Source organism: Coregonus lavaretus, assembly GCF_964263955.1.
Source record: "Coregonus lavaretus genome assembly, chromosome: 3".
Lineage (NCBI taxonomy): Eukaryota > Metazoa > Chordata > Actinopteri > Salmoniformes > Salmonidae > Coregonus > Coregonus lavaretus.
The window spans coordinates 66,477,143-66,596,143 of record NC_139990.1 but is presented as its reverse complement, the minus strand read 5'-3'; the positions used below and the strand labels follow the sequence as shown (position 1 = coordinate 66,596,143).

At 44.6% G+C, this 119,001-nt stretch overlaps 4 protein-coding genes and 1 pseudogene across 5 annotated transcripts; 1 reads left to right on the top strand and 4 right to left on the bottom strand.

Moving 5' to 3' along the window:
- The first annotated feature begins 4,629 nt into the window (after positions 1 to 4,629).
- Positions 4,630 to 9,034, top strand: LOC311108527 (cell adhesion molecule 4-like). The gene is made up of 9 exons (XM_084151174.1): positions 4,630 to 4,698; positions 4,830 to 5,135; positions 5,228 to 5,364; positions 5,778 to 5,865; positions 6,001 to 6,285; positions 6,516 to 6,597; positions 8,047 to 8,065; positions 8,304 to 8,369; positions 8,481 to 9,034. Exons 2-9 carry the CDS (start codon positions 4,874 to 4,876, stop codon positions 8,535 to 8,537), a joined length of 996 nt encoding a protein of 331 aa, XP_084007300.1. The 5' UTR covers positions 4,630 to 4,698; positions 4,830 to 4,873; the 3' UTR covers positions 8,538 to 9,034.
- Positions 9,035 to 31,268: 22,234 nt separating this feature from the next.
- Positions 31,269 to 35,681, bottom strand: LOC311120302 (uncharacterized protein). Its single transcript, XM_084157834.1, has 5 exons — positions 35,581 to 35,681; positions 35,235 to 35,292; positions 34,905 to 35,008; positions 32,803 to 32,881; positions 31,269 to 31,789 (listed from the first exon to the last, which is right to left on the bottom strand). Coding segments are annotated over exons 3-5 (333 nt in total). The 5' UTR covers positions 34,907 to 35,008; positions 35,235 to 35,292; positions 35,581 to 35,681; the 3' UTR covers positions 31,269 to 31,537.
- A 1,190-nt stretch (positions 35,682 to 36,871) lies between these two features.
- On the bottom strand, positions 36,872 to 71,125 carry LOC311116865 (B-cell receptor CD22-like). Its single transcript, XM_084157460.1, has 17 exons — positions 71,096 to 71,125; positions 61,699 to 61,778; positions 55,270 to 55,665; positions 54,683 to 54,961; positions 54,068 to 54,322; positions 53,593 to 53,862; positions 47,684 to 47,971; positions 47,038 to 47,349; positions 46,614 to 46,883; positions 43,441 to 43,707; positions 42,715 to 42,796; positions 41,678 to 41,750; positions 41,375 to 41,544; positions 41,029 to 41,086; positions 40,699 to 40,802; positions 38,606 to 38,684; positions 36,872 to 37,592 (listed from the first exon to the last, which is right to left on the bottom strand). Exons 2-17 carry the CDS (start codon positions 61,736 to 61,738, stop codon positions 37,341 to 37,343), a joined length of 3,195 nt encoding a protein of 1,064 aa, XP_084013586.1. The 5' UTR covers positions 61,739 to 61,778; positions 71,096 to 71,125; the 3' UTR covers positions 36,872 to 37,340.
- A 1,032-nt stretch (positions 71,126 to 72,157) lies between these two features.
- Positions 72,158 to 73,306, bottom strand: LOC311108519 (interferon-inducible GTPase 5-like; the record flags this gene model as incomplete). The annotated part of the gene is made up of 1 exon (XM_084151166.1): positions 72,158 to 73,306. The coding sequence occupies one exon, from the start codon at positions 73,304 to 73,306 to the stop codon at positions 72,158 to 72,160; it is 1,149 nt and encodes a 382-aa protein (XP_084007292.1).
- Positions 73,307 to 82,433: 9,127 nt separating this feature from the next.
- LOC311108514 (sialic acid-binding Ig-like lectin 5) lies at positions 82,434 to 100,861 on the bottom strand (annotated as a pseudogene). Its single transcript has 7 exons — positions 100,459 to 100,861; positions 84,324 to 84,644; positions 83,969 to 84,232; positions 83,593 to 83,865; positions 83,289 to 83,415; positions 82,988 to 83,069; positions 82,434 to 82,862 (listed from the first exon to the last, which is right to left on the bottom strand). The product of its transcript is annotated as a sialic acid-binding Ig-like lectin 5 (transcript).
- Between the last annotated feature and the right edge of the window lie 18,140 nt (positions 100,862 to 119,001).

Genomic DNA, 119,001 nt, shown 5'->3' with positions numbered 1-119,001 from the left:
CTTACCGTTTATTCTTATGGCATGTAGGTCGGCTGTTCAAGAATCGACTGCGTGCTCCCCAGCGCTACTAATGTTAGGTCGTGAGTTGCGCACCCCAGCCGAACTGACGTTTGGCCACCCTCCTGATAACGACGACGGGGTTTTGACTGGCCCGAACTATGTTCGTCGTCTGCAGAACCGGTTAGAAGCGTCTCACACCTTCGCAAGAGAGCAACTCGAGAACGCAGGGATGCGCCAAAAGCGCCACTATGACTCACGCGCTAGGGGGAGGCACTTTGGAGCGGGAGAACGCGTGTGGCTTCACAACCCCACGCGCAAGAAGGGGCGGTGCCCAAAGCTGGACAGTGCCTGGGTGGGGCCGTGCCTGGTGATAGAGAGAGTGGGGGAGGTGACGTACCGGGTGGAGGTTCCCCCACGGAGCAGGAAGGTGGTGGTCCACCGGGACCGATTGGCGCCCTACAGAGGGAGGAAAACGGTAGGGAATGGAAGTGAGGACTCTGATGTGAGCACACGGGGACAGTCTAGCGAGGAGACTCTAGTGCAAGCTGAGCCTGGGACGGGGGCTGCCTCTTCGGAGGGCGCTGGAAATGACATTGGGGCAGATGAGTGTTCTGGGGGTCCACCAGTGAGAGTCAAGGGGAGGCACAAGAGACTGATGCGACCTCCGGGTCGTTTTAAGGATTTTGTTTTGTAACCCTAGGGGCTAGGGTTTAGAAAGGGGGGGGCTATGTAACGACCCTGTATTGTGTTCTGTGTTCATGGGTGTGTTATCGTTCTCATGGGTGCTAGCAGGGGTTAAATATGTCAGGACAGATGGAAAGGTTGGGGGGGTATGATGGGTAATCCCGCGGGCTTTTGGAATGCTTAAATAGGGGTTACGGTCTCATCTCTCTTCTTCTGTTCGGGACCCTTGATTTTGACATGTTATATTTGTGTATGTTCGAGGTTTAGCGGCGTGGGTTGTGGCCTGAACAATAGCCCATTCAGGAATAAACCTGTGTTCTGCCTGTACACCTGGTGCCCGTCTCTCTTTTACTTTATGACCCAGCTGGGTCATAACAATATCATGTCCATGTAGGCTAGCATGACAATGTAACTACAACGCTCTGGCACTCGCACTGAAGAGTTTAGGAGGCTTCTGTCAGAAATGTCGAGTCCAGTCCATTCAATCAGCGTTGTGGGTGTGATTTTCTTTTTCAGGGAGTCAGAAATGCGCAGACTGGCGTGTGCTGAGTTTATTGATTACCCATCCCGTGTGTTAAGGGGGGAAATATTCAAATTTAAATGCTACGGCCAGGCAGCAAGCCTGGAAAAAACGCACTACCCTCCCTGTGCCCAATAAAAAACCACACAACCCTCCCCAAAGCAAATATTGGACCTCCCCTTCCCCCCAGAATTTTTCGAACGGTCCTTAAGTCGCTTTGGAAAAAAGTGATTGCTAAATGGCATTTCTATTATATATATATATATATATATACTCAACACTGAAGAGTTTATATATTGTGTAGAGTAAAATTAATATCAATTCGTAATCGAAGAGCCTTTTATTAATTTCTTCATGTAATTTCTCTGTTTCTAAGACTGTTGAATTGTACATTTATGATATCCACATCAAAGTATGTATTTTACACCTTCTTTGAATGGTAGCCCATTGAGTAGTAACTATGGAAAGCAACAAGTTATGCAACATGTCAAATGTGTAATTTCCATCAGCCACAGATTTCTTGCACAGTTATTGCCCCATTAACCAGGAACTCGAAACTTGAAACTTGAAACTTGACTATTTCATCACATTTGTGGATTTAAATCTCTGGTCGAATTACTGTTAGCTTGTAAAGATTACTCTTTTATATTCCTTTTAAATAAAAAATAAATAAAAAAGAGAAATAAAGACAAATATTGCAAGGGGCTATAGCTTTCTGTATAATTTACTAGTCAGTGGATTATGTATCTTCATGCATTTAAAGGAATCAGAGGATGTTGCCCTCCTTGTGAAGCTTGATACATCTCACCGGTAAATGTGAGTTTAAAAAAAATCTGATGATCATTTGATAATACAGAGGAAGGCAAGCGCTTGGGAGTTGTCGCTTATTCAGTGAAGGATAATTCCGTGTCTTGCAAACAGCAGCGCCACTTCTGACTGTCTACAGTAACAGGCAGCTAGACAACAGAATACCACTTCAAGTGTCATTTATAAAGTCTGAAGTGTGCATTGGATTTCAACAGATGACCAACGCGTGAATACTGGTAAGAGGTCGCTGGCACTATTTCTGTTTGTACTATTTATGTTATGTTAATTAATGCGACTGTCACGGTTTTGCAATGTGGAGTGCAACATTTTAAAGTTTATGTTCATGTGTCCCCACGTGTTGATATTTTCGGATTGTGTTGGATTTGGGAACACATTTCTGATATTGATTGCATCTAATTAAAATCAAATTCTAGATATTGTCAAGTTCAACTTGGCTACATTTTCTTTAGTGTGTCAGGTGTAGGCTACATCTACATTTGCACAAATATCAACCTAATCAGCTCATAGCTCTTTACACTTAATTAAGTTCTATTGGTCTGTATTTTCAATGGAAATGAATCTACACCTGTTTGACTTTATTAAGCTTAATTTAGGTATTTAGACCTACTCAGAATCAACACAGCTTCATTGGCTTTAGGGTATAATTGAATAATTTGGTATTCTATATTTATTATGTGAGAAATATGTTCATATTACTATGATTTAAATCTAATTCTGATACAAATTATTGTAGTGTAGCCAACAGGTCAAAGAAAAAAGCAAGAAAACCCAGTCTTGTGGCGAATAGGGTCAATGTGGTTTCAGTTCCCTACAATCAAATATGTGTAGAATCATTCTATTAATGACATATCAAAACTAACATTTCAACATTTTATTTCAGTTTTTATTTCAACTTTAATTAAAAGGTATTTTCACTGTTAGTTTTATCAACAACAAAAAATTAAGACAAAGTAATGAAGTGTGTGTGCTGCATCTGTATTGAATGTGTATGTCTGTCTGTCTGTCCAGACAGTGTTTCATATCAGGTGAGCTCATCTGGCCCTTTCTGATACAGAGAATCATGTATATGACAGGAGCTGAAAGACTCATCATCATTGGTTGTCTGCTACAAGGTGGGTTGCTGTGGGAAAGGCTGGGTCTGATGCACTGTTTTCTTGCATCTCCCATTGCACTTTACCATTTACATTTTATTTAGCTGTAGCTAGGTTTCCATCCAATTGGCAACAGATTTTCATATGAATTTTCTAAAATCTGCATAAAGAACATATCTATTGAAAATGTGATGGAAACACTATGAACTATTGATTTTTATTTGGTACATAATACTTAAGCGAAAAAGTACATTTTGTGTGCACTATGTCATCATGCACAGATTTTTACCCGTTTGGTGGAAAACACCACTGGTGGGAAAATGCGCATATTTTCTTTATCGGATTTTTGAATATTCCCATGAAAAGCTGTCGCCAATTGGATGGAAACCTAGCTACTGCTTTCATTTTTCTTTATACGGTATGACTTTACTAGCATAAAAACTGTGGATGGAAACGTGGTTAGTGTTCTGATCCTTCTTAAAAGGCCAGTGCAGTCAAAATTCAGTTTTTCCTGTGTTTTGTATCGTATTTATAACTAACTGTAAAAATGTGATCAGTGTTATTTCCCGATAGTTGCTGGTTGAATTGCTGGATCTTCTACTCAGCAGGTTTTGCTTGGGTGGAGTTTTGGCTTGCCTGGTGACATCACCAGGGGATAAAATTAATAGACCAATAACAAAGACCATTCCAAACCTCTCTGCCAATAACGGCTAGTTTTAAGGTGACATATCCCTCCTCTGCTCAGGTGGATTGATCCACACTGTTAATGCACCGTTTTTGTGCCCTTCCCTATCTAAATTCTTGCCTGATATTTTTTCTTTTGCAAAACAAAACCCAATTTGTTTATTTAGTACAATTTTAATGGAAACCTATTACAGTAAGTTACTTTATAGTTACCCAGAAATAATTTGATATTGAGATAAAACGGCTGCACTGGTCCTTTTAAAGGGATAGTTCAAACAATCAATTTCTACTAGCATTGCTACATCCCCCCAAAATTCTAGCCAGATTATTCTGCACATCTCTAAATAACTACCCAACAAATGTTTTAATGGTTTGGAGGAAACAACAACACCCTAGTGAAGTTGAAAATAACCTACATTTCAAAAAGTAAACCATCCTTTAAAGTTAGTAATTGATTTAAAGATGTATGTGATTCCTGCATTCCTTCATTACCAGCCAACAACCCAGTCTAATATTTTGTTGTATGTGTTTCAGGTGTTCTGTGCCTAGACTTTGCAGCTCTGATGCCTCCGTATATAAATTCTCTGAGTGGATCTTGTGTGGCCATTCCCTGCTCCTTTACACTGGAATCTCGATATGAGTCGTCCCTCACAGCTTCATGTAAAGGAATATGGAAGAAAGGATGGAGAGGAGGACACGTGTTTGATTCTAGTCTCACAGGGACAGGCTTAAATATCATTCAAGGGAATCTAACTGGGAACTTGCAGCAGAAGGAATGCACCACAATCCTGAATGACTTCACATCTTATTCCAATGACTACTTTTACTTCAGACTTGAATGTGACGCTCTGAAATTTAATTTTCCAGAACGAGTCACGATTGATGTAAAAGGTAGAGTATCATTAGAATATGCTACTTCTGTGTTGTGTGTGCTGTGTTGTATTCATTTACGTTGCAGGTTTGAACTGGCTGTATTTAATGCACTTATCAAGTAATAAACGTTGTTTTTTTTACTCCCTCAGAATATCCATCCACACCCACTCTAAGTCCAGCAACAGTGGATGTGATGGAGGGGACCTCAGTGAGTTTGATCTGCTCTGCTGCAGCCCCCTGTCCCTCACTCCCCCCAACTCTGACCTGGACCCCCACACTGAGTGACAGTGTGGAGGATTCTCAGGAGACTCTGAATCAAGTCATAACTTCTATCCTGAACTTCACCGCTTCACATGTCCACCATGGAGAGAAGATCTCCTGCACTGCGTCGTACAAACGACAAGCTGGCAAGAGTGATAAATCATCCAAAACGTATCTGACAGTCACTGTTCTTTGTAAGTTGATTCATGCATGGTCCGTTTGATTCATGTATTGTAAGTTAATTATTTCTATAGAATTTGTCAACTTTGTGTGCACTCTCCCCCAGACTCTCCCAAGAACACCTCAGTGTCAGTCAGTCCCTCTAGTTCAGTGGTAGAGGGCAGCTCTGTGAGTCTGACCTGCAGCAGCAATGCCAACCCAGCAGTGGGGCGCTACACCTGGTACAGAGTCAATGGAGAACAGGTTACAACAGTGGGGGCTAGAAGAATGCTATCTGTCCAGGTACCAGCAGATGACAGTTATTTCTACTGTGAAGCCACCAATGATCATGGAACAGAGAACTCATATGTCATTCAACTAGATGGGATGTGTATGTACAAAATGAAACCAAATATGATACATATTTTAAACTAAAGCCAGCATCATAACACACACTAAATTGATTCTTGACATACAATATCGGTTGTTTCTTTCCCCCAGACCCTCCCAAGAAGACATTCGCATCAGTCAGTCCCTCTGGTTCAATGGTAGAGGGCAGCTCTGTGACTCTGACCTGCAGAAGCAATGGCAATCCAGCAGTGAAGAACTATACCTGGTACAGAGTTAATGAAGATCAGGTGGCACCAGTGAAGTCTACAAGAGTGCTAACTGTCCAGGTGTCGCCAGACAACACCCAGTTCTACTGTGAGGCCAGAAATGACCTTGGATTGCAGAAGTCTGCTGTCTTTCATTTAGATGTGGCATGTAAGTATAAAATAAAAACAACTACATGTATTCTAGCATGAACCAGATGCATCCACTGCTAGCAATGGGTCAGGGTGAAATGGTGGCACCCAATAAGTTCACTCTTTTTTAAACATTGTCTTTTACTTTTTATAGATAAACCCAGGGACACCTCAGTATCAGTCAGTCCCTCTGGTCTAGTCGTAGAGGGAAGCTCATTGACTCTGACCTGCAGCAGCAATGCCAACCCAGCAGTGAAGACCTACAACTGGTACAGAGTCAATGAGAGCAAGATGGTCCCGATGGAGTCTAGATCTCAGTCTCTGGTTCTGCAGGATATCAGTGAGAGTGGACTGTTCTGTTGTGAAGCACAGAATAGCTATGGCAAAGAAATGGCCAACATCTTTGTGTATCTGCACCACTTCCCCTCCACACCTACAGGTAGGCCTAGTGCTGTAACAATTAGTATATACTAGATTAAACAGATTGTTGTGTATAATTAAATTATTTAATTAATTAAAATGAAATCAATTACATTTTAAGCAATTTTACAATTTAATGATTATTCTATTACCTGTATAAATCCGTTATAAAGACATTTGGTAAACATACAGAAAGTATAGAGACTGTGGATTTGGAAACTAACAAAGTAACTTGTCTTGTAACTCAAGTATCAGTTCCATCCATAATCTGTGGAGTGGTCATTGTCCTGTGGATTCTAACAGTCATCTTCGGAGTCTACAGATATATCAGGTAAAATGGACTTACTGTAATTGCTAAGCAAGTAAAATCTTGTATTTCATTATTTCATGGACATTTTTCAGAAATAGTAATATATATAATCTTGGTTAACCCAGAACTAAAATCTAGCGTAATTTGGTCATTGGTAGTCTGTCATCGAGAGATTAATATATCCATATGGTAATATACAGTGCATTCGGAAAGTGTTCAGACCCCTTGACTTTTTCCACATTTTGTTACATTACAGCCTTATTCTAAAATTGATTAAATGGTTTTTCCCCCTCATCAATCTACACACAATACCCCATAATGACAAAGCAAAAACTGTTTTTTTATAAACTTTAGGAAATGTATAAAAATATAAAATCTGAAATATCACATTTACATAAGTATTCAGACCCTTTACTCAGTGCTTTGTTGAAGCACCTTTGGCAGCGATTACAGCCTTGAGTCTTCTTGGGTATGACGTCTTGGCTGTGTGCTTAGGGTCGTTGTCCTGTTGGAAGGTGAACCTTCACCCCAGTCTGAGGTCCTGAGCGCTCTGGAGCAGGTTTTCATCAAGAATCTCTCTGTACTTTGCTCCGTTCATCTTTGCCTTGATCCTGACTAGTCTCCCAGTCCCTGCCACTGAAAAACATCCCCACAGCATGATGCTGCCACCACCATGCTTCACCGTAGGGATGGTGCCAGGTTTTCTCCAGACGTGACGCTTGGCATTCAGGCAAAAGAGTTCAATCTTGGTTTCATCAGACCAGAGAATCTTGTTTCTCATGGTCTGAGAGTCTTTAGGTGACTTTTGGCAAACTCCTAGCGGGCTGTCAAGTGCCATTTACTGAGTAGTGGCTTCTGTCTGGCCACTCTACCATAAAGGCCTGATTGGTGGAGTGCTGCAGAGATGGTTGTCCTTCTGGAAGGTTCTACCATCTCCACAGAGGAACTCTGTAGCTCTGTCAGAGTGACCATCAGGTTCTTGGTCACCTCCCTGACCAAGGCCCTTCTCTCCCGATTGCTCAGTTTGGCCAGCGGCCAGCTCTAGGAAGAGTCTTAGTGGTTCCAAACTTCTTCCATTTAAGAATGATGGAGGCCACCGTGTTCTTGGGGACCTTCATTGCAGAAACATCTCAAGGATGATCAGTGGAAACAGGATATGGACCTGAGCTCAATTTCGAGTCATATAGCAAAGGGTCTGAATACTTATGTAAATAAGGTATTTATGTTTTTTGTTTTTAATAAATGTGCAAACATTTCCACAAACCTCTTTTCGCTTTGTCATTATGGGGTATTGTGTGTAGATAGCTGTGGAAATGGTTTTACTTAATCAATTTTAGAATAAGGCTGTAACGTAACAAACTGTGGAAAAAGTCAAGGGGTCTGAATACTTTCTGAAGGCACTGTATATGGTAATATATCAATTTCAATATTTCCATTCTAATCTTTGTCGTCATCTCTATTCACTATCAGATTATCCAGAGGACTGAAGGTATGTCGGTAGCACTTTATCTTACAGTACAGAAATTTCTTTGGAATTACCTAGACAATACATAGTAATACTTGGTCATTTCTTTTGTTTTGAAGATAGTAACAGGTAACTTATTGTAATTACCTAGAAATAACATGTTAATAGTGTTTATGTTTTCTATGTATTGTGCTTTTGCTATTAAATACTGTATTATGTATGAGGCACTTATTATGTGACATGTCCCCGTGTCTGCCAACAGTCAGTAGATGACACATACGCCACACTAGAGATCTCCAACGTGACCTCTACTTATGAAGTCATACAGGTGAGAGCACTCTTTAGGATAGTATTAGTCATTTGCACACTAAAAAAATCACTGTAGTTCTAACCCTTTTGGAAATGTGTATATAAGTTTGTGTGTTTGTGTGTGTGTCAGAGGAAAGAGCATGGTAGCAGAGGAGCACAGAGGGAGACCAGTGGCAGTGATATGTGAACGCTGCAGAGGGGAGAGAGACAGTAACACCATGACTGTAGATCTGGATTCATGGTTTCAGCTCTACCTGAGGGAAGTGAATATAGGGACTGTGGTAATATACCTCATCAGAACCTTTTTCATCTATCAGACAAATGTAAATAACAAACATAAATCAAGCTTTTCACTTTGTCATCTCCAAATATTTTAGTTTAACCATCCATTTCCACCCTTTATGTTTATTTCAGTTCATCTGTATTTCAGGTTTTATTGCACATTTTTATATTCATTCTATAATTATATCATATGTATTAATTTCTTGATGATGATGAATTGGTTAATTGTACTAGATGGTTCTTCACTTGTGGTCCTCTGTAGCTCAGTTGGTAGAGCATGGCACCAGGATAGTGGATTCGGTTCCCGGGTCCAACCATATGTAAAATGTATGCACACATGACTGTAACGAACCGTTCAGAAATTGCTGGGGGAGAGGGGGTGTCAATAAAAAAGTTTAACATATTTTCACGTGATCCTTCCCTTTGCTTTACCCTCCCCGTCATTGAATTAACTCAGAATAATGATTACGACCACAGTAACAGTTTCAAAGTATGTCGACCTCATAACTATGATCAGGGGGCAAAACACATGGATACTGTCTGATGATGTGAATGGTTTGGTGGGGAGGGGAATTGAGCTTGTTGCGTGTTTGAGCCCGGAGCGACACCCAAGTGGCAGGTGCGTGACTTCTGTTCTAACTCGCCTCACTTCTGTTCAAATTTATAATGTAAATCGTGTTTGGTTATGTGCTAAAATCTAATCAAATCGAATTAATTTGTCACAACAGGTCTAGACTAATAGTGAAATGCTTACTTACTGGCTCTTCCGAACAATATAGAAAAATACACAATGTGTATTAATCACACGGGGTACCAGTACCGAGTCGATGTGCAGGGGAACCAATTAATTGATGTAGTATGTGGACACCCCTTCAAATTAGTGCATTCGGCTATTTCAGCCTCACCCGTTGTTGACAGGTGTATAAAATCGAGCACACAGCCATGCAATCTCCATAGGAAAACTTTGGCAGTAGAATGGCCTGTAATGAAGAGCTCAGTGACTTTCAACGTGGCACCATCAAAGGATGCCACCTTTCCAACAAGTCAGTTCATCAAATGTCTGCCCTGCTAGAGCTGCCCCGGTCAACTGTAAGTGCTGTTATTGTGAAGTGGATAAGTCTAGGAGCAACAACGGCTCAGCCGCGGTACCACACAAGCTCACAGAACGGGACCCCAGAGTGCTGAAGCGCGTAACGCATTAAAATAATCTGTCTTTGGTTGCAACACTCACTACTGAGCTCCAAACTGCCTCGGGAAGCAATGTCAGCACAATAACTGTTCGTCGGGAGCTTCATGAAATGGGTTTCCATGGCCGAGCAGCCGCACACAAGCCTAAGATCACCATGCACAATGCCAAGCATCGGCTGGAGTGGTGTAAAGCTCACCTCTATTGGACTCTGGAGCAGTAGAAACGCGTTGTCTGGAGTGATGAATCACGCTTCACCATCTGGCAGTCCGATGGACGAATCTGGGTTTGGCAGATGCCAGGAGAATGCTACCTGCTCCAATGCATAGTGCCAACTGTAAGGTTTGGTGGAGGAGGAATAATGGTCTGGGGCTGTTTTTCAAGGTTTGGGCTAGGCCCATAAATTCCAGTGAAGGAAAATCTTAATGCTACAGCATACAATGACATTCTAGACGATTCTGTGCTTCCAAATTTGTGGCAACAGTTTGGGGAAGGCCCTTTCCTGTTTCAGCATGACAATGCCCCCGTGCACAAAGCGAGGTCCATACAGAAATGGTTTGTAGAGATCGGTGTGGAAGAACTTGACTGGCCTGCACAGAGCCCTGACCTCAACACCTTTGGGATAAATTGGAACACCGACTGCGAGCCAGGTCTAATCGCCCAACATCAGTGCCCGACCTCACTAATGCTCTTGTGGCTGAATGGAAGCAAGTCCCAGAAGAGTGGAGTCTGTTATAGCAGCAAAGGGAGGACCAACTCCATATTAATGTCCATGATTTTGGAATGAGATGTTCGACGACAGGTGTCCACATACCTATACTGTATGTACATACTGTATGTACATACAATATTGGTAGGGGTAAAGTGACAAGGCAACAGGATAGATAATAAACAGTAGCAGCAGTGTATGTGATGATTCAGAGGAGTTAGTGCAATAAGGGTCAATGCAGATAGTCCGGGTAGCTACTTGGTTAACTATTTAGCAGTCATATGGCTTGGGGATAGAAGCTGTTGAGGGTCCTGTTGGTTCCAGACTTGGTGTATTGGTACCGCTTGCCGTGTGGTAGCAAAGAGAATAGTCTATGACTTGGGTGGCTGGAGTCTTTGACAATTTTTATTGAATTCCTCTGACATCGCCTGGTATAAAGGTCTTGGAAGGGAGCTCCGCCCCAGTGATGTACTGGGCCGTATGCACTACCCTCTGTAGTGCCTTACGGTCGGATGCCAAGCAGTTGCCATACCAAGTGGTGATACAGTCAGATAAGATGCTCTCAATGGTGTGGCTGTATAACTTTTTGAGGATCTGAGGTTCCATGCCAAATCTTTTCAGCCTCCTGAGTGGGATAAGGCATTGTCGTGCCTTCTTCACGACTGTGTTGGTGTGTGTGGACCATGTTAATTCCTTAGTGATGTGGACACCGAGGAACTTGAAGCGCTCTACCCGCTCCACTACAGCCCTGTAGATGTGGATTGGGGCATGCTCAGCCCTCCGTTTTCTGTAGTCCAAGATCAAGTCCTTTGTCTTGAGGGAGAGGTTGTTGTCCTGGCATCACACTGCCTCCTCCCTATAGGCTGTCTCATCGTCGTCGGTAATCAGGCCTACAACCATCGCGTCGTTAGCAAACTTAATGATGGTGTTGGAGTCGTGGGTGAACAGGGAGTACAGGAGGGCATAGCCGCGGTAAGTATGGGTACTGAGGGTGCTGCAGCACCCCCAGAAAAATCAGAATAAAAAATTATATTAATTTAAAAAGTATATTTGTTTTGGAAAAAATAAAAGTTTTCACAAAAGTGGTGGACTGGGCTATTAATAGTCCTGTATTAGCTGACCTATATAGCCTTCTGCAAAACACCCCCGTTGACAAAAAAAATCGCAGCACCCCCACCCCCAAACTTCTTCCACCTGCTATGCAGGAGGGGACTGCACACAAACCCTTGAGGGGCCCTCTTGTTGAGGGTCAGCATGGCGGATGTGTTATTGCCTACCCTCACCACCTGGGGGCGGCCTGTCAGAAAGTCCAGGATCCAGTTGCAGAGGGAGGTGTTCAATTCCAGGGTCCTGAGCTTAGTGATGAGCTTGGAGGGCACTATAGTGTTGAACGCTGAGCTGTAGTCAATTAACAGCATTCTCACCTACTGTAGGTGTTCCTCTTATCCTGGTGGGAGAGGTTAGCGTGGAGTGCAATAGAGATTGCATCATCTGTGGATCTGTTGATGCTATATGCGAATTGGAGTGGGTCCATGGTGTCTGGGGTGATGGTGTTGATGTGAGCTATACCCAGCCATTCAAAGCATTTCATGGCTACAGATGTGAGTGCGTCAGGGCGATAGTCATTTAGACAGGTTACCTTGGCGTTCTTGTAGGGATTACAGACAGGGAGTGTTTGAAAATGTCAGTGAAGACACTTGCCAGCCAAATGGTTATTATTCAATACATATTGTAACGACCCTGTATTGTGTTCTGTGTTCATGGGTGTGTTATCGTTCTCATGGGTGCTAGCAGGGGTTAAATATGCCAGGACAGATGGAAAGGTTGGGGGGGTATGATGGGTAATCCCGCGGGGTTTTGGAATGCTTAAATAGGGGTTACGGTCTCATCTCTCTTCTTCTGTTCGGGACCCTTGATTTTGACATGTTATATTTGTGTATGTTCGAGGTTTAGCGGCGTGGGTTGTGGCCTGAACAATAGCCCATTCAGGAATAAACCTGTGTTCTGCCTGTACACCTGGTGCCCGTCTCTCTTTTACTTTATGACCCAGCTGGGTCATTACATTGGTGTCAGAAGTGCTTTCGAACGACGGGATAGATCGAGATTAGGCGAGTTAGCTGTTTCAGTATAGGCCGTGGTTAGCTTTAGCGTGACTCGCATCTACGGTCATGATGATCAGGGCGAGGCGGAAAGTTAAGGAAGAGTCGGACAAAGTGTCCGTTGTGGGCTCGGGTGTACCCGGTCGGGAGGGTCAGGCGATGACGGCTGTAGAAGAGCTGGAGAGCCACATGGCGGAAGTTAAATTGTCAGTCAGCAAGATGGCAGAACGGGCGGGTTTTCCTTCAAACCGCTCGACCAGAACAGACGTCACGGCGACGGAGATATCGACGTCACCGCGTGCGGAAATGGCTGGGCCTCCTTATGTAAACAGAGATGGCAGCGCCCTATTGCCATTAGCCACGGTAGCGGCTAAACTTCCAAAGTTCAATGGACAAGGTAAATGGGAAGTTTTTTTCACTCAATTCGAGTTGTTGGCTAGAGCCGGGAGGTGGTCTGACGAGACGAAAGGGTTACAGCTTGCCCTGAGCCTGGCAGAGGAGGCGTCGGAATGCCTGCTAACGCTAGCCCCGGACGAGAGGGGCGACTACGGTGCGCTAGTGGAGGCATTGGGGGGCCGTTTCGGCAGTGATGCACAGCCCAACATGCTGCGGATTGAACTGAATAACAAAAAGAGACTTCAGGGGGAATCATTAAAGGCGTTGGCAAGTGATATTCTGAGCCTGACCAGGCGGGCTTATGCAACTATGCCGATTGGGGTGCAAGACGAGCTGGCACGGGACAGTTTTATTAGAGCGCTCTCCCCCACCGAACTGGGTAAGCATGTTCAGATGTCGGACCCAGCATCTCTGCGGGCTGCAGTGGAGATAGCCAGGAAGAGGGAGCTGATCTGGGGTGAGGGAGTGAGAGTGGAGGTTGCCAGTCAACCAGAGGTGAGAGCAGCGGCGGCCGGGGTGCCGGGGGTCACCAAACCAGAGTGGGTCGACGAGTTGGGCGGGTTAGTCAAGACCGCTTCGCTTGTCATTGAGAGGGGCTCCAGACAACATCGCAGTGTCAGCTCAACTTCCATTGTCTGCTGGGGTTGTGGCCAGCCTGGCCACATTCAGCGGGAGTGTGGCAGATTCTCCAGTCAACAGGGAAACGACAGCGGGTTCTCGCGCAGGGGGCAGCGCGGGCCCACCCCTCCGCCCCCGAACCCACAGTAAGCAGAAGAGGTACCCAGCAGCGCAGGCAAGAGGGTGGGGACCTGCTTCCCCAGGGTGTAGCTGCCACCGTGTTTCCTAGTCCGGTAGTTGTGGTGGGACGTACCACCATTGGGGACTTCTGCAATGTCATCGTCAAGGTAGAGGGGGTGGAATGTTTGGCCCTGGTCGACACGGGCTCTACAGTAACCCTGGTGAGACCAGACATACTACCTGTTGGGGTGCGGGTGGAGCCGACCCTTGTCCAGCTACGGACTGTCACGGGGGAGCTAGCCCCCATGTTAGGGAAGTGTCGGTTGTCTGTGACTGTGGGGGGGAGAACTGTGGGGTGTCCGGTGTGGGTAGCAGCGGTACAGGACCCCTGTATACTGGGAATGGACTTTTTGAAAAACTGTGGGGCTCAGTTGGACTTAGCTTCGGGCACTTTGAGGCTGTCGGGGGGGCCCACAGTGGGAATGTCGCCTTCGGGAGGGCCAGCAGGGGGCAGGGCTGTCCCTCCGTCTTCCTCCAAGCTTGCCGAAACTCCACTGGTCGTCCCGGCTGCTCCCTTGGTCGTTGTGCCATCCCAGCAGCTGTCTCCGGCGGCAACGACCTTCACTCCCCATAATGGTGCAAGCACAGGCATCCCAGTAGCCCAAAACACACTGGCTCCTTCACCCCATCAGCCCGACGGGGGGAAGGAGGAAGTTATCGACGCCGTTGAGGCTGTGTGGCTGAAAAACTGTCAAGGTCTGGACGAGAGACAACAGAGACAGTTAAAGCAGCTGCTGTTTGACTTTAAAGATAGCTTCGCTTGGGGGGAAGATGAGGTAAGGCAAACGCACCTGGTTCAGCACGACATCGACACTGGGGACAACCAACCCATTAAAATTCGGCCCCGTCGCATTCCCCTTGCCAAGAGGGAAGCAGCAGCCACAGCTATTGCTGACATGTTGCGGGCTGATTTCATTGAGCCATCAGATAGCCCATGGTCCGCGCCGGTCGTCATGGTGCCTAAGAAAGGGGGTAAACTTAGGTTTTGTGCGGACTACAGGGGCCTAAATTCTGTCACCACTAAAGACTCTTACCCCATACCGAGGATCGATGAGTCGCTAGACCACGTCAGAGGGTCCTCGTGGTTCTCTTCCCTTGATCTGCGCAGTGGCTACTGGCAGGTGCCCCTCTCGCCTGGGGCACGTGAAAAAACTGCCTTCTCCACGGATAGGGGCCATTGGCAGTTCAAGGTGCTGTGTTTCGGGCTTTGTAATGCTCCTGCCACCTTTGAGAGGCTCATGGACAGAGTGCTGGCGGGGGTACCGAGAGACGAGTGTGTCGTGTACCTAGACGACATATTGGTACACGGCACGTCGTTTGAGGGGGCACTGGGGGCACTTAGGCGAGTGCTGGAGAGGATCTCGGGGGCGGGGCTAAAATTACACCCGGAAAAGTGCCATTTCATGCAAAGGGAGTTGGCGTTCCTGGGTCATCAGCTGGGTGGTGAGGGTATCAGCACGATGCCAGACAAAGTGGAGGCTGTGAGGGGGTGGCCAATTCCAAGGGGAAAAAAAGAGGTTAAGAGCTTCCTGGGTCTGGCATCCTACTATCGTAGGTTTGTGAAAGGGTTTGCGGGGATAGCAGCTCCTTTGAACCACCTTCTCAAGAAGGACACTGTTTTTCAGTGGACCGAAGAGCACCAGCGGGCGTTTGAGGCCCTCAAACGTGCCCTGGTGGAGGCCCCTGTCCTGTCCTCACCAGACCCGAACCGTCCGTTTATCCTGGACACCGACGCAAGCAATGAGGGCTTGGGGGCCGTGCTGGCTCAGCGTGGTTCTGACGGGGAGCACGTAGTAGCTTATTACAGCAGAACTTTTGATAAGGCTGAAAAACGCTACTGCGTGACAAGGAGGGAGCTTTTGGCTGTCGTGGCAGCAGTACGCCATTTCAAGTACTACCTGGGGGGCCTGCCGTTTGTGGTGCGGATGGATCACTCCGCCCTGCAGTGGCTTCTCTCCTTCAAGGAGCCAGAGGGTCAGATCGCCCGCTGGTTGGAGGAGCTGCAACCCTACGACTTCCAGGTGGAGCACAGGGCCGGCCTTCGCCACAGCAATGCAGACGCCTTGTCCCGCCGCCCGTGTGCTGAGGACGGCTGTGGGTACTGCGCCAAACGGGTGGAGCGAGAGAGGGAACTGTGCATGGAGGAGGGAGTCACCGCCACGGTGAGTCAGCTGAGGGTGACAGAGTGCCGGGAGCTTGAGGCTGTGGACATCGGGGAGTGGAGGCGTCGCCAGGAGGAGGACGCAGAGCTGCGTCCTGTGCTGGGGTGGGTGGAAGAGAGAAGACGACCGCCATGGGGGGAAGTAGCCCCTCTATCACCAGTCACCAAAGGACTCTGGGCTAAATTCTCAGTCCTTAGAGTGGCTGAGGGAGTGCTCCAGAGGGGGTGGAAAAAGCCAGCTACTGGAGAAATGACGTGGCAGGTAGTGGTTCCCAAAAGGCTGCAAGGGAGCGTGTTACAGCAGCTTCACGGGGGAGTAGGCGCAGGGCATTTTGGGGTCTCCAAAACGTTAAAGCGCGTACGTAAAGGCTTCTATTGGGCCAGGCACAGGAGGGATGTGGAGGACTTTTGCAGGCAGTGCGATGAGTGTGCTGCTAAGAAAGGACCTCCAGGTCAGTCACACGCCCTCCTACAACAATTCCCAGTAGGGGAGCCCATGGAGAGACTGGGGGTAGACATAGTTGGACCGTTTCCAACCACAGACAGCGGTAACAGGTGGATTCTAACTGCTATGGACTACTTCACCAAGTGGCCAGAGGCTTACGCTCTCCCAGACCAGGAGGCAGAAACAGTAGCTGATGCATTGGTAGGGGGAATAATCAGTCGGTTTGGGGTGCCACAGTCTATACACAGCGACCAGGGGAGAAACTTTGAGTCACGGGTGTTCTCAGAGTTGTGTAGACGGTTAGGCGCGGAGAAGACGCGCACTACTCCGCTTCACCCCCAGAGTGATGGGCTGGTGGAAAGATTTAACAGAACATTAGCACAACAGCTGGCTATCGTTACCTCAAAACACCAGAGAGATTGGGACACCCACTTACCGTTTATTCTTATGGCATGTAGGTCGGCTGTTCAAGAATCGACTGCGTGCTCCCCAGCGCTACTAATGTTAGGTCGTGAGTTGCGCACCCCAGCCGAACTGACGTTTGGCCACCCTCCTGATAACGACGACGGGGTTTTGCCTGGCCCGAACTATGTTCGTCGTCTGCAGAACCGGTTAGAAGCGTCTCACACCTTCGCAAGAGAGCAACTCGAGAACGCAGGGATGCGCCAAAAGCGCCACTATGACTCACGCGCTAGGGGGAGGCACTTTGGAGCGGGAGAACGCGTGTGGCTTCACAACCCCACGCGCAAGAAGGGGTGCCCAAAGCTGGACAGTGCCTGGGTGGGGCCGTGCCTGGTGATAGAGAGAGTGGGGGAGGTGACGTACCGGGTGGAGGTTCCCCCACGGAGCAGGAAGGTGGTGGTCCACCGGGACCGATTGGCGCCCTACAGAGGGAGGAAAACGGTAGGGAATGGAAGTGAGGACTCTGATGTGAGCACACGGGGACAGTCTAGCGAGGAGACTCTAGTGCAAGCTGAGCCTGGGACGGGGGCTGCCTCTTCGGAGGGCGCTGGAAATGACATTGGGGCAGATGAGTGTTCTGGGGGTCCACCAGTGAGAGTCAAGGGGAGGCACAAGAGACTGATGCGACCTCCGGGTCGTTTTAAGGATTTTGTTTTGTAACCCTAGGGGCTAGGGTTTAGAAAGGGGGGGGCTATGTAACGACCCTGTATTGTGTTCTGTGTTCATGGGTGTGTTATCGTTCTCATGGGTGCTAGCAGGGGTTAAATATGTCAGGACAGATGGAAAGGTTGGGGGGGTATGATGGGTAATCCCGCGGGGTTTTGGAATGCTTAAATAGGGGTTACGGTCTCATCTCTCTTCTTCTGTTCGGGACCCTTGATTTTGACATGTTATATTTGTGTATGTTCGAGGTTTAGCGGCGTGGGTTGTGGCCTGAACAATAGCCCATTCAGGAATAAACCTGTGTTCTGCCTGTACACCTGGTGCCCGTCTCTCTTTTACTTTATGACCCAGCTGGGTCATTACAATATCATGTCCATGTAGGCTAGCATGACAATGTAACTACAACGCTCTGGCACTCGCACTGAAGAGTTTAGGAGGCTTCTGTCAGAAATGTCGAGTCCAGTCCATTCAATCAGCGTTGTGGGTGTGATTTTCTTTTTCAGGGAGTCAGAAATGCGCAGACTGGCGTGTGCTGAGTTTATTGATTACCCATCCCGTGTGTTAAGGGGGGAAATATTCAAATTTAAATGCTACGGCCAGGCAGCAAGCCTGGAAAAAACGCACTACCCTCCCTGTGCCCAATAAAAAACTACACAACCCTCCCCAAAGCAAATATTGGACCTCCCCTTCCCCCCAGAATTTTTCGAACGGTCCTTAAGTCGCTTTGGATAAAAGTGTTTGCTAAATGGCATTTCTATTATATGTATATATATATATATATATATATATATATATATATATATATATATATATACTCAACACTGAAGAGTTTATATATTGTGTAGAGTAAAATTAATATCAATTCGTAATCGAAGAGCCTTTTATTAATTTCTTCATGTAATTTCTCTGTTTCTAAGACTGTTGAATTGTACATTTATGATATCCACATCAAAGTATGTATTTTACACCTTCTTTGAATGGTAGCCCATTGAGTAGTAACTATGGAAAGCAACAAGTTTTGCAAAATGCAAATGTGTAATTTCCATCAGCCACAGATTTCTTGCAGTTATTGCCCCATTAACCAGGAACTCGAAACTTGAAACTTGAAACTTGACTATTTCATCACATTTGTGGATTTAAATCTCTGGTCGAATTACTGTTAGCTTGTAAAGATTACTCTTTTATATTCCTTTTAAATAAAAAATAAATAAAAAAGAGAAATAAAGACAAATATTGCAAGGGGCTATAGCTTTCTGTATAATTTACTAGTCAGTGGATTATGTATCTTCATGCATTTAAAGGAATCAGAGGATGTTGCCCTCCTTGTGAAGCTTGATACATCTCACCGGTAAATGTGAGTTTAAAAAAAATCTGATGATCATTTGATAATGCAGAGGAAGGCAAGCGCTTGGGAGTTGTCACTTATTCAGTGAAGGATAATTCCGTGTCTTGCAAACAGCAGCGCCACTTCTGACTGTCTACAGTAACAGGCAGCTAGACAACAGAATACCACTTCAAGTGTCATTTATAAAGTCTGAAGTGTGCATTGGATTTGAACAGATGACCAACGCGTGAATACTGGTAAGAGGTCGCTGGCACTATTTCTGTTTGTACTATTTATGTTATGTTAATTAATGCGACTGTCACGGTTTTGCAATGTGGAGTGCAACATTTTAAAGTTTATGTTCATGTGTCCCCACGTGTTGATATTTTCGGATTGTGTTGGATTTGGGAACACATTTCTGATATTGATTGCATCTCCCCCCCCCCCCCCCCAAATTGTAAAGTGGTTATCCCACTGGCTATAGGGTGAACGCACCAATTTGTGAGTCGCTCTGGCTAAGAGCGTCTGCTAAATGACGTTAATGTGCCCTTGAGCAAGGCACTTAACCCTAATTGCTCCTGTAAGTCGCTCTGGTTAAGAGCGTCTGCTAAATGACTAAAATGTAAAATGTAAATGTAATCTAATTAAAATCAAATTCTAGATATTGTCAAGTTCAACTTGGCTACATTTTCTTTAGTGTGTCAGGTGTAGGCTACATCTACATTTGCACAAATATCAACCTAATCAGCTCATAGCTCTTTACACTTAATTAAGTTCTATTGGTCTGTATTTTCAATGGAAATGAATCTACACCTGTTTGACTTTATTAAGCTTAATTTAGGTATTTAGACCTACTCAGAATCAACACAGCTTCATTGGCTTTAGGGTATAATTGAATAATTTTGTATTCTATATTTATTATGTGAGAAATATGTTCATATTACTATGATTAAAATCTAATTCTGATACAAATTATTGTAGTGTAGCCAACAGGTCAAAGAAAAAAGCAAGAAAACCCAGTCTTGTGGCGAATAGGGTCAATGTGGTTTCAGTTCCCTACAATCAAAATATGTGTAGAATCATTCTATTAATGACATATCAAAACTAACATTTCAACATTTTATTTCAGTTTTTATTTCAACTTTAATTAAAAGGTATTTTCACTGTTAGTTTTATCAACAACAAAAAATTAAGACAAAGTAATGAAGTGTGTGTGCTGCATCTGTATTGAATGTGTATGTCTGTCTGTCTGTCCAGACAGTGTTTCATATCAGGTGAGCTCATCTGGCCCTTTCTGATACAGAGAATCATGTATATGACAGGAGCTGAAAGACTCATCATCATTGGTTGTCTGCTACAAGGTGGGTTGCTGTGGGAAAGGCTGGGTCTGATGCACTGTTTTCTTGCATCTCCCATTGCACTTTACCATTTACATTTTATTTAGCTGTAGCTAGGTTTCCATCCAATTGGCAACAGATTTTCATGTGAATTTTCTAAAATCTGCATAAAGAAAATATCTATTGAAAATGTGATGGAAACACTATGAACTATTGATTTTTATTTGGTACATAATACTTAAGCGAAAAAGTACATTTTGTGTGCACTATGTCATCATGCACAGATTTTTACCCGTTTGGTGGAAACACACCACTGGTGGGAAAATGCTTATATTTTCTTTATCGGATTTTTGAATATTCCCATGAAAAGCTGTCGCCAATTGGATGGAAACCTAGCTACTGCTTTCATTTTTCTTTATACGGTATGACTTTACTAGCATAAAAACTGTGGATGGAAACGTGGTTAGTGTTCTGATCCTTCTTAAAAGCCCAGTGCAGTCAAAATTCAGTTTTTCCTGTGTTTTGTATCGTATTTATAACTAACTGTAAAAATGTGATCAGTGTTATTTCCCGATAGTTGCTGGTTGAATTGCTGGATCTTCTACTCAGCAGGTTTTGCTTGGGTGGAGTTTTGGCTTGACTGGTGACATCACCAGGGGATAAAATTAATAGACCAATAACAAAGACCATTCCAAACCTCTCTGCCAATAACAGCTAGTTTTAAGGTGACATATCCCTCCTCTGCTCAGGTGGATTGATCCACACTGTTAATGCACCGTTTTTGTGCCCTTCCCTATCTAAATTCTTGCCTGATATTTTTTCTTTTGCAAAACAAAACCCAATTTGTTTATTTAGTACAATTTTAATGGAAACCTATTACAGTAAGTTACTTTATAGTTACCCAGAAATAATTTGATATTGAGATAAAACGGCTGCACTGGTCCTTTTAAAGGGATAGTTCAAACAATCAATTTCTACTAGCATTGCTACATCCCCCCAAAATTCTAGCCAGATTATTCTGCACATCTCTAAATAACTACCCAACAAATGTTTTAATGGTTTGGAGGAAACAACAACACCCTAGTGAAGTTGAAAATAACCTACATTTCAAAAAGTAAACCATCCTTTAAAGTTAGTAATTTATTTAAAGATGTATGTGATTCCTGCATTCCTTCATTACCAGCTAACAACCCAGTCTAATATTTTGTTGTATGTGTTTCAGGTGTTCTGTGCCTAGACTTTGCAGCTCTGATGCCTCCGTATATAGATTCTCTGAGTGGATCTTGTGTGGCCATTCCCTGCTCCTTTACACTGGAATCTCGATATGAGTCGTCCCTCACAGCTTCATGTAAAGGAATATGGAAGAAAGGATGGAGAGGAAGACACGTGTTTGATTCTAGTCTCACAGGGTCAGGCTTAAATATCATTCAAGGGAATCTAACTGGGAACTTGCAGCAGAAGGAATGCACCACAATCCTGAATGACTTCACATCTGATTCCAATGACTACTTTTACTTCAGACTTGAATGTGACGCTCTGAAATTTAATTTTCCAGAACGAGTCACGATTGATGTAAAAGGTAGAGTATCATTAGAATATGCTACTTCTGTGTTGTGTGTGCTGTGTTGTATTCATTTACGTTGCAGGTTTGAACTGGCTGTATTTAATGCACTGATCAAGTAATAAACGTTGTTTTTTTTACTCCCTCAGAATATCCATCCACACCCACTCTAAGTCCAGCAACAGTGGATGTGATGGAGGGGACCTCAGTGAGTTTGATCTGCTCTGCTGCAGCCCCCTGTCCCTCACTCCCCCCAACTCTGACCTGGACCCCCACACTGAGTGACAGTGTGGAGGATTCTCAGGAGACTCCGAATCAAGTCATAACTTCTATCCTGAACTTCACAGCTTCACATGTCCACCATGGAGAGAAGATCTCCTGCACTGCGTTGTACAAACTACAAGCTGGAAAGAGTGATAAATCATCCAAAACGTATCTGACAGTCACTGTTCTTTGTAAGTTGATTCATGCATGGTACGTTTGATTCATGTATATTAAGTTAATTATTTCTATAGAATTTGTCAACTTTGTGTGCACTCTCCCCCAGACCCTCCCAAGAACACCTCAGTGTCAGTCAGTCCCTCTGGTTCAATGGTAGAGGGCAGCTCTGTGAGTCTGACCTGCAGCAGCAATGCCAACCCAGCAGTGAGGCGCTACAACTGGTACAGAGTCAATGGAGAACAGGTCACAACAGTGGGGGCTAGAAGAATGCTATCTGTCCAGGTACCAGCAGATGACAGTTATTTCTACTGTGAAGCCAGCAATGATCATGGAACAGAGAACTCATCTGTCATTCAACTAGATGGGATGTGTATGTACAAAATGAAACCAAATATGAACAATATTTTCAACTATAGCTAGCATCATAACACACACTAAATTGACTCTTGACATACAATATCGGTTGTTTCTTTCCCCCAGACCCTCCCAAGAACACCTCAGTGTCAGTCAGTCCCTCTGGTTCAGTGGTAGAGGGCAGCTCTGTGACTCTGACCTGCAACAGCAATGCCAATCCAGCAGTGAAGAACTATACCTGGTACAAAATCAATGGGACTGAGGCTGTCATTTTAGGATCTGGAGAGAGCTTTACCTTAGACAGTAAAGCAAGTGATAGTGGGGAGTACTGCTGTGAAGCACTGCATGCACTTGGTACGGAAAAAGCCACAGTTGTTCAGCTGGATATTCAATGTAAGTTATATACATGATACTTTTGCAATGGTATGATCAGGGATGGAATTTAAGGATTTTGGGCACTGGCCAGCCAAGAGAGTAGACTGCAATTTTTACTAGTCTGGGTCCAAAATATGTGCCATGCAATATTTGAAAAGTCAAAATGTCACTAGCTGGCAGGCTAGTCGGGCACATTTTCTACTAGCCCGGTCTGAAAAGTACTAGCGACGGGTTAGCGGGCTAGTTTAATTTCCATCCCTGGGTATAATACAGTATAGCTTCTACTGTAGGAACAGAAACAGAAACATCAAGATGCTGCCAACACTTTACCATAAGGCTACATTAATTGGCATCAAATAATGTATTGTTAAATTGTGTCAATGCATTTGTTAAACGTTTACTAATGGTAAAGGAACATGTCATATCTTAGCCATCATTTTGAAATGGTACATGTAGAACCTTTCACTAATATAGTTGATGCTAATCCATAACCTTATTGTAAAGTGTTACCAAGATGCTGTGTTATCAAGATGCCATAAACAGTCTATTTATGACTGGTTGAATGACTCTGTGTTGAGGCACACACATCCAGCTGCTGTGACCAGCCACACCTGGTGTGTGGCCAACGTCTGGGTCATGGGTTCACGCCAGTGCCCAGACTGTCTGGTCCAATGACAGCGAGCCATTGTCCTGTTGTGTGACAACCATGAAACTTTACTGTGTGTGTGTGTGTGTGTGTGTGTGTGTGTGTGTGTGTGTGTGTGTGTGTGTGTGTGTGTGTGTGTGTCAATGGCCCTCCATCACTGAAGCCTGTTGTGCAGTTTGTATGGCAGTGTGAATATGTTTATGCATGGCTGTTTGTTCTGTATTGCCATTGGCATTTCCTAGTCAAGATTTCTACAGATCAACCCCCCACCCCCCCCAGGTACATATTATGTTTTATCTCAACTGAAGGGTTACCAAAGACAAACCCAGAAAGCGAAATTATTATGGCCCAAATCAGGCCCACATTTACAATCCGCCAGCGTGTTTATGTGGCCTAGTTAACACTTGGAATTATGCTCCAAAAGTGGGCCAGGTTTGATTGCCATAACTAAGCCAGATCATTGCCATGAAAAAGCCAGACCTAGTCTATCAAGGTAGATGCGGCCCACTTCTGGTGTAATTCAAAGTGGTAACTGGGCCACATCCACATGCCGACCCAGGTCTGGCCCTTATTGTGGAGAGGAGCTGGCTTATGTATGGCAAATGAATCTGGCCAACAGCTGGCTTAATTGTATATAATTACAGATATGTAGTATGGGAAGTATGGACAGACTAACACCACTGTTGAGAAGTGCATAATGCTCAATAATGTTTTATGATAACACAGCACTGTTTTCTTCCAGATCCCCCCAAGAACACCTCAGTGTCAGTCAGTCCCTCTAGCTCAGTAGCAGAGGGCAGCTCTGTGACTCTGACTTGCAGCAGCAATGCCAACCCAGCAGTGAAGAACTACACCTGGTACAGAGTTGAGGGATGGGAGAAGGACATTGTAGGGTCTGAAGAGGACCTCAACATCTTCAATGTGACCAGGCTTTCAAATGAACAGTACTTCTGTGAGGCTCAGAATGTCCATGGACTGCAGAACTCTGAAGCCATCAGAATCGATGTAACATGTATGTACTGTATAGTGTTTATTCTACTGATTATGAATAGCAATTACTCATTAATGTGAATGAACTATTAAGAACAATCGTGTCCTCCCTGTCTGTTCAATTTAGTTGCTTCAGAGATCCTGAACACCTCTCGCTGCATCAGGATTTCAGCTACATCTCAGATCAGATGTTCCTGTGATAGCCATGGAAACCCTGCTCCCACACTGGTGTGGCAGTTGGCTGGAGAATCTGTCAATCACTCCACTAACACCATCATCAGGGAGGAGCCAATGGGCAGAGCAGGCCTGAGGACCTCCCTCACCATCCGCCAATCACAGGAGGAGGAAATACCGAGTCTGGTCTGCCTCAGCACCAACTCTGATGGTTTTGACAGCTTCTCATTTAACTTAACATCAATGAAAACATATGAAGGTACACTTAGGAGACATTTGTCCTGCTCTACACCAGAATTAGTTCTTAACAGTTCCCCGGTCCCACTAACCATTCAGGAGCTTGGGACTATAAGGTTCTATCTGTATTTTTGTCAAAATTGAGTTATTGACATAGCCTTGTTCTGTTCAATGTTCTCTATGTATATAGTAAAAATACCTGTATTCATGTTGTTAAGTTCAAAATAATACAAGATAGAAATTGCTGACACCATTCAAACCAATGAGGGTTCGGAACATTAAAGCCAATTATCTCAGAATCATATTTTTGCAGATATAACCTTATAGTCCTAAGCTCTCACATTGCCAAATAAGAATACTTTTTAAGACAAAGAATGAATGGTTGTTTTGCACCTCACCTGTTTGCTCTATGTTGTGATTGTGCAGGTTTCCACCCTCTCTCTCTGTTGATCGGGGCTGCTGTGGGGGCAGGAGTGATGATGCTCCTATGTATCCCACTGCTTCTCATCTGCAAGTAAGTGACTGACACAGGGGCCAGGGCAGGCATGATAATGTAAAAGACCTTTGGATAGATTTTTGTCTGGATTGGTCCGACTTTTGTCTGGACTGGTATTTGACGCCATTATCTTATCTCTGTTGTTTTGCTCTCAGGCATAGGAGAGCCAGACAGTCACCAAACAAAACACAGAAGGACACAGCAGAATTCATAGTGACTGATGAGGTAAGGAACTACACTAACATTTCGACTTTGCCCATGTGTATGTGCTTACAGTCTAACAATGTGGAAAGGCGTTGATATTCATATTTCACAGAAGTGTGTGCATGAACACCCTATTACATACAGTGCCTTCTGAAAGTATTCAGACCCCTTGACTTTTTCCACATGTTGTTACGTTACAGCCTTATTCTAAAATTGATTAAAAAATTAGATTAATCTGCAATCTACACACAATACCCCATAATGACAAAGCAGAAACAGATATACCTTATTTCCATAAGTATTCAGACCCTTTGCTATGAGACTCGAAATTGAGCTCAGGTGCATCCTGTTTCCATTGAACATCCTTGAGATGTTTCTACAATTTCATTGGAGTCCACCTGTGGTAAATTCTATTGATTGGACATGATTTGGAAAGGCACACACCTGTCTATATAAGGTCCCACAGTTGATAGTGCATGTCAGAGCAAAAACCAAGCCATGAGGTCGAAGCAATTGTCTGTAGAGCTCCGAGACAGGATTGTGTCGAGGCACAGATCTGGGGAAGGGTACCAAAACATTTCTGCAGCATTTGAAGGTCCCCAAGAACACAATGGCTTCCATCATTCTTAAATGGAAGAAGTTTGGAACCACCAAGACTCTTCCTAGAGCTGGCTGCCCGGCCAAACTGAGCAATCGGGCGAGAAGGGCCTTGGTCAGGGAGGTGACCAAGAACCTGATGGTCACTCTGACAGAGCTATAGAGTTCCTCTGTGGAAATGGGAGAACCTTCCAGAAGGACAACCATCTCTGCAGCACTCCGCCAATCAGGCCTTTATGGTAGAGTGGCCAGACGGAAGCCACTCCTCAGTAAAAGGTTTGGAGTTTGCCAAAAGGCTGAGTAAAGTACTGAGTAAAGGGTCTGAATGCCTATATAAATGTGATATTTCTGTTTTCTTTTTTTCATAAATTTGCACAAATGTGTCAGAAACCTGTTTTTGCTTTGTCATTATGGGGTATTGTGTGTAGATTGATGAGGATTATAAATAAAAAAAATCAATTTTAGAATAAGGCTGTAAAGTAACAACATTTGGAAAAAGTGAAGGGATCTGAATACTTTCCGAATGCACAGTATCCTAGATGCCGCACACATTTCAGCACTGGTATTTTTGTTGCAGTGAAAGATTGGAGGTAGCTTGGCTGGTTGAATTTTTTTTTGACTATGCAAACATCAACAGTGTGCATGAAGAGGAACTCAAGTCAGTTTAGGCTAGAGTGGTACATTACTGTAATCGAGTCTTTTGCAACCATATTGTCTGGATCTCATGGTAAACAACCAACTAACAACTAGCCCTTTCCTATCCAGTGGTTGATTTGCTCATATTATTATTTTGCATTGTATTTTGTGTGGATACCAGGAATTTACAGCTAATAGGAGTCCACATAAAAACAACTCTGCCAGTAAACATATAAACCCCTTTAACGTGATGCTTACCCCTCAGACCCTCTCTCAGGAGGAGGACGATGTATATGCCAATAAAGCCATGCTGGAGGAGGCCCTGGGGCCCAACAAGACAGTGGACAGGGAAATTGACGACACAGACCTCCTCCACTACGCCAACTTGAACTTGTCCAAACTCCAGGCCAAGGTGGCCGAGCAGGGGGAGGGGGAGGGAGAGATCAGGGGAGTCGCCTCCAAGACGGCAGAGTATGCCGTGATCCGCCTGCACTCCACAGGTAGTATCGAGGGAGGGGCTGGGAAGAAGGAGGCCAATCCTGCTCTGGAGCAGGGGGATCACGCTGAAGAGCATGGAGCTAAAGTCTTAGAAGAAACCCAGGCAGGGCACAAGAGTGATGGGGAAGAAGAAGTTGCAAAGTATTCTGGGCAGCCAGAGCTACAGGGCGTGACTAGTTCTGCCTTCAGTGTCCAGGAGTCCCAACTGGGACAATCTGAGCAGCACAACACAGCAGAAACTGCAGCGGATGAGGTGACACTGCTTTCTGAGCAGAAAGATTCCTCTAATGGTGAAGAGGAGGTAACGTATGGGAACATATGTCGTGGTCAGGTCATATCTGAGGCAAATTAGGGACAACCTGAGTCAGATAAGAAGGACAAGGAAGAGGAGGAGGAGGAGAGTGTGAAGGCATAGTAAGCTGCTGTATAGAGGGAGTAAAGCTTATATGCAGATAAGCTAGTACAAGGTTGTGAAAAATCCCCCATAATGCACTGCAGAGACATCATCGTCATCTTCCATACTGAAGAGCCACTATGTCCACCTTTTTTTAAACACCAGTTATTCTACAGTGTCTGTTCATCAGTTGGATTTTCATTTCTATATACACAATATATACAAAGGTATGTGGACACCCCTTCAAATTAGTGGATTTGGCTATTTCAGCTACACCCATTGCTGACAGGTGTATACAATCATTGGCAGTAGAATGGCCTGCTAGAGCTGCCCCAGTCAACTGTAAGTGCTGTTATTGTGAAGTGGAAAAGTCTAGGAGCAACAACGGCTCAGCCGCAAAGTGGTAGGCCTCAGAAGAGCGTAGCGTGTAAAAATTGTCTGTCCTCGGTTGCAACACTCACTACTGAGTTCCAAACTGCCTCTGGAAGCAATGTCAGCACAAGAACTGTTCGTCGGGAGCTTCATGAAATGGGTTTCCATAGCTGAGCAGCAGCACACAAGCCTAAGATCACCATGCGCAATGCCAAGCGTCGCCTGGAGTGGTGTAAAGCTCGCCGCCATTGGACTCTGGAGCAGTGGAAACGCGTTCTCTGGAGTGATGAATCACGCTTCACCATCTGGCAGTCTGACGGACAAATCTGGTTTTGGCGGATGCCAGGAGAACGCTACCTGCCTGAATGCATAGTGCCAACTGTAAAGTTTGGTGGAGGAGAAATAATGGTCAGGGGCTGTTTTTAATGGTTTGGGCTAGGCCCGTTAGTTCCAGTGATGGGAAATCTTAACGCTACAGCATACAATGACATTCTAGATGATTCTGTGCTTCCATCTTGGTGGCAACAGTTTGGGGAAGGCCCTTTCCTGTTTCAGCATGATAATGCCCCCTTGCACAAAGCGAGGTCCATACAGAAATGGTTTGTCGAGATCAGTGTGGAATAACTTGACTGGCCTGTACAGAGCCATGACCTCAACCCCATCTAACACCTTTGGGATGAATTGGAACGCTGACTGTGAGCCAGGCCTAATCGCCCAACATCAGTGCCCGACCTCACTAATGCTCTTGTGGCTGAATGGAAACAAGTCTCCGCAGCAATGTTCCAACATCTAGTGGAAAGTCTGTTATAGAGTGGAGTCTGTTATAGCAGCAAAGGGGTTGACCAACTCCATATTAATGCCCATGATTTTGGAATGAGATGTTCAATGAGCAGGTGTCCACATACTTTTGGTAATGTAGTGTATTTTCCAGAGACTGAGTTTTAGTATCTGCATACTTGTATAATTGAAACAAGTTTTTAACTTCACTAAATGTTTTAGTAGAACTTGTGTTATTTACAGTTGCTAGTGAAAGTCTGCACATCCCTTGCATAGTCTCCCATTTTGCTGGCTTAAAATTAAATCCAATAACGGAATACATTAGATTTTGTCCTGCTGAGCTACACAACCAACTGCACATTTTCAAAGTGAAAGAGCAATTATACATATTTTTTCCAAATTAATAAAACAAAAAATCAAAGATGTCTTGATTGCTTATGTCTTCATACCTCAGAGGTAATACTTGGTGGAAGGACCTTTGGCCGCCATTACAGCTATGAATCATTTTGAATAAGATTCTACTAACTTTGCACATCTCTTAGATTAACACATACCCATTTTTGTCAAAATAGCTCAAGCTCAGGAAATTTGGTTGGGGAGTCATTGATGAACAGCAAAATTCAAACCTTGTCTCTGATTTTCAAGCAGATTTAAGTCAGTACAAGCCACAATACTTGAAAATACATAGGGTTTCACTGTGTTTTGTTTAGTACTGGATTTGGCCTGTGGTTTTTAATTTAGGTCAAAACATTTATTTATTTGCTGTGTTGTCTTGCAGTATTACTTTACAGCCTTGTTGCAAACAGAATGGATGATTTGGAGTGGATTTTTTAACACAGGCTTTCTTCTTTTCACTTTGTCATACAGGCCAGAAATGTGGAGTGAATGGAATGTTGTTGATCCTCCTGTTTGTGATGGCAACATCGTATTATTGGTATGCCTGTCCCCGGCAGGGTTTGGGGAGTTTGTCAGGATCAAAATAAATATGAAAGGAGCAAAGCCCAGATAAAAAGTTAGAGGAAACCCTGCCTCACTCTTCTGAATACCAAACACTGGGATAGAGTTTTCTTTTTCAGCGTTTTAATGCCAAAGACACACAAGAATGGCTTTCCAATAGCTGTTGAGTGTTTCTGAATGGTCCAGTCTCAGTCCTAACTTAAATCTGCTTGAAAATCTGAGACAAGGGGCTGGATTTAATCCGTATCGCCGAAGTCATATCAAATTAAAATCAAATCAAGAAGCTGATTTTCAGTCTCTCGGTCCCAGCTTTGATGCACCTGTACTGTCTCCAGAAGATCCGTGTTATAGCTCGATTGAAATGTAAAGGCTATGTTCCCGCGTTCGCGGAGACTGCATTCATGTTAAATGCTGCAAATGTCGTCTCAATCAGAAATTAACATTTTAAACGGATCTTTCGTGGTACTTCAGCGATATGCATTGAATCCAGCCCATGGTTTGAATATTGCTGTCCATCAATGACTCCCAACCAAATTTACTGGGCTTGGGCAATTTTGACAAAAACAATGTGTGTATGTTGCCCTATGAGGTGTGCAAAGTTGGTAGAATCTAATTCAAAATGATTCACAGCTCTAATGACTGCCAAAGGTGCTTCCACCAAGTATTTTCTCTGAGGTTTCTCTGGGGTGTGAAGACATCAGTAATTAAGACAGCTCTGTTTTATTTTTTTTATTCATTAATTTGGAAAATGTTATATAATTCTTCTTTCACTTTTAAAATGTGGAGTAAGTCGTGTACATTGGTAGGAAAGCAATCAAATGTAATACATTTTAAAATAAAATTTTAAGGCAGCAAAATTTGAAGACTGTGCAGGGGGTGCGTAGACTTTCACTAGGCAGTGTATATGTTCTTTTATTCTGACTTTTTCACTGTGTTATTATAGATTAGTGTCATTCCTTACATACATTTTAAATTAATTCAATTTCACCTCTCAACAGTTTAAGAGTGTAATATTTGTTGTTGTTTTTCGCTGAGTTGTTCCTCTTCTATGAATTTGTAACTTGTTACAGAAAATGTGTATTTATGAACTCACAAAATGTGTGTGATGATTATGAATCACTTCAACATGTTGTTTTATTGTTTTTATTTTATTTGTAATTGAAAATGTATTTACAATGTTTAAAGCTGAATACAGGTTAAAAGCAGTCAGTAATTTCAGCATTATTCAGTAATTATGTAAAGTCAGAAGTCAGTAATGATGCACATTGCAATGATGAACAAATATTAAGACATGGTGTCAGTTGCATAGCATCTACACAATAGCACATCCTGTAATATAGGCAATTACTTAACAGTGAAGCGTTTCTGTTTTGACAGCCAAATAAGCACACATTACATTGATGTACCACACGATGTTCAAACCCACTTTGCCGTCAATAAATACTGTTTTCTGCCATTGTGGTCTTGTCTGACTTGTAATTTCAATACAGTTAAGGCAACTACCGGTACTTGAATGTGTTTTTATTGCTAACAATCCAGATATAGGTGTGATACAAATATTTACAGATATTTAAAAATAAACCATAATAATTTTTGACTGTGAATTAAACTTCCTCTTATATTTTAACGTCAGAGTACTGGGTTGTGTAGTCTTCTTCATCTGAGCTGCTGCTGTGGCCTGCCCTGCGGTGATGAGGGTGAGAACTACAGACTCTCTGGTGTCCTGGCTTTGCTCGGAACGTGACGTCAGAGTAGCTGATCTCCACATCATCCTCACTGCTCTCTGTCTCCATGTCCATGTTTGGCTCGATGGTGGGCTTCGGAGCACACACTTCCTTAATGTTCTCGTAGTCATCCCACTTATCAGTCTGAATATAGAAAGAGATTTATACAAAAAGGTTCCAAATGAAGCAGCTCGAATGTTGCTATTTTGTAAATCCGGAGAATATTAATTGTCTTGGGCAGTCAGATTTGTTTCTAAATTATTCTTATCAAATATCTTAAGGCTGTGCGAGTTCATTTGCCTTTTCCAAACTATCAAGTGATAACATCAAGGTCGAGTAAAACACATGAAGTCATTTTCACATTTCCTTTGATGTTGTGAGATCCCTTCTGCTGCTGCTGGACTGAGTGTACAACACAGGCGGCTGGTGCCACCACAATTGGTGAGGATGGGCTCATAGTAACGGCTGGAAAGGATGAAATGGAGTGGTATCGAACACATCAAACACATTGTTTCCATTTGATTGATACCATTCCATTCACTCCATTCCAGCCATTATTATGAGCCGTTCTCCCCTCAGCAGCCTCCTGTGGTGTACAAACATCCTTCTACACATTTAGCCATCTATGAGTGGTAATGAATAAGGAAATGCCTCCTAAACACAGGCTTGATGGCCTCAGGATCATCATGATACAGTTAATTGAAGGTTAAGGTTTGTGTGTTACACAAAACGATTATGTAAGATGTACCACAAATAGAATTACATAATTTACAGGATCTCTGTGTACTCTTACCTCAATATCCTGTTTAAGTAACAGTGGAGTTTTGGTTTGTTTGTAGATTTGCAACAAAGTGATTATGACCCTTCACTTCAAAGTTTCCATTCACAATGTTCGGTTTAACTTTATATTAAGTTGAACTGATATCATGTGGTTACAGAGTAACTATACAAATAATTCAAATTGAAGCAGAATTTGACTAGCTTCCTTAAAATTCCCTCATTATATGTAGGCCTATCTTAGCTGCAGTTACAGTGTAAAGCTGAATAATAACATTCTTGTGATCAAAGAAGTTACAGTGTAACTTCATGGCATAAGGGCTAATGTGTGATGTTGTCCAATGTTTTGGTTTACACATTTGTTATTACGGTTGACTGACCTTTTCCTTCAGTTTTGGCTTGGCAACCTTAGCATAGACGTCATCCTCTCTCGCTTGGTCTCTAGGACCCAAGCTACCCCTGGAAGACAAGTTGTGTCATTGTTTGCGTTTGACTCATATTTGTTGTCTCATCAGGTTATTTCCCTATGTACATTTTGGTCGACTACTACAGTCATTTTCACAGTTGTGGTTTCAATACATTACTACATTATGGTAGGATAATATCAATTTATGATGTACAGTGGGGAAAAAAAGTATTTAGTCAGCCACCAATTGTGCAAGTTCTCCCACTTAAAAAGATGAGAGAGGCCTGTAATTTTCATCATAGGTACACGTCAACTATGACAGACAAAATGAGAAAAATAATTCCAGAAAATCACATTGTAGGATATTTTATGAATTTATTTGCAAATTATGGTGGAAAATAAGTATTTGGTCAATAACAAAAGTTTCTCAATACTTTGTTATATACCCTTTGTTGGCAATGACACAGGTCAAACGTTTTCTGTAAGTCTTCACAAGGTTTTCACACACTGTTGCTGGTATTTTGGCCCATTCCTCCCATTCCTATTTTGGACACTCCTCTAGAGCAGTGATGTTTTGGGGCTGTCGCTGGGCAACACAGACTTTCAACTCCCTCCAAAGATTTTCTATGGGGTTGAGATCTGGAGACTGGCTAGGCCACTCCAGGACCTTGAAATGCTTCTTACGAAGCCACTCCTTCGTTGCCCGGGCGGTGTGTTTGGGATCATTGTCATGCTGGAAGACCCAGCCATGTTTCATCTTCAATACCCTTGCTGATGGAAGGAGGTTTTCACTCAAAATCTCACGATACATGGCCCCATTCATTCTTTCCTTTACACGGATCAGTCGTCCTGGTCCCTTTGTAGAAAAACAGCCCCAAAGCATGATGTTTCCACCCCCATGCTTCACAGTAGGTATGGTGTTCTTTGGATGCAACTCAGCATTCTTTGTCCTCCAAACACGACGAGTTGAGTTTTTACCAAAAAGTTATATTTTGGTTTCATCTGACCATATGACATTCTCCCAATCCTCTTCTGGATCATCCAAATGCACTCTAGCATACTTCAGATGGGCCTGGACATGTACTGGCTTAAGCAGGGGGACACGTCTGGCACTGCAGGATTTGAGTCCCTGGCGGCGTAGTGTGTTACTGATGGTAGGCTTTGTTACTTTGGTCCCAGCTCTCTGCAGGTCATTCACTAGGTTCCCCCGTGTGGTTCTGGGATTTTTGCTCACCGTTCTTGTGATCATTTTGACCCCACGGGGTGAGATCTTGCGTGGAGCCCCAGATCGAGGGAGATTATCAGTGGTCTTGTATGTCTTCCATTTCCTAATAAGTGCTCCCACAGTTGATTTTTTCAAACCAAGCTGCTTACCTATTGCAGATTCAGTCTTCCCAGCCTGGTGCAGGTCTACAATTTTGTTTCTGGTGTCCTTTGACAGCTCTTTGGTCTTGGCCATAGTGGAGTTTGGAGTGTGACTGTTTGAGGTTGTGGACAGGTGTCTTTTATACTGATAACAAGTTCAAACAGGTGCCATTCATACAGGTAACGAGTGGAGGACAGAGGAGCCTCTTAAAGAAGAAGTTACAGGTCTGTGAGAGCCAGACATCTTGCTTGTTTGTAGGTGACCAAATACTTATTTTCCACCATAATTTGCAAATTAATTAATTAAAAATCCTACAATGTGATTATCTGGAATTTCTTTTCTCAATTTGTCTGTCATAGTTGACGTGTACCTATGATGAAAATTACAGGCCTCTCTCATCTTTTTAAGTGGGAGAACTTGCACAATTGGTGGCTGACTAAATACTTTTTTTCCCCACTGTATTTGAGGTAATTTGTATGTAATCCCACATCATATGCATTCACTGTTTGGAATGACTGAAGAATGCTCTCTATGGTATTGTAGTACGGTGTCCATTTTAGGACACCCTCAGCCTCAAAGGGTTAGGTTTGAGCCTGGGGGTGCCCTAAAATGGATACAGTACTGTAGCTGTCAATGTGATGTGTTTTAATTTGAACCTATCCTGGTTTCATCTGCCTTCCCCACATTCTCAGAAAAAATATCAATCTTACATCTCCTGGCCCCTGAATTGCAACGAGGCATAGTTGACTTCATGTTCCTGTGTGTGTCCAGTGTGTCCATCTTTGTTTCTGATTGGATGGCTTGGTGAAAGACCCTGAATAGATGAGATGGAATGCATTAAAAAGAATGTCAAGAATTGAAATAGTTAATTCATCCCTTCATTCATAACTGTACAATGTATATGCTATGCTCAGTCATTCATGACGTACTGAATACTGAACACTGAATGATTGTAAATAGTCAACTGTGGAGCTATAGTATATAAAGGCCTCTTTCTTCCAAATTTAACCCCTTCAACAACATTGTTCGATTTCTCTCACCTGCTTTCCACCTGATACCTTCAGAACACTGTACACAGTGTGTATGTCAGAGGTCGACCTTTAAAGAAATAACAAACAAATTGAATCACTCTTCCAAGACTGACAAGTAGACTATATCTTCCTTTAGATGTTCAAACTGAGACAGCAAGTAGTGGTGATCCACAGTAACTAGTATAATGGAATCCCATTGTGAGTGAGGGAGGCCTGCTAAAATGGATTCATTGAGACTTGCGTATGTCTGCCCATCCAGACGTGTGTGTGTGTGCGTGCAAATGTGGGTGCTTATGTGTGTGTTTGTCTACAGTGTGTGCTCTTGTCCGTGTGACACCATGCTCGATGCTATTACGTGCTGTCTGGATACGACGTCCTGCTGGGATGGGGATGCTGCGGTTGGGGTAAGGGCTCTGGGCAGTAGGGGCCGTCTGGGCACAGCTGATCTCTGCTGCTCCCCGGGGGGTCTGCTACTGCTGCACCCCCTTCAGTCACCAGGTTATCATTTGTGCCATTACGCCAGCCCTGATGATGACACACACAGGCATAGGGGTACACACACACCCACAAACATGTTCAATTAACTAGGGATTTTCACACAATGAACTACAGAATAAATGGAAGAGTATAATGCAGTATTTGTGAAATGCAACAGTACCAGAAAACCAAAGTGAACACAACATGTGTGTTATAGCTCGATTGAAATGTAAAGGCTATGTTCCCGCGTTCGCGGAGACTGCATTCATGTTAAATGCTGCAAATGTCGTCTAAATCAGAAATGAACATTTTAAACGGATCTTTCGTGGTACTTCAGCGATATGCATTGAATCCAGCCCATGGTTTGAATATTGCTGTCCATCAATGACCTCTGTGGTCCTCTGTAGCTCAGCTGGTAGAGCACGGCGCTTGCAACGCCAAGGTAGTGGGTTCGATCCCCGGGACCACCCATACACAAAAATGTATGCACGCATGACTGTAAGTCGCTTTGGATAAAAGCGTCTGCTAAATGGCATATTATTATTTATTATTATAATGACTCCCAACCAAATTTACTGGGCTTGGGCAATTTTGACAATGTGTGTATGTTGCCCTATGAGGTGTGCAAAGTTGGTAGAATATAATTCAAAATGATTCACAGCTCTAATGACTGCCAAAGGTGCTTCCACCAAGTATTTTCTCTGAGGTTTCTCTGGGGTGTGAAGACATAAGTAATTAAGACAGCTCTGTTTTATTTTTTTTATTCATTAATTTGGAAAATGTTATATAATTCTTCTTTCACTTTTAAAATGTGGAGTAAGTCGTGTACATTGGTAGGAAAGCAATCAAATGTAATACACTTTAGAATAAAATTTTAAGGCAGCAAAGTTTGAAGACTGTGCAGGGGGTGCGTAGACTTTCACTAGGCAGTGTGTTTTATTCTGACTTTTTAACTGTGTTATTATAGATTAGTGTCATTCCTTACATACATTTTAAATTAATTCGATTTCACCTCTCAACAGTTTAAGAGTAATATTTGTTGTTGTTTTTCGCTGAGTTGTTCCTCTTCTATGAATTTGTAACTTGTTACAGAAAATGTGTATTTATTAACTTACAAAATGTGTGTGATGATTATGAATCACTTCAACATGTTGTATTATTGTTTTTATTTTATTTGTAATTGAAAATGTATTTACAATGTTTAAAGCTGAATACAGGTTAAAAGCAGTCAGTAATTTCAGCATTATTCAGTAATTATGTAAAGTCAGAAGTCAGTAATGATGCACATTGCAATGTTGAACAAATATTAAGACATGGTGTCAGTTGCATAGCATCTACACAATAGCACATCCTGTAATATGGGCAATTACTTAACAGTGAAGCGTTTCTGTTTTGACAGCCAAATAAGCACACATTACATTGATGTACCACACGATGTTCAAACCCACTTTGCCGTCAATAAATACTGTTTTCTGCCATTGTGGTCTTGTCTGACTTGTAATTTCAATACAGTTAAGGCAACTACCGGTACTTGAATGTGTTTTTATTGCTAACAATCCAGATATAGGTGTGATACAAATATTTACAGATATTTAAAAATAAACCATAATAATTTTTGACTGTGAATTAAACTTCCTCTTATATTTTAACGTCAGAGTACTGGGTTGTGTAGACTTCTTCATCTGAGCTGCTGCTGTGGCCTGCCCTGCGGTGATGAGGGTGAGAACTACAGACTCTCTGGTGTCCTGGCTTTGCTCGGAACGTGACGTCAGAGTAGCTGATCTCCACATCATCCTCACTGCTCTCTGTCTCCATGTCCATGTTTGGCTCGATGGTGGGCTTCGGAGCACACACTTCCTTAATGTTCTCGTAGTCATCCCACTTATCAGTCTGAATATAGAAAGAGATTTATACAAAAAGGTTCCAAATGAAGCAGCTCGAATGTTGCTATTTTGTAAATCCGGAGAATATTAATTGTCTTGGGCAGTCAGATTTGTTTCTAAATTATTCTTATCAAATATCTTAAGGCTGTGCAAGTTCATTTGCCTTTTCCAAACTATCAAGTGATAACATCAAGGTCGAGTAAAACACATGAAATCATTTTCACATTTCCTTTGATGTTGTGAGATCCCTTCTGCTGCTGCTGGACTGAGTGTACAACACAGGCGGCTGGTGCCACCACAATTGGTGAGGATGGGCTCATAGTAACGGCTGGAAAGGATGAAATGGAGTGGTATCGAACACATCAAACACATTGTTTCCATTTGATTGATACCATTCCATTCACTCCATTCCAGCCATTATTATGAGCCGTTCTCCCCTCAGCAGCCTCCTGTGGTGTACAAACATCCTTCTACACATTTAGCCATCTATGAGTGGTAATGAATAAGGAAATGCCTCCTAAACACAGGCTTGATGGCCTCAGGATCATCATGATACAGTTAATTGAAGGTTAAGGTTTGTGTGTTACACAAAACGATTATGTAAGATGTACCACAAATAGAATTACATAATTTACAGGATCTCTGTGTACTCTTACCTCAATATCCTGTTTAAGTAACAGTGGAGTTTTGGTTTGTTTGTAGATTTGCAACAAAGTGATTATGACCCTTCACTTCAAAGTTTCCATTCACAATGTTCGGTTTAACTTTATATTAAGTTGAACTGATATCATGTGGTTACAGAGTAACTATACAAATAATTCAAATTGAAGCAGAATTTGACTAGCTTCCTTAAAATTCCCTCATTATATGTAGGCCTATCTTAGCTGCAGTTACAGTGTAAAGCTGAATAATAACATTCTTGTGATCAAAGAAGTTACAGTGTAACTTCATGGCATAAGGGCTAATGTGTGATGTTGCCCAATGTTTTGGTTTACACATTTGTTATTACGGTTGACTGACCTTTTCCTTCAGTTTTGGCTTGGCAACCTTAGCATAGACGTCATCCTCTCTCGCTTGGTCTCTAGGACCCAAGCTACCCCTGGAAGACAAGTTGTGTCATTGTTTGCGTTTGACTCATATTTGTTGTCTCATCAGGTTATTTCCCTATGTACATTTTGGTCGACTACTACAGTCATTTTCACAGTTGTGGTTTCAATACATTACTACATTATGGTAGGATAATATCAATTTATGATGTACAGTGGGGAAAAAAAGTATATAGTCAGCCACCAATTGTGCAAGTTCTCCCACTTAAAAAGATGAGAGAGGCCTGTAATTTTCATCATAGGTACACGTCAACTATGACAGACAAAATGAGAAAAAGAATTCCAGAAAATCACATTGTAGGATATTTTATGAATTTATTTGCAAATTATGGTGGAAAATAAGTATTTGGTCAATAACAAAAGTTTCTCAATACTTTGTTATATACCCTTTGTTGGCAATGACACAGGTCAAACGTTTTCTGTAAGTCTTCACAAGGTTTTCACACACTGTTGCTGTTATTTTGGCCCATTCCTCCATGCAGATCTCCTCTAGAGCAGTGATGTTTTGGGGCTGTCGCTGGGCAACACGGACTTTCAACTCCCTCCAAAGATTTTCTATGGGGTTGAGATCTGGAGACTGGCTAGGCCACTCCAGGACCTTGAAATGCTTCTTACGAAGCCACTCCTTCGTTGCCCGGGCGGTGTGTTTGGGATCATTGTCATGCTGGAAGACCCAGCCACGTTTCATCTTCAATACCCTTGCTGATGGAAGGAGGTTTTCACTCAAAATCTCACGATACATGGCCCCATTCATTCTTTCCTTTACACGGATCAGTCGTCCTGGTCCCTTTGTAGAAAAACAGCCCCAAAGCATGATGTTTCCACCCCCATGCTTCACAGTAGGTATGGTGTTCTTTGGATGCAACTCAGCATTCTTTGTCCTCCAAACACGACGAGTTGAGTTTTTACCAAAAAGTTCTATTTTGGTTTCATCTGACCATATGACATTCTCCCAATCCTCTCCTGGATCATCCAAATGCACTCTAGCATACTTTAGACGGGCCTGGACATGTACTGGCTTAAGCAGGGGGACACGTCTGGCACTGCAGGATTTGAGTCCCTGGCGGCGTAGTGTGTTACTGATGGTAGGCTTTGTTACTTTGGTCCCAGCTCTCTGCAGGTCATTCACTAGGTTCCCCCGTGTGGTTCTGGGATTTTTGCTCACCGTTCTTGTGATCATTTTGAACCCACGGGGTGAGATCTTGCGTGGAGCCCCAGATCGAGGGAGATTATCAGTGGTCTTGTATGTCTTCCATTTCCTAATAAGTGCTCCCACAGTTGATTTCTTCAAACCAAGCTGCTTACCTATTGCAGATTCAGTCTTCCCAGCCTGGTGCAGGTCTACAATTTTGTTTCTGGTGTCCTTTGACAGCTCTTTGGTCTTGGCCATAGTGGAGTTTGGAGTGTGACTGTTTGAGGTTGTGGACAGGTGTCTTTTATACTGATAACAAGTTCAAACAGGTGCCATTCATACAGGTAACGAGTGGAGGACAGAGGAGCCTCTTAAAGAAGAAGTTACAGGTCTGTGAGAGCCAGACATCTTGCTTGTTTGTAGGTGACCAAATACTTATTTTCCACCATAATTTGCAAATTAATTAATTAAAAATCATACAATGTGATTATCTGGAATTTCTTTTCTCAATTTGTCTGTCATAGTTGACGTGTACCTATGATGAAAATTACAGGCCTCTCTCATCTTTTTAAGTGGGAGAACTTGCACAATTGGTGGCTGACTAAATACTTTTTTTCCCCACTGTATTTGAGGTAATTTGTATGTAATCCCACATCATATGCATTCACTGTTTGGAATGACTGAAGAATGCTCTCTATGGTACTGTAGTACGGTGTCCATTTTAGGACACCCTCAGCCTCAAAGGGTTAGGTTTGAGCCTGGGGGTGCCCTAAAATGGATACAGTACTGTAGCTGTCAATGTGATGTGTTTTAATTTGAACCTATCCTGGTTTCATCTGCCTTCCCCACATTCTCAGAAAAATTATCAATCTTACATCTCCTGGCCCCTGAATTGCAACGAGGCATAGTTGACTTCATGTTCCTGTGTGTGTCCAGTGTGTCCATCTTTGTTTCTGATTGGATGGCTTGGTGAAAGACCCTGAATAGATGAGATGGAATGCATTAAAAAGAATGTCAAGAATTGAAATAGTTAATTCATCCCTTCATTCATAACTGTACAATGTATATGCTATGCTCAGTCATTCATGACGTACTGAATACTGAACACTGAATGATTGTAAATAGTCAACTGTGGAGCTATAGTATATAAAGGCCTCTTTCTTCCAAATTTAACCCCTTCAACAACATTGTTCGATTTCTCTCACCTGCTTTCCACCTGATACCTTCAGAACACTGTACACAGTGTGTATGTCAGAGGTCAACCTTTAAAGAAATAACAAACAAATTGAATCACTCTTCCAAGACTGACAAGTAGACTATATCTTCCTTTAGATGTTCAAACTGAGACAGCAAGTAGTGGTGATCCACAGTAACTAGTATAATGGAATCCCATTGTGAGTGAGGGAGGCCTGCTAAAATGGACTCATTGAGACTTGCGTATGTCTGCCCATCCAGACGTGTGTGTGTGTGCGTGCAAATGTGGGTGCTTATGTGTGTGTTTGTCTACAGTGTGTGCTCTTGTCCGTGTGACACCATGCTCGATGCTATTACGTGCTGTCTGGATACGACGTCCTGCTGGGATGGGGATGCTGCGGTTGGGGTAAGGGCTCTGGGCGGTAGGGGCCGTCTGGGCACAGCTGATCTCTGCTGCTCCCCGGGGGGTCTGCTACTGCTGCACCCCCTTCAGTCACCAGGTTCTCATTTGTGCCATTACGCCAGCCCTGATGATGACACACACAGGCATAGGGGTACACACACACCCACAAACATGTTCAATTAACTAGGGATTTTCACACAATGAACTACAGAATAAATGGAAGAGTATAATGCAGTATTTGTGAAATGCAACAGTACCAGAAAACCAAAGTGAACACAACATGGTAGTTTATTTGATGTCCCCTGCTGGATCAATTTGTTTCTCTTGTGTCTGAAAAACGCAAAACAAAAAGTGGATATTTTCATACAAACAGTGGTGTTGTGGTGAGCTTCTAGTCATTGCTAACTGTAGTCAATATGTATGGTTAAGAAATATATACACTACCGTTCAAAAGTTTGGGGTCACTTAGAAATGTCCTTGTTTTCGAGAGAAAATCAATTTTTTTGTCCATTAAAATAACATCAAAATTGATCAGAAATACAGTGTAGACATTGTTAATGTTGTAAATGGCTATTGTAGCTGGAAATGGCTGATTTGTAATGGAATATCTACATAGGCGTACAGAGGCCCAGTCTCTCAGCATTATCAGCAACCATCAGTCTTGTGTTCCAATGGCACGTTGTGTTTGCTAATTCAAGTTTATCATTTAAAAAGGCTATTTGATCATTAGAAAACCCTTTTGCAATTATGTTAGCACAGCTGAAAACTGTTGTGGTGATTAAAGAAGCAATAAAACTGGCCTTCTTGAGACTAGTTGAGTATCTGGAGCATCAGCAATTGTGGGTTCGATTACAGGCACAAAATGGCCAGAAACAAATAACTTTCTTCTGAAACTCGTCAGTCTATTCTTGTTCTGAGAAATGAAGGCTATTCCATGCGAGAAACTGCCAAGAAACTGAAGATGTCGTACAACGCTGTGTCCTACTCCTTTCATAGAACAGCGCAAACTGGCTCTAACCAGAATAGAAAGAGGAGTGGGAGGTCCCTTTGCACAACTGAGCAAGAGGACAAATACATTAGAGTGTCTAGCGTTGTACGAGATCTTCAGTTTATTGGCAATTTCCCGCATGGAATAGCCTTCATTTCTCAGAACAAGAATAGACTTGTTTCTGGCCATTTTGAGCCTGTAATCGAACCCACAATTGCTGATGCTCCAGATACTCAACTTTTGAACAGTAGTGTATATTTTATAAACAAGAGGAGTGAAGTGAGTGAGTGTTGACAGAGGACTCACCTGTAGACCAGAAAGATGAGTAAAAGAACAAGCGGAACACAGCAGAAAGAAAGGATGAGAGCGAGGACATGGAAGGCACTTCCTGTGGGGAGAGAAGAGAGGGAGGAGAAACGAGACAGAGAAGTGTGTCAATATTAGACCATTGAGACATTCTTGCTACAGTCTTTGGCATGTTGTGTGGAACTGTGACTTTAAATACCAATACCACCTATGTGTTGTTACATACTATACTGTCTTACTGTATGCAAACAATCAATTTCACATCTTGAAGGATGTTTGGTTAAGGCCTGTATCATCATTGATTCATAAATTTAGGTAGCATATCAGGGGGAGAATGAAATATGCTACACTAGAAAAAAAAGGTGCTATCTAGAACCTTAAAGGGTTCTTCGGCTGTCCCTATAGGAGAACACTTTGAATAACCTGTTTTGATTGCAAGTAGAACCCTTTTGGGTTCCATGTAGAACCTCCTCTGCAGAGGGTTCTACATGTAACCCAAAAGGGTTCTACCTGGAACCAAAAAGGGTTCTACCTGGAACCAAAAAGGGTTATTCTATGGGGAGCCCAAAAACCTTTTGTAACCCTTTTTTCTAAGAGTGTAGGCATCATATGAATCTCACAAGTGAGATAGAAATACTGAGGGAAAAATGTTAATCAGTTGTGAATAAGTCACACTTCTGTACTCTATTGACTTTCCAAAGTGACTGTCAGTCACTATGCACTCACGGTTGAGAAACAGCTGGATTCTTTCTGATTCTTTCCCCCCCATCTTATTGGTGGCGACACAGTAGTACGTCCCAGGCTTGTCCGGGTGGACAGTGATGTTCTGGTGATTGATGATGAAATGCTCCCTTTCCTCGACCAGCCTGTACCACCTGTAGCTGATGACAGGGGGGTAACAGTGACTGTGGCAGGTCAGTGCCACAGGGCTCCCCCCATCACTCTGCCACCTATTGGTCATGTTGTGAATGACCTCGGTGAGCTTTGGAGCATCTGTGATGGAAAATAATGGAAGAAAATGATTATTGTACATTTGAATACAGAGACGCATTTGCGTTTTCCTTGTGTTGAATTGTCTTTAGTTATAGTATTAGAAGGAGATAAGTTCAGGCTCCACACAAATAACCACTTAAGTCTTTATTCCAGAAAGTCGTAGAGAACCTGACCCATTTGAAATGATCACTCTGATCCCAAATGTAGATCTGAGAGGATTGCAGTAAACAGTATGGTTAATCTCAAATCAAATCAAATCAAATTTTATTGGTCACATGCGCCGAATACAACAGGTGCAGACATTACAGTGAAATGCTTACTTACAGCCCTTAACCAACAGTGCATTTATTTTTTACAAAAAAAGTAAAAATAAAACAACAACAAAAAAAGTGTTGAGAGAAAAAAGAGCAGAAGTAAAATAAAGTGACAGTAGGGAGGCTATATATACAGGGGGGTACCGTTGCAGAGTCAATGTGCGGGGGCACCGGCTAGTTGAGGTAGTTGAGGTAATATGTACATGTGGGTAGAGTTAAAGTGACTATGCATAAATAATTAACAGAGTAGCAGCAGCGTAAAAAGGATGGGGTGGGGGGGCAGTGCAAATAGTCCGGGTAGCCATGATTAGCTGTTCAGGAGTTTTATGGCTTGGGGGTAGAAGCTGTTGAGAAGTCTTTTGGACCTAGACTTGGCACTCCGGTACCGCTTGCCGTGCGGTAGCAGAGAGAACAGTCTATGACTAGGGTGGCTGGAGTCTTTGACAATTTTGAGGGCCTTCCTCTGACACCGCCTGGTATAGAGGTCCTGGATGGCAGGAAGCTTGGCCCCAGTGATGTACTGGGCCATACGCACTACCCTCTGTAGTGCCTTGCGGTCGGAGGCCAAGTAGTTGCCATACCAGGCGGTGATGCAACCAGTCAGGATGCTCTCGATGGTGCAGCTGTAGAATTTTTTGAGGATCTGAGGACCCATGCCAAATCTTTTCAGTCTCCTGAGGGGGAATAGGCTTTGTTGTGCCCTCTTCACGACTGTCTTGGTGTGTTTGGACCATGATAGTTCGTTGGTGATGTGGACACCAAGGAACTTGAAGCTCTCAACCTGTTCCACTACAGCCCCGTTGATGAGAATGGGGGCGTGCTCAGTCCTCTTTTTTTTCCTGTAGTCCACAATCATCTCCTTTGTCTTGGTCACGTTGAGGGAGAGGTTGTTGTCCTGGCACCACACGGCCAGGTCTCTGACCTCCTCCCTATAGGCTGTCTCATCGTTGTCGGTGATCAGGCCTACCACTGTTGTGTCGTCGGCAAACTTAATGATGGTGTTGGAGTCGTGCCTGGCCATGCAGTCATGGGTGAACAGAGAGTACAGGAGGGGACTGAGCACGCACTCCTGAGGGGCCCCCGTGTTGAGGATCAGTGTGGCAGATGTGTTGTTACCTACCCTTACCACCTGGGGGCAGCCCGTCAGGAAGTCCAGGATCCAGTTGCAGAGGGAGGTGTTTAGTCCCAGGATCCTTAGCTTAGTGATGAGCTTAGAGGGCACTATGGTGTTGAATGCTGAGCTGTAGTCAATGAATAGCATTCTCACGTAGGTGTTCCTCTTGTCCAGGTGGGAAAGGGCAGTGTGGAGTGCAATAGAGATTGCATCATCTGTGGATCTGTTGGGGCGGTATGCAAATTGGAGTGGGTCTAGGGTTTCTGGGATAATGCTGTTGATGTGAGCCATGACCAGCCTTTCAAAGCACTTCATGGCTACAGACGTCAGTGCTACGGGTCGGTAGTCATTTAGGCAGGTTATCTTAGAGTCCTTGGGCACGGGGACTATGGTGGTCTGCTTGAAACATTTGGTATTACAGACTCAGTCAGGGACATGTTGAAAATGTCAGTGAAGACACTTGCCAGTTGGTCAGCACATGCTCGGAGTACACGTCCTGGTAATCCGTCTGGCCCTGCGGCCTTGTGAATGTTGACCTGCTTAAAAGTCTTACTCACATCGGCTACGGAGAGCGTGATCACATAGTCATCCGGAACAGCTGGTGCTCTCATGCATGCTTCAGTGTTGCTTGCCTCGAAGCGAGCATAGAAGTGGTTTAGCTCGTCTGGTAGGCTTGTGTCACTGGGCAGCTCGCGGCTGTGCTTCCCTTTGTAGTCTGTAATAGTTTTCAAGCCCTGCCACATCCGACGAGCGTCAGAGCCAGTGTAGTACGATTCAATCTTAGTCCTGTATTGACTCTTTGCCTGTTTGATGGTTCGTCTGAGGTCATAGCGGGATTTCTTATAAGCGTCCGGGTTAGAGTCCCGTTCCTTGAAAGCGGCAGCTCTACCCTTTAGCTCAGTGTGGATGTTTCCTGTAATCCATGGCTTCTGGTTGGGGTATGTACGTACGGTCACTGTGGGGACGACATCATCGATGCACTTATTGATGAAGCCAGTGACTGATGTGGTGTACTCCTCAATGCTGTCTGAAGAATCCCGGAACATGTTCCAGTCTGTGCTAGCAAAACAGTCCTGTAGCTTAGCATCTGCGTCATCTGACCACTTTTTTATTAACCGAGTCACTGGTGCTTCCTGCTTTAGTTTTTGCTTATAAGCAGGAATCAGGAGGATAGAGTTATGGTCAGATTTGACAAATGGAGGGCGAGGGAGAGCTTTGTATGCGTCTCTGTGTGTGGAGTAAAGGTGGTCTAGAGTTTTTTTTCCTCTGGTTGCACATTTAACATGCTGGTAGAACGGATTTAAGTTTCCCTGCATTAAAGTCCCCGGCCACTAGGAGCGCTGCATCTCCCTCCAGGTGGAGGCCAGGTGGAATTATCACCTTATTGATAACGCCTATTCATTCCTCTCAGATCTACATAGGGCATACAGTTTGTCTTTGGGGTAGTTGTCATAAAGCAGCAACAGAGATGTACTCACACTTGACTTTAACTTCAACCTGTTGGGATTTCCCAGTTCCTAAGGTGTTCTGGGCAGTGCACCTGTACAGTCCACTATGGGACGGGGTTATGGACGTCACCGTCAACTTCTGGACCAGCCCCACTATCCTGGTCTCTCCTGTGCTGATCTGAACCCAGGTGTAGGTGGTGGTATTGGGGTTGGAACGAGCAGTGCAGGTAAGAACCAGCTGGCTGTTTTCAGTCAGGACCGTGTCAGGGTGAGCAGAGGCCGTCACATTTTTGGGGCTGTCTGTAGGAATCATAGCAGAGAGAAAGCATCATGGAAAAACATGATTATAAGCAGAATTGTTATGTTGGAAATTGAATATGTTTGACTATTTAATCATAATGATAGTAGAATGATGATGATGGTGGTGATGATGGTGATGATGCATTGTACTCACATGTGACCTCCAGCTCCTGCTCTGTGCTGCTAACCCCCTCAGAGTTCTGGGCTCTACAGGTGTAAACCCCTCCTTGCAGGAATGTGACATTAAAAGAACCCCAGACAACATTGGTAGAACGTTGGAGGAACCCAAGAACTGGTTGAGGCTGCATGTGAAGAGGGGAGCTAGACATAGGTGAGCCAGATGGACGGGAGGTCCATGTCAGAGTGAGCTGAGAGACTGGGAAACTCTGCACGGTGCAGTTGATACTAACCAGTCGGCCCTCCTGGGTTGTACGCATCATAGAAAGCACTGGTTTGGTTGGGCCGTCTGTGGAGAGGAAATAATACTCACATTGAAATAACCACCTATTCAAATTTAAATTGTACCTATTCAAATGTTTGTCAGAGGACTGTAGATACAATATGCATATTTCAAATATGAACACAAACTTAAGAGAATATACAGGCTGCAATTTAAGTAATCATGAATAAGCTAGCCAAAATATTGTATATATTATCTATTAATCTATTACCTATTATTTTTGAGAGGGGAAACGGGGTCAGCAGTGCTCAGATACTGAGTAAGAGGAGGCTATGATATGAGATCTGGATGCATTTATACAATAAGAACAGCCTTTACAGCTGTGATGAATAATACTCACATAGAACATTGAAGCATGATTTGCTGCTGTTCTGTCCCGTGCCGATGTCATTAGTGGCACTACAAATGTAACACCCCTCGTCTGTTACGCCCACCCTATCCCAGAGTAGTGTGTGGCCTGTGGGTGAAACTAGTCTCCATTGTGGTACTCCACTACTGTGGTACCAGGTGTAGCTACTGGGGGCAGGATGGGCATCAGCCATACAGGTGAGATTTAGCCGAGAGCCCGCCTTCACCTGGTTGTCATGGGAACCTCCACTTTGGGTGATCTGAGTGTTTCTTGGAACATCTGCAAAAGATAACGGATAATATATATATATATATATATATATATATATATATATATATATATATACTGTATATATATATATATATATATATATGTTCTGGGTTAACCAACATTATGTGAAGGGGAAAATAGATTGGTGCTAGTTCGGTAGGCGAGGTGAGTAGTCATGCTGTACTTCGCTCCACAGGTAATATGACACATTACATTACAATGGAACGATTTGATTAGTGTAATGTTGGCTAGCTACATAGTTGTATTTGTATCAAAGATAAAGGTGTAGTATAGAGTAACTATCGAGGTTAGCTAGCCAGCTACACTCGCTCGCAGCGACGCCGTTTTTCAAACAAAGTCATCACCGCAGCCATTGCTAGCTAGCCAACGCTACCAGCTAGCAGTACTATAGCAACTAAATACAATATAATTTTAGCCACCTACATTCGTTCGCAGCGACGCCGTTTTTTTTTTTCCCAAACAAAGTCAACACAGCAGCCATTGCTAGCTAGCCAACATTACTAGCTAGCAGTACTGTAGCAGCTAAATACAATATCTTTGTGCTAGCTAGCCAACGCTTAATTATTGCTGCGTTATGAAAGGAACTAGACACGGACACGAATTATCTGTTTAGTGCGTTAACACACTATTGGTAGTTTGTTGTAACCAAGTATTGGTGCTAAACGTTGTGTTATTGGATGCTAGCATGCTAGTTAGCTATGGCGTCATAGTTAGCTAGCTGAATAAAGTAAGTTGAGTCTATTCCTTGAAACATTGAACCGCTGTAGTTTACAACAATTCTAATTTCTAAAGTGGAAGTTGGGAGAGTTTTATTCGGGTGTTTCAGTGAAACAATTATAGTTTCTGAGGTGGAAGTTGGGAGAGTTATATTTGGGAGTTGTGGTGAGGGAGGCCCGCTCTCTCCTTTCCCAGATGTTTAGTTCATTTCATTCCGATCTCCTCTGCATTATTGTAGCCATTTGCTACAGCCTGTCAACTATGCCTCTGCCTATCCCTGTTCTCTCCTCTCCGCACAGGCTACACAAACGCCTCACACCGCGTGGCTGCTGCCTCTCTAACCTGGTGGTCCCTGCACGCACCACACACCTGGAGTTCCAGGTCTCAGGCAGCCTCTGGAACTGCCGTTCTGCTGCCAACAAGGCTGACTTCATCCCAGCCTATGCTACCCTCCAGTCCCTCGACTTCCTGGCGCTGACGGAAACATGGATTACCACTGAAAACACTGCTACTCCTACTGCTCTCTCCTCGTCTGACCATGTGTTCTCGCATACCCCGAGAGCATCTGGTCAGAGGGGTGGTGGCACAGGAATCCTCATCTCTCCCAAGTGGACATTCTCAATTTTTCCCCTAAACCATCTGTCTATCTCCTCATTTGAATTCCATGCTGTCACAGTCACTAGCCCATTTAAGCTTAATATCCTTGTCATCTATCGCCCTCCAGGTTCCCTTGGAGAGTTCATCAATGAGCTTGACGCCTTGATAAGTTCCTTTCCTGAGGATGGCTCACCCCTCACAGTTTTGGGGGATTTCAACCTCCCTACGTCTACATTTGACTCATTTCTCTCTGCCTCCTTCTTTCCACTCCTCTCCTCTTTTGACCTCACCCTCTCACCGTCCCCCCCTACTCACAAGGCAGGCAATACGCTTGACCTCATCTTTACTAGATGCTGCTCTTCTACTAATCTCACTGCAACTCCCCTCCATGTCTCCGACCACTACTTTGTATCCTTTTCTCTCTCGCTCTCCTCCAACACTACTCACTCTGCCCCTACACAGATGGTAATGCGCCGCCGCAACCTTCGCTCTCTCTCTCCCACTACTCTCTCCTCTTCCATCCTATCATCTCTTCCCTCTGCTCAATCCTTCTCCCTCCAATCTCCTGATTCTGCCTCCTCAACCCTCCTCTCCTCCCTTTCTGCATCCTTTGACTCTCTGTGTCCCCTATCCTCCCGGCCAGCTCGGTCCTCCCCTCCAGCTCCGTGGCTTGATGACTCATTGCGAGCTCACAGAACAGAGCTCCGGGCAGCGGAGCGGAAATGGAAGAAAACTAAACTCCCTGCCGACCTGGCATCTTTTCACTCCCTGCTCTCTACATTTTCTTCATCTGTTTCTGCTGCTAAGGCCACTTTCTACCACTCTAAATTCCAAGCATCTGCCTCTAACCCTAGGAAGCTCTTTGCCACATTCTCCTCCCTGCTGAATCCTCCCCCCCCCCCCCCCCCCCTCCTCTCTCTCTGTGGATGACTTCGTCAACCACTTTGAAAAGAAGGTTGACGACATCCGATCCTCGTTTGTTAAGTCTAATGACACTGCTGGTCCTGCTCACACTGCCCTACCCTATGCTTTGACTTCTTTCTCCCCTCTCTCTCCAGATAAAATCTTGCGACTTGTGACTGCAGGCCGCCCAACAACCTGCTCGCTTGACCCCATCCCCTCCTCTCTTCTCCAGACCATCTCCGGTGACCTTCTCCCCTACCTCACCTCGCTGATCAACTCATCCTTGACCGCTGGCTATGTCCCTTCCGTCTTCAAGAGAGCGAGAGTTGCACCCCTTCTCAAGAAACCAACACTCGATCACACTGATGTCAACAACTACAGACCAGTATCCCTTCTTTCTTTTCTTTCCAAAACTATTGAGCGTGCCGTCTTTAGCCAACTCTCTTGCTATCTCTCTCAGAATGACCTTCTTGATCCAAACCAGTCAGGTTTCAGGACTGGTCATTCAACTGAGACTGCTCTTCTCTGTGTCACGGAGGCTCTCCGCACTGCTAAAGCTAACTCTCTCTCCTCTGCTCTTGTCCTTCTAGACCTGTCTGCTGCCTTTGATACTGTGAACCATCAGATCCTCCTCTCCACCCTCTCCGAGCTGGGCATCTCCGGCGCGGCTCACTCCTGGATTGCGTCCTACCTGACCGGTCGCTCCTACCAAGTGGCGTGGCGAGAAGCTGTCTCCGCACCACGTGCTCTCACCACTGGTGTCCCCCAGGGCTCAGTTCTAGGCCCTCTCCTATTCTCCCTATACACTAAGTCACTTGGCTCTGTCATATCCTCACATGGCCTCTCCTATCATTGCTACGCTGACGACACACAACTAATCTTCTCCTTTCCCCCTTCTGATAACCAGGTGGCGAATCGCATCTCTGCATGTCTGGCAGACATATCAGTATGGATGACGGATCACCACCTCAAGCTGAACCTTGGCAAGACGGAGCTGCTCTTCCTCCCGGGGAAGGACTGCCCGTTCCATGATCTCGCCATCACGGTTGACAACTCTGTTGTGTCCTCCTCCCAGAGTGCGAAGAGCCTTGGCATGACCCTGGACAACACCCTGTCGTTCTCCGCTAACATCAAGGCGGTGACCCGATCCTGCAGGTTCATGCTCTACAACATTCGGAGAGTACGACCCTGCCTTACACAGGAAGCGGCACAGGTCCTAATCCAGGCACTTGTCATCTCCCGTCTGGATTACTGCAACTCGCTGTTGGCTGGGCTCCCTGCCTGTGCCATTAAACCCCTACAACTCATCCAGAATGCCGCAGCCCGTCTGGTGTTCAACCTTCCCAAGTTCTCTCATGTCACCCCGCTCCTCCGCACACTCCACTGGCTTCCAGTTGAAGCTCGCATCTGTTACAAGACCATGGTGCTTGCCTATGGAGCTGTGAGGGGAACGGCACCTCTGTACCTTCAGGCTCTGATCAGTCCCTACACCCAAACGAGGGCATTGCGTTCATCCACCTCTGGCCTGCTGGCTCCCCTTCCTCTGCGGAAGCATAGTTCCCGCTCAGCCCAGTCAAAACTGTTCGCTGCTCTGGCACCCCAATGGTGGAACAAGCTCCCTCACGACGCCAGGACAGCAGAGTCACTCACCACCTTCCGGAGACATTTGAAACCCCACCTTTTTAAGGAATACCTGGGATAGGATAAAGTAATCCTTCTACCCCCCCCCCCCCTAAAATAAAATTAAATAAATAAATAAAATAATTGATAAGTGATTATCCCACTGGCTATAGGGTGAATGCACCAATTTGTAAGTCGCTCTGGATAAGAGCGTCTGCTAAATGACGTAAATGTAAATGTAAATATATATATATATATAAATATATATATACAGTGGGGGAAAAAAGTATTTAGTCAGCCACCAATTGTGCAAGTTCTCCCACTTAAAAAGATGAGAGAGGCCTGTAATTTTCATCATAGGTACACGTCAACTATGACAGACAAATTGAGATTTTTTTTCTCCAGAAAATCACATTGTAGGATTTTTTATGAATTTATTTGCAAATTATGGTGGAAAATAAGTATTTGGTCACCTACAAACAAGCAAGATGTCTGGCTCTCACAGACCTGTAACTTCTTCTTTAAGAGGCTCCTCTGTCCTCCACTCGTTACCTGTATTAATGGCACCTGTTTGAACTTGTTATCTGTATAAAAGACACCTGTCCACAACCTCAAACAGTCACACTCCAAACTCCACTATGGCCAAGACCAAAGAGCTGTCAAAGGACACCAGAAACAAAATTGTAGACCTGCACCAGGCTGATCTCACCCCGTGGGGTCAAAATGATCACAAGAACGGTGAGCAAAAATCCCAGAACCACACGGGGGGACCTAGTGAATGACCTGCAGAGAGCTGGGACCAAAGTAACAAAGCCTACCATCAGTAACTCACTACACCGCCAGGGACTCAGATCCTGCAGTGCCAGACGTGTCCCCCTGCTTAAGCCAGTACATGTCCAGGCCCGTCTGAAGTTTGCTAGAGTGCATTTGGATGATCCAGAAGAGGATTGGGAGAATGTCATATGGTCAGATGAAACCAAAATATAACTTTTTGGTAAAAACTCAACTCGTCGTGTTTGGAGGACAAAGAATGCTGAGTTGCATCCAAAGAACACCATACCTACTGTGAAGCATGGGGGTGGAAACATCATGCTTTGGGGCTGTTTTTCTGCAAAGGGACCAGGATGACTGATCCGTGTAAAGGAAAGAATGAATGGGGCCATGTATCGTGAGATTTTGAGTGAAAACCTCCTTCCATCAGCAAGGGCATTGAAGATGAAACGTGGCTGGGTCTTTCAGCATGACAATGATCCCAAACACACCGCCCGGGCATGAAGGAGTGGCTTCGTAAGAAGCATTTCAAGGTCCTGGAGTGGCCTAGCCAGTCTCCAGATCTCAACCCCATAGAAAATCTATGGAGGGAGTTGAAAGTCTGTGTTGCCCAACGACAGCCCCAAAACATCACTGCTCTAGAGGAGATCTGCATAATTTGCAAATAAATTCATTAAAAATCCTACAATGTGATTTTCTGGATTTTTTTCTCTCATTTTGTCTGTCATAGTTGACGTGTACCTATGATAAAAATTACAGGCCTCTCTCATCTTTTTAAGTGGGAGAACTTGCACAATTGGTGGCTGACTAAATACTTTTTTCCCCCACTGTATATATATATATTAATTTCGACAGCACAGTGTATATTAATGATTAGTTCCTGATATTGATATTGGATGGATGGATATAAGAATTTGACATTCAGCATACATTTTAATTGATAATTGTTGTTCCTCTGGCCTGTACAGTGTTTGAACATGCTCAAATGGGAAAATACTTACAGGAAACCGTTATCTGATATCCTGATGATGACCTAGTACTGCCCACATCATTGCTCGCCTCACAATGGTAAAGACCTCTGTCCTCTTGCCGTACACTTTTGATGGTATACTCCTTTAAACTATTGGCCATTTTATCCTTGTCTTTGAACCAAGACCATGAATGCACTTCAGAATTGCTTTTCTGCACTATGCAAGTTAATTTGATATGATCTCCTTCTTTGATTGTAGACAGAGCCTTATTTGTTTCAATGTGCACTCCTACAGGAGCATCTGAAAGAGAGAGTATTCCAATTGAATAAAAACTATATAGGCTGCCTTAATTGTCTATGTATTAAAAAGTAAATTCCACAATTTATATAAGCATGGATGTGAGCCAGAGACTGCCTAAAACATTATTTAAATGAATTATTCCTTGATTGCATTTCCCTATGATACAAAACGTATGTCTGGACTACACAAAAAGGGAATATCTCACATTTAACATTGATTGTAACAACGTTTGAGTCGTGGGTCCCATGTTGGTTTACAGCTTTGCAGTGGTAATTCCCGCTTTGTGTAGGTGTGATAGATTGGATCACGAATTCTGTTCCATTGAATTTGGTATTTCCACTGTCTTTAAACCAGGAGTATGTAGCATTGGGGTGCCCTCTGCTGGAACAAGTGAGGGTGACAGACTCTCCTTCCTTTACGTATGACAAACTTATAACAGCATTCGTCTCCTTAGGGGCATCTTTTAAAGAGAAGACAAAAAAGTCAAGTGATCATAGAAATAGCTAAATTCTGAAAACAAGAAGCACAAAAGTCAAATCAAAATAGTAGGGTAATTTCTTTGTAATAAAAATGGTTGAAACAAAAAGAATGCAATGCTCATGATAAGGCCAACCAAGGGCTTTATTCTATCTGGATCGCTGAAGCATTACAGATTGTGCAATATAAATGAAAAAAAAGGTCATTCCTGATTTAGCCGACATATGCAGCATTTACCGTGAATGCACGGTAACATTGCCTTTAAATTTCAAACATGCTGTAACGCTGAACTTCCATGATACGATAAACACAGTTTGAACTAGAAAGTCAGTAATGAACTCACATTCAACCATCAGCTTGATGCTCTTGCTCACACACTGGTCGTTGGTCCCTTGTGGTTGACAGGACAGCACCCTCCCATCATCCTGCCAGCGAGCATTAAAGTTGACCACAGTGTTTTTACGGTTATCCTTGGAGTTCTGATCACGCATTACGGTCTGACCAAGCCCTGTGAACTCTGGGTATGATCCACATTGCAGTGACGTGGAGCATCGAATGGTCACAGGCTCAGACTCTTTGACTATTGATTGGTTCATCTTAACACTAACCTGGCATGGATCATCTGCAGTGACAAGATATCAGACAGAGACTCTGGATTAACATTTGAACACTATAATGTACATTACAAAATGTAACAGGGTTGAGATCTTGAACACACCCTTGCGCCTCTGTCAATCTAAGGTACTGTATATTTGGCAGTAAGACCTAGGTGTGTTCAAGATCTCTACCTACTACAAAAAATATAATATACACTAATATATATTGTAACAGGTGCATACATGTACAGACAACACTGTCAATCAAATAGCTGTGATTATTTGTATTATTATTGGAAATTGATATCCAGATGTGTCTGTAAGGTGAACTTGCCTTCAACTATAAGATTCAGACCTGGTTCAGTTATCCATTTTCCATCCTTTCCCTTATATCTGAATTTGTAGATCCCACTGTCGGTCTTTTGCAGGTTGTTGATGAGTAGGCTGCAGTCGCTTTGTGTGGTCCGTCCAAAATTCACAGAACCAATGTATTTTACTCTGTCTGCAAACTCAGAGGCAGGGGTTTGGTCCTTTGTGTTACTGTTTACAATTGTACCGGTGAAATCAATCATGGTGTCACTCCACTTTGCATTTTTCATCCAAAACCATTGCTCTTGTTCATTATTAATACGCCTAGTGACAGTGCATTTGATTGTAATGCAGGAACCTTCCTTTGCGGTCAAGTGCTCTCTGGTTATTTTGAAGGGTATTTCAAGTTTGCAAAAGGAAACTATGATGGACACAGATGAAAGCAAGATTAGAATTGTACCGTTTTTTTGTATGCAATTTTCATAAGTATTTGGTAAATTTTAACAATGCTTAGTACAAAACTCAAAACAGATTATCAAAAAGGTAGTTTCAAAACTCCAAACACATTTTCAATTGACTCACTACAACACACAAAATCATACAGTCACTTTTTCACCAAACTTAATCAGTGTTTCATCTAGAAAAACATGTTTCACAATGCAATACATGTTCATAGAAAGTAATTGCTTTTCACAATGCAATGCTCACATTACTTTTGATATGATTGTCTTCTCATTTGTTAAAATACATTTCACGATTACTTAATCCGACTGCTCTTAATTTATAATCACTTAACCATTTGGTAAACCTGTAGATTTCAAATTGGTTTGTCTACTACAGATTTCGAGAACTACACAATGGAAATGTATGTTTGTTAAGTATAAACAATTAAAGTATGATACTGTAATGTACTATTATGATGATGACTGTTCACAGTAAGTAAAAAAATATCTGATATTGACAAGATCAGAGATGTACTGTATGTACAAAATGCATCCCCTAAACAGTAAACATGTATCCAAAATGAAGTTGCTGGGGTCTTTTTGATGGGGGAGGGTCACATTGCATTGGCCAATACAGTACTGTAATATATGCCATTCAAGTAGCAGGCTTTTATCCAAAGTGACAACAGTGAGTCCACAAATATTCTTATGTGACCCCAGTGGGAATCGAACCCACAACTCAGATGTTGCTAGTGCCATGCTCTTACTAACTGAGCCACAAAGGACCACCTCAATACATGTACAAGTACACTACAATACTGTAAAATACATGATTACAATACAGGTGGAAGGTGTATGATGGCCATCCCTATGAGCGTGTCACCCTCCTTCAGGCCATGGATGAGGCATGCAATGACATCAATCCAGATCTACAGTATGTAGGGCTTAGATTAGTCATGCCTGAAGGTTTTTCCCCAGGTGCTTGAACAATGAGGACATCTACTGTGATGTTGATGAGAGCCTATGGCCAAATGCTCAAGACAGACTTGATGGAAACTAGCTCCTGTTCTGTTTTAAATTTTTAAATAGTGTAATTATATATTAACAATGCATACTTTTCTTTGTATCAATGATTGTGAAAGATGTCATCAATGATCACAACTTTGATCACACATGAGATATAAATTATGGAAATTAGATTTTCAGTCCATTTTGATGGATGTGAAAACGTACTGTAATTTACAGTACTGTAGCATATTACATTCAAAAGGCAATTTTGAAATACAATACATGACCAAAAGTATGTGGACACCTGCTCGTCGAACATCTCATTCCAAAATTATGGGCATTAATATGGAGTTCGTCCCTCGATTGCTGCTAAAACAGCCTCCACTCTTCTGGGAAGACTTTCCACTAGATGTTGGAACATTGCTGCGGTGACTTTCTTCCATTCAGCCACAAGAGCATTAGTGAGGTCGAGCACTGATGTTGGGCGATTAGGCATGGCTCGCAGTCATCGTTCCAATTCATCCCAAAGGTGTTAGATGGGGTTGAGGTCAGGGCTCTGTGCAGGCCAGTCAAGTTCTTCCACACCGATCTCAACAAACCATTTCTGTATGGACCTCGCTTTGTGCACGGGGGCATTGCCATGCTGAAACAGGAAAGGGCCTTCCCCAAACTGTTGCCACAAAGTTGGAAGCACAGAATCGTCTGGAATGTCATTGTATGCTGTAGCGTTAAGATTTCCCTTCACTGGAACTAACGGGCCTAGCCTGAACCATGAAAAACAGCCCCAGACCATTATTCCTCCTCCACCAAACTTTACAGTGGGCACAATGCATTCCGGCAGGTAGAATTCTCCTGGCATCCACCAAACCCAGATTCGTCTGTCGGACTGCCAGATGGTGAAGCGTGATTCATCACTCCAGAGAACGCGTTTCCACTGCTCCAGAGTCCAATGGCGGCGAGCTTTACACCACTCTAGCCGACGCTTGATATTGTGCCTGGTGATCTTAGGCTTAGGCATTTCATGAACCTCCCGATGAACAGTTATTGTGCTGACTTTGCTTCCAGAGGCAGATTGGAATTCGGTAGTGAGCGTTGCAACCGAGGACAGACAATTTTTACGCGCTACGTGCTTCAGCACTCAGCGGTCCCGTTCTGTGAGCTTGTGTGGCCTACCACTTCGCCGCTGAGCCGTTGTTGCTCCTAGACATTTCCACTTCACAATAACATCACTTACAGTTGACCGGGGCAGCTCTAGCAGAGCAGAAATTTGATGAACTGATTTGTTCGAAAGGTGGCATCCTATGACAGTGCCACATTGAAAGTCTACTGCCAATGTTTGTCTATCGAGATTGCATGGCTGTGTGCTCGATTTTATACACCTGTCAGCAACGGGTGTGGCTGAAATAGTCGAATCCACTACTTTGAGGGGGTGTCCACATACTTTGGTATATATAGTGTATGTATCTTGCATCTTTTGCTATTGGATTAACTGGTTGTTAAAATAACTAAATTGAGAAGATATCATTATGTTATGTTTGAGTGATTAAATCAATGTTCCCATGGTATTTCACAGTGAAATAATATTTGGACCAAATGTTGTATGGTGAAAGATGTGTCCAAACAAAATGAATGCAAAATAAAAGGTTTTGAATACACGACTTGGTGCGTTACACAAGCGTTACCAGTTTGGAGTTTTGTACTAAGAGTTTTGAAAATTCACCTCATACTTAAAACATAGCACCAAAGCAATTGAAACATTTAGAAAATGATATGGAATGTACAGTCGTGGTCAAAAGTTTTGAGAATGACACAAGTATTGGTCTTCACAAAGTTCGCTACTTCAGTGTTATGAGATATTTTTGTCAGATGTTACTATGGTATACTGAAGTATAATTACAAGCATTCCATGAGTGTCAAAGGCTTTTATTGATAATTACATTAAGTTTATGCAAAGAGTCAATATTTGCAGTTTTGACCCTTCTTTTTCAAGACCTCTGCAATCCGCCTTGGCATGCTGTCAATTAACTTCTGGGCCACATCCTTACTGATGGCAGCCCATTCTTGCATAATCAAAGCTTGGAGTTTGTCTGAATTTGTGGGTTTCTGTTTGTCCACCCGCCTCTTGAGGATCGACCACAAGTTCTCAATGGGATTAAGGTCTGGTGAGTTTCCTGGCCATTGACCCAAAATGTTGATGTTTTGTTCCCAGAGCCACTTAGTTATCACTTTTGCCTTATGGCAAGGTGCTCCATCATGCTGGAAAAGGCATTTGTCGTCACTAAACTGTTCTTGGATGGTTGGGAGAAGTTGCTCTCTGAGGATGTGTTGGTACCATTCTTTATTCATGGCTGTGTTCTTAGGCAAAACTGTGAGTGAGCCCACTTCCTTGGCTGAGGAGCAACCCCACTCATGAATGGTCTCAGGATGCTTTACTGTTGGCATGACACAGGACTGATGGTAGCGCTCACCTTGTCTTCTCCGGACAAGGTGTTTTCCGGATGCCCCAAACAATCGGAAAGGGGATTCATCAGAGAAAATGACTTTACCCCAGTCCTCAGCAGACCTATCCCTGTACCTTTTGCAGAATATCAGTCTGTCCCTGATGTTTTTCCTGGAGAGAAGAGGCTTCTTTGCTGCCCTTCTTGACACCAGGCCATCCTCCAAAAGTCTTTGCCTCACTGTGCGTGCAGATGCACTCACAGCTGCCTGCTGCCATTCCTGAGCAAGCTCTGCACTGGTGGTGCCCCGATCCCGCAGCCGAATCAACTTTAGGAGAAGGTCCTGGCGCTTGCTGGACTTTCTTGGGCGCCCTGACGCCTTCTTCACAACAAATGAACCTCTCTCCTTGAAGTTCTTGATGATCCAATAAATGGTTGATTTAGGTGCAGTCTTACTAGCAGCAATATCCTTGCCTGTGAAGCCCTTTTTGTGCAAAGCAATGATGACGGCACGTGTTTCCTTGCAGGTAACCATGGTTAACAGAGGAAGAACAATGATTTCAAGCACCACCCTCCTTTTAAAGCTTCCAGTCTGTTATTCTAACTCAATCAGCATAACAGAGTGATCTCCAGCCTTGTCCTCGTCAACACTCTCACCTGTGTTAACGAGAGAATCTCGGACATGATGGCAGCTTGTCCTTTTGTGGCAGGGCTGAAATGCAGTGGAAATGGTTTTGGGGGATTAAGTTCATTTTCATGGCAAAGAGGGACTTTGCAATTAATTGCAATTCATCTGATCACTATTCATGACATTCTGGAGTATATGCAAATTGCCATCATCAAAACTGAGGCAGCAGACTTTGTGAAAATTAGTATTTGTGTCATTCTCAAAACATTTGACCACGACTGTATTGTTTTCAGTGCACCTGAAAGCAACAGTTACAGTGCATTCGGAAAGTATTCAGACCCCTTGACTTTTTCCACATTGTGTTATGTTACAGCCTTATTCTAAAATGGATTAAATGAATAGTTTCCCTAAATCTACACACAATTCCCCATAATGACTAAGTGAAAACAGGTTTTTGAGCTCAGGTGCATCCTGTTTCCATTGATCATCCTTGAGATGTTTCTACAACTTGATTGGAGTCCACCTGTGGTAAATTATATTGATTGGACATGATTTGGAAAGGCACACACCTGTCTATATAAGGTCCCACAGTTGACAGTGCATGTCAGAACAAAAAACAAGCCATGAGGTTAAAGAAATTGCCCGTAGAGCTCTGAGACAGAATTGTGTCGAGGCACAGATCTGGGAAAGGGTAGCAAAACATTTCTGCAGCATTGAAGGTCCCCAAGAACATAGTGGCGTCCATCATTCTTAAATGGAAGTAGTTTGGAGCCACTAAGACTCATCCTAGAGCTGGCCACCCGTCCAAACTGAGCAATCGGGGGAGAAGGGCCTTGGTCAGGAAGGTGACCAAGAACCCGATGGTCACTCTGACAGAGCTCCAGAGTTCCTCTGTGTATATGGGAGAACCTTCTCTGCAGCACTCCACCAATCAGGCCTTTATGGTAGTGGCCAGCCTGCTTGGAGGTTGCCAAAAGGCACCTAAAGAATTCAGACAATGAGAAACAAGATTCTCTGGTCTGATGAACCCAAGATTGAACTCTTTGGTCTGAATACCAAGCGTCACATCTGGAGGAAACCTGGCACCATCCCTACGGTGAAGCATGGTGGTGGCAGCGTTATGCTATGGGGATTGGTAGAGCATGGCGCTTGTAACGCCAGGGTAGTGGGTTCAATCCCCGGGACCACCCATACGTAAAAATGTATACACACATGACTGTAAGTCGCTTTGGATAAAAGCGTCTGCTAAATGGCATATTATTATTATTTATTTTCAGCGGCAGGGACTGGGACACTAGTCAGGATTGAGGCAAAGATGAACAGAGCAAAGTACAGAGAGAACCTTGATGATATTCCTGCTCCAGAGCTCTCAGGACCTCAGACTGGGGCGAAGGTTCACCTTCCAACAGGACAACGACCCTATGCACACAGCCAAGACAATGCAGGAGTAACTTCTGGACAAGTCTCTGAATGTACTTGAGTGGTCCAGCCAGAGCCCGGACTTGAACCCGATCAAAGATCTCTGGAGAGACCTGAAAATAGCTGCGCAGTGACGCTCCCCATCCAACCTCACAGAGCTTGAGAGGATCTGCAGAGAAAAATTGGAAAAACTTCCCCAAATACAGGTGTGCCAAGCTTGTAGCATCATACCCAAGAAGACTTGAGGCTGTAATCGCTGCCAAAGGTGCTTAACAAAGGTACTGAGTAAAGGGTCTGAATACTTACGTAAATGTGATATTTCAGTTTTTTATTCTTAATAAATTTGCAAAGATTTCTAAAAACCTGTTTTGCTTTGTCATTATGGGGTACTGTGTGTACATTGAGGAAATAAAACAATTTAATACATTTTAGAATAAGGCTGTAAAGTAACAAAATGTCTGAATACCTTCGGAATGCACATTTCATATGTAACTAAATGAGATAAAATGTTTACCTACCACATAACAGCACCAGAAGAACTGTCAAGAAATGGACCATTGCAACTGTTCTCTTGAGTATCACAATTATAACTGGATATCTGAATTAGAAACATACTATTAGTGTGTGTGTGTGTCTGCATACATACGTGGGAGTGTGTGTGTGTGAGTGTCTGTGTACGTACGTGTGTGTGTGTGTGTGTGTGTGTGTGTGTGTGTGTGTGTGTGTGTGTGTGTGCAAAGCATATCACAGCTGCTATGACTCTCTGGTTCACTGGTTAAGAAGACACTCTGAAATACACTCTGTGCCACTCCCAAAACACTGTCCTTGATGCTCAAGACATGAGGTGATATTCATTCAGCTGTTCTTTTGGTTATTCAATTATTTACCTTTTTCTTTACACCAACAACAGAGACATACAGTGGGGAGAACAAGTATTTGATACACTGCCGATTTTGCAGGTTTTCCTACTTACAAAGCATGTAGAGGTCTGTAATTTTTATCATAGGTACACTTCAACCGTGAGAGACGGAATCTTAAACAAAAATCCAGAAAATCACATTGTATGATTTTTAAGTAATTAATTTGCATTATATTGCATGACGTAAGTATTTGATACATCAGAAAAGCAGAACTTAATATTTGGTACAGAAGCCTTTGTTTGCAATTACAGAGATCATACATTTCCTGTAGGTCTTGACCAGGTTTGCACACACTGCAGCAGGGATTTTGGCCCACTCCTCCATACAGACCTTCTCCAGATCCTTCAGGTTTCGGGGGTGTCGCTGGGCAATACGGACTTTCAGCTCCCTCCAAAGATTTTCTATTGGGTTCAGGTCTGGAGACTGGCTAGGCCACTCCAGGACCTTGAGATGTTTCTTACGGAGCCACTCCTTAGTTGCCCTGGCTGTGTGTTTCGGGTCGTTGTCATGCTGGAAGACCCAGCCACGACCCATCTTCAATGCTCTTACTGAGGGAAGGAGGTTGTTGGCCAAGATCTTGCGATACATGGCCCCATCCATCCTCCCCTCAATACGGTGCAGTCGTCCTGTCCCCTTTGCAGAAAAGCATCCCCAAAGAATGATGTTTCCACCTCCATGCTTCACGGTTGGGATGGTGTTATTGGGGTTGTACCCATCCTTCTTCTTCCTCCAAACACGGCGAGTGGAGTTTAGACCAAAAAGCTATATTTTTGTCTCATCAGACCACATGACCTTCTCCCATTCCTCCTCTCGATCATCCAGATGGTCATTGGCAAACTTCAGACGGGCCTGGACATGCGCTGGCTTGAGCAGGGGGACCTTGCGTGCGCTGCAGGATTTTAATCCATGACGGCGTAGTGTGTTACTAATGGTTTTCTTTGAGACTGTGGTCCCAGCTCTCTTCAGGTCATTGACCAGGTCCTGCCATGTAGTTCTGGGCTGATCCCTCACCTTCCTCATGATCATTGATGCCCCACGAGGTGAGATCTTGCATGGCGCCCCAGACCGAGGGTGATTGACCGTCATCTTGAACTTCTTCCATTTTCTAATAATTGCGCCAACAGTTGTTGCCTTCTCACCAAGCTGCTTGCCTATTGTCCTGTAGCTCATCCCAGCCTTGTGCTGGTCTACAATTTTATCCCTGATGTCCTTACACAGCTCTCTGATCTTGGCCATTGTGGAGAGGTTGGAGTCTGTTTGATTGAGTGTGTGGACATGTGTCTTTTATACAGGTAACTAGTTCAAACAGGTGCAGTTAATACAGGTAATGAGTGGAGAACAGGAGGGCTTCTTAAAGAAAAACTAACAGGTCCGTGAGAGCCGGAATTCTTACTGGTTGGTAGGTGATCAAATACGTATGTCATGCAATAAAATGTAAATTAAGTACTTAAAATTCATACAATGTGATTTTCTGGATTTTTGTTTTACATTCCGTCTCTCACAGTTGAAGTGTACCTATGATAAAAATTACAGACCTCTACATGCTTTGTAAGTAGGAAAACCTGCAAAATCGGCAGTGTATCAAATACTTGTTCTCCCCACTGTATATTGGTAAAAATGTATAATAACTGTATTAAAACACATACCTTATACATTATATATTAATGACTTAAAGTGGAACTGACAGCGTTTTAACTACTTTGGAGATATGAAACAAAAAGACAAACATAATTTCAGTCAAAAATATCAAATTTCCAGTTTATGCTACAAAACCAACTTCATAAGAGGTTTTAACAATAGGTTATATTTGACTGAACATTCCATTACCTACACTAAGGCATTGTTGGCAGAATAGATGGATGCAGTTCAATGCATGATTAATATAATTCACCAATACATTTCTTGTTAGTCCCAAAAATATTGCTATCAGGTTGTAAATCACAGCTGGCCTGGTACATTGTTTGCTGCCTCCATTCAGGATGCACTGTTTCAGTTTCAGTTACGGACTAATGTAACTAAGGCTGGGAATGTCAATACAATCCAACTAGCAAGGGCAGTGATCACAAGTCAGTCATAACGTGGCTACTAGGCTAGCATATCTATTTATGTAGCACGCTAAAAACATGGAGCCTAACGTTAGCTAGATGGCTAGCTAGCTGCTAGGAGGATGTCATGTCATGCCAATGGAGGAATGGGTGTGTGACTGACTTTTTTATGGAGCGAGATAGCCGCCAAAAGGTTAAACGTATGTATCGTTAGGATCGTAAGAAAATCCATACGTAAATTGTTAGGATTGTGAGAAAAGCCATGCGTGAAACGTGAAACGTAAATGTGAAATTTCATCTGTGAACATACAAACACCATGTTACGATTACGGACTAACAGTTCAGCCTCAAATAAATCTTATGTTGCAATTCTGATGTACAATAATACCTTTCAGAGTTTTGGCAGTTTCATCTCACTAACAAACAAAAAAACGTACACCTAACGGCCTGTGAGGAGTTCTACGCGAACAAGCATAACACAGTATTTTAAAAAACGGAAGTCAGGGAAACCGTAAAGAGGTATCCTGCACATTTTCAAGTTAAAATTCTCAATTCTCTATTACTCAGTTGAGTTAACTTCACATTAGGTAGCTAAAGTAATGGATTTGTTTGCCAGCACAAGTCTAGATAGCTGTATTATGACTACAACAGTGAAGTTTCAGTCCGCTAGGTGTATCTCTACAGCATGGCCATTTCTCTGGGTAATGTGGACATCCCCATGCATGCACCTTATCAAAATATCACTAAATCAATATTGCACCATCCCGTTCTCTGCGCTCTGTCTGCAATCATAACCAGTATTATCTACCAGGAATCATTAAACGTAGAATAATAATAGATGTTTGGTGAATCTGTGAATTATGTATCAGCACTGGAGTCTTTACCACTCAAAATATTATTTTATAGAATATGTTTGATATTTATTTCATCACTCAAAATCTTTCCAAAGCATATTCTGTAGGAGGGGTTAATATGAATTTTAAATAATTTTAAATGATTAATATTAATCAGGTCATGAACATATGCTTTGAGCACGTGCTGCTCTGTCTCCGTGACTCAACCATTGCTCTCAAATGTACACACCCCCCTCCGGCCCTCCCCCTCTCCACCATTCACTCACTCACTCAGTCACTCACTCACTCAGTAACAGTCTCCTTACTGCGTGATAGTCAGCAGCACCTCACAGCAAAATATGCCAAGAGTGTGCAAGAGTGTGCAAAGCTATGCTACAAGGCAAAGGGTGGCTATTTGAAGAATCTCAAATATAAAATATATTTTCATTTGTTTAACACTGTTTTTGGTTACTACATAATTCCATATGTGTTATTTCATAGTTTTAATGTCTTCATTATTATTCTACAAAGTAGAAAATAGTAAAAATAAAGAAAAACCCTTGAATGAGTAGGTGTGTCCAAACTTTTGACTGGTATTGTTTATATATTTTTTTAAGAGAAATTGCTGTGCAATTTTGAAGTAGCCCAAAAAAACTCCACCCACGACCGATACATTTTCACCCGCGACATAGTTTTGAAAGTAGCCCCCAATTTGTAGGAAAACCACAACCTTGGCAACACTTGGCCTGTGTGACAAAAGGCTTGTTTGTGTTAAGGCCTACTGTAGCTCTGATTGCCTATAGCGCACCGGTCAGTGTAGACTCCTGTCTTGGACAAGACAGATGTTTTTATTAGATTTATTTACTGCAGTGTCTATTAATTTTCCAAATGCTCAGCAGCTTTCCCGCTCTATATTGCTATAGAATCTTCACAAATGCTTAGTATATGTAATTCCCAAACATTCTAAAGCCCTATTTGCATGGGACTAGTATTACTAGAGAGTGTTGGTTGTGTATTTATTACCATTTCAGACAGAATTAGTTTTTTCCAAACTGCCCCCTGTAATTCTCATATACAGTGGGGAGAACAAGTATTTGATACACTGCCGATTTTGCAGGTTTTCCTACTTACAAAGCATGTAGAGGTCTGTAATGTTTATCATAGGTATAAAAAATAAAATAAAATAAATCATAGGTACACTTCAACTGTGAGAGACGGAATCTAAAACAAAAATCCAGAAAATCACATTGTATGATTTTTAAGTAATAATTTGCATTTTATTGCATGACATAAGTATTTGATCACATACCAACCAGTAAGAATTCCGGCTCTCACAGACCTGTTAGTTTTTCTTTATGAAGCCCTCCTGTTCTCCACTCATTACCTGTATTAACTGCACCTGTTTGAACTCGTTACCTGTATAAAAGACACCTGTCCACACACTCAATCAAACAGACTCCAACCTCTCCACAATGGCCAAGACCAGAGAGCTGTGTAAGGACATCAGGGATAAAATTGTAGACCTGCACAAGGCTGGGATGGGCTACAGGACAATAGGCAAGCAGCTTGGTGAGAAGGCAACAACTGTTGGCGCAATTATTAGAAAATGGAAGAAGTTCAAGATGACGGTCAATCACCCTCGGTCTGGGGCTCCATGCAAGATCTCACCTCGTGGGGTATCAATGATCATGAGGAAGGTGAGGGATCAGCCCAGAACTACACGGCAGGACCTGATCAATGACCTGAAGAGAGCTGGGACCACAGTCTCAAAGAAAACCATTAGTAACACACTACGCAGTCATGGATTAAAATCCTGCAGCGCACGCAAGGTCCCCCTGCTCAAGCCAGCGCATGTCCAGGCCCGTCTGAAGTTTGCCAATGACCATCTGGATGATCCAGAGGAGGAATGGGAGAAGGTCATGTGGTCTGATGAGACAAAAATAGAGCTTTTTGGTCTAAACTCCTCTCGCCGTGTTTGGAGGAAGAAGAAGGATGAGTACAACCCCAAGAACACAATCCCAACCGTGAAGCACGGAGGTGGAAACATCATTCTTTGGGGATGCTTTTCTGCAAAGGGGATGGATGGGGCCATGTATCGCGAGATCTTGGCCAACAACCTCCTTCCCTCAGTAAGAGCATTGAAGATGGGTCGTGGCTGGGTCTTCCAGCATGACAATGACCCGAAACACACAGCCAGGGCAACTAAGGAGTGGCTCCGTAAGAAGCATCTGAAGGTCCTGGAGTGGCCTAGCCAGTCTCCGGACCTGAACCCAATAGAACATCTTTGGAGGGAGCTGAAAGTCCATATTGCCCAGCGACAGCCCCTAAACCTGAAGGATATGGAGAAGGTCTGTATGGAGGAGTGGGCCAAAATCCCTGCTGCAGTGTGTGCAAACCTGGTTAAGACCTACAGGAAATGTATGATCTCTGTAATTGCAAACAAAGGTTTCTGTACCAAATATTAAGTTCTGCTTTTCTGATGTATCAAATACTTATGTCATGCAATAAAATGTAAATGAATTACTTAAAAATCATACAATGTGATTTTTTTGATTTTTGTTTTAGATGTCGTCTCTCACAGTTGAAGTGTACCTATGATAAAAATTACAGACCTCTACATGCTTTGTAAGTAGGAAAATCGGCAGTGTATCAAATACTTGTTCTCCCCACTGTATGTCTCTGTTGTTGGTGTAAAGAAAAAGGGGGGAGAGATGCATAAAGTGCTTCATTTCTAAACGGTAAAACAGATACAGTAATATATATACCGGTATATATATATATATATATACAGTGAGGGGAAAAAGTATTTGATCCCCTGCTGATTTTGTACGTTTGCCCACCGACAAAGAAATGATCAGTGTATAATTTTAATGGTAGGTTTATTTGAACAGTGAGAGACAGAATAACAACAAAAAAGTCCAGAAAAACGCATGTCAAAAATGTTATAAATTGATTTGCATTTTAATGAGGGAAATAAGTATTTGACCCCCTCTCAATCAGAAAGATTTCTGGCTCCCAGGTGTCTTTTATACAGGTAACGAGCTGAGATTAGGAGCACACTCTTAAAGGGAGTGCTCCTAATCTCAGTTTGTTACCTGTATAAAAGACACCTGTCCACAGAAGCAATCAATCAATCAGATTCCAAACTCTCTACCATGGCCAAGACCAAAGAGCTCTCAGAGGATGTCAGGGACAAGATTGTAGACCTACACAAGGCTGGAATGGGCTACAAGACCATCGCCAAGCAGCTTGGTGAGAAGGTGACAACAGTTGGTGCGATTATTCGCAAATGGAAGAAACACAAAATAACTGTCAATCTCCCTCAGGCTGGGGCTGCATGCAAGATCTCACCTCGTGGAGTTGCAATGATCATGAGAACGATGAGGAATCAGCCCAGAACTACACGGGAGGATCTTGTCAATGATCTCAAGGCAGCTGGGACCATAGTCACCAAGATAACAATTGGTAACACACTAGGCCGTGAAGGACTGAAATCCTGCAGCGCCCGCAAGGTCCCCCTGTTCAAGAAAGCACACATACAGGCCCGTCTGAAGTTTGCCAATGAACATCTGAAAGATGTTACAATTAGGCCCTTCATATGTAGGCTATGCGCAGCACTTCGTTCAATTGATCGAATCAGTTATTATTTTCTTGCTCAAACCGCGAGCAACACCTGTCAAACTCAGACATTTTTCTCAAAACACAGGGATGTCGATTCACACGGGACTGGTAGGCTATTATCTGAGGAGCTTGGAGTTTGAAAAAAAAAAACAGTAGGTTATTCTGTCTGGAATACATTACCAGACCTCCCCCAGTCAAAAGTTTTGCTCACATCTGAAGGCTGTGGGGCATTTAGGAAGTTTTCCGCCCTATTCGCACGGGACTAATATTACTATAGAACGTCAGTTATGTAATTATTACCCTAACTTTGTTTCCATTGAACATGCCATACAAATAAAGCCATTTTAATTAATTATATGAAATGTGCCTTGGTCCTCCTTTCTTTTTGATGACCAATTTACTGTGAAATGTACTATGTAATTATTACCCCAGCATGTGTACATAATTACATTACCTTAGCTCCCCCAGTAAAACTTTTCCCGTCCGAATAGGGCTTTCTACACCGGATCGCTAAATAAAATATTATGGCGACACTATACCAAAGATGGTTTGGTAAAGATGGTTTGGTATGGTTTAGAAACTTGGGAACCAAGCTCGAGTTATCGGTGTAGCCGGTAGCCAGGAATTGCTGAAATATCTTCGCGCCAAGAAAAAAAACTCCAGGCTTCGGTCATAACTGTCAATGTATAAATAAATACAATTACAGGAGGCAGTTTGGGAACAACTAATTCCGTACGAAACATACTCTGAAAAAACGGATATTCGGGGGTAGTAAAAACATAACCAACGTTCTCTAGTAATATTAGTGCGAATAGGGCTACAGTATTCTTCCTGGGCCTGGGGGTGTATATGAATGGGCGAAGGCCATGCAGCCGAAACGCGTCGGAGTTTTTTTTTTAAACGTTGTCATACATGCCATACAAATAAAGGCATTTTAATTAATTATATGAAGAGTGCCTTGGTCCTCCTTTCTTTATGATGACCAATTTACCGCTTTTACCAAAGAGCACCTTCTGTCTACCTAAATCTACTATTGTGTACCTTAGCAGTGCTTCCTTTCCTTCGTTTTTTTTCTACAAGGGTTGGGCGATGTCTGGAATGACACATCGTCCCATCGACCTGTCCAAACATCGTTGATATAGGATTGTATTGTCTATTTCTTTTCTTCTTTTTATTTACAGGGGGCAGGGGGGAGCGCCTCGTTGAGTTGCCTAGCAACGCTGTAAATGGTCTGTAATGAAGCCTGTGTCATGCACAAACCACCGATTAAAGTCTAATCATTAGACTACAATGTGCAAATCATCTTACCAATATTGTATTTTCTTGTGTGCAAATAAATAAATATAAACCAATCATACGGTGATGTGTGGTACCGATAACTTTGAATGGTGATTTGGAATCAAACGTTGTAGGCCTACAGTGTGATACGAGACCATTTCAATGGTGATTTTGGACAATTAGATCGAGTGCGTATGTTAACGATAGACGACATCACTGGGCAGAGCTAAGCAAACAGTTATACTCAGTGCGCAACAGCGGACCAGCGCAGAGCTCACATCCTAAAATGTAATCGGAGGAGATGATGACCCACTGGCATGGTGGAGAGAATGAGGGTCGATTTCCGCTCTTTGCCCACGTCGCCCTAAAATACCTCTGCATCTGTGCAAAAAGCGCTCCGTCTGAATGTGTTTTCAGTAGGCCTACAGCAGGCAATATTGTTACCCACCTCTGCAGTCTATTAAACCAGAAAAGGTTAACATGATTGTGTTCCTTGCCAGAAACCTTTAGGTAGATTAATTTATAATGAAAAGAAAAATAGGCCAAATGGTTCTCGTTGCACTTTTTATTTGTTTAATTTTCAAAGCCTGTATTCACAGATGCGTCTGTGACGAAATAAATGTAGTCTATGCCAGAATAAACACTTCCACAATAATATAAATATCTGTTTAGAAGTTTAACTTGTACAAGTAACGTTAACTGAAAATGATATTGACAGTAGCCTAGTGTAGGCCTATATTATTGCCTGTTTGATGGCGCCACCCAATTTGTTTTTCCTAAAGCTTTGGTCAGGTGGAGGCCAGGAACTTAAGTTTAAACTTCCCATTCGATTATTCTATCATGCAATTGTTGGTTCTCTCTCTCATTATTACCATATCATTGAGACAGAAATATCTAAATGACTGTACATGTTCATATAAGAAATGTATTGGTGACACTTTATAATTACTTATATATTAGAGTGAGAAATGTTTGTTTACGGTCATACTGAGCTGATAATGTGAAATACATAATGTGCACATTGAGACAGGAACTGACAGCATTTAAAAAACATGAAATCTTATTAAAAGCTGTTCATATCAATGTGCACATTCTGTATTTCATATTATCAGCTCAGTATTACCGTGAATAAAGATGTATCCAAGATACATTTCTCACTTTATAATGGGTAGACATAGGTAAAAAATAGCAAACATTCACAAAATTATTTCTTCTTACCTCAGAAGTGATTCGCTGTGATGACTGTCTCGTGAAAGATATCTGCAGCATATCTGTCTTCTCAAAATAAGGATGAGAAACTAAAAGAGGAACCTTTCTGCCAGGCATTGCATTTGTTTTTGCATGTCCATCCAAGCATGACAGACAAGCATCTATTTGTATGATTTGGGGTTGATGATGGAGGGAGGTACTGTATCTATTTTCCATTCTGCACTGTACAGTACTGTATTTGTGAAGTGAGCTTAACCTCACTTCATCTGTCAGATGTTTTGTTCAAATTTACAGTATGTGTAGTGTGTGTGGTTGTTGTACATGAAGAACATGAGGCACCGTACTGTACAATACTTTCTGAGTAAAACCGTGCTGATTGAAGCAGACATACAGTACCGACACATATTTGTCTGTGAAAATATGTTATTGCATATAAAGACGACATGCTATACTGCCCAAGTTACTTGATTCAAGTTGAATAACTCCTATTCACATTGGCACTGCTATTGATTGTGAATGACAAAACATGTAAAAGCCCATTGTAAAAAAACGGAGCAAAAGTGATATGAAAATAACAGGGTCACATTCATTAGGCAGCAAACGGAAAAAAATGTACTGAAACATGGACTTGGATTTTGCTGCAGTGGGCTAAATCAGGGTCACACAGAGTGCTTCTTGGTAGTCTTTAACAAATCTACTTTGAAACAAAGGTATACACCTCACACGCATGGATCTGGGCTTAAAAAAATAAGACACCTCTACCCTGTCAGCTATAGAGTTGAAATGTATAACATTTTGAGTTTGCGTCCCAATATTACACTTTACACACATCACAGAAGACCGAAACTGTTTGACATAGAAACACCAGATTTTCTGCAGGGTTTTTGAAATAGTGTTTATTATGAAAAATATTAATACCATTTTACCCATGAGGCCACTAGGTCATTTGACTGCAGGTAAGGTCTATGTAATGCACATTTGCGTTTCCATTGCCAAATGTTTTACAACTTTTTTCATTGCACTCCCTAATGAATATGACCCAGGTATTTTTAGCCCTCCTCTTGACCTCCTTCATTTCCCCTCCCCTATACCAGCAGCAGCCAGTATCTTCTCTGCGTCAACCCCCATCTCATCGATGGCCACATTGAGAGCCTGCAGCATGGCAGTGAAGGAACGACCGGCTGAGCGGGCGTGCCTGGGCATGGCCATCTCCACCAGCCGGGTTGTGTTCGTGGTCAACTCCTTCTCTGCCGCTGCCAGCCGAAGCTTTACCTCCCCCTTGGTGACTTCAGCCGACAGGTTACACGTCCGCAGGGCTTTGAGCCTTGCCGGGTCCACGCCGCGTTGCCGTGCCAACCGCTCCACGGATTCATCATCCAGACAGAGCGAGGCCCTGGCCTTGGTGAGGATCCTCACACCCACTCTGGCGTCCACCATGGAGGCCACCAGGGGCACGGGGATGGCCGACACCCCGCCAGAGAGTGACGCGGCCGCCCAGACCAGGGCCTTGAAGGCGTCCCTCTTCTGGGTGACCAGGACTGGGGAGAGAGTGGGCAGGGCCAGGAGGAGGGCATGGGCCCGGATCTCTGGGAGGTCCCTCTCCATCTCCTCCAGGAGGCCTGGGAAGTCAAGTTTCTCCAGACAGGAGGGCCTCACTAGGAAAACCTTAGGCAGGGCCACCCCCTGGGCCTTCAACAACTCCAGGCTGGCCTTACGCCTCTCCTCCAGACCCTTTTCTGTGTCCTTCTCTGAGGCCAGCAGGGCAAAGTACACAGTGTCCCTCTGCACAGAGCGTGCTTCCAGAAACACCGCCACGCTGTTGGCCTGGAGACTCTGTGTGAACGCCATGACCACCACGTTGTACCGCAGGAACTTCACTCGCTCCATGTACCCTTCCGGGTCAAAAGGCAAGGCTGCGGGGGTGGGTGGCAAGTCCCAGAGCCTGAAGTCAGGGTGCTTGGGATTGGGATAGATGGACATCTCCTCTGGAGGAGTGGGGCAGGGGGACAGGGCAGCTCCTTCATCCTCAGGTCCCAGGCCGCGGAGGGCGTTGATGAATGCAGACTTCTCAGGACACCGCTCTCCTGCCACGGCCAGGTTGATCCGGCTGATCAGGAGGTCCTCCACAGCATCCTTGACATCTGACAGCTTGTTGTTCTCAATGGACTCTTTGAGAGTCTCCAGGAGGTTCAGGCTGTGAGATACAACATCTGCTGCCATGGCTGTGAGAGAGGTGAGGTTGGTCATTAGCATAGAACAACACAAAGGAACACACACACATCTTAATAGTGGAGGATTACATTTCTTGGGCACGTAATTGATCAATTCAATTGATAATTGATTATCTGTTATGTCCACGCAGTTTAATACTGAGGTATTTATTAGTCTCTGAATAGAAGGCAAGAACAAACGCTAACATACAGTGCAGCCCTTGAGGACCTTACTGCTTAGTCAATTGGGGATAAGTGGGAACACAATAAAACCGTTTTTTAACACAATGCATCAGATTTTAGGTATTTAACAGAATAATAATGTACATAATTGGTCAAATTACAGTATTGGATAAGTAGTAAGTGTTGTGTAAACAAACACACAATCTTAGATCCAAATAACTGTCTTGGTCTACAGTACTAATGTATGCTACTGTCTATGCCTTACCTTAGACCTAGATGGAAAGCCCTAAGGGCAGACGTTAAAAGGGAAATACATCCTTATCCAATGATTAATAGCAGATACTGTATATCCTCAATACAAGTGAAGTGTGCTGACTGTGTCTGCTAGATCTATTTACAGGCTCTGTACTGTGAGTGGAACATTCTAATCCTGTAATCCCACCCTTAATCCAGTATGAGTGTGAGCACATACACACGACAGAGTCCATGATGCTCACACTGACAAGTGGCAGGTGGCAGGTGACGTGGACATGGTTTTTTTCATCTTCATTTTCTTCTAATCCAAACCTGAGGAATAACACAGGTGTTTGTACATGGGTTTGTTCAGTAGCTCTTTAAGAATTCCTTGATTGCTACAGGTTAGTTTCTCTTCTTCAACACATAATTTCACAGTTTGGTATTAAAACGAAGAAGTAGGGTGTAACTGATAATGCATTAATTTACTCTATTGATACTTAGTCTGATGTGAGTTTCCAGCCAGGGCCTCATGCCTGGATATCTGTTAAAGTAGCAGTTCTATGATACACAACAACTTCCTACAGTACCAAAGAAACAACCACCACAACACAATCAGATTTCTAGTGTGAAAGGGAGTTGGATAGTGTCCATTTCCTGCTACTTTAACTCACACACACACCTCTTTGTGTTTTGTGTTTAGAGGAAACCATGCGAGAAACCTCTGCCGACATCTGAGAGTTTCAGGGTTAATTTTAAACATCTGCTTTCCAATCAGAGCCTGTTGGTCTGTCTTCACTTACACTAGCAGATGGTTGAGATCACCTTAAATCAGTTTCCTTTTCTGATAAATGAGTATTATGATAAAAGCTCAAACTGAGAATGGGTTTAGAAGTGGGCTTGTAAACAATGTGGCTTTGCAGTTATCGTGTCAAATGGAGTGTCTCCATTTAGTGGTTGTTTATAGGACATGATCTTGAACGGATACATCTTAATTAAATCAACATAGAATAAATGGTGAATGAACTGGATTAGTTCTATAGAAAACATCTACTGTTCTCTACAGTCATACCATCTGTATAGTCACTGTCCAATACAATTTGTGGAGATAATAGACATCCAACTTGTGACACCATGTATTACAGAGGAGGCTGGTGGGAGGAGCTATAGGAGGACTGGCTCGTTGTAATGGCTGGATTGGAATTAATGGAACAGAGTCATACATGTGGTTTCCATATGTTTGATACCATTCCATCTATTCCATTCCAGCCATTACAATGAGCCTGTCCTCCTATAGCTCCTCCCACCAGCCTCTTCTGCTGTATTAATAAGTAGACGGGACACCATAGTGTTAACTTTAGGAACGTCTTTACCAAGATAAAACCGTATATTGATACAGAGCATATTTAAAAAACCAAAAACATAATTTACAAATTCTTTGAACAAATTTCAGATAAAAAACAACTAAAATACACACAACCATCAAAAGTAAGGTAGTGCCTCAATATATAGGGTTAGGGTTAAATCAAAATGCAAAAACATGAAAGGACAAAGGAGAAAAACGAGAAATGGTTAGACCTCTACTTCTCCAAACCACATCTTAGTCAGTCCTTCCCCATGGTGACTACTAACTGTAAGTCGCTCTGGATAAGAGCGTCTGCTAAATGACGTAAATATAAATGTAAAATGTGACACAAATACAGAATCATTACAAAAGTAATATTACGTAAACTTATTTTGCAAATACTTGTTATCTGTGTGCAACTAGCAACAAATTGTAATAAACATTTACAACCACCAGGTAGATACCGGGTGACACAGGGCTGAAATTTTTTTTTTCTCCAAAACTACACTGCTCAAAAAAATAAAGGGAACACTAAAATAACACATCCTAGATCTGAATGAATGAAATAATCTTATTAAATACTTTTTTCTTTACATAGTTGAAAGTGCTGACAACAAAATCACACAAAAATTATCAATGGAAATCAAATGTATCAACCCATGGAGGTCTGGATTTGGAGTCACCCTCAAAATTAAAGTGGAAAACCACACTACAGGCGGATCCAACTTTGATGTAATGTCCTTAAAACAAGTCAAAATGAGGCTCAGTAGTGTGTGTGGCCTCCACGTGCCGTTATGACCTCCCTACAATGCCTGGACATGCTCCTGATGAGGTGGCGGATGGTCTCCTGAGGGATCTCCTCCCAGACCTGGACTAAAGCATCCGCCAACTCCTGGACAGTCTGTGGTGCAACGTGGCGTTGGTGGATGGGGCGAGACATTGTCAGGGCGTGCTGTAGGTGTAGTGGTGGAATCAAACGCAGGACTCAGAACGATAATCCAAAGACTTGTATTAAAGCCAAAACCAAGGCAAAAGGACAACTGGCCCGAAGGCGAAAATACGCACGAAGGCGAAATAGTAACAGCGCACAAACAGGTGCGAAAATACTCCAGCGCAGTGGAGAGAAGCTCAACCGAGCGAAACACACGACTGACGAAAATCAATTACACACAACACTAGACAAACACAACGAGAAACTTATAGGACACTAATTACGCCCAAAATAGAAACAGGTGTGAAAACAAACAGACAAAAGCAAACGAACATGAAACATACAACGGTGGCAGCTAGAATTCCGGAGACGACGAACGCCGAAGCCTGCCCGAACAAGGGAGAGAGGCAGCCTCGGCCGAAACCGTGACAGTACCCCCCCCTTGACGCGCGGCTCCAGACGTGCGCCGACTCCGGCCTCGGGGACGACCAGGAGGACGCGGAGCAGGGCGCGTCGGATGCCCCCGATGGAATTCCGTCAGGAGCGACGGGTCCAAAATGTCTCTCCTCAGCACCCAGCACCGCTCCTCCGGACCGTACCCCTCCCACTCCACTAGATACTGGAGACCCCCCATCCGACGTCTCGAATCCAAGATGGACCTCACGGAGTACGCCGGTGCCCCCTCGATGTCCAACGGGGGCGGAGGAGTCTCCAAGATCTCATTTTCTTGGAGTGGGCCCGCTACCACCGGCCTGAGAAGGGACACATGGAACGAGGGGTTAATACACTTATACTCCACAGGTAGCTGTAATCTATAACATACCTCGTTCAACCTTCTCAGGACTTTAAATGGCCCTACAAACCGCCGACCCAGTTTCCGACAGGGCAGGCGGAGGGGCAGGTTTCTGGTAGAGAGCCAGACTCGATCACCAGGTGCGTACACCGGTCCCTCACTGCGGTGGAGATCAGCGCTCGCCTTCTGACGTCGGAGGGCCCGCTGCAGGTGGACGTGTGCAGCGTTCCACGTCTCCTCCGAGCGCCGCGCCCACTCATCCACCGCAGGAGCCTCGATCTGGCTCTGCTGCCAGGGTGCCAGAACCGGCTGGTAACCCAACACACATTGAAATGGAGTTAGGTTAGTGGAGGAATGGCGTAGGGAATTCTGGGCCATCTCGGCCCAGGGAACGTACCTTGACCACTCCTCCGGCCGGTCCTGGCAGTATGTTCTGAGAAACCTACCCACATCCTGGTTTACGCGTTCCACCTGCCCATTACTCTCCGGGTGGTACCCCGAGGTGAGGCTCACCGAGACCCCCAACCGCTCCATAAACGCTCTCCAGACTCTGGAGGTGAATTGGGGACCCCGATCAGCCACAATGTCCTCGGGTACCCCGTAGTGCCGGAACACATGGGTGAACAGTGCCTCGGCAGTTTGTAGGGCAGTAGGAAGACCCGGCATGGGGAGCAAACGACAGGCCTTAGAGAACCGGTCCACAACGACCAGGATAGTAGTATTCCCTTGGGAGAGGGGAAGGTCTGTTATAAAGTCCACAGAGAGGTGGGACCATGGTCGTTGTGGAACGGGCAGGGGTAGCAACTTACCCCTAGGCAGATGTCTAGGCGCCTTACACTGGGCGCACACCGAGCAGGAGGAAACATAAACCCTCACATCCCTTGCCAACGTGGGCCACCAGTACTTGGCACTAAGACAGTGCACTGTCCGGCCGATACCCGGATGTCCAGAGGAGGGTGACGTGTGAGCCCAATAGATCAATCGATCCCGAACCTCGAGCGGAACGTACTTCCGACCCTCCGGGCACTGTGGTGGACTAGGGTCGGTGCGTAACGCCCGCTCGAGTTCAGTATCGACCTCCCACACTACCGGTGCCACCAGACACGACTCAGGCAGTATGGGAGTGGGCTCCACGGACCTCTCCTCCGTGTCATACCGCCGAGACAGCGCATCTGCCTTGCCATTCTGTGACCCAGGGATGTACGTGATTTTAAAAGTAAACCTGGTCAAGAACATACTCCATCTTGCCTGGCGAGGGTTCAGCCTCCTCGCCGCCCGGATGTACTCCAGGTTACGGTGGTCCGTCAAAATGAGGAAAGGGTGTTGAGCCCCCTCAAGCCAGTGCCTCCACACCTTTAGAGCCTGTACCACGGCTAACAGCTCCCTGTCCCCTACGTCATAGTTCCGCTCCGCCGGACTGAGCTTCTTAGAATAAAAAGCACAGGGGCGGAGTTTAGGTGGCGCGCCAGACCGTTGTGAAAGCACGGCTCCTAAACCGGCCTCTGACGCGTCCACCTCTACCTGGAACGGCAAAGAGGGATCCGGATGCGCCAGCACCGGGGCCGAGGTAAACAGGTCCTTCAGCCTCCCAAACGCCCTGTCCGCCTCGGCCGACCACTGCAGACGCACCGGACCCCCCTTCAACAGAGACGTGATGGGAGCTGCCACCTGTCCAAAACCCCGGATAAACCTCCTGTAGTAATTTGCAAACCCCAAAAACTGCTGCACCTCTTTCACAGTGGTTGGTGTTTGCCAATTACGCACGGCCGACACCCGGTCTACCTCCATCTTCACCCCTGACGCAGACAACTGATAACCCAAAAAGGAGACCGACTCCTGGAAAAACAGACACTTCTCTGCCTTCACATACAGGTCGTGCTCCACCAGCCTCCGCAACACTCTACGCACCAGGGCCACATGCTCGACACGGGTAGGCGAGTACACGAGAATGTCATCAATGTACACAACAACCCCCTGCCCCTGCATGTCCCTGAAGATCTCATCCACGAATGATTGGAAAACTGACGGAGCGTTCATCAACCCGTATGGCATGACCAGATACTCGTAATGGCCCGAGGTGGTACTAAAGGCTGTCTTCCATTCATCACCCTCCCTGATGCGCACCAAGTTGTACGCGCTCCTGAGATCTAATTTCGTGAAGAAACGCGCCCCATGCAACGACTCAGTCATGGTCGCAATCAGCGGGAGTGGATAACTGTACTTCACCGTAATCTGATTGAGACCACGGTAATCGATGCACGGGCGCAAACCACCATCCTTTTTCTTCACAAAAAAGAAACTCGAGGACGCAGGGGAAGTGGAAGGCCGTATGTATCCTTGTCTCAGAGATTCGTCTATGTAAATCTCCATAGCTTTCTTCTCTTCCTGAGACAGAGGATACACATGGCTCCGTGGGAGCGCAGCTCCTGCCTGGAGGTCTATCGCACAATCTCCCTGCCTATGGGGTGGCAACCGCGTCGCCCTCGCCTTACTAAACGCAATAGCCAAATCCCCATACTCAGGGGGAACGTGCAATGCGGGCACCTGGTTTGGACTCTCCACCGAGGTAGCCCCTACGGAAACGCCCAAACATCTACCCACACACTGAGCAGACCACTCCATCAGAGCCCTCTCCTGCCACGAAATAGCTGGGTTATGGGTACTCAACCAGGGCATGCCCAGCACCACCGGATACGCAGGAGAGTCAATCAGGAACAGCTGAATCATCTCCTGATGATCCCCCTGCGCACACATCCGAAGTGGCGCCGTGACCTCCCTGATTAAGCCCGTACCCAACGGACGGCTATCTAGGGCATGAACGGGGAAAGGAACATCAACAGGAATAAGGGGAATCCCTAACGCTAAACAAAACTTCTTATCAATAAAATTCCCAGCCGCGCCTGAATCTACCAGCGCCTTATGCTGGGAATGAGGTGCTACCTGTGGAAAACGCACAGGCATACAAAAATGGGCAACAGTGAGCTCTGGGTGAGTGGGGCGCCTACTCACCTGGAGGGAATCCCCAGTGCGGAACCTGTCGTCATCTCCCCTAGGAGGCCATCCCCAGCACCTAGCCGCGGTGTGTCCTCCCCGACCACAGTTGGTGCAGTGGATGGACCCCCTAGCCTGCCGACTCCTCCTCTCTCTAGCGCCAGCGCCCCCGAGCTCCATGGGACACGGCTCGGAGGCGCTGGAGGGTGAAATGGACGGACCCTCCGCAGGACGTCCGCGGGTAGCCAGTAGGTTATCCAGCCTGATGGACATGTCGACCAGCTGGTCGAAAGAGAGGCTGGTGTCCCTACAAGCCAGCTCCCGACGGACGTCCTCTCGTAGGCTACATCTGTATAGATCGACGAGGGCCCGATCATTCCACCCTGCATCTGCCGCTAGAGTACGGAATTCGAGAGCGAATTCCTGGGCACTCCTCCTCCCCTGTCGGAGGAAGACCAGATGCTCCCCCGCCGCTTTCCCCTCCGGGGGATGGTCAAACACCGCCCTGAAGCGGCGGGAGAACTCGTCGTAGGTAATAGTCGCGGCGTCGATCTTCCTCCACTCCGCGTTGGCCCATTCCAACGCCTTCCCGGCCAGGCAGGAGATCAGGGCGGACACGCTCTCATGCCCCGAAGGTGCCGGGTGCACGGTGGCCAGGTATAGCTCCACCTGGAGGAGGAATCCCTGACACCCAGCCGCGGTTCCGTCGTAGGCCCTCGGGAGAGAGAGTCGGACTCCTCGAGGTTCCGGCGCTGGAATGGGCGGACTGGCCGATGGTGCTGGCAGGGAGGGAGGCGGTGGAGGCGTACCCCAGCCTCGGAGGGTGGTGATCACCTCCTGCAGGGCGGTCCCCATCTGCAGGATCTGGTCCTGTTGTTCCCGAACCTGGGCCTCCAGTCTCGTCTGTCCTGCTTCGGCTCCTGCTGATTCCATGGTAGGTGTGTAATTCTGTCAGGGCGTGCTGTAGGTGTAGTGGTGGAATCAAACGCAGGACTCAGAACGATAATCCAAAGACTTGTATTAAAGCCAAAACCAAGGCAAAAGGACAACTGGCCCGAAGGCGAAAATACGCACGAAGGCGAAATAGTAACAGCGCACAAACAGGTGCGAAAATACTCCAGCGCAGTGGAGAGAAGCTCAACCGAGCGAAACACACGACTGACGAAAATCAATTACACACAACACTAGACAAACACAACGAGAAACTTATAGGACACTAATTACGCCCAAAATAGAAACAGGTGTGAAAACAAACAGACAAAAGCAAACGAACATGAAACATACAACGGTGGCAGCTAGAATTCCGGAGACGACGAACGCCGAAGCCTGCCCGAACAAGGGAGAGAGGCAGCCTCGGCCGAAACCGTGACAGACATGATGTCCCAGATGTGCTCAATTGGATTCAGGTCTGGGGAACGGGCGGGCCAGTCCATAGCATCAATGCCTTCCTCTTGCAGGAACTGCTGACACACTCCAGCCACATGAGGTCTAGCATTGTCTTGCATTAGGAGGAACCCAGGGCCAACCGCACCAGCATATGGTCTCACAAGGGGTCTGAGGATCTCATCTCGGTACCTAATGGCAGTCAGGCTACCTCTAGCGAGCACATGGAGGGCTGTGCGGCCCCCCAAAGAAATGCCACCCCACACCATGACTGACCCACCGCCAAACCGGTCATGCTGGAGGATGTTGCAGGCAGCAGAACGTTCTCCACGGCGTCTCCAGACTCTGTCACATGTGCTCAGTGTGAACCTGCTTTCATCTGTGAAGAGCACAGGGCGCCAGTGGCGAATTTGCCAATCTTGGTGTTCTCTGGCAAATGCCAAACGTCCTGCACGGTGTTGGGCTGTAAGCACAACCCCCACCTGTGGATGTCGGGCCCTCATACCACCCTCATGGAGTCTGTTTCTGACCGTTTGAGCAGACACATGCACATTTGTGGCCAGCTGGAGGTCATTTTGCAGGGCTCTGGCAGTGCTTCACCTGCTCCTCCTTGCACAAAGGCGGAGGTAGCAGTCCTGCTGCTGGGTTGTTGCCCTCCTACGGCCTCCTCCACATCTCCTGATGTACTGGCCTGTCTCCTGGTAGCGCCTCCATGCTCTGGACACTACGCTGACAGACACAGCAAACCTTCTTGCCACAGCTCGCATTGATGTGCCATCCTGGATGAGCTGCACTACCTGAGCCACTTGTGTGGGTTGTAGACCCCGTCTCATGCTACCACTAGAGTGAAAGCACCGCCAGCATTCAAAAGTGACCAAAACATCAGCCAGGAAGCATAGGAACTGAGAAGTTGTCTGTGGTCACCACCTGCAAAACCAGTCCTTTATTGGGGGTATCTTGCTAATTGCCTATAATTTCCACCTGTTGTCTATTCCATTTGCACAACAGCATGTGACATTTATTGTCAATCAGTGTTGCTTCCTAAGTGGACAGTTTGATTTCACAGAAGTGTGATTGACTTGGAGTTACATTGTGTTGTTTAAGTGTTCCCTTTATTTTTTTAAGCAGTGTATTAACTACAGTAGTTTCAGTTAAACAAAGTCTCTGTATCATCATAAAACATTCAATCTGGAATATGAGAAAACACCACATGGCTGTATAATAGAAGCCATAGTACTGTATGCTATCCCCCATTTTTTCTAGCCAAAATTGCTGTGTCACTCTCCACACATAATAGCCTTGACGTTGGAGTTAAGCAATGTATCCTCATCTGTCTCTGCTGCTGGCTTACCGTCCTCTTGCTACTCATCCTTCCCCATCATCTCCTCCCCTTCTATCTCCTCCTCCTCCTCCTTCTCCATCACTCCACTCCCCTCTCCACCATCTTCTTGCCCCTCATTGTTCTTCTCTCGTTTGATTTCGGCGTACTCTGACTCTGTTGTGGTGGTCTTCTTCTCTGCCTCCTCAGGAGAATTTTTCTTCAGTAGGGAGTAGTTGATACTGGCGTAGTCCACTTCATTTGGTTCTTCCCTTGTGGCAGATTTTCCCACGGCTCCACTGGTGTGGGGCCATCCATTTTCAGCTCCCTCCCTCAGCTCCACCTGCAGAGAGGTCTGTTCGCCCCACACAGCTTGTCCTGCATCCGTCTATGGAGTCTTTTGTTAGCTTGGTGGTCCCAGATCTGTTTATACTGTCTTATCAACTCCTATTGGCATGTCAATGCTAACTGAATGTTGGTAAAGCTGAATAAAGAAAGAAACTGGTACTGCACCTGTTGGTCTTCACATGCCACCATCTTCAGGTTCATGAAAGGGCTTTTGGAATCGGAGTCCTTTGGGATCCTCTCTTTGCGTCTACGGAAAATATTACAAATGAAATGTCTCAATAACTGTATTTTGGAGGGGTTAGCAAGCACTTCCATTACAATATGGTGTAAGGCATTAGTACATTTTGACAATAAATCTGAAGTTATTGATAATAAATAGAAATACATCAGTAAGACAATCTACAATTGATTTTTTACAACATATTCAGTTAACACTAACTGTACTTCAGTAATAGAATGCATGTACTTTTTACATCTCCCTGTCAAACACAGGAAGATACAACAGATGGTGGCTGAGAGGGCTGCACCAATCACAAATGCAGTAATCAGTGGTGGGTCCGACAGCATAGCCAGGATGTCTTTAGAAACTTTCTCTATAAAGAGAACAATACATGTATGCTTTTAGAAGTGGCTCACAGTACTTTGTATCCTCTGAAGAAAACAAACATATTTTCTCAATCAAAGCATGTAAATCCTCTATGTTGCATTCATATTGGGTGGGACTGGGAAGCTGTGGCTCTCTAACAATGTATCTTAACTTATATCTTTACCTCCTTGCTTTTCTTTTTGGGTGACTTGCAGCTTCTCTCTCACTCTGCCCACTTCATTTCTGCTGACACACTCCACAGTGGTGTTGGTGTGGTTTCTGACAGGCATGCTGATGGTGCTGTTCACTAAGAACATCAACACTGATGTAGTAAAACTGTACTCATCGATGTCAAGCCATCTTATGAGGGGTAAGGGAACTCCCTGAGTGACACACACACAGGTCATGACCTCTGCCTGGACCACACACCCAGAGCCAGCAAGAATCACGGGACGGTCTGGTGAAAGACAGAGAGGGAAGATAAATCATAGGCAATTTAAAGGTAACAACATGTCGCAAGCCATTTTCAATCAAGTCTGTACAGTGCTGTTTGTACTCACACATCACAGTGACAACAGTGGAAGCTGTCAGAGTCCTGTTGTGGTGTTGAGCTGTACACACATACTCCCCAGCATGCTCTCTTGTCATGTTAGAGATGGTGAGAGTGGCCAGTCCAGAGCTATTCTGTTCCAAAGCGGTTGTCCCATTCTTACTCCAGGTGATGTTAGATGATGATGGTGGTTAGCTGTCAACACTACCGGTCAGATTCAGGGTATCACCCTCTCTCACTTTGTTACTACCAAAGATCTTGGGTTCCTTCACATCTAGAAAACAAAGAACAGTGCATACAGATTACGTTCATAAAATAGAACTGTTAAAGCACAACGTGAAGGTCAGATAACGAACAGTACTTACATGTCACATTCAATTTCAGTGTCTTCTTAGTGGTGACGCTGCCATTGAATGTCACCAGACATGTGATCTTGGTGCTGTGATGCTTAGTTGAGGGGGTAAAGGTCAAATCTGAGAAGTGGGTTCTTGTGATGCTGGTCAGGTCCTCTTTCTCCTGTATGGTGCTGTTGTCTCGGAGCTCAGTGATGTTGTCCCCTGTCCCTCTCCATGTCCATGTGATGTTAGGAGGAGTTCCAGAGCAGATCCCCGGGGCGGTGCAGGTCAGAGTGGCTGGTTCTCCCTCTGTCAGAGGAGGAGTCAACACTGAGGGCTTCTGGGTCAGAACTGGACACAGGAAATACAAAACACAGAAGTGAGTTTTACATCTGTGTACCAGACGTCAGAGAAACATAATCAGACACAGTGTGACAGCATCATGTCTATGCTACCCCTGTAAAAAGTGTCTTACTGCTACAAATAATGCCAAAAAAGGTCCACCAATGTTTAGAAAAAATCAGACTTTGGAAAGGGAGAATTGGGAAGGTGTCAAGCGACGTGTATGCGGTAGGCGAAGTCAAAAGCAGGACACTGAGCTACTGGCAACGTACTTTACTGAACAAAGTAATCAGAGTACAAAACAAACCTCCTAACAGGGAGGAACAATAACCCGCACACAATAGCAACTGCCGAAATGACAAAAAAACTATCACACACAATACACAAGTGGGCTCAATGGACCTCTCCTCTGTGTCATATAGTCGGGACAGGGCGTCTGCCTTAGCGTTCTGGGACCCTGGTCTATAGGTGAGCGTAAATACAAATCGGGTGAAAAACATAGCCCACCTTGCCTGGCGAGGGTTCAGCCTCCTCGCCGCCCGGATGTACTCCAGGTTACGATGGTCAGTCAAAATGAGAAAAGGGTGTTTAGCCCCCTCAAGCCAATGCCTCCACACCTTCAGGGCTTGAACCACAGCTAACAGCTCCCTGTCCCCCACATCATAATTGCGCTCCGCTGGACTGAGCTTCTTACAAAAAGAAAGCACAGCGGCGGAGTTTAGGTGGCGTACCCGAGCACTGAGACAGTACAGCACCGATCCCAGCCTCGGACGCATCCACTTCAACTTGGAATGCCAAAGAGGGATCCGGATGTGCCAGCACTGGAGCCGAGGTAAACAGGTCCTTCAGATGCCTAAAAGCCCTGTCCGCCTCAGCCGACCACTGCAGACGCACCGGACCCCCCTTTAGCAGGGAGGTAATGGGAGCTGCTACCTGCCCAAAGCCCTGGATAAACCTCCGGTAGTAATTGGCAAAACCCAAGAACCGCTGCACCTCCTTCACCGTGGTGGGAGTCTGCCAATTGCGCACGGCTGAAACGCGGTCAATTTCCATCTCCACCCCTGACGCGGACAACCGGTGTCCCAGGAAGGAGATGGACTCCTGGAAGAACAGACATTTCTCCGCCTTCACATACAGGTCATGCTCCAACAGTCTACCAAGCACCAGACGAACCAGGGACACATGCTCGGCTCATGTAGCGGAGTATATTAGAATGTCATCAATATACACCACTACACCCTGTCCATGCAAGTCCCGGAAAATCTCATCCACAAACGATTGGAAGACTGAAGGAGCATTCATTAACCCGTATGGCATGACGAGGTACTCATAGTGACCCGAGGTGGTACTAAATGCTGTCTTCCACTCATCACCCTCCCTAATGCGCACCAGGTTGTACGCGCTCCTGAGATCCAATTTTGTGAAGAATCGCGCCCCGTGTAATGACTACGTCATACTAGCAATCAGAGGAAGAGGATGGCTGTATTTGATTGTGATCTGATTGAGACCACGGTAGTCAATACACGGGCGTAAACCCCCATCCTTCTTCTTCACAAAAAATAAACTCGATGACGCAGGGGAAGTGGACGGCCGTATGTATCCCTGTCTCAGAGATTCGGTGACATATGTCTCCATAGCCGCCGTCTCCTCCTGAGACAGAGGATACACATGACTTCGGGGAAGCGCAGCGCCTACTTGGAGGTTTATCGCACAATCCCCCTGTCGATGGGGTGGTAATTGAGTCGCCTTCTTTTTACAGAAGGCGAGAGCCAAATCGGCATATTCAGGTGGAATGTGCATGGTGGGAACTTGGTTCGGACTTTCCACCGTCGTTGCCCCTACGGAAACACCTACACACCTCCCGAAACACTGATCAGACCATCCCTTGAGAGCCCTCTGTTGCCATGAAATGTTGGTGTCATGAGAAGTTAACCAGGGAAGCTCCAACACCACGGGAAACGCAGGAGAATCAATCAAATACAAACAAATTATCTCCTCATGGCCATCCTGAGAGGCGCTGTGACCTCCCTAATCAACCCTGACCCCAAAGTGCGGCTATCTAGGGCATGGATAGGGAAGGGCACATCAACTGGAACAATAGGAATCCCTAACTTATAGGTAAACTGGCGATCGATAAAATTCCCAGCTGCGCCTGAATCTACTAGCGCCTTATGCTGGGAATGAGGAAAAACCTCGGGAAAAACACAACTTTAATACACATATGTGCAACAGGGAGCTCTGGGTGAGTTGGGTGCCTACTCACCTGGAATGACTCATCAGTGCGCTGCCTACTGCCTCGATTCCTAGGAGACCCTTCCCAGCACCGACCAGCAGTGTGTCCTCTGCGGCCACAGTTGGTGCAGGGGACGGCCCCTCTCCTGGTCTCCCTAGTACCAGCACCTCCGAGCTCCATAGGGGTCGGCTCGGAAGTGCTGGGGGATGGAATGGACGGCCCCGAATCCAGACGTCCGCGAGTAGCCAACAGGGTATCCAGGTGAATCGACATGTCCACCAGTTGGTCGAAGCGTAGGTTGGTGTCCCTGCTGGCCAATTCCCGACGCACATCCTCCCGCAGGCTACATCAGTAGTGCTCGATGAGGGCCCTCTCATTCCATCCCGCGTTGGCAGCCAGCATCCGGAAGTCCAGTGCGAACTCCTGCGCGCTCCTCCTCCCCTGTCTGAGGTGGAATAGACGCTCACCCGCCGCTTTACCCTCTGGTGGATGATCGAATACTGCCCTGAAGCGGCGGGTGAACTCCGCATAGTTGACAGTAGCGGCGTCTATTCCCCCCCACTCGGCGTTGGCCCACTCCAGCGCCTTTCCGGACAGACAGGAGATGAGGGCGGACACGCTCTCGTATCCCGAGGGCACCGGGTGGATGGTTGTCAGGTAGAGTTCGACCTGGAGCAGGAAACCCTGACACCCGGCAGCTGTGCCATCATAAGCCCTCGGGAGCGAGAGCCGAATCCCACTGGACCCTGGAGGTGAAGCGATGGGCATCGCTGATGGTGGTGGTATAGTCGGAGGAGGTGTAGGCAAACCTCCTCTTTCCCATCGCTCCATGGTGCTCACCACCCGTTCCATGGCGGTGCCGAGAGCCTGGATCATGCTGGAACCGCCGCTCCCGCTGACTCCATGGAAGGTGTGTGATTCTGTCAAGCGACGTGTATGTGGTAGGCGAAGTCAAAAGCAGGACACTGAGCTACTGGCAACGTACTTTACTGAACAAAGTAATCAGAGTACAAAACAAACCTCCTAACAGGGAGGAACAATAACCCGCACACAATAGCAACTGCCGAAATGACGAAAAAACTATCACACACAATACACAATGAGAGACAGAGGGTTATAAAGGGAATACAATACAACATAATTGGGAACAGGTGTAAGTGCTCAGCATATGTGGGAACTCCTTCAAGACTGTTGGAAAAACATTCCAGGTGAAGCTGGTTGAGAGAATGCCAAGAGTATTTAAAGCTGTCATCAAGGCAAAGGGTGGCTATTTGAAGAATCTCAAATATAATATATATTTTGATTTCTTTAACACTTTTTTGGTTACTACATGATTCCATAAGTGTTATTTCATAGTTTTGATGTCTTCACTATTATTCTACCAAGTAGAAAATAGTAAAAATAAAGAAAAACCCTTGAATGAGTAGGTGTGTCCAAACTTTTGACTGGTGCTGTAAGTATTCAGATCCTTTACTCAGTACTTTGTTGAAGAACCTTTGGCAGCGATTACAGCCTCAAGTCGTCTTGGGTATGATGCTACAAGCTTGGCACACCTGTATTTGGGGAGTTTCTTTCATTCTTCTATGCAGATCCACACAAGCTCTGTCAGGTTGGATGGGGAGCGTCGCTGCACAGCTATTTTCAGGTCTCTCCAGAGATGTTCGATCGGGTTCAAGTCTGTACTCTGGCTGGGCCACTCAAGGACATTCAGAGACTTGTCAAATAAAATCAAACCAAATACATTTGTATTTGTCACATGCGCCGAATACAACAGGTGTAGACCTTACAGTGAAATCCGTACTTACAAGCCCTTAACCAACAATGCAGTTTTAAGAAAAATAAGTGTTAAGTAAAAATAGATAATTAAAAAATACAATTAAAAAATAATTAAAGAGCAGCAGTAAAATAACAGTAGCCAGGCTATATACAGGGGGTACTGGTACAGAGTAAATGTGCGGGGGGCAAAGATTAGTCGATGTAATTGAGGTAATATGTACATGTAGGTAGAGTTAAAGTGACTATGCATAAATAATAAACAGAGAGTAGCTGCAGCGTAAAAGAGGGGGTGGGATGGAACAATGCAAATAGTCCGGGTAGCCATTTGTTTTGCTGTTCAGGAGTCTGATGGCTTAGGGGTAGAAGCTGTTAAGAAGCCTTTTGGACCTACACTTGGCGCTCCGGTACCGCTTGCCGTGCTGCAGCAGAGGGAACAGTCTATGACTAGGATGGCTGGAGTCTTTGACAATTTCTAGGGCTTTCCTCTGACACTGCCTTTTGTAGAGGTCCTGGATGGTCAGAAGATTGGCCCCAGTGATGTACTGGGCCGTACGCACTACCCTCTGTAGTGCCTTGCGGTCGGAGGCCGAGCAGTTGCCATACCAGGCAGTGATTCAACCAGTCAGGATGCTCTCGATGGTGCAGCTGTATAACTTTTTGAGGATCTGAGGACCCATGCCAAATCTTTTCAGTCTCCCGAGGGGGAATAGGCTTTGTCGTGCCCTCTTCATGACTGTCTTGGTGTGTTGGGACCATGAGAGTTTGTTGGTGATGTGGACACCAAGTAACTTGAAGCTCTCAACCTGCTCCACTACAGCCCCGTCCATGAGAATGGAGGGCGTGCTCGGTCCTCTTTTTCCTGTAGGCCACAATCATCCCCTTTGTCTTGATCACGTTGAGGGAGAGGTTGTTATCCTGACCAGGTCTCTGAGCTCCTTCCTATAGGCTGTCTCATCGTTGTCGGTGATTAGGCCTACCACTGTTGTGTCGTCGGCAAACTTAATGATGGTGTTGAACGCTGAGCTGTAGTCAATGAAAAGCATTCTCACGTAGGTGTTCCTTTTGTCCAGGTGGGAAAGGGCAGCGTGGAGTGCAATAGAGATTGCATCATCTGTGGATCTGTTTGGGCGGTATGCAAATGGAGTTGGTCTAGGGTTTCTGGGATAATGGCGTTGATGTGAGCCAAGACCAGCCTTTCAAAGCACTCCATGGCTACAGACGTGAGTGCTATGGGTCGGTAGTCATTTAGGCAGGTTACGTTAGTGTTCTTGGGTGCAGGGACTATGCTGGTCTGCTTGAAACATGTTGGTATTACAGACTCAGTCAGGGATAGTTTGAAAATGTCAGTGAAGACACTTGCCAGTTGGTCAGCGCATGCTCAGAGTACACATCCTGGTAATCCGTCTGACCCTGCGGCCTTGTGATTGTTAACCTGTTTAAAGGTCTTACTCACATTGGCTACAGAGAGCATGATCACAGAGTCATCCGGAACAGCTGATGTTCTCATGTATGCTTCAATATTGCTTGCCTCGAAACGAGCATGGAAGTAATTTAGCTCATCTGGTAGGCTTGTGTCACTGGGCAGCTCGCAGCTGTGCTTCCCTTTGTAGTCTGTAATAGTTTGCGAGCCCTGCCACATCCGACGACCATTGGAGCAGGTGTAGTACGATTCAATCTTAGTCCTGTATTGACGCGCTGCCTGTTTGATGGTTCGTCCGAGGGCATAGCGGGATTTCTTGTAAGTGTCCGGGTTAGAGTCCCTCTTCTTGAAAGCGGCAGCTCTACCCTTTAGCTCAGTGCGGATGTTGCCTGTAATCCATGGCTTCTGGTTGGGGTATGTATGTACGGTCACTGTGGGGACGACGTCATCGATGCACTTATTGATGAAGCCAGTGACTGATGTGGTGTACTCCGACGATGCCATCGGAACAATACCTGAACACATTCCAGTCTGTGCTAGCAAAACAGTCCTGTAGCTAAGCATCTGCGTCATCTGACCACTGCTTTATTGACCGAGTCACTGGTGCTTCCTGCTTTCGTTTTTGCTTGTAAACAGGAATCAGGAGGATAGAATTATGGTCAGATTTGCCAAATGGAGGGCGAGGGAGAGCTTTGTACGCGTCTGTGTATAGAGTTTTTTTCTGCCTTCTGTTTGCACATTTAACATGCTGGTAGAAATTAGGTAAAACAGATTTACATTTTCCTGCATTAAAGTCCCCGGCCACTAGGAGCACCGCCTCTGGATGAGCGTTTTCCTGTTTGCTTATGACCTTATACAGCTCATTGAGTGCGGTCTTAGTGCCAGCATCGGTTTGTGGTGGGAAATAGACAGCTATGAAAAATATTGATGAAAACACTCTTGGTAAATAGTGTGGTCTACAGCTTATCATGAGATTCCCTACCTCATTTTAACTATAAAAGGCCAGCAAATTGATAAGGTCACCTCCTATAAGTATCTTGGGATTTAGTTTGATGAAAAGCTGAATTTTAAACAGCACATTGATAACTTGACCAAGAAACTGAAGTTGAAATTGAGTTTTTATTTTAGGAACAAATCTTGCTTTTCAAAGTTTTTCAGAAAGGATCTTGTTCAAAGCACTTTTTTATCAGTGCTGGATTATGGTGGTATTGTCTATATGCAGGCCTCAGCAAGTACCTTAAAAACTCTGGACACAGTGTATCATTTACATTTTAGTCATTTAGCAGACGCTCTTATCCAGAGCGACTTACAGTTAGTGAATACATTTTTTTTATTTTTTTATACTGGCCCCCCGTGGGAATCAAACCCACAACCCTGGCGTTGCAAACGCCATGCTCTATCAACTGAGCTATATCCCTGCCGGCCATTCCCTCCCCTACCCTGGACGACGCTGGGCCAATTGTGCGCCACCCATGAGTCTCCCGGTAGCGGCCGGCTGCGACAGAGCCTGGATTCAAACCAGGATCTCTAGTGGCACAGTTAGCACTGCGATGCAGTGCCTTAGACCACTGCGCCACTTAAGATTTATTACAAATGCTAGATCACTCACCCGTCACTGTGATTCGTATGCCATGGTGCAATGGACCTCTCTCTCCACCAGGAGGCTAAAGCACTGGTACACTTTTGTGTACAAAGCATTGATAGGACAATTCCCTTTGTATCTCTGTTCCTTACTGACCAGATCAGTCACTCAATACAGTCTTCGTTCACAGTCGCTGCTGTCTTTGTCTGTTCCTAAGGCTAGAACTGAGATGGGGAAACAATATTTTCCCCATAATACAGCCCTCTAACCAATTGTACTATTATGTGTGTTTTTTTGCGTTATTTGTAATTTATTCTGTACATAATGTTTCTGCCACCGTCTCTTATGAACAAAAAGAGCTTCTGGATATCAGGACAGCGATTTCTCACCTCGTATTGGACAAAGATTTTTTCTTCAACGAGTCGGACGCAAAGGATATCCTACAGACTCCCGACAAGGCCCAAATCCCTGTCATTCGCATGAGAAAGTGACAGAGATATCGTGGACGTAGGTCGGGGTGCCTTGTAAGGATCCGACGGTAAGCGAGTAAACTGCCTCTTCCATCAATCCTATTAGCCAATGTTCAATCATTTGAAAACAAATTGGACGACCAACGATTAAGGTTATCCTACCAACGGAACATTAAAAACTGTAATATCTTATGTTTCACAGAGTCGTGGCTGAACGACAACATTGATAACATACAGCTGGCGGGATATACGCTACATCGTCAGGATAGAACGGGTGACTCCGGTAAGACAAGGGGTGGCGGTCTGTGTATATTTGTAAACAAAAGCTGGTGCATAAAATCTAACACTAAGGAGGTCTGAAGGTTTTGCTCGCCGGAGGTAGAGTATCTCATGATAAGCTGTAGACCACACTATTTACCAAAGTTTTCATCTATATTTTTCGTAGATGTCTACAGTGAGGGAAAAAAGTATTTGATCCCCTGCTGATTTTGTACGTTTGCCCACTGACAAAGACATGATCAGTCTATACTTTTAATGGTAGGTCTATTTGAACAGTGAGAGACAGAATAACAACAAGAAAATCCAGAAAAACGCATGTCAAAATTTTTATAAATTTATTTGCATTTTAATGAGGGAAATAAGTATTTGACCCCTCTGTAAAACATGACTTAGTACTTGGTGGCAAAACCCTTGTTGGCAATCACAGAGGTCAGTCGTTTCCTGTAGTTGGCCACCAGGTTTGCACACATCTCAGGAGGGATTTTGTTCCACACCTCTTTGCAGATCTTCTCCAAGTCATTTAGGTTTCGAGGCTGACGTTTGGCAACTCGAACCTTCAGCTCCCTCCACAGATTTTCTATGGGATTAAGGCTAGGCCACTCCAGGACCTTAATGTGCTTCTTCTTGAGCCACTCCTTTGTTGCCTTGGCCGTTTGTTTTGGGTCATTGTCATGCTGGAATACCCATCCACAACCCATTTTCAATGCCCTGGCTGAGGGAAGGAGGTTCTCACCCAATATTTGACGGTACATGGCCCCGTCCATCGTCCCTTTGATGCGGTGAAGTTGTCCTGTCCCCTTAGCAGAAAAACACCCCCAAATCATAATGTTTCCACCTCCATGTTTGACGTGGGGATGGTGTTCTTGGGGTCATAGGCAGCATTCCTCCTCCTCCAAACACGGCGTGTTGAGTTGATGCCAAAGAGCTCGATTTTGGTCTCATCTGACCACAACACTTTCACCCAGTTCTCCTCTGAATCATTCAGATGTTCATTGGCAAACTTCAGACGGCCCTGTATATGTGCTTTCTTGAGCAGGGGGACCTTGCGGGCGCTGCAGGATTTCAGTCCTTCACGGCGTAGTGTGTTACCAATTGTTTTCTTGGTGACTATGGTCCCAGCTGCCTTGAGATCATTGACAAGATCCTCCCATGTAGTTCTGGGTTGATTCCTCACCGTTCTCATGATCATTGCAACTCCACGAGGTGAGATCTTGCATGGAGCCCCAGGCCGAGGGAGATTGACAGTTATTTTGTGTTTCTTCCATTTGCGAATAAACGCACCAACTGTTGTCACCTTCTCACCAAGCTGCTTGTCGATGGTCTTGTAGCCCATTCCAGCCTTGTGTAGGTCTACAATCTTGTCCCTGACATCCTTGGAGAGCTCTTTGGTCTTGGCCATGGTAAAGAGTTTGGAATCGGATTGATTGATTGCTTCTGTGGACAGGTGTCTTTTATACAGGTAACAAGCTGAGATTAGGAGCACTCCCTTTAAGAGTGTGCTCCTAATCTCAGCTCGTTACCTGTATAAAAGACACCTGGGAGCCAGAAATCTTTCTGATTGAGAGGGGGTCAAATACTTATTTCCCTCATTAAAATGCAAATCAATTTATAAAAGTTTTTCTGGATTTTTTGTTATAATATTATAATATAATATATAATATAATAATAATATAATAATATAATAATAATATAATATGCCATTTAGCAGACGCTTTTATCCAAAGCGACTTACTTGTTGTTATTCTGTCTCTCACTGTTCAAATAAACCTACCATTGAAAGTATAGACTGATCATTTCTTTGTCAGTGGGCAAACGTACAAAATCAGCAGGGGATCAAATAATTTTTTCCCAAACTGTATCTACCACCATAAACCAATACTGGAACTAAGATTGCACTCAATGAGCTGTATAAGGCCATAAGTCAACAGGAAAACGCTCATCCAGAGTCAGCGCTCCTAGTGGCCGGGGACTTTAATGCAGAGAAACTTAAATCCGTTCTACCTAATTTCTACCAGCATGTTAAATGTGCAACCAGAGGAAAAATAACTCTAGACCACTTTTACTCCACACACAGAGACGCATAAAAAGCTCTCCCTCACCCTCCATTTGGCAAATCTGACCATAACTCTATCCTCCTGATTCCTGCTTATAAGCAAAAACGAAAGCAGGAAGCACCAGTGACTCGGTTAATAAAAAAGTGGTCAGATGACACAGATGCTAAGCTACAGGACTGTTTTGCTAGCACAGACTGGAATATGTTCCGGGATTCTTCAGATAGCATTGAGGAGTACACCACATCAGTCACTGGCTTCATCAATAAGTGCATCGATGACGTCGTCCCCACAGTGAACGTACGTACATACCCCAACCAGAAGCCATGGATTAGAGGCAACATCCGCACTGAGCTAAAGGGTAGAGCTGCCTCTTTCAAGGAGCGGGACTCTAACCCGGACGCTTATACGAAATCCCGCTATGCCCTCCGACGAACCATCAAACAGGCAAAGAGTCAATACAGGACTAAGATTGAATCGTACTACACCGGCTCTGACGCTCGTCGGATGTGGCAGGGCTTGAAAACGATTACAGACTACAAAGGGAAGCACAGCCGCGAGCTGCCCAGTGATACAAGCCTACCAGATGAGCTAAATCACTTCTATGCTCGCTTCGAGGCAAGCAACACTGAGACATGCATGAGAGCATTAGCTGTTCCGGATGACTATGTGATCATGCTCTCCGTAGCCGATGTGAGTAAGACTTTTAAGCAGGTAACAGATTACTTCGAGCATGTGCTGACCAACTGGCAAGTGTCTTCACTGACATTTTCAACATGTCCCTGACTGAGTCTGTAATACCAACATCTTTCAAGCAGACCACCATAGTCCCTGTGCCCAAGGACACTAAGATAACCTGCCTAAATGACTACTGACCCATAGCACTCATGTCTGTAGCCATGAAGTGCTTTGAAAGACTGGTCATGGCTCACATCAACACCATTATCCCAGAAATCCTAGACCCACTCTAATTTGCATACCGCCCCAACAGATCCACAGATGATGCAATTTCTATTGCATTCCACACTGCCCTTTCCCACCTGGACAAGAGGAACACCTACGTGAGAATGCTATTCATTGACTACAGCTCAGCGTTTAACACCATAGTGCCCTCAAAGCTCATCACTAAGCTAAGGATCCTGGGACTAAACACCTCCCTCTGCAACTGGATCCTGGACTTCCTGACGGGCCACCCCCAGGTGGTAAGGATAGGTAACAACATATCTGCCACGCTGATCCTCAACACGGGGGCCCGTCATGGGTGCGTGCTCAGTCCCCTCCTGTACTCTCTGTTCACCCATGACTGCATGGCAAGGCATGACTCCAACACCATCATTAAGTTTGCCGACGACACAACAGTGGTAGGCTTGATCAACGACAACGATGAGACAGCCTATAGGGAGGAGGTCGGAGACCTGGCCGTGTGGTGCCAGGATAACAACCTCTCCCTCATTGTGATCAAGACAAAGGAGATGATTGTGGACTACAGGAAAAAAAAAGGACTGAGCACGCCCCCATTCTCATCGACAGGGCTGTAGTGGAACAGGTGGGAGCTTCAAGTTCCTTGGTGTCCACATCACCAACAAACTATCATGGTCCAAACACACCAAGACAGTCATGAAGAGGACACGACAAAGCCTATTCCCCCTCAGGAGACTGAAAAGATTTGGGATGGGTCCTCAGATCCTCAAGAAGTTCTACAGCTGCACCATCGAGAGCATCCTGACTGGTTGCATCACCACCTGGTATGGCAACTGCTTGGCCTCCGACCGCAAGGCACTACAGAGGGTAGTGCGTACGGCCCAGTACATCACTGGGGCCAAGCTTCTGACCATCCAGGACCTCTACAAAAGGCAGTGTCAGAGGAAAGCCCTAGAAATTGTCAAAGACTCCAGCCATCCTAGTCATAGACTGTTCCCTCTGCTGCAGCACGGCAAGCGATACCAGAGCGCCAAGTGTAGGTCCAAAAGGCTTCTCAACAGCTTCTACCCCCAAGCCATAAGACTCCTGAACAGCTAATCATGGCTACCCAGACTATTTGCACTGCCCCCCACCCCATCCCCCTCCTTTACGCTGCTGCTACTCTGTTTATTATTTATGCATAGTCACTTTAACTCTACCCACATGTACATACCCTCAACTAGCCGGTGCCCCCGCACATTGACTCTGTACTGGTAGCCCCCTGTATATAGCCTGTTCTTTTACTTTACTGCTGCTCTTTTATTTTTTTTTAGTTAACACTTTTTAATTTTCTTTTTTTCTTTAAGAAAAACTGCATTGTTGGTTAAGGGCTTGTAAGCATTTCACTGTAATGTCTACACCTGTTGTATTCGGCGCATGTGGCAAATAACATTTGATTTGATTTGATTCATCCTGGAACATGCTTCAAAATACACTGCTCAAAAAAATAAAGGGAACACTTAAACAACACAATGTAACTCCAAGTCAATCACACTTCTGTGAAATCAAACTGTCCACTTAGGAAGCAACACTGATTGACAATACATTTCACATGCTGTTGTGCAAATGGAATAGACAACAGGTGGAAATTATAGGCAATTAGCAAGACACCCCCAATAAAGGACTGGTTTTGCAGGTGGTGACCACAGACCACTTCTCAGTTCCTATGCTTCCTGGCTGATGTTTTGGTCACTTTTGAATGCTGGCGGTGCTTTCACTCTAGTGGTAGCATGAGACGGAGTCTACAACCCACACAAGTGGCTCAGGTAGTGCAGCTCATCCAGGATGGCACAGCAATGCGAGCTGTGGCAAGAAGGTTTGCTGTGTCTGTCAGCGTAGTGTCCAGAGCATGGAGGCGCTACTAGGAGACAGGCCAGTACATCAGGAGACGTGGAGGAAGCCGTAGGAGGGCAACAACCCAGCAGAAGGACTGCTACCTCCGCCTTTGTGCAAGGAGGAGCAGGAGGAGCACTGCCAGAGCCCTGCAAAATGACCTCCAGCTGGCCACAAATGTGCATGTGTCTGCTCAAACGGTCAGAAACAGACTCCATGAGGGTGGTATGAGGGCCCGACATCCACAGGTGGGGGTTGAGCTTACAGCCCAACACCGTGCAGGACGTTTGGCATTTGCCAGAGAACACCAAGATTGGCAAATTCGCCACTGGCGCCCTGTGCTCTTCACAGATGAAAGCAGGTTCACACTGAGCACATGTGACAGAGTCTGGAGACGCCGTGGAGAACGTTCTGCTGCCTGCAACATCCTCCAGCATGACCGGTTTGGCGGTGGGTCAGTCATGGTGTGGGGTGGCATTTCTTTGGGGGGCCGCACAGCCCTCCATGTGCTCGCCAGAGGTAGCCTGACTGCCATTAGGTACCGAGATGAGATCCTCAGACCCCTTGTGAGACCATATGCTGGTGCGGTTGGCCCTGGGTTCCTCCTAATGCAAGACAATGTTAGACCTCATGTGGCTGGAGTGTGTCAGCAGTTCCTGCAAGAGTAAGGCATTGATGCTATGGACTGGCCCGCCCGTTCCCCAGACCTGAATCCAATTGAGCACATCTGGGACATCATGTCTCGCTCCATCCACCAACGCCATGTTGCACCACAGACTGTCCAGGAGTTGGTGGATGCTTTAGTCCAGGTCTGGGTGGAGATCCCTCAGGAGACCATCCGCCACCTCATCAGGAGCATGCCTAGGTGTTGTAGGGAGGTCATACAGGCATGTGGAGGCCACACACACTACTGAGCCTCATTTTGACTTGTTTTAAGGACATTACATCAAAGTTGGATCAGCCTGTAGTGTGGTTTTCCACTTTAATTTTGAGGGTGACTCCTAATCCAGACCTCCATGGGTTGATACATTTGATTTCCATTGATCATTTTTGTGTGATTTTGTTGTCAGCACATTCAACTATGGAAAGAAAAAAGTATTTAAAAAGATTATTTCATTCATTCAGATCTAGGATGTGTTATTTTAGTGTTCCCTTTATTTTTTTGAGCAGTGTATATTAAAGTTAGGGGAGTTAGTGTCCTTGCCATTTTTTAAGAATCTGATCGACAACACTGTTTGTGATAGCTGCAGTTGTTTCTAATCTTCAATTGTATCTGTAACTTGTGACACTTTGTCTTTTGTGTGTATTTTGTATTTTTCTGTAATTTTTGATGTACACGCTGCTAGTTCCCTGTTTTTCCTTCTTGCCAGGTCGCCCTCGCAAAATAGGTTTTTAACCTCAATGGGTCTTACCTGGTTAAAAAAAGGTTAAATAAAAATAAAATATATATACACAGACCGCCAGCCCTTGTCTTACCGGAGGCAGCTGTTCTATCTTGCCAATACAGCGTATATCCCGCCAGCTGTATGTTATCCATGTCGTCATTCAGCCACGGCTCGGTGAAACATAAGATATTACAATTTTTTAATGTCCCGTTGGTAGGATATCCGTGATCGTTGTTCGTCTATTTTGTTATCCAACGATTGTAAGTTGGCTAATTGGACTGACGGTAGAGGCAGATTACCCACTCGCCATCGGATCCTTACAAGGCACCCCGACCTACGTCCTCGATATCTCTGTCTCTTTCTCATGCGAATGACGGGGATCTGGGCCTTGTCGTGTGTGTGAAGAAAATCCTTTGCGTCCGACTCGTTAAATATTTTTTTTCCGTCCAGTACGAGGTGAGTAATCGCTGTCTTGATATCCAGAAGCTCTTTTCGGTCATAAGAGACGGTGGCAGAAACATTATGTACAAAAGAAGTTACAAATAACGTGAAAAAACACACAAAATAGCAAAATTGGTTAGGCGCCTGTAAAACGGCAGCCATCTCCTCCGATGCCACTCCTGCGTTGTCTTGGCTGTGTGGTTAGGGTTGTTGTCCTGTTGGAAGGTGAACCTTCACCCCAGTTTGAGGTCCTGAGAGCTCTGGAGCAGGTTTTCATCAAGGATCTCTCTGTACTTTGCTCTGTTCATCTTTCCCTTCGATCCTGACTAGTCTCCCAGTCCCTGCCACTGAAAAACATCCCCACAGCATGATGCTGCCACCACTATGCTTCACCTCCTCCAGACGTGACACTTGGCATTCAAGCCAAAGAGATCAATCTGGTTTCATCAGACCAGAGAATCATGTTTCTCATGGTCTGAGAGTCTTTAGGTGCCTTTTGGCAAACTCCAAGTGGGCTGTCATGTGCATTTTACTGAGGAGTGGCTTCCATCTGGCCACTCTACCATAAATGCCTGATTGGTGGAGTGCTGCAGAGATGGTTGTCCTTCTGGAAGTTTCTCTCAAATCCACAGAGGAATTCTGGAGCTCTGTCAGTGACCATCGGGTTCTTGGTCACCTTCCTGACCAAGGCCCTTCTCCCCTGATTGCTCAGTTTGGCCGGGCGGCCAGCTCTAGGAAGAGTCTTGGTGGTTCCAAACTTATTCCATTTAAGAATGTTGGAGGCCACTGTGTTCTTGGGGACCTTCAATGCTGCAGACATTTTTTGGTACCCTTCCCCAGATCTGTGCCTCGACACAATCCTGTCTCGGAGCTCTACGGACAATTTCTTTGACCTCATGGCTTGGTTTTTGCTCTGACATGCACTGCCAACTGTGGGACCTTATATAGACAGGTGTGTGCCTTTCCAAATCATGTCCAATCAATTGAATTTACCACAGGTAGACTCCAATAAAGTTGTGGAAATATCTCAAGAATGATCAATGGAAACAGGATGCACCTGAGCTCAATTTCGAGTCTCATAGCAAATGGTCTGAATACTTATGTAAATAAGGTATTTCTGTTTTTTATTCTTAATACATTTGCAAACATTTCTAAAAACCAGTTTTCGCTTTGTCATTATGGGGTATTGTGTGTAGATTGATGAGGATTTTTTATTTATTGAATCCTTTTTAGAATAAGAATGTGATGTAACAAAATGTGGAAAAAGTTAATGGGTCTGAACACTTTCCGAATGCACTGTATGTAGCTGTATGTTACAGTCAGTGTACATATTTAACTACAGTAATTGTCATGTCAATGTAACTGACAGTAATAGTCATGCTGTACCTGTCACTACATGTGATTTTCATTTTCCGTGGGTATGTAAATTGTCCTTCTAACATTCTGAATTGATACATTCCAGTGTCCTTTTCTCTTATGTCATTGATGATCACACTACAGTTCCCCTTTGTCAGGTCTGTCTCCAGAAGAGACACTCTCTGTTTATAACCCTCCTGAGCCTCAGAGGGATCTTTGGAGTGGAAAATGATGTTTTTATGCTGATCACATTTGCCATTTGAGTGGCATTTGTACCATATTGCTGTGGTAGGCTTGACGTTAGCAGGGTGAGTGAAAGTACATGAAATAACAGCACATAGGCCAGTCTGTGCTGTTATTTTTTCTGGACTGAAGGTGATGCTGTATGTGTTTGCAGCTGCTGGAGGGGCCTTATCTAAGAGGGAAATTAATACAGTCATGAGTAATTCAGAAAGCACTTGGATACTACTTCACTTGTCCGTAACATTTTTGATGATACAGAATCAGTTGAGATTAAAATGGGTTACCACTACGACTACCACATCTATACAACTACAAATGATTTCAATATACAGTGGGGAAAAAAAGTATTTAGTCAGCCACCAATTGTGCAAGTTCTCCCACTTAAAAAGATGAGAGAGGCCTGTAATTTTCATCATAGGTACACGTCAATTATGACAGACAAAAAGAGAAAAAACTATCCAGAAAATCACATTGTAGGATTTTTAATGAATTTATTTGCAAATTATGGTGGAAAATAAGTATTTGGTCAATAACAAAAGTTTCTCAATACTTTGTTATATACCCTTTGTTGGCAAAGACACAGGTCAAATGTTTTTCCGTAAGTCTTCACAAGGTTTTCACACACTGTTGCTGGGATTTTGGCCCATTCCTCCATGCAGATCTCCTCTAGAGCAGTGATGTTTTGGGGCTGTCGCTGGGCAACACGGACTTTCAACTCCCTCCAAATATTTTCTATGGGGTTAAGATCTGGAGACTTGCTAGGCCACTCCAGGACCTTGAAATGCTTCTTACGAAGCCACTCCTTCGGTGCCCGGGCGGTGTGTTTGGGATCATTGTCATGCTGAAAGACCCAGCCACATTTCATCTTCAATGCCCTTGCTGATGGAAGGAGGTTTTCACTCCAAATCTCACGATACATGGCCCCATTCATTCTTTCCTTTACACGGATCAGTCGTCCTGGTCCCTTTGCAGAAAAACAGCCCCAAAGCATGATGTTTCCACCCCCATGCTTCACAGTAGGTATGGTGTTCTTTGGATGCAACTCAGCATTCTTTGTCCTCCAAACACGACGAGTTGAGTTTTTACCAAAAAGTTCTATTTTGGTTTCATCTGACCATATGACATTCTCCCAATCCTCTTCTGGATCATCCAAATGCACTCTAGCAAACTTCAGACGGGCCTGGACATGTACTGGCTTAAGCAGGGGGACACGTCTGGCACTGCAGGATTTGAGTCCCTGGTGGCGTAGTGTGTTACTGATGGTAGGCTTTGTTACTTTGGTCCCAGCTCTCTGCAGGTCATTCACTAGGTCCCCCCGTGTGGTTCTGGGATTTTTGCTCACCGTTCTTGTGATCATTTTGACCCCACGGGGTGAGATCTTGCGTGGAGCCCCAGTTCGAGGGAGATTATCAGTGGTCTTGTATGTCTTCCATTTCCTAATAATTGCTCCCACAGTTGATTTCTTCAAACCAAGCTGCTTACCTATTGCAGATTCAGTCTTCCCAGCCTGGTGCAGGTCTACAATTTTGTTTCTGGTGTCCTTTGACAGCTCTTTGGTCTTGGCCATAGTGGAGTTTGGAGTGTGACTGTTTGAGGTTGTGGACAGGTGTCTTTTATACTGATAACAAGTTCAAACAGGTGCCATTAATACAGGTAACGAGTGGAGGACAGAGGAGCCTCTTAAAGAAGAAGTTACAGGTCTGTGAGAGCCAGAAATCTTGCTTGTTTGTAGGTGACCAAATACTTATTTTCCACCATAAAATCCTACAATGTGATTTTCTTTTTTTTCCTCATTTTGTCTGTCATAGTTGACGTGTACCTATGATGAAAATTACAGGCCTCTCTCATCTTTTTAAGTGGGAGAACTTGCACAATTGGTGGCTGACTAAATACTTTTTTTCCCCCACTGTATTGTACACAGAGTGACTATGACAAACAAGCCGACTGTCTGGATGAGCGTTTCAGACAGAGGGATTACCCAGAGGAATGGCTGCATGTCGCAAGGGATTGTTATAAAAATATGACTCAGGATGACAGCCTCACGCCCAAACCACCCCGCCCTCCTGACCAACACGTCCAATGCTTCCCTCAGTACTCCCCACTTGGTAAACAGTTCGACCATATCATTATAAAAACACTGGCACATTGTGGTGTCAGAGACAACGATGCTGATCTATGCTGTGATGATAAGAATTCCACTGACGCTGTACTTTGATTATAAAGATTTATTGTATGAAAGATCACAGTATCAATTTACAGACATCTGCAGATATCTGGAGAACAACGGCCCAATCTGTTAATATGTTGTTTCCTTCCCGTCCTTTGTTCAAAACATGGTATTTATATCCTATGTAACATAATATGGCGTGATTTTAATAGACCAATCCCTGGCCTCTACATAGCAGACTCTCCTCTGTTTTAGGGGGCCCCTATAATAATGTTTTCCAGATGTTTCCGCAAGCAGAGCCAAGTTCCTCATAAACTGTTTAGATACTACAACATCTTGAGCACTGATCCACAACTGGAAAAGACGTTTAAAGAACCTACGCGGGTAGTCTTCAGACGCGCCCCCAACATTAGTCAAATGGTGGTAAGGTCTGATCTTCCACCGGTGCCATGTAGCACCTACCTAAACAATGTGCCGGACTGTAATTACAGATGTGGTCGATGTACTAAGTGTAACTTTACGAACAAATGCACAATGTTCAATCACTCTTATCACAGGCAAGGGGATCATTACATGTTCCACAAAAAATGTGATATACCTGATTTAAATGTATTTGTGGCCTATGCTATGTAGGAAAAACGAAACGAGCTCTGAAAACAAGAATAGCAGAACACAGGAGTAATATCAGGTACCTTGACCAGAGAAACCCTGTGGCTGCGCATTTCATGGAGGCTCGTCACAATATTAGCTCTGAGATACATTGGTATCAAACATGTTAAGACTCATAAGAGTGGGCGGATACTGATAATATATTATTGAGAAGAGGATTGTATTGGATTCACCGTTTGTGCACCATGTCTCCTAAAAGTCTGAACCAAGATTTTGATATCAGACCATTTCTTACATATGTCACTTTGATTTGTCTTGCCTTCCAGGTCTCATACTTGGTCATTTTGTACATATATATATTAGATTATGTAACTACTACATGTGCCCATCTCATTGACATCAAATTATTAGAGCTACACAAATTGTTTTGGAAATAGGTCACTGGAATTATATCTAACGCCACATCACCTCCTGCGTGTAATGGTCATACGGGCGGGTATTCCAACGGTTTCCAACAATCTTTTTTTTCTGTTGCCTAGGTTTTAACTTGAACCCATTTGTATGTACAGTGGGGAGAACAAGTATTTGATACACTGCCGATTTTGCAGGTTTTCCTACTTACAAAGCATGTAGAGGTCTGTAATTTTTATCATAGGTACACTTCAACTGTGAGAGACGGAATCTAAAACAAAAATCCAGAAAATCACATTGTATGATTTTTAAGTAATTAATTTGCATTTTATTGCATGACATAAGTATTTGATACATCAGAAAAGCAGAAATTAATATTTGGTACAGAAACCTTTATTTGCAATTACAGAGATCATATGTTTCCTGTAGGTCTTGACCAGGTTTGCACACACTGCAGCAGGGATTTTGGTCCACTCCTCCATACAGACCTTCTCCAGATCCTTCAGGTTTCGGGGCTGTCGCTGGGCAATATGGACTTTCAGCTCCCTCCAAAGATTTTCTATTGGGTTCAGGTCTGGAGACTGGCTAGGCCACTCCAGGACCTTGAGATGCTTCTTACGGAGCCACTCCTTAGTTGCCCTGGCTGTGTGTTTCGGGTCATTGTCATGCTGGAAGACCCAGCCACGACCCATCTTCAATGCTCTTACTGAGGGAAGGAGGTTGTTGGCCAAGATCTCGCGATACATGGCCCCATCCATCCTCCCCTCAATACGGTGCAGTCGTCCTGTCCCCTTTGCAGAAAAGCATCCCCAAAAATAATGTTTCCACCTCCATGCTTCACGGTTGGGATGGTGTTCTTGGGGTTGTACTCATCCTTCTTCTTCCTCCAAACACGGCGAGTGGAGTTTAGACCAAAAAGCTATATTTTTGTCTCATCAGACCACATGACCTTCTCCCATTCCTCCTCTGGACCGTCATCTTGATCTTCTTCCATTTTCTAATAATTGCGCCAACAGTTGGCGCCTTCTCACCAAGCTGCTTGCCTATTGTCCTGTAGCCCATCCCAGCCTTGTGCAGGTCTACAATTTTATCCCTGATGTCCTTACACAGCTCTCTGGTCTTGGCCATTGTGGAGAGGTTGGAGTCTGTTTGATTGAGTGTGTGGACAGGTGTCTTTTATACAGGTAACGAGTTCAAACAGGTGCAGTTAACAGGTAATGAGTGGAGAACAGGAGGGCTTCTTAAAGAAAAACTAACAGGTCTGTGAGAGCCGGAATTCTTACTGGTTGGTAGGTGATCAAATACTTATGTCATGTAATAAAATGCAAATTAATTACTTAAAAATCATACAATGTGATTTTCAGGATTTTTGTTTTAGATTCCATCTCTCACAGTTGAAGTGTACCTATGATAAAAATTACAGACCTCTACATGCTTTGTAAGTAGGAAAACCTGCAAAATCGGCAGTGTATCAAATACTTGTTCTCCCCACTGTATGTAATCCTTTATGACCATATGATTATGATTATGATTGATTGTGCACAAAAGTGAATTGAATTGTTTCCACGCCCACAATGCGTCATGTGCGTATTGGTCATTTGAGATTAAATGTGTATATTTTGGAAAGTGAGCACTCAGTTTGTTTGACCTGACGAAGATCCGTTTCGGCTCGAAACGTTGTCAATAAAGTGGTGCATTGGGAGTTTCAACAGTGTGCGGGACTTTTTCTTCTTTACTATGATAATAACAATACATCCCATTGGCAGCTGTGTAAGGGGAATACATAGGCATTCATAACATCTGACATGAACGTTTCATGACACGTTTATGATTGTTACAACCTTCTTAGCACATTTTTTCAACTAATTTAATACATGGAGAGAAGATGTCAAACTCCTAGTAATGCTTTATTTTACCCTAATTGTCTGGAATGTATTTAGAAACCACATGGTAGCAGAGTAATTAGATACCATTTTACCTAAGTTGTCATGGAGAGTCATTGTAACAAACAAACTACCAATTGTTTCTACCAAGGAGTTACTAGTTTTGTTAAACAATTTCAAGTAATGTCCAGAGTTGCACATTTTCTCCAAGTCCTTTAAGAGTAGTTTTTTTTTGCCATGCAGAGAATAAGCCATGTAAATGCGCCGGAGAAGATGGCTGCCGTTTTACAGCCCTCTAACCAATTGTACTATTATGTGTGTTTTTCCGCATTAATTGTAATTTATTTTGTACATAATGTTTCTGCCATCGTCTCTTATAACCAAAAAGAGCTTCTGGATATCAGGACAGCGATTACTCACCTCTTATTGGACGAATAATTTTTCTTCAACGAGGCAGCCGCGAAGGATTTCCTACAGACACCCGACAAGGCCCAAATCCCCGTCATTCGCATGAGGAAGAGACGGAGATATCGTGGACGTAGGTCGGGGTGCCTTGTAAGGATCCGACGGCGAGCGAGTAAACTGCCGCTCCCATCAATCCTATTAGCCAATCTTCAGTCATTGGAAAATAAATTGGATGACCTAAGATTACGGTTATCCTACCAACGGGACATTAAAAACTGTAATATCTTATGTTTCACCGAGTCGTGGCTGAACGACGACATGGATAACATACAGCTAGCGGGCTATACGCTACATCGGCAGGATAGAACGGCTGACTCCGGTAAGACAAGGGGTGGCGGTCTGTGTATATTTGTAAACAACAGCTGGTGCACAAAATCAAATACTAAGGAAGTCTCGAGGTTTTGCTCGCCTGAGGTAGAGTATTTTATGATAAGCTGTAGACCACACTATTTACCAAGAGAGTTTTCATCTATATTTGTCATAGCTGTCTATTTACCACCACAAACCAATGCTGGCATTAAGATTGCACTGAATGAGCTGTATAAGGCCATAAGTCAACAGGAAAACGCTCATCCAGAGGCAGCGCTCCTAGTGGCCGGGGACTTCAATGCAGGGAAACTTAAATCCGTTCTACCTCATTTCTACCAGCATGTTAAATGTGCAACCAGAGGAAAAAAAAACTCTAGACCACCTTTACTCCACACACAGAGACGCATACAAAGCTCTCCCTCGCCCTCCATTTGGCAAATCTGACCATAACTCTATCCTCCTGATTCCTGCTTATAAAAAAAAACTAAAGCAGGAAGCACCAGTGACTCGGTTAATGAAAAAGTGGTCAGATGACGCAGATGCTAAGCTACAGGACTGTTTTGCTAGCACAGACTGGAACATGTTCCGGGATTCTTCAGATAGCATTGAGGAGTACACCACATCAGTCACTGGCTTCATCAATAAGTGCATCGATGATGTCGTCCCCACAGTGACCGTACGTACATACCCCAACCAGAAGCCATGGATTACAGGAAACATCCGCACTGAGCTAAAGGGTAGAGCTGCCGCTTTCAAGGAGCGGGACTCTAACCCGGACGCTTATACGAAATCCCGCTATGCCCTCCGACGAACCATCAAACAGGCAAAGAGTCAATACAGGACTAAGATTGAATCATACTACACCGGCTCTGACGCTCGTCGGATGTGGCAGGGCTTGAAAACTATTACAGACTACAAAGGGAAGCACAGCCGCGAGCTTCCCAGTGACACAAGCCTACCAGACGAGCTAAACCACTTCTATGCTCGCTTCGAGGCAAGCAACACTGAAGCATGCATGAGAGCACCAGCTGTTCCGGATGACTATGTGATCACGCTCTCCGTAACCGATGTGAGTAAGACTTTTAAGCAGGTCAACATTCACAAGGCCGCAGGGCCAGACGGATTACCAGGACGTGTACTCCGAGCATGTGCTGACCAACTGGCAAGTGTCTTCACTGACATTTTCAACATGTCCCTGACTGAGTCTGTAATACCAACATGTTTCAAGCAGACCACCATAGACCCCGTGCCCAAGGACACTAAGATAACCTTCCTAAATGACTACCGACCCGTAGCACTGACGTCTGTAGCCATGAAGTGCTTTGAAAGGCTGGTCATGGCTCACATCAACACCATTATCCCAGAAACCCTAGACCCACTCTAATTTGCATACCGCTCCAACAGATCCACAGATGATGCAATCTCTATTGCACTCCACACTGCCCTTTCCCACCTGGACAAGAGGAACACCTACGTGAGAATGCTATTAATTGACTACAGCTCAGCATTCAACACCATAGTGCCCTCAAAGCTCATCACTAAGCTAAGGATCCTGGGACTAAACACCTCCATCTGCAACTGGATCCTGGACTTCCTGACGGGCCGCCCCCAGGTGGTAAGGGTAGGTAACAACACATCTGCCACACTGATCCTCAACACGGGGGCCCCTCAGGGGTGCGTGCTCAGTCCCCTCCTGTACTCTCTGTTCACCCATGACTGCATGGCCAGGCACGACTCCAACACCATCATTAAGTTTGCCGACGACACAACAGTGGTAGGCCTGATCACCGACAACGATGAGACAGCCTATAGGGAGGAGGTCAGAGACCTGGCCGTGTGGTGCCAGGATAACAACCTCTCCCTCAACGTGACCAAGACAAAGGAGATGAATGTGGACTACAGGAAAAAAAAGAGGACTGAGCACGCCCCCATTCTCATCGACAGGGCTGTAGTGGAACAGGTTGAGAGCATCAAGTTCCTTGGTGTCCACATCACCAACAAACTATCATGGTCCAAACACACCAAGACAGTCGTGAAGAGGGCACGACAAAGCCTATTCCCCCTCAGGAGACTGAAAAGATTCGGCATGGATCCTCAAAAAATTCTACAGCTGCACCATCGAGAGCATCCTGACTGGTTGCATCACCGCCTGGTATGGCAACTGCTTGGCCTCCGACCGCAAGGCACTACAGAGGGTAGTGCGTACGGCCCAGTACATCACTGGGGCCAAGCTTCCTGCCATCCAGGACCTCTATACCAGGCGGTGTCAGAGGAAGGCCCTTAAAATTGTCAAAGACTCCAGCCACCCTAGTCATAGACTGTTCTCTCTGCTACCGCACGGCAAGTGGTACCGGAGTGCCAAGTCTAGGTCCAAAAGACTTCTCAACAGCTTCTACCCCCAAGCCATAAGACTCCTGAACAGCTAATCATGGCTACCCGGACTATTTGCACTGCCCCCCCACCCCATCTTTTAAGCTGCTGCTTCTCTGTTAATTATTTATGCATAGTCACTTTAACTCTACCCACATGTACATATTACTTCAACTACCTCAACTAGCCGGTGCCCCCGCACATTGACTCTGCACCGGTACCCCCCTGTATATATATCCTCCCTACTGTTATTTTATTTTACTTCTGCTCTTTTTTTCTCAACACTTTTTTGTTGTTGTTTTATTTTACTTTTTTATTAAAAAGAAATGAACTGTTGGTTAAGGGCTTGTAAGTAAGCATTTCACTGTAATGTCTGCACCTGTTGTATTCGGCGCATGTGGCCAATACAATTTGATTTGATTTGATTTGAAGACTGAATCAGCACATTACCTCTCTCTTCCTGTTGACTGTGAGCCCTGTGTGAGACTGATGGGTGTGAACTGTCACTTCATGTCCCCAGTCTGTTACTCCTCCCTCTAACCTGGTGCTGCGATCCAGGAAGTCCCTTTGTACAGTATACCGTCCAGCCATACTATACTGTATATAGACCATAATCAACCAACCCATCAAACCAACACATCAAACACCATCAATTCATACCCATCAACCAACACTGGAATCCCCACAGCTTTTATATTCAGATAGATTATTTCTAATTTGTACCTTATTCAAAACCAGTAATAGTGTTATGTTGTGTAGTTGTAATGTTCATGTAGTCATAAATCAACATCATTGACCACTATACAGAGATCTAACTGCAATTTCTCTAAAACAATATTACTGTAAAATCCATTATGCCTTCTTGGTCTTCAGCTCAGTTTCCCATGACGTGTTTTACTTTAACTAGATCTGATAGTTAGACATACAGTGAGGGAAAAAAGTATTTGATCCCCTGCTGATTTTGTACGTTTGCCCACTGACAAAGAAATGATCAGTAAGTCGCTTTGGATAAAAATGTCTGCTAAATGGCATATTATATTATATTATATCAGTCTATAATTTTAATGGTAGGTTTATTTGAACAGTGAGAGACAGAATAACAACAAAAAAATCCAGAAAAACGCATGTCAAAAATGTTATAAATTGATTTGCATTTTAATGAGGGAAATAAGTATTTGACTCCCTCTCAATCAGAAAGATTTCTGGCTCCCAGGTGTCTTTTATACAGGTAACGAGCTGAAATTAGGAACACACTCTTAAAGGGAGTGCTCCTAATCTCAGCTTGTTACCTGTATAAAAGACACCTGTCTACAGAAGCAATCAATCAATCAGATTCCAAACTCTCCACCATGGCCAAGACCAAAGAGCTCTCCAAGGATGTCAGGGACAAGATTGTAGACCTACACAAGGCTGGAATGGGCTACAAGACCATCGCCAAGCAGCTTGGTGAGAAGGTGACAACGGTGCGATTATTCGCAAATGGAAGAAACACAAAAGAACTGTCAATCTCCCACAGCCTGGGGCTCCATGCAAGATCTCACCTCGTGGAGTTGCAATGATCATGAGAATGGTGAGGAATCAGCCGAGAACTACACGGGAGGATATTGTCAATGATCTCAAGGCATCTGGGACCATAGTCACCAAGAAAACAATTGGTAACACACTACGCCGTGAAGGACTGAAATCTTGCAGCGCCCGCAAGGTCCCCCTGCTCAAGAAAGCACATATACATGCCCGTCTGAAGTTTGCCAATGAACATCTGAATGATTCAGAGGAGAACTGGGTGAAAGTGTTGTGGTCAGATGAAACCAAAATCGAGCTCTTTGGCATCAACTCAACTCGCCATGTTTGGAGGAGAAGGAATGCTGCCTATGAACACCATCCCCACGTCAAACATGGAGGTGGAAACATTATGCTTTGGGGGTGTTTTTCTGCTAAGGGGACAGGACAACTTCACCGCATCAAAGGGACGATGGACGGGGCCATGTACCGTCAAATCTTGGGTGAGAACCTCCTTCCCTCAGCCAGGGCATTGAAAATGGGTCGTGGATGGGTATTCCAGCATGACAATGACCCAAAACACACAGCCAAGGCAACAAAGGAGTGGCTCAAGAAGAAGCACATTAAGGTCCTGGAGTGTCCTAGCCTGTCTCCAGACCTTAATCTCATAGAACATCTGTGGAGGGAGCTGAAGGTTCGAGTTGCCAAACATCAGCCTTGAAACCTTAATGACTTGGAGAAGATCTGCAAAGAGGAGTGGGACAAAATCCCTCCTGAGATGTGTGCAAACCTGGTGGCCAACTACAAGAAATGTCTGACCTCTGTGATTGCCAACAAGGGTTTTGCCACCAAGTACTAAGTCATGTTTTGCAGAGGGGTCAAATACTTAATTCCATCAATAAAATGCTAATCAATTTATAACATTTACTACAAGAAACGTCTGACCTCTGTGATTGCCAACAAGGGTTTTGCCACCAAGTACTAAGTCATGTTTTGCAGAGGGGTCAAATACTTATTTCCCTCATTAAAATGCTAATCAATTTATAACATTTTTGACATGCGTTTTTCTGGATTTTTGTTTTTGTTATTCTGTCTCTCACTGTTCAAATAAACTTACCATTAAAATTATAGACTGATAATGTCTTTGTCAGTGGGCAAACGTACAAAATCAGCAGGGGATCAAATACTTTTTTCCCTCACTGTACTGAGTTTGACCATGGCTTTTACAACACTGTGGACCGCAGTTAAGTTCCTCTTCATACTTTAAGACTGTGTTTAAGTGCCCCCACCCTTACTGTATTTGTATAGGTGGGTTTTTTCTTCTCCTAAATACTTACATTTGAACTATACTCCCTAAAATACAGTATGTGTTGCTGTTATTAGAAAAAAGTATGTTCAGATCAGAACAGGCCTCATGGCTCAACATGGACATTATAGTGGTATATTTTCTGGTGACTAATCCTTTAATCATCTTCCAACCAGTGGCAGCCACTGATTTGCTGAATACCCAAGTCTATCCCGTTTACAGAAAAGCCATCTTTCTTTGATTCCAAGCTAAAATAAATGAAGAAAACAACAGAAAATGTGGCACGTTTGAAATCTGTATTCTTAGCACATCTCCTAAACAGTAAGGTAGAAATACCCCCCCAATTACAGTTCTCCATTACTTTATTAACAGTTATCCTCATGCCATCTCTACATCACACAAATATATGTTTAACCATGTACAGTGCCTTGCAAAAGTATTTATCCCGCTTGGCGTTTTCCCTATTTTGTTGCATTACAACCTGTAATTTAAATTGATTTTTATTTGGATTTCATGTATTGGACATACACAATATAGTCCAAATTGGTGAAGTGAAATGAACTTGCTTCAGAACATTCTAAAAAATAATTAACGGAAAAGTGGTGCGTGCATATGTATTCACCCCCTTTGCTATGAAGCCCCTAAATAAGATCTGGTGCAACCAATTACCTTCAGAAGTCACATAATTAGTTAAATAAAGTCCACCTTTGTGCAAACTAAGTGTCACATGATCTGTCACATGATCTCAGTATATATACACCTGTTCTGAAAGAACCCACAGTCTGCAACACCACTAAGCAAGGTGCACCACCAAGCAAGCAGCACCGTGAAGACCAAGAAGCTCTCCAAACAGGTCAGGGACAAAGTTGTGGAGAAGTACAGATCAGGGTTGGGTTATACATTTTTTTATCAGAAACTTTAAACATCCCACGGAGCACCATTAAATCCATTATTAAAAAATGAAAAGAATATGGCACCACAACAAACCTGCCAAGAGAGGGCCGCCCACCAAAACTCACGGACCAGGCAAGGAGGGCATTAATCAGAGAGGCAACAAAGAGACCAACGATAACCCTGAAGAGCTGCAAAGCTCCACAGCGGAGATTGGAGTATCTGTCCGTAGGACTACTTTAAGCCGTACACTCCACAGAGCTGGGCTTTACTGAAGAGTGGCCAGAAAAAAGCCATTGCGTCAAGAAAAAAATAAGCAAACAAGTTTGGTGTTCGCCAAAAGGCATGTGGGAGACTCCCCAAATATATGGAAGAAGGTACTCTGGTCAGTTGAGACTAAAATTGAGCTTTTTGGGCATCAAGGAAAACGTTATATCTGGTGCAAACCCAACACCTCTCATCATCCCGAGAACACCATCCCCACAGTGAAACATGGTTGTGGCAGCTTCATGCTGTGGGGATGTTTTTCATCAGCAGGGACTGGGAAACTGGTCAGAATTGAAGGAATGATGGATGGCGCTATACAGGGGAATTATTGAGGGAAACCAGTTTCAGTCTTCCAGAGATTTGAGACTGGGACGGTTTGCATCTTCAAGGTGGTAGGCATGTATGCTGGAGGTCGTCGAAGGAGGAGGTCGTCGGGTAAGCTTGGCGTCGGGTAAGCTTGGCTTTATACATAGCTTGGGCTTTGTCGAGTAAGGCTTAAACTATGTATTTAGATTGTAGTTAGGTATTGTAGGTAGTTATCGTGGGTTGTTGTATGTAATTATTGTAGGTTAGTATTGTATTCGGCTGTGCCGGGTGTAGCACGAAGCTAGCTAGCTAACCCACCACCTGGACTAGCTGGCGAGTAGCTATTAGCAACGGTATAGTTGTTTCACACCTGAGAGTGCCTGTAATTACGCCAGCTGGCTGCCTACAATAATTACATACAATAATTGCCTACCATTCAGCTGTTTTCTAACCTCATTGTCTGAACCGTTAACATTAGGTAGCAAGTGGCTACTGTGCTTGAAATTTAGCTAGCTTGTTGCTACCTGGATAGCTACTAGTAAACAATAGCTGGAACGACCGAGCGAACAGACGCGAACTGGCTGAGTCAATTCAGTGGCTAGCTTTGCACTTGGCTAGCTAACAGTAGCTGCTAGGGGTAAGTCATAACCTACATTTGTGTTTTGCTTTTTTACATATTGATAGCCCGAGTCGTTCAAGGAATTCGGGACATGGGTGACTAGTTAACGTTAGTTTGGCTCTCTCTGTGTGTTCGTGCCGTGAAAGGAGGGGTTCTTCTTTGTCTGAAAGCAATGGCTAGCTAGTTTGCTAACTATTCTAGCTAACTAACTGGCTGAATAAGTTGACGACGGACTCGCTCAAGCTGTCGGGACTAACCCACAACGTTAGACACGGACACGAACGATCTGCTTGCGTGTTGATACACTGGTGGTTTGTTGTGGCCGGCATGCTAGCTGGCTGTGGCGTCTTATTACGAGGTGCCCGGACGATTTTCACGGAATAATACTGCACCTAGTTAGCTAGCTGAATAAACTAAGTTAGTCTATTCCTAGAAAACATTGAACCGCTGTAGTTTACAACAATTATAGTTTCTGAGGTGGAAGTTGGGAGAGTTATATTTGGGGGTTGTGGTGAGGGAGGCCCCGCTCTCTCCTTTCCCAGATGTTTAGTTCATTTCATTCCGATCTCCTCTGCATTATTGTAGCCATCTGCTGCAGCCTGTCAACTATGCCTCTGCCTATCCCTGTTCTCTCCTCTCCGCACAGGCTACACAAACGCCTCACACCGCGTGGCTGCTGCCTCTCTAACCTGGTGGTCCCTGCACGCACCTCCCACGTGGAGTTCCAGGTCTCAGGCAGCCTCTGGAACTGCCGACAAGGCAGAGTTCATCTTAGCCTATGCTACCCTCCAGTCCCTCGACTTCTTGGCGCTGACGGAAACATGGATTACCACTGAAAACACTGCTACTCCTGCTGCTCTCTCCTAGTCTGACCATGTGTTCTCGCATACCCCGAGAGCATCTGGTCAGCGGGGTGGTGGCACAGGAATCCTCATCTCTCCCAAGTGGACATTCTCAATTTTTCCCCTGACCCATCTGTCTATCTCCTCATTTGAATTCCATGCTGTCACAGTCAGAGCTCCGGGCAGCTGAGCGGAAATGGAAGAAAACTAGACTCCCTGCGGACCTGGCATCTTTTCACTCCCTCCTCTCTACATTTTCTTCATCTGTTTCTGCTGCTAAGGCCACTTTCTACCACTCAAAATTCCAAGCATCTGCCTCTAACCCTAGGAAGCTCTTTGCCACATTCTCCTCACTGCTGAATCCGGTGACCTTCTCCCTTACCTCACCTCGCTGATCAACTCATCCTTGACCGCTGGCTATGTCCCTTCCGTCTTCAAGAGAGCGAGAGTTGCACCCCTTCTCAAAAAACCAACACTCGATCCCTCTGATGTCAACAACTACAGACCAGTATCCCTTCTCTCTTTTCTCTCCAAAACTATTGAGTGTGCCGTCTTTAGCCAACTCTCTTGCTATCTCTCTCAGAATGACCTTCTTGATCCAAACCAGTCAGGTTTCAAGACTGGTCATTCAACTGAGACTGCTCTTCTCTGTGTCACGGAGGCTCTCCGCACTGCTAAAGCTAACTCTCTCTCCTCTGCTCTTGTCCTTCTAGACCTGTCTGCTGCCTTTGATACTGTGAACCATCAGATCCTCCTCTCCACCCTCTCCGAGCTGGGCATCTCCGGCGCGGCTCACTCTTGGATTGCGTCCTACCTGACCGGTCGCTCCTACCAAGTGGCGTGGCGAGTAGCTGTCTCTGCACCACGTGCTCTCACCACTGGTGTCCCCCAGGGCTCATTCTAGGCCCTCTCCTATTCTCGCTATACACCAAGTCACTTGGCTCTGTCATATCCTCACATGGCCTCTCCTATCATTGCTACGCTGACGACACACAACTAATCTTCTCCTTTCCCCCTTCTGATAACCAGGTGGCGAATCGCATCTCTGCATGTCTGGCAGACATATCAGTATGGATGATGGATCACCACCTCAAGCTGAACCTTGGCAAGACGGAGCTGCTCTTCCTCCCGGGGAAGGACTGCCTGTTCCATGATCTCGCCATCACGGTTGACAACTCCGTTGTGTCCTCCTCCCAGAGTGCGAAGAGCCTTGGCGTGACCCTGGACAACACCCTGTCGTTCTCCGCTAACATCAAGGCGGTGACCCGATCCTGTAGGTTCATGCTCTACAACATTCGGAGAGTACGACCCTGCCTTACACAGGAAGCGGCACAGGTCCTAATCCAGGCACTTGTCATCTCCCGTCTGGATTACTGCAACTCGCTGTTGGCTGGGCTCCCTGCCTGTGCCATTAAACCCCTACAACTCATCCAGAATGCCGCAGCCCGTCTGGTGTTCAACCTTCCCAAGTTCTCTCACGTCACCCCGCTCCTCCGCACACTCCACTGGCTTCCAGTTGAAGCTCGCATCTGCTACAAGACCATGGTGCTTGCCTACGGAGCTGTGAGGGGAACGGCACCTCCGTACCTTCAGGCTCTGATCAGTCCCTACACCCAAACGAGGGTATTGCGTTCATCCACCTCTGGCCTGCTGGCTCCCCTACCTCTGCGGAAGCATAGTTCCCGCTCAGCCCAGTCAAAACTGTTCGCTGCTCTGGCACCCCAATGGTGGAACAAGCTCCCTCACGACGCCAGGACAGCGGAGTCACTCACCACCTTCCGGAGACATTTGAAACCCCACCTCTTTAAGGAATACCTGGGATAGGATAAAGTAATCCTTCTACCCCCCCTTACCCCAACCCACCCACCCCCCAAAAAATAAAAAATAAATTAAAAAATAAATTGTAAAGTGGTTATCCCACTGGCTATAAGGTGAATGCACCTATTTGTAAGTCGCTCTGGATAAGAGCGTCTGCTAAATGACGTAAATGTAAATGTAAATGTAATGTTGTGTAAATCAAATGATACAAACCCCCCCAAAATCTATTTTAATTCCAGGTTGTAAGGCAACAAAATATGAAAAATACCAAGGGGTGAATACTTTCGCAAGCCACTGTAACCTGCCAATAATTGCAACTGCAGTATCAGAATCAGGCCAGGATTCAATCCGAGCTACAATGCCGCTTTGAATAGTTTTGGTAAATGCTTTATTTTACAGCCCTGTATCAGATGGTACTGTATGTGCCTGGTGGTTGTACATTTTCCAAAATAATATTTGCTAGTTGTACAAAGAAGCAAGTTTTTGTAATGTTTTTTAAGGAAGTGTAATTTTACTTTTGTAATGTTTCTGTTTTGTCACCATGGGGTAGAGATGTCAAACCATTTCCTGTTTTTCTCCTCTGTTCCTTTAGTTTTGCATTTCAATTGGGGGGGTGGCATTGCAGGGGGGAAGCAAAACTTGCAAAACTTTCAAGTGGGCAAAACCATTCATCTTGAGACGACGGGGGAGGGGGTGTACTCAACATTACTAATCATTGAAAATAACAAAATACCCAATGGATCATGATACTTTCTGGTTAAAAAAAAAAGTTGGGGTACATTGCTCATGGCAGCCACTGTTTTGGTTCAGTGCATTTAAAGGCTTTGCATGGTCAATCTGGCATCTACAGTTATATGGAGACCTCCGCATTGTTACACAATTGTGGCAGTGCACGGCGATGAGGTATGGAGCTCAATTTGGCCTCTGCATGCCTCCAGAGGCTCCGCAATTTCCAGATCAAGCAAACATTGGCTTTTAAAGGCGCTTCATGGTCAATCTGTTGTCTGCATAGGCTGTGCAGCATTTACAGTGATACAGCCTCTGCAGAAGTCAGGGCATTCACACTTCTTGCTCTTCTTGGAGCAGTGCAGAGCTGTTGAGCAGAGCTGTTGTCAAGGAAGTGAGTTTATGTTTATAAAGGACCTCCCATCCCCACCTACCACCAACCAATCATGTCAATGCGGAGCTATATGGCGCCCTTTGCATTGTTTGGGAGGTACACAGCAATGTGGTACGGAGCTCGATTTGGCCTCTGCATGCCTCCGGGTTCCGTAATTGCGTCACGCTCTCCATATGAAGCCTCCGACCACATTTTCACATCAAGCATAAGTTGGCTTTTAGAAAGCACTAGTTGCTCCACTGGTGTTTAAAATGGAAAGGCACGTGCAAAAGAAAATTGCTTGTCTATTTTGTTGTGCTGTTACATTTGTTTCGTTGTTTCATGTTCGATGCACTCAGGGTGTTGTTACATTTCATTTGAGAGGCATTCACCACAAGCACATTTTGTAATGTCACTTTGCCTATAAGAACCATGATGAACATGTCTGATTAGGCTTTGCTGTATCGCAGCCTCTTGTAGAATCGCCATAATTACATGATTAAATACTGTATATGAAATATTTTTTCTCCCCAAGCTGTTTACAGGCATTTGACACCATTTATTTCGTCATCTATTTTCCCAACATCAATCGGTTAAATCAGATTGTTAAAATGTGTTCATTCAGTTACAAAAGTCAGTCCTGGCTGAGCCCCATATGTGAGCGCACTGTGGCCGCTTCGCGGTTACAATGTAGCCAAGCTTTGTCTGTATGCGCCTATGGACAAAATTAAAAAGCACAGGACATTGTAGGCTACCTCGATAAAACAGTTCTGTTTTGCTTGGTAAGTAATATTGACCAAATAAGCAATTTCTACCCTTGTTGCATCAAATATGTATGCTGCTGAGACAAGTTTTAAGCATTTTCATGGTGACAATGACAGCACTTCAAACAAAAAAAGGTCAATGTTGGAGGTAGGTATGGGCATGAGACTCGACTGTACAACTATCTGGTGGAATGTGCTGAAAATAAAAAATGTTTTTGTCTTGAAGGCAAAGTTAATTTGCTTTGACTCTCGTGTTCATAGGCCTACATGTGCATTTGTGGGGCACAACAAAAAATAAACCAAGCCAATAACGCAGTTCTTCTCCCTAAATTCCCTTTTCGCTCTGTGTCACTCATTCAATTGCGTTCTGACCGCTCCCTCTACACACACGTCCTGAGTGCTTGCACAAGCTCCCATTAGGCCTACAGATATAAATGCCTATAAAACGTATCTAACTGATGGGATACACAAGCTAAATTCCTTGCAAAACGACGACAGTTTTATCACAAATATGTGTTCCAACAATGGGTTGCAGTTTTGGAATAATTGTGTCTTGTCTATTTTCCACTTAGGCTACTTTGCAAACTACTAGTTTAGAATTGGTTAGGATATAACCCCACTAAACATAGACATGTTCCACACTGATAAAATGCAAAAACATTAGTTTAATAAAGACAAAGAGCATATTTTCATCAGAATCATTAAGCCCAC

What these genes read in the sequence shown, in the direction of transcription:
- LOC311108527 (XM_084151174.1), top strand. Translation starts at nt 4,874, where the DNA reads ATGGAGGGGACCTCAGTGAGTTTGATCTGCTCTGCTGCAGCCCCCTGT. An exon ending in TCTGACAGTCACTGTTCTTT is followed by an intron (nt 5,136 to 5,227) that starts GTAAGTTGATTC and finishes ACTCTCCCCCAG; the next exon opens with ACTCTCCCAAGAACACCTCA. An exon ending in ACAGAGTCAATGGAGAACAG is followed by an intron (nt 5,365 to 5,777) that starts GTTACAACAGTG and finishes CTAACTGTCCAG; the next exon opens with GTGTCGCCAGACAACACCCA.
- LOC311120302 (XM_084157834.1), bottom strand. An exon ending in AGCCAAAACTGAAGGAAAAG is followed by an intron (nt 31,790 to 32,802) that starts GTCAGTCAACCG and finishes TTCTATATTCAG; the next exon opens with ACTGATAAGTGGGATGACTA.
- LOC311116865 (XM_084157460.1), bottom strand. Translation starts at nt 61,738, where the DNA reads ATGGTCCATTTCTTGACAGTTCTTCTGGTGCTGTTATGTG. An exon ending in TCTTCTGGTGCTGTTATGTG is followed by an intron (nt 55,666 to 61,698) that starts GTAGGTAAACAT and finishes TGTCCATCATAG; the next exon opens with TTTCCTTTTGCAAACTTGAA. An exon ending in TCTGAATCTTATAGTTGAAG is followed by an intron (nt 54,962 to 55,269) that starts GCAAGTTCACCT and finishes TTGTCACTGCAG; the next exon opens with ATGATCCATGCCAGGTTAGT.